Source organism: Phalacrocorax carbo, chromosome 2 (assembly GCF_963921805.1).
Source record: "Phalacrocorax carbo chromosome 2, bPhaCar2.1, whole genome shotgun sequence".
NCBI classification, from domain to species: Eukaryota; Metazoa; Chordata; class Aves; order Suliformes; family Phalacrocoracidae; genus Phalacrocorax; species Phalacrocorax carbo.
This window is the reverse complement of record NC_087514.1, coordinates 93,701,637-93,813,189: the sequence shown is the minus strand read 5'-3', so window position 1 is coordinate 93,813,189 and position 111,553 is coordinate 93,701,637. Positions and strand designations below refer to the sequence as shown.

Below are 111,553 nucleotides of genomic sequence, written 5' to 3'. Positions count from 1 at the left end.
GAGTGGATGACGGATTTGCCCTAGGAAAGTACTGCTATTGTTCTAGTGATTAATAGATTCCTTTATACAAGCTGCTTATCAAACCAATTTTAAAAATGGATAGTTTTAACACAAATGAAAAATCAGATTAGTTACAAAAAATACCTCATCAGTTCAGAGCAATGTATCCCTACTATCAAAGCATCTAGGTAGCAGGTATACTTCACCTTAACCTCATAAGATGCATATGATGTCGAGGCATTTCAATCCAATTCACACACATGTGGAAAAAGGTAGCATAGAGCGATTTGTTTTAATTGTTATTCAGCACAAAACTGATGTTACCACAGAACTATCTATTATAACTCTAACAATCTCTTACAACTCAAACTTTGACCCTGAGTAGAAATGAACACCTTAGCATCTCTATTCAAAATAACTATTTTCTTCCTCACATGTATATCATTAACATTTATCTGGACTGAATTAATCTGCCTTTTTATCATCCAGTCACTCAATATAATGATGTCCTTCTGCACGTCTTTGTCATTGGCATGCATCGTTCCTACTGTGAATAACTCCATCAAGAGTAATCAGGTCAGTGGATGAGTAGGGAGCAGTGCACGTTATTTATCTTGAATATAGTAAGGCTTTTGACACTGTCTCTTCTAGCATCCGCACACACAAACTGATAAAGTACAGACTATATAAGGGGACAGTGAAGTAGACTGAAAGCCACCTGAACTGCTGGGCTCAAACGCTGCATGTGACCAGCTGCATGAAGCCTAGCTGGAGGCTGGTCATCCCTAAGATTGATACCGAGACCCGTACTGTTCAATTCGGATGACATGACTGAGCACACCCTCAGCAAGTTTGCAGGTAATACAAAATGGTGAGGAACAGCTGATACACCAGAGGGTTGTGCTGTTAGTCAGAAGGACCTGGACAGGCTGGGGCAACAGGCAAACAGGAACCTTACAAAGTTCAACAAGGTTCTGCGCCTGGGACCACTCACCAAAACAGGCTGGAGGCTAAGTGGTTAGAAAGCAGCTTTGCAAAAACGACTTGGGGGGTCCTGGTGGACAACAATTGTCAGTGAGCCATGGATGTGCCCCTCTGGCAAAGGCAGCCCACAGCATCCTGGGCTACATTATAAAAAGTGTTTCCAGTAGGTTGAGGGAGAGGATTCTTCCCCTCTATTCAGCACAGACACATTTGGAGTTTTGTGCCCAATTCTGGACTCCCCAGTAGAAGAGAGACATGGACATGCTGGAGAGGGCCCACTGTCCAAGATGATTAAGGGATCAGGACATCAGATATACAAGGAGAGGCTGGGCAAATATGGAGAAGAGAAGCTTCAGGGGGATCTTATCAAGGTGTGTAAATACCTGATCAAGGATGCAAAGACAATGGAGCCAGACCTTTCTCAGTGCTGCCCAGTGGCAGGACAAGTGGCAATGGACACAAATCAAAATACAGGAAATTCCTTTTAAACATAAGAAAAAACTTTTTTACTGTGACAGTGATCAAACACTGGCAGAGGTCACCCAGGGAGGTTATGGAGCTGCCATCCTTGGAGATATTCAAAACCCAACTGGGCATGGTCCTGAGCAACCTACTCTAAATTTACCCTGCTTTGAGTAGGGCACTTGGACTAGATTATCTCCAGACGTCCCTTCCAAACTTAACAATTCTATGACTCTTTAGAAAAAAATGCCAAAATAATATCTCATATTTATCTATGCCCTTACAAATTCTATTCATTTTTATAATTTCTATCAATCTCACATGATTAAGAGGCCTTTTAAAAGATACTGACTACAAATCACACTTCAAAACTAAACTTGCCTTAAAGCAAAAAGGCAATGCAAAGAAGAATTACAAAGGAAATATGTTATGTATTAGGGTAGCTTCCAAGAACACCATCAACACCAAAAAAAATAATCACTAGCTCACATTTAAAGAGCCTGACCAGCCTCTGACTCCTGAACTTTACAAGCAGTTCAAGCACAGCTCTTGACACGGACCTACATCATACCCAAGTCAACAGGCTTGTGGTGGCCTGGAGTCTGCTAGGTCATCTGAGCCCTGGGCATCAGGAGGAAGTGAGTTAGCAGGAACTAGTCTCGAAATTACACTAGATTGTAGCCGCATGTCCTGTCCCACTTACCTCCAACCCCATTGTGATTACTGCCAAAATTCCTCCTTTCCCTAGCTTGCTGATATCTGTCTTCTAGCCCTTAGCTATATGAAGATTTTGATACATGCCTATAGTCATGGGAAGATCAGTTATCCCTACACTAGAAGTGATTCTTTTGGATAAAAACAGAGAAGATATTGGTATTAATATAAACAATAAGAATGAGAGAACATGATAGCAAAACAGCACTTAAATAAACCTATGCCAAGGCTGCTATGCAGTCAGCACACACGTATTTTATTTTGTTCAGCTGAACAGTCCCACTGAGACCAGCAAAAATAGAAAGCATGTTACAGTTCCATACTTTACAGCATAGATGACTTAGGAAAATTAATCAGATGGAAATTATGAGCTATACAGCAACATTTACTATCAAAAGGAGAGACTGGTGTCTTTCAATGAAAAAGGCTTAACCAAGATGTAGTGGCAATTTTGATTTTTTTAATGAATACAGAAATCCTTACCTGGAAGGAAAACAAATACCAATTACCTTCTCTTCAGTTTGCAACCCAGGCCAAATCTGAACCAGCTATTACTGCCTGACAACTTCTTGCCATGGCCTCCAGCCAGCCCAGCTGTGGCTAATTTAATTTGTCACAGGTGCAGCAGTAATCAGCCAGCAGGAGCCAGGGCAGTAGCCACAGGCATCCTGCAGAAACCAGCCACTCACTGCAGGCAGGGAGCTTGAGGAAGTCAAGGCTGAGAGGACAGCTCAAAACACATTTGCAGCTCCCTCAAGATACAAAGTTGCCTGCTTCTCTTCTATCATCTGCCTTATGCTAACTTTATTGCCATTAAAATCAATGTAAGAGGACAGCCTGTACATGACTTGAGTGCTGTGGAAACTGCAGAACACTAATAAAGCGCTACTTAAATAAATTTGAGGCTCTTCTGTAAGAGATAGAGGCTTGAACCTAAGCCTCTCAAGGCCTGGCTGGGTGCTTTCTTCTGTAGGTAATGTGTAAGAGATGGGCAAAGCCTACTTTTCCTGCCCCATCCCTTTCCCTGCCATTTCCTTCACTCCTATGTTAAAATAAGAACAATCACTTTAAAATTGTCTCAAGAAATGAAGATAGGTACATAACCTTGGGGGAATCCTATAGACACTGTTCCTCATTGGAGGGTCATCCTGTCTGCAACCCTGTGTCAGCTCTAGGGAGGAATGGGACTGGAAGCATTCCCCTAAACTTAGCAAATCGTGCCAGTGAGCTTCAGGCAGCTCCCTAAACAGCAGACACATTTTAACATCATCCTTCTGAAGTCTTTTTCTCTTGTACAAGTGCATGGGAAATTAGAAGTTGGGCAACAGTAGGCAGCATTTCAATCCTTTTGAGATATAGATCTCTTAAAATGAAAGCAAGTTATATGCCACTTTTGGATGCTGAACCTATCAGCAGGCACACAGACTGTAGGCCACTATGGCTGAGTTATAGGTCCTTTACCACGGAGAATGTTTTAGAAGACCAGGGCCTAGAATTTATTTTGTTGGGTTTTTTATTTTTCCATCTGGTTGAATATTTGTGACAGTTCAGGCATATCTACCACCACTTTCTCAGAGCCATTGTTTTACTAACCTTTCCTAGTATCACCACGAGTACGCCTCAGAATGGATCCAGTTCTTGATGTAAAATAAATAGAGGCTGCAAAAATTATAAAATGTAAGTATTTTAATACTCTGTTTTGTACCTGACAAATATGAAGTACCTGACATGCTGAGACCACTGCCTGCTCGTTTGACCAGTGTTCTCACTGCTATGTCTTGTCTCAGTCAGTCATATCTGTATGTTGTACCTTGATTTACAGTCTTACAAAACACTGTAAATCTTACTCCTTTTGATGTGGAAAGTCTTCTTGTTTTGTGTTTGTATAAAACCTATCACTATGGGGAGCAGGCCTACGACTCGTGCTACCACAAGACAAGTGTTAAACAACAAGGAAAGAAAACTTGGGCTTAACAACTCTCCAGAAGAGATGAATGCTCCACATAGTCCCCTTGAGAAATTCAGAGCTGTTCTGTGCTAAATGCAAACTAAACCATGCATATGTATTGACCATAAGGGATGGTTTAAGCATGCACCTGAATAAATCAAGGAGTAATTAAAAATCACCTAAATCCTAAGAAGTAAAAAAGTATGAGCACTGCCATCTGAAAATGCCAGCTGGAATGCCAGTCCTCATTTTAAAAAAAAAAATCTTGAACCAGAAATCCACTACCGTTCAAGACTATTGTTAAATAATAGATAGCAAATTGTCTGGATTCCAGTAAACTGCACTGTGGCAGATGAGCCCAAAACATTCTGACAAACATTCTTTCTGAAAAAAATCCAGAATAACTCACACTAATAATTATTATTTTTCACATACATTGTTTATGATTACTTTGGCTACGTAATTTAACCAAAAACATTTCTACAAGAAAGCAGGAGAGATGTTATCAAGGAACGTGAACATCCTGGTGACATCCTGATCTAGACAAAAGCAGAGAGAGATTAAGGATTGTGGAGGTGCAATGTAGATATCAAGGAATAGTCATCAGAGCACAGTATGAAACCTGTTTACTGAAGTGACATTATTTTATAGTTTATTCAAAACTTTTGTTTTTTTACTGTAGATTAACTGTCTGAATATATTATCCAAGCCTTCTGTCAGGAAAGATGAGAAACTGCAGGAAAACATTGTAAAAGATCTAGATGAGTAACTGCCCATCAGATCTGGGGGAAAAAAGGGGGCAGTGGCATACACTGGAAGTCAAAGAAACACAGATACATTTTGCTAGGCTGCAAAGTTACAGCTTGAAAGAATGCCAACAGTTAAACTTTGTTAGGAGAAAATGTGATTACCTATGACCTCCTAAAAGCTAATACAGAGAGATGGAAAGGAGCCTGCCCTCCCTCAAATGAGAAGGACATTACTACCTTAAAGAGATCCATGAGGGAAGTTTTGAGGAGAATTTCCCTAGATGAAGAAAAGCAGATCAGAAATGCTCCCTTACCAAAAGGATATATTAAGCACGTGCTGAAGTATTTTGGGAACATGCAGACAGAAAAAAACATGTTGAATTACTTAGCAGTCTAACTGAGACCATCCTGAAGAAAAATCTGCCCTTGACAAGTGAACCAGTCCTGCACAACAGGCAGCCGGCAAAGCAAGTTACGCACTGAGCAGCCAAAAGGCAGCACGTACATCCTGCAGTCTGGATGCTCACCGAGCCACTCTAGGATTGCTGAAGTGCTGGAGTTGTAGGAGGTGCAGTAGTAAACTCAAGCTTTAAATGGTTTAGCTACTCTGAGATTATGCTGCCCTGAATTCAGCAGCTTAGTAGGAGTCATTAGATAGTTGATACCTTTTTCATTAATGTTCCTGTTAATGAAGCCAGGCAGAGATCTACCCCAGTTAGGCTGTAGTCACCAGCTGGAAAGTGAGATATATTAACCTAGTGAAGGAACTAAGTCTTACTAGACATAGGGATGTAGTTTAAATATAAATGTTTCAGCAATCATGCCATCTTGAATAGTGACTATGCTCTGAGCTGTGTCAGCTCCACTGTTTTTGAAGAAGGTAAATCAAAATGGGAAACTGGTCCAGCTGATGGGTTTTCTTGAGTGGGTTATTTTTTAACTGGATTAGTTCTCTGATCTGGTTGACCGAATGCCCGCACAAATACCGTTGTCGGCACAGCACAACCAGCTATGCAAGGCTGAACACAAACAAGCAGAGGTAGAGATTGCTGCCACTTAGAATAACATCAAGTCCCAGATAATCCCACACATGAGAAAAATGTTTGCTACAACAATTGTTTGATAGCGGGTGAAGCTCGTGATGTGGTCTTTTGTTTACTGGGACCATTAATAGTTTTACTTTCCTCTGTCAGCCAAAAAAATGCATAGAGATTTAATATCTTCCCCTACTTCTCTGTCAGCTTTGGTTTTAACATGCTAATAGATGCACATTACTATTGCCTTATAACTCACTTCCTAGAGGAACAAGCTAACAGCCCCATTTATACCTACTTCTAAAGATACCTTCTGCGATATGAGAATAAAACATTTTAGCACTATAAACAGCCCAAGATGGAAAGCGTACCAAATCCCTCAGAGGCTATGACAGAAAGCAAAACAAATCCCTCAGAGGCAATGCATTAATGCTTTAATGTCATAAGCTAATGTAACAAAGCACTGCTGCTGAAAGAAGCAATCCTACTGCCTGTCAGGCTCCCTTACATCTCCCTCCTTGGCATCGACACGAGCGTGCATTCAGCTGTGTGATGAAAAGGATCAGGGGTTTGATCTGGGTCACAATTAACCTTTGTTCATTTACTTGGTTTTGCCTGGTTAATTGTAACTCAGATCAATTCCCTGAACCGGTTTAATGCTTGGCCATGAAAACAGCCGTGTCAGCAGAAAAGAAGGCATGGGAGCGAACCGGGAAGGACTGAGGAAAATAGAAAGACTGCTCCTTTCGGTAGCAGTGTTTGTTTATCCTGGCTTAAATTTTAAATTGTGAAATGATGGCCCAAAATACTTTCTTTTTTCAAAGTGAAAGTACAAAAAGTACTGGAGTGCCTGTTCCTTGGCAAAAAGGTCTGACGAGTCCGCAGCCAACATCTGCATCGTTTAATGGTTCAGAAAACTAAAAAGGACTCTAGCTCAGGAAGATTTCAATTCCTTTAATTAACAACAATTCTGTTGTTAGTTGATTCATATGTAAAATAAGACTCCTGTAACCACATATCCTGATGAAAGTCCTGCCAATGGTGTTTCTTTCCCAGGTGCTTTTAGTGTGAAAAACCAATTCAACCCAACACACTGCTTCAGACACATTCAAACAGTACTTTCTAATTTCCTGCATTTCACAGATCATTTTTAAGTGGACACCTTGCCAGTCCTGGCAAATAGGATATGATATGTAGCCTTTCACAAATAATTGTAGCAATTCAGAACAGCAGGATGAGAATGTACACATTCCATAGATTGTTAATAGGGGTTGCAAATCTACAACATATTTAAAAACACATAGGTCTTTCAAAAGCTTAGTATATAGATTTGCTGATTACCAGGTAAACATCTACAAAATCTCTTTGATGCTGTTTTGTACGTTATTTCCTAAAAAAAAAAAAAATATTATTTGTAAGTGCACTTTTGTTTCTATTCTGTTTAAATATCTTAAGAGTAATATTCTATTCCTCTGCAGTTTAAATGTTCAGTCAATACACTGAGCAACCTGCTGAGGGACGTGCAGCAGTTTCTGAACACCAACACACTAGTTATAGAGAGAAGTTACAGGCACCTCCTGTAGCTGGATTGTAAAGGGATCAGAAAGACTGTACAGTGAAATACTGAAAGAAAATATTAAGGGATGGTACAGCACACAGAGAGGAGGACTAAGCAATAAAAATACAATGTGGCAGCTAACTTTATGGCACACTTGAGGCAAGTCCTTCAATAGCGGCAAAGTGCCTAAATAATTACAGTACTTTCCAGACATAAGGCTCAGCCCTTCAGATACTAATTCGTGAAAATATTTCAGCGGGGTAGGCCTAAACTTGCAGTCCACATCATATGATCTCAATAAAAATGATATGTGTTGTACTACTTTACTGAATACTGAGAGTTTTGCGAAGATTCATAATTCAAGATAGAAGAGATTTTTTTTTTTTTTAAGATAAGGATAATCTGCAGCTAGATGGGCTAAATTAATTTGCATTTGTGGTAAAAGAACTGCAATGATTTGGAGTAGCAAGGATGTTTTTGGATGAAACGTTATTGCAGAATAGAGAAGACACAGACAGCTCAAGAAGTGCATCAGTTGGTCAGTGGACATGATTAATGAGAACTGTGGGCTGAGAACCTGGTATTTTAGACCCAGACTAAGCGCAACACTGTAAAAAGGCAATTCCTCCAGAATTACTGATTGCCTGAGAATGAACCAGCAATCCAGACAAGAAAAGTGGAATAGAGCACAGTATAATTAGTTAGCTGCTGATTAGAGTTCATGTTTATATTTCTCTGTTGATAAAAATCTCTGCTTAAGTAAAGGTGTCCAAGTCTAATTTCTTCTTGGGTGTCAGGAACTGAGTGTGTCTTTCGTGCTGAGGTAAGATGGTCCACACAACCAGGGGTTTCCAAAACCAGGCTTACAAAGACATCAGTGGTTAATGCCCTTTGCTAACATTATCGTTTCCTACACAGTTTCCTACACTGCAGCAAAACTATGAAAAACTCTCTCCCACTTGACTGAATGACTTGTCATCACCAATGCAAAAAACATGATAATATCACACAAGAAAGTCCTGCAGGATTTATTGGACTGATTTTCAAGAAGAAGGTGAGCAAATAATTATGAAAACTTTCTGTTAAATAAGTATTAAAGTTCCCTGTAGTGATAATGCAAAACCTTTTGCCATGGAAATCAAATTCTGAATAACAAAGTACCCAACACCTCTGATTCCTGGATAAACAATTTCTGTCAAAGAGAGAACAGCTGCCTTGTCATGGTAAAGGATGAAAAATATTCAACTCCTTAATACTGAGTCCAGTTCAGTGACATTACAGAAAGCATATTTCAGAAAATCTCTGGGAAAAACTGGCAAACACTCGACATAAAGACTGCAGAAATTATTGCAAAGATACAAGAATTATTTCAGCACAAAAAGATGATTGCTGGTCAGATTGCAGAATATTTTGCAATCCTGAAGAAACTGGAGGTGCAGATGATACAGTGATCACCTTGATGTATCGGAATCAGCTCCCATGATGTCAGCACCATTCCTCCTTTCCACCGTGAAGTTACACAAAACACTTTTTGTTCAGGCTGGTATCAGCATGTCAAAGAACCTGCAATTATGCTGAAACACATAGGACATAAATATAGATTACAAGAGCCAAACCACTCATTCTGCAACCAAAACATCAGGATTCAATTGTCTGAAAACTCACTGCTTGATTTTGTGTTTCGTAATGAGGGCACAATAGTTTCTCTAGCATACACATAACTAACAGTTATTATAACAGGAGGTATATGGTAAAATGCACTTATGCACGAATACAAAGGGCCAGAACAAAAGTGTGTAACATTAAGCCACATTTAAATCCCATCCTGTGAGGTATGTGACTTTGCTCCCCAAAGATCCCACTTCCATGAGTAAGAATACATTGCAAGAAGAAACAGTTAAAAGCACGCTAAGAAAAAAAGTACTATCACATATGTAAGAAAAAGGTAACACCACTAACAGAACAGAAAGATGTTTATGTACATGCTGTTCACAAAAGGCTGCTTAAATATTTTAGTTCACCTGAGCAGTCAGATGAGCGCTAAGTAGCTAAGCAGTTGGAAGGAAGACAAGAAAAAGAGAGAAGAAAAAACAAAGGAGGACATCTGGAGGTATAGGTTTCTAGAGGCAGACACATATAACAAATTATACTCTTGTAGACACAATACATGGATTGTGGTATGTATCTTAGAGAGGTCATGAGAAAAAGAAGTCACTGGGGTTACTATTTCTCTGTGCCCCTCTCTGGTGAGCACTGAATACTGCTGGTGTCTGTATTTAATTCCCATAGCATACAATCCAGATTTGACTGAACCCAGAGATGACTTTTGGCTGTCTCTAGGTAAAACTGGAAAATTCTTATTTCATTCTCAGAAGTTCCAGGGTGACTTTATTAAAAAGGCAGGCCTATTTAAACTGATACACATTAAATAGAAAGAAATTAAGAAAAATAAAATCTAAGATAATTAATCTCAGATATTTAACAGCAAAAGCTTTCTGCAAGTGGTATTGGGTGAGAAGGAATCTCCCAAATAAAGCACAGCTGCTGTGCTTTGCACTCACCTGCATCGAGGCAATAGAAAACATACTGCAAGAGACTATTTTGCCTTGGAATTGAAATGGGTGAGATGGGTCTAATGTGTCTCTTTCATTACTGCTAGTTATCTTCAACTAAGCAAATATGTAAAAGGCTCTTGTGTTTCTAAGAGGGTAATATTTTAAAGGCAAAGAGAGTTCAGAAGTGCACTTTTTTTTCCTCCTCATGCAGTCTCTAGACATTAGCACAAAATGTGAGGCTGTACTATTTTGAACTAAAGAAAAGAATGTGAGAATTTTACACAATGATAAAAATGCAGCCAGGAAAAACCCTTCATCTTACCATTAACAATAAAATGCTAGAGAGGGCATTGTTGTTAGGGACTTGTTTGTCAAACAATAAATCTGAAACAACTTACCAAATGAGTTCTCTAGGGAGACCTCTCTAGATTCATCACATTAGTGCTAACAATACCACTACAGTAAACTTTCAACTGATGTCCATTATATTACATTTCTGTAATGATTTTTCTGGCCTTTTCAAACTACAAGACTAAAACTGTTGTGTGCATAAGCTTTCAGTAAAAAAAAAGAATTGTTATTATTCAACAAAATAAATGCTAGCATTTCAGAGCCAAATTCTCCTCTTTCTTATTCACAGAAAGCCTTATTCCTGTATCTCAGAGCAAAACGTAGCCCATAATTTGGTTTTATGCATCCAAAATACTGTCTCTGTCTAATAAAGTATATACTTGAAAGCCATGGGTTTTGCTTGATTAGGGTTAAGTAAGGGTATAGATCAATACCAGAATTTACTATACCACTTTGGGAAGGTGCTTTCAGTGTCTTCTACAAACGTGAATTATTTTAATCTCACAACCCTGTGTAGCGAAGGGGGAAATTGCCACTGAGAGGCTAAAACGCAAATAAATACCTATTTTAAGTAAGTCAGCTAGAGGTGCAAACCAGTAAAGTTGTGTCTGAAACTGAAAATTTCTAGGCTTCTGGATCTGTAACCATTAGTCAAATTCAAGGTGTATCAAGTTCAAAGAAGAACACCTGTACCTGAAATCCAAGGCTATGTTAGAAAAAGTCAGCTACATGTGATTTGGCCAGGGTTACTCATGACAACCTTAGCAGTATGAGGGAAAAGAGTGTCATCCGAATTGCTAGTCTCTAACTTACAGAAAACTGTAATGAAACATCTAAGAAAGGAGAACCCCACTGTTCATTAACAGCTTTTAAAGGTTTGTCCTTGAGGAAGAACCCAAAGTCTTAAATGCATTTACTTCTGGGGAACGGGGGGGGGGGGGGGGGGGGAAGAAAGGGACTAAGAGGTGTTTTTATTGGATGTGTTTTGAAAGGAGACTGACAGAGCTGAGTATGCGAATCGTGAAGATCTTCCCAGCACCTGACTGAACACAGAAACATCCTTCACAGAGCAGGTAACGTCGGCAAGGAAAAAATTAAATATACCCTCAGGAGCTGAAGCTGAACGAGCAAAAGCTTAGCAATACATAGCAATGCCTTTTAAGTTAGACAGGGCAGATGCTAGTGTTTATTCCACCTTTGCGCGGCGCCAGCCTTTCTGAGGTAGGGGCGGGAGGCTGTTCAGCAGCCCGCCAGGTGATTCGTGTGGGAAAACCACGACGCAAACGTTTCTAAGAGCTACCCAGCATGCAAAAATAGCGAGATAATACAAGTAATGGCCCTGGTTAATAACGTGACGCGTGCTGCAAGGCACTTTTGGGGGGCTGAGCCGAGTCTGTGACTTCTGCCCGTGGAAGGGTTCGCTTCTGGTTTCGGGTCCATTCATTTTCCGTCGACCTCGGCTGCCCGTCATGGCCGCTCGTAGCGACGGGAGAGGGGACCCGCCGCCCGGGCTCTCCCACCGCCCCCACGGCCCCGCCACTACCCCTCGGCGGCTCCCGCCGCGGCCCGCCCTTCCCCGGGCGCCGAAGGCGGTGCCCTTCCCGGGGAGGGAGTGGGCGGCTGCCTCTCCTCAGCCGAGGGCGCGGCGGCGGGGAGGGGTTTGCTGTCTCCTCCTCCCGCCCTCAGTCCACCCCTATCATGGCGGCCCCGGCCCTGACCTTCCTCCGGAGGTTATGCTGGCGGCCGCTCGGCGACTTAAGGTGAGCCCCCATCGTCCGCGCACTGTCCTTGTGGCCGGGGGCTCTGGCACCGTCCCGTCCCGCGGAGGGACCGCTCCGCCGGTCGCTGTCTCCCTGCCGCGACGCTGGGGTGAGCGGCCGGCAGCGGGCCCTGGGCGGGCTTCCCCTTCCCGCCGCCTTGCTCCGGCGGGGACCCCTCACGGGGGCTGGGGGCAGGCGGCCCCGGGGCCGGGCGGGTAGTGTGGCGGTAGGGCCGGCCGTTGCCTCAGACCTGGGCAGCCCCGTCTCCCTCCTGCCGGGGCCCGGTGCGGAAACCGGGTGCCCTCCTGCCTGGGCCGCCTGGTGAAGCGGGTTCGTGTCCTCCCTACGTGGTTAATGCGCAGGACGAGGCGCTGCTGTCGTCCTAGGACGAGGGAGATCCTTCTCAGGAGAGGAGAGGGATCCCTCCAGCCATAGCGCCCGCCCTTTAAGTGATTAAGCACACCAGGGGAGCGGGAAACCTGCGTTTGGTGCCCTGGTCCTCAAACAGGGCCTGTCACCCTTATATTTCTGTTTCCTGAGGCAGGCAAATGTTCAAGCACCAAAGAAATTCTTGGTAAGGCAACCGAAACTACTGAAATACTGAGAAGAATGTGTGATTCTCTGTTTTCTTGGGGATCCCCCCGCATCAGTGCCATAAAAACAAGCTTAATTTTGTGTCTAACTAATTAAGGCTTCTTGCTAAGATTACTCTGGCTTTCCAAATACTGATGTAATATCTCCTGCAGTGTGTCTTTATTACGTATTGCTTTTAAGCTGTTTCCAAATAATGTGTCACATGCAGTAGTGCACGCTGTGGCAGCTGTGCGCCTTCAGCGTTAGTTGGGCTGGAGAAGCAGAAGGGACGGCTTGGCTTGCAAAAAGGCATAAAATTGCAGGATTGACTCTTTTTTTAAATTGAAAATGGTTAAATTGGAAATTCCACTGTAAAATTGCTTGTGTATGTATAAGAATCACAAAAGATGTCAATTTATAGAATTTCTTCTTCCTATCAAAAACAGCTTAACAAACACACAGTTAAAGTAGTGCACTTGGTTTGTTAAGTATACTCTGTAACAAGTTTCAAAGTAGAAAAGTGAAACAGGCATCATCATACCAATAGATACCTGTGATACTCTGATTAGCAACATGCAAATTCAGCTGTTACAATACACACTTTCATAAGTGAAATGCTTGTACTCAAGTATCTGTGTGTGCATCTTGACCAGGAAACTGTAGTCATTTATGCATTAAACTGTAATATTTTTCTCCTAAAGCTTTGTGAGAAATTATTTTAGGTACGTACACAAACATCTTAAGATACAGGGCAAAACAAAGAGAATGTGAATTGTGTGATCAGCTTGACTTCTGCCCTCATTTCAAAAAAAATAACTCTAGGCAAGCTTTCTACAGATAAATAATTTAGTATAGCTAAGATGTTACAGTGAGAGGGAGGGAAAGAAATTCTAAATTGGAAAAATGTATAAAAGACTGGCCTGCTGGACATCATTAAGCTAGTGGACTCACATGTATTTGAAACATTAAGATTCTGTATGTGAATAAGGTCATAAACCAATATTAATAATGGGTTAATGTTCTGAGAATATGATCAGATCTAATACAGGAAAATGATGCAGTTTTTGCAACAGTTGAACACCAGACAGGTGAGCTTAATTTTCTGTATGAGCAGTACGCTAGCAGAATTATATCAAACACACTGGCAGCCTTGCTGCGCCGATGAATTTAGGAAGCTTTTTTTGCAGTCTAAACTGAAAAAAAAAGAGGCAAATCCTTGGAGCACTGGGAGAGGAAGACCCATACAAATATAAGGACAAAATGCAACAATTTCTCTTTCATTGTTGTTTTGGTTTTGGGTTCTTTTTTCCCCTAAGCAGGAAATTCCTAATCCTTTCAGACATGAAGTTGTGACTTCCACAGGTTCTTCTCCCACATGCCCACCTCTTGTCCTGCCCTGTTGCAATATGTAGTTTTTCCAGGCTTGATTTTGCCTGAGGAGGGGGAATGCTGACATAGATGCACATTCAGAAGAGTCTTATTGGGGCTGTAGCCATTCGACAGTCTTTGCATTCACCTGTTTGAGACTGGAGGCCCCACAACTCCGCTGCTATGAGGCAGGCTGTATCTGCATTTACAGCAGATACACTGGGAGCAGGACATTTGCTGCTGGGAAACCTGCATCTACACTGTCCTTGTTTTGGGGCTTTTCTTCAGGCTGGTTGTAGTATGATCCCAGCACTGAATGCCTATCAGCAGCTAGAGAGCTAGAGGACATCCCCTGGTTTTGTAGTCTAGGAGGGATCTAACTCATATGAGCCAAAAGAGCTCTGCAGTGCAAAGCAGGGGAATGGAGTGCACATCAACTTGGAGACATGCTCCAAGAGCACTCTCCTGGCCCAAACTAAGACAGTGACAGTCCCACCCAAACTTCCTAGTTGGTACAGTTATCTCAGCGACTCTAAAGAAAGTCAGATCTTATCAAAGACTTATCATTCCGTGAGCTACTCTTATTTCTCAGCAGCTCTGACAAGTCTTTTTCAGAACAGTGCTATTAAATGCTGGTCTTTGAAGCGGATTGAAAAATGGTTAATTTTCTCTTAAGTCATTGGGTTGTCCTTGCTTATGTGGCCTTGTTGGTCTTTGCCTGTGCCTGGAATACTTACTGCTTACAGTAAATCTGTCTTTACTACAGTATCTGCTCTTCAGCTTGGGAGGCAGCAGTCCTAAGAGTTCAAGTTCACTTCCATCCTGGCTCTTGAGCAGTGCCTTCTTGCTTCCCTGCATCATCTCATGACAAGACATCTGCATGTTTACAGCCCACCCACGTGGCCGGAGCTCGGGTGCTATTAAGTCCCAGCACAATATGCAACAGTCCTTGCATAAGTCCCTGCAGCCCTTTTCTGTTTCTGTCTGGGAATTAACTGAACCTGCTCCCGGAATTGCTTATCCTTTACTTTGTAGTGCAGTTACATTCTTTAGTCATTAAATCAGGGGCCCTTTGATACATTTATGGCAAAGCACAACGTTATAAACCTTGCATCTCCTCCTTTTCCTGTCTCTGACTGCAGACCTTGTAGCTCTTTTCTGCCTTCCCTCCCACTAAGCCAGTCAGATGTAAGGTCCTGGGAAAAGGCCTTGGGGGGTTGTCTTTGCCCTGGAACGGTGCATGTTATGAGGAAACTCCTCTGTTGAGGGTGGAGGAAGAACTGATCTCTTGCAGCTGAGAGATTATTTCTGGCTTCATCAACTGACTGTGCTCTGGGGCCTTTCTCAGTGAGAAGAGGCTCAGTATTCTAGGTCATTCCCTGAAAATAACTTCTTTATTGCTGGTAATGGTCTATCAACTGCAGCATGGAGTTTTGTTTGCTTGTTTTTAGTATGTGAGGAATATGGAAGCAGAGTGTTCCACTGCTACAGATATGCAATGAAGTTTCCTGTATTTGGAGGTAATAGCAGATGTCAGCACACCCAGAGCGTATGTAAGCCTTGCCTCTTAGAGGCTACTATCATCCTGGAAATGACCAGTGAATTTGGTGGTATCCCTTCTTCTGTCCCATTTCTTTTTTCCAGGCTTGGCCACATGGAGCTAGTTGGCCTCTGAGGGAGTCTGCCTTGTATCCCTGTAGTGGGAAATGTCTAGTCCTTTCTGACAATCCTATTCAGATAGCTGCAGTTGGATACGGACATAAAAACTTTAATAGGTTGGTTCTGATAGTCTCATGCTGGCTGAGCAAAAAGGACACTGTTGCCTCTTCACTTCTCACCCCACTTTCCCTCTGTCAGACCATATTTCTGTATTGCAACAGCTGCTTTCCTTCTCTTTCCTACTATCCACTGTCACCCCCGATCCAATCCTTGTATACAAGTAGGAGGACTGGATTTTTGTGGTATTGTTCTCAAGTAATATATCAGGCTATATTCTTAAAAACCCTGTTTGCTAACACACTGGAGTCTTCTGTGGGTCTGTACCAAAACCTCTGGTGTTGGCAGTAGAAGTTGCTTTTATGCCTGAAACTTTTGTCCAAATGTTAGGTCTTGCCTGAGCTGGATACGGTTTCCCTCCTGACCTGAGTAGGTGTCCTGCAGCCTCCTGAATGTCTGCCCACTAGCTTCCCCACTTGCTAGCAGTTGCGTGGGAATGCATCCTGGCACACTGACATGGGAAGTCCATCCATGCACATGGTCGTGTTTTACCTGCAGCACAAACACATACCTTGATCCTACACCAGAGAGGCACAGCAGAGTATGCTTTTTAATCTCTGTTGCTGTCTTATATGGTCTCTTGTGTTTTGGTTTCTGAGTCTCTTAAGACGTGCCTCTCAGTGCTGTGTCTCAGGCTGTACTAGCTTGCCTTGCTCAGCTGTTCGCTGTTCTGCATCAGCCAGCCAATGCTTTTCTCCTGTGACAGATTTCTGTTCATCAGCTGTCCTTGGCTTACGCTGGATTCTGTAGGTCTCGAGTGCTCTGCTCTTCTCCTCCTACTTGAGATAACTGTGCCTATCTTTTTAAACTTCCTTTTTGTATGTCAGGCCTCTAGTTCTAGTTGATGCTTGTGAGTCAATTTGTCTTGCCCAACCTTTGACTGCAGACCATAGATCCTTGCCTGACACCAGAAAAACAAGCAAAGCACATAACTGCCTTGATATTAAACTTTTTTTTCTGTCCACAAACTTAGTCTTTTCTGTGTTGGTACAGGTCAATAAAAAGTTTACAGAGCTCATCATATTTCCCTTACCTTTTCAGTAGCAATAATTTTGCCTTTATCTACATTTTAAAAAAAATTTTTAAAACTCACCTTCTTTCCTTTCTTGAAGCCTTGCCTGATTTGAGTTTTGCAAAAACTTTTTGCAAAATACTGGTAAAATCAGCTTCCCGTAACGTTGTGACTGTAATATAACTTTCTAGTCTTTCAGAAAGGGTCATCATACCACTGATGACTGTTGAATTTCTCTTTTTCTTTAAGGGTTGGGATTCTGAAACATAGCCATTAGAGTAAACTCATCCACTGTCTTTTGAATACTGAGCCTGACTAGTCAATGGAAAATAAACAAATATCTTAATGGGAGGCTTTTTCTGCAAATACTAATGTTAATTGCATGAGTTACTACGTCTTGTTTGCACATGCTGATTTACCAATATGGTTTAGAAGACAAAAGGTAGTGGTGAAAAGTATCCAGAAAAGCATCTAAATAAGTTCACATCCTTATTTAAGCACCCTCTTAAACTGTTTTGAACAGAAATACATGCAGCAGTTAAAATCAACAAAATGAAATCCAGAGCAGCAAGCTCACTAACTGTATGTAATCCAGCCGGATTTGGCAGTTCACAGCTAATATCAAGCCAGGGTGTCTGGAAGTCTTGAAGATGGATTGGCTTGGAACACAGCTTTCTGTTGTAGTTAATTTGCTTTGAAGCAGCTGTTCATTGAAGTCAGCATGACCTTGTCAGCTTTGTCTGCTTAAGTCAGTGATGACTAGGTGGTTCTGTAGCAGCTTTTCTGCAAGTTCAAAAGAATCTGATAATGTGAATGCAAATAAGATAGTGGTTAACTACACTTTCTATTGTTGAATTTTGCTAGGTTTAAACAGCCATCCTCTCCAAAGTGAGCTCTCAAGTAGCTCCCACTTGGCATGAGGAACCACAGTTTCTTTTTGCCCTTGCTTTTTAATATTTCTCTCCCCATCAGAAGTTAGTTATGGGTTTCTTGAGAAGAGTGTAAATACATTTTCAAAGCTTGACATTTTTAAAAATGTAATATGGGGCTAGGAAGTGATTTTGAGCTTTTGCTAGGGTAGAAGATACTGTCTTTGAATAGTATTATTCTAAGAAGCTACTTATTTATCTTCCCTTGTACTTCTCCCCCTGTGCAAATTATGTTCTGTCTGCAATTGCAATCTAGTGAAGGGAGCAAGCCAGCTATACTTCATCCTTGCATAGCAGTCCTCATTAGGATGGAAATTGGTCTATTTATTTCTAGCAAAATTTTTGGAACGTTGCCCATATGAAGAAATGAAAATCACTTGAATGTCAGGAATTCAGAATTCATAGTGCAAAACATGACATCTACCTGGGCTTGGTATGCAGACTTAACTCACTGTAATGAACCTTGTTTACAAGTAACCTCCATTTATAGTAATGCCAAAGTAGACCCCAGAGGTTTTCCTCATAGTTATCTATCTTAGAGTGAGCACATACAGAAGATTGAACCAGTTATGTCAGGCTCTTCTCTTTTCCACTTATTGTTGTGTCTAGCTTAAGAATATTTGTGGGTTTTTTCCTATTTCCTGACTGTTCTGTTTTAAAAGAATAATTTAAATGTTGACCAATGTGAAATAATCTGCTTAAAACTATTATATATTATATATATTATATATATATAATATATATATAGGTGTTTGGTTCAGATGGTATCTTTCTTCATTATTCTGATGTAGTAAATGATTGAGCCTTTCTGTTGTGATGAGTCCGCTGATGACAGTGAACATTTTTCAGGTTCCCTTGAAGTTCATTGTGATAAAATTTAGACTGCAATCAGTAAACTCCAGCAAAAACTCTGAGCTAAGGTTTTAAAGGTCTTGTTAAACCGTCCTTTATTTCACAGAGAAATAGAAACCATTGCCAAGTCATTCAGTACTAGATGCTTCACTAGAAAAGAAGCAGCAAAAGCTCTCTTGGATTGGGTTCTGCTTAAGACTTTTTCTTCCATCAAAACTCAGGCTGTAAGTCAGTGAGTAAGTGGTGCTATTTGTTTGGCTTTGGAGAGGTCTGGCAGTGATTAACATGTAGCAACTTGATAATTTGCCAACATCCTGGTTTTTAAATTAACCTGGTGGTAGTCTTTTATCACTGAAAGCAATGATACTAAAGAAAATAAAAACTCTTACAGTTGCTAAAAGAGTATTTTATCAGCTTGTGCTTTTAATACAAGCAGTGCTATGTAATGCAGGCTAGCCAGCCGTGTAAAGGAGACCATAAGAATTTTTGGTGAGCTAATAGCTTCATTATTTTGTTCATAAGCTACTGAATTTCCACGTTGACCTAAATACCTACGGAAAGGATAACAGCACTAGATAGCAGTAAATTCAGTAGGTAGACAGATTTCATTTGTGCTGAAATCCAGAGAGAATTTGTGTAATGTTTTATTATGTTGTTGTTTTGCGATGTGTGCGAAAGCTACCTTTTTTCTGATAATGTGCAGTATTCCAGGTGGAAACTTCTGTGGTCCAGTCAGTGAATTAAGTCTATCTGGTTTAGAAACAAGTAAACACAACTTTGCCCTCAGTGCTATCTGACCACAGAGTTCATAGTAGCATTTTTGACCATGGTAGTGCAAAGCTGTGTTTAAAAACAACTTTAAAAACCCCACCTCAAAAGCAAAACCTTCCTCCTATCTGAATGTCGTAGAGTCCATTTACCCTGCTCATAAAAATGTCATCTTCTGTTGGCATTTGACTCCCCAGAGGGAAAGGTATTTTTCTCTCCTCTCTTCTTTCCCTTTTCTCCCCTCTATTTTTCATTTTATTTAATTTTTTTTTCCTTCCCTCCCAGTAATCTTATTGCTTTGCCAAAAAGAAGGTTCGGTTGGAGAAGGAAGCCACACAGGAGTTGTCCCTCGTAGGTCCTGATGTATTTCTTAGTATTTCACATATTTTGTCTGTAGCTAGGGTAGCTCGCAGGTGAACCTTTTTCCTTGGGGCAGAGAGCATGTGCACTCACTCTTCATCCCAGCCTGGTCTGTAATTGTCTGAGCAATGGAGGTGGGGGGTGGGGAACTTTGCTTTTAGCAAATGTTATGATTTCAAAGAGTTCATCATGTGCTTTGCTCTGTGAAAGACCTTCACTAATTTAAGCAGTCAGTAGTTTGGGGGATTTTTTTTCCTGTCATGATCCTGCAGATTGATCTTTGATTGGACTTCCCGGCTACAAAGACTGGATGTGTACAATCATCTCAGTACTGGTTTTGTCCTTGAATGTAGATTGACTTACAGAGGGAGGCTGCCAGATGAGAATTTCAACAGTCACAGCTCAATAGCAAATATAGTCTTCCTGTTTCCTTAGTGTCCTAGAAGAGTTCATTCCAATTCCTCCCCTGAAACAGACTCTGAAGGCTGTCACATGAAGGTAAGAAGAGCTATAGCTTCGAAGTCTAGTCTAGAGATGAATGGTTAAAGTTAGTGGGCCGATTGTGTAATGCTTCAATATAGCTAGCAAGTTAAATGTGTTTGTTTTTCACAGAATCACAGACTGGTTGAGGTCGAAGGGACCTCTGGAGATCATCTGGTCCAACCTACCTGCTCAAGCAGGGCCACCTAGAGCTGGTTGCCCAGGACCATGTCTGGACAGCTTTTTAATATCTCCAAGGATGGAGACTCTACCACCTCCCTGGGCAACCTGTGCTAGTGCTCGGTCACACTGACAGTAAGACAGTGTTTCCTTGTGTTCAGAGATAACCTCCTGTGCTTGAGTTTGTGCCCACTGCCTCTGGTCACGTCACTGGGCACCACTGAGAAGGGCCTGGCTCTGTCTTCTTTACACCCTCCTTTTGGATATTTGTGTACATTAATAAGATCCCCCTGAGCCTGTTCTTCTGTGGGCTGAACAGTCCCAGGTCTCTCAGCCTCTCTTCATATGTCAGATGCTCCAGTCCTTTAATCGTCTTCGTGGCCCTTTGCTGGACTCTTTCCAGTATGCCTGTACATACTGGGGAGCTCAGGACTGGACACAGTAATCCAGGTGTAGCCTCACCAGTCCTGATCAGAGGGGATTCCATTCTTAATTGGGAGTGAAATGATTTATTGAAGATTAGATTAATTGTGGTGTATGGATTCTTTGCTGCCGGTTTGACCCTCCAAAAAAAGTGGCCACTGTTTTTGTAGTACAGTCCTCTGATAATATTTATTCTGAAAATAGGGTATGAGAGGTATGTAACTTGTAGAATGCACAATAATTCTGAATAATTTGGTCCTTGGAATCCAACCATTAAGACAGAGTGACATTTTTATTTCAAATACGCAAGCATTTTATACCATGATAAACATGCTTGTAAAAAGATTACTGCTTCAAATACATCAGTATAGCAAGTCTGATCCTGAAACAAAAGTATCTTTCTGAGTGGTTTTGTGGTTTTTAACTGCCAGTAAGATGCCAGATGAAACACACTTTTATTCTGGGGAAGAACTTTTAAATTATTTGGGTTGTCAGCCACTTTCCCAGACCAATAGTTCATAATCTGTACAAGAACAGCAGAAGCCAAAATGACTCTCTATTTGTGGCATCCCCACTAATAGCTGCCATGATGCAATGTCAGCCTCTGTCTTGTGAGCTGCTGCTATAGGTGCAGCCTTCTAAATGCTATGATTTAAGCTTTTTACAGTGCTTTAGTAAGACATGACTTGAAGTCCCTTGGAACATGTATAATTTTCATTTCTAAAAGTAGCAAACATTCTCAGCTCTTTATTTTGTATGCAAGACTTCATAGTGTGTCATGTCTACAAGCTCAATCTTTCTCTGGTAAAACTAAGAGCAAGGTGTTTTATCACAGCATCATAGAATGTTTTGGATTGGAAAGGAGCTTTAGAAGCCATCTAGCCTAACCCCCCTGCAGTGAGCAGGGACATCTTCAACTAGATCAGGTTGCTCAGAGCCCCGTCCAATCTGACCTTGAATGTTTCCAGGGATGGGGCATCTTCCACCTCTCTGGGCAACCTGTGCCAGTGTTTCACCACCCTCGTAAAAAATTACAGTAAAAACTTACCCACTGTATTATTTTTTACAATGTAAATCTAAAGAGAAAGTAATCAGTTGGAAATTGATACAACTTTTCAATATTATTGTTATTCATAGAGCAGCTGCAAATTCTGCTGTGACAGAATTGTAAGTCTTGCATGTATGTGAGAACTTCAGCTCTAAGCCCAAGTCACCATCAGATTTTTGCTGAGTAAATTGGCCCAGGTCTTTACAGTACACCTGTAAGTTTGTCTGGTTGTGGGTTCTGGAAATAGTGCCAAAACCAAGAGCAGTGTGCTACTTAGTGTTTAGACCTCATTTGTTTAATTCTAAGTTACCTGAAAGAATTCTGGATTTGGACAGGATAAGCCATTGACAAATACTGCTTCATTAATGCCATATAGCTTGTTCAGTATTCTTTGTGTCCATCCCCATTGTATCTCGGTGTCGTGGATTCAGCAGAGAGAATAAGCTTCAGACAAATTGCTTGTCTCCATTCACTGGTTCAGCTGAACTAGCAGGAGTGTCAGCTGGTTTTCTAATGAGGATGGGGGCTCCAGCAGCTGGTTGTATCCTTGTCAGAAGCCTACCTACCTTGCCCAAATGCCATTAACATCAAAGTGTGCATTTTCTTGCTCTCCATAGAGTCAGCAGGCTTTGTCCCCAGAGCCAAACAAAAGGGGCTTTTTTCCATTCTCCATTAGCAGCAAAATTATTTTTGGTATTTGTTCATAACTGTTTTGTTAAAGTCACCTTGGATAAGGATGTATAAAAAAAACCTATGTGCGTTTGTTGCTCTCCAGATACTACAGTAATCTCTGAGTGATTCTCAGCAAATGTCACGTGTATGAGTATCACAGCTCTATATTTTTCTGCTAGCATTCATGTTTATAACTTTTGAGTGTGTTTCAGAGGATATCTGTCTGTAAATCTTCCTGCTTGCAGAGATGTTGTACAGGGACTGAGGACATACATGAAATTCTCTCATGCCATTTACCATGTCCAGTTAACTTAGGTCTGCTGGAAAGAGAGAGCTCTTGCAGAGAATTCAGGAGATGATCCCATTTTCCCTCCTAGCGGCTGTGATCAGAGCACATTAACTGTGCCTGTATAGAGCACTAAAGAGCAGCCCATTTCAGATCTCAGTGAATGGTGATCTAGATCTTTGATTCTTAGCTATTCTTTACTATTGAAAAAACCTGTCAAGCACAGCTGAGCCACTTACACTAAACAACAGTAGTGATTCAGCACTTCAATTTGCCAACAGACACATCATTATCTTCTAGTTTTTGTATGTCAAAATAGTGTAGGAGTGTAAAATAGTAAAAGCTGATGAGGATTTGTACACCAAACTTGTGTTTAGAACAACTATTGAAATGTTCTAATGTAAAGGAGGAAATAATTTGACTTTCATTTCTTTCTCTGTATTAAAGCAGCAGTAAGTGAACTGGTTTTAGAATATTTCCACTGATCTTTTCTGCTAGATAGATATATTGGATTCACCAGAACACTAGACGCATTCCTATTACCTGAGAGCAACACATTTTAGTTATTCTGTACTAGCTACAGTATAATGGGGTGCTGCCAAGGACTGTGCTGGTACAACAGGGAGGGATAGTTATCCTCTTACGTTTTTTAGGAAAACTAGAGTTCTGTCTACTGAGTCATCAACACCTCCATGTTATCACCATGATTAATAAAACTTTGTATTTCCCCCAGAGAATCAAAATGCACTGATTTCTAGAGAATACCTTTGGTGCTGATAAGACTTTCTTAGGCTACTGGTGTTTGGTCTAGGAGGTGATGTGCTTGTTACAATAGGTCTTTGCAGGACCCTGGTGAACAAGTAGCATTGCTTTACCAAACAGACCTATGCATCAGTTCTTGCTGCATGAAGAAATAGAACAACTCTGGCTGCTAAGCTGGTGTTAACCTATTGCTAACCTGCTGCGACCTACTTAACTTGGACTACTGCTTACCTGCTTACCTGCTGCCGTGGTGCATGTTAGCAGGTGATGGCAATGCAGGGTTCAACAGAGTGAGCCTCTGGGGAGGTGGGGAAAGTACAGACTGCTTTGCATGCAGTATCTACTGCGAGTTAGTTGACTTGTTGATTATAAGGTGTAAAAGTTGCTGTCATGAAAAGTGTGGATTTAACTCGAAGAAGCAACTCGGTTATTTGACTGTTTCCTTCTTTTGAAGTTGCTAGGTATTAGAAAATATACCCATTACTAAAATTTGAATAAATTGTTAGAGGCGGTCTCTGCTCCTCTGTCTTCTGAATGAAGGCTGAATTTCATCTGCCCATGTTTTGAATTATTTTAGTTTTAATTAATGGTGGAGAGTCTTGAAAGAGTTGCATACAAAAGAGGGGAAGTGGAAGTTTTCACATCGGATGGTTTTGGAAGCAGATGCAGGCTTTTTCAGGATGACAGAAGTTGCAAAGGAAGATGTTCATGTATCAAATACGGTTACTCCACGTTTCCCAGTATAAGAGAAGAAACTTGAAAGGACTTAACAGCTGAAGTAATTTGGCTTTATTAGTGTAAACACTGTCAAGCTGAGGTTTCTTTGGTGTGACACCACTGCCTACTACACCACTCCTATTTGTAAGTCTGTCTGTACAACTTACAGGGATACTGGTTTTCACCTAGAAGTCTGACAAGATGTAACAGACATCATATTCATTTGATAGACACTCATGAGAAACAAAATCATTCTATGGGGGGAGAAAAAAAAAGAAGAAACAACCTGAAAGGAGTATATGACAAGAGATAGTGTGTATAGTGAAATGATCTGAAGTTCTTTGGGAGAAGCCTGTAACAGGATGACATAAAGAAAGAGAGGGTTGCTTTGCTTGTATAGCCAGAACAACCTCCCCACAGAATTTCTTTATTAATTAACTGTCCAACCCCCTCATACCACTCCTTTTTTTTCCTCCAGCAATAAAGGAGGAATGATTGCTCTAAACATGCCATAGGCTGCTCAGTTTGCTTTAGGCCTGTCAGGTGCCTCTTCTTTTCCCAGCTCAGCTCTAGGTAGCTTGTATGGAGAGAATAACTGGAGGACTTGGAGGTACAGCAGAAATTTGACAGTAGCCCTGTCTACCTTCAGCTATACGGGGCAAGCTCTTATATTGCTGTGTAAGTGCTCTGGCTATCTGAAAATTTATGAATCCTTAATGTTGCATTATTATGTGGCTAAATATATGTTTGTGTTCAGTAGTATATAACCAGTGGCATCATGAATGGTGATTTGGGCAACCTGCAGGCTAAAATTTGTAACAATTTCTGTCTTGACAGCATAGACAATAGCTTCTTCTTGCACAGCAAAATAAAGTGAAGTACAACTTTAAATTTGTTGTATGCAGAAAATACTGCAAGTGACTATGGAAAACAGTAACATTGTTTTCCTAGTTACAGAGAGGGCTATGAAATACTGGCACTGCTAGTGCTTTGCTTGTTGTCATTATCTGGATATCAACCTTTCTTTTTCATTTTTTAAATCTTCTTTTTAGAGATTCTAATACAAAATCTTGGGAGGAAAAATAAGAGAAGTTGATGTCTTGGACTGAATATCTTTTTCCAGATGGTCCAGTTATTTTTCTCACAGTTACAGTTTAAATACTGGTTTCTATTCCCTTCGAATGCCTCGTTTCCTAACAGTTGCTGCAATTGCCGACGGTGGCAACCACTCCCACCAGCTCTGCTCCTACGTCCCTTGATGCAGCTGAACTAATCATCAAAGTTTGCTATTTGTTCTCCGGATACATTTCTTCTCCATGGAGAAAAATCAGGATAACTTTGAGGGAGGATCAAAATGGGAGAAGTGCTACTGGAAGAGGGGGATGAAGCCTGAGGCTGCTTGGAATGGAAATACTCCATGTCTGGGCACCAGCAGGGAAGGACTATCCCAGTTACCCTGCTGGGGAGGGCTTGTGGTTCCTCCTCTGTGGCTGTGTGTGTCCCAACAGCAGGAGGACAGGGAGCGAGAAGGTCTCTTTTGGTTGCTGTCCTGCTTGACTTCTCAGCAGCCTCTCAGAGCAGTGGTTGTTGGTGCTGAAGCAGAGCAGGTGAAGCGCTTGGGATGAGTTTCAGACTCCTGAATCTTGTGGAACAGTTAAGGCTCTGGCTGGCACCTCAGAAACAGTGGTGGGCTGGGCTGGGCAACATGAGCTGTCTCCTCTTTGCAGAGGCTCTGGAGAAGCATGTAACTGGAAGCTTGTTTTAGGTTATAACCAAACACTTGGCACCTTGAGGTTTGTGGGAATTGATTGCTTTGTATCTCAACTAAAAAAAAGAAAACAAACAAACCCATACAACTCTTTCTACAGTAGCAGCAGCACAACAGTACTTTGTTTCATTTTCTCTTAAGGTAGAAAGAATGTGGGCAGAAATATTACCACTTTATGATGCTGTAATACCAGGTCTGTGTGAAATGGCAAGGGGCAGTTACTGTTCTGCATGAAGACCGTGTGGAATGAGCTGTGCAAAAGATCACAGCACCCTGAGGTAGTGATCACGGCAAAGAAGAGATCTTGTATGCATTATCTGAAGTATTACACTTAACGTGCAAAAGATATCCACATCTTCTATCAAACATATGTTCCAGGATTCATCCGAGTGACACTTTAATGTACTGCTTGCTTCTGTCTGACAACTATTCCTGTTCTTTTTCTTCCTTGTCTCTCTAAAGCTAGTTACAATAATGTGAAATGAGCGTTTTCCAGTTCTGTCAGGAGTTTTAAACACACGTGCTTCTAGCACCACCCGCTGCTTGTAATCCTAATAGGATTTTTAACTGCTTTTTGTCTGTGCTTTATTTCCCCAGGATCTACTAACGTTTAAAGAAAACCTTTATTAAGTAAATGGAAGATGGAGTTCAGGTATATCCCTCCCTTTCTTTTGCTGGGCATGTCTGATGTTTCCTATGCAAAAAGATCTTTTGGCTTCTGTTTGGTCTTAACAATAAAACTGCTAAGTTGCTTTAAAAGTTAGAAAGTGAGCAGCCAGCATTTTACAAAAAGTTGGCATCTTTAACTCTATAAAAGTCCTTATGCAAGTGACAGAACTACCCTATAATGAGGGGGCCTTGTCTTTAACAGGCTTTGCGGTCTTTACTAAACAGTGAGAAGCTACTTTCAGTGTAACTGATTTTTAAGATCTTAAGAGCCTTATGTTTGAATGCTTATCAGAATAAGACACATTTACGTGAACAGGATAAATGATGGGCTTGCAAGATATCCAGAATGACTGAATGGGAACAAAGAGATGTCCAAGGCAAGGGAATAAATATGAAAAGATTGTCAGCCTGGATTTTTCAGGTTCAGGCAGTGATGCCCAGGGTTTATTTCTTTTTTCAGAGCATACAGCTTGCGAAGTACCAAGTGAATGATCTTGCAGGAGTGCCCAGGCATTTGTCGTGGACTTTGTTGCTGCTCTGCCAAGTTGTGACTTCTCTTGCTTCTCTCTCTCTGGTGGGAGCTGGTTTTTTTACCTAGCTGGGGGAGGTTGCCGGGCCCTCACTACTTTTCCATGGGTGCCAGTACAGCAAAGGTAGTTTGTAGCAGTGGGGCAGTGGCAGCTAATTGCCGGCAAGGTACAGGGCAATTGAGAGAGGAAGCTTTGCAAAGGAAATCATTTAGCTTTGTTGCAGTGAGTAGATGAGAAGGGGGAATACAGAGAGGGTTTTGATTGCCTTTCCTAGGCTTCTTTTTTTGCTTGGATTGAAACAAGTACAGGTTTGACACCAGTAGCTTTTAGGTCAGGCTCCAGGCTCTCTGCCTGCCTTGTGTGGTTTCAGCAAAATCTAGTATGGTTTCAGTGAGACTGCTAAAGTCAGTCATGGATTTGCTTAGTAAGGGAGTAAGAAGGATTCAGTGTCACTGCAAGGAAGCAGCAGCTGAAGGGGGTAAGTCATCCCCACAGTGGGCTACAGCAGCCTCTCCTGCTCCTGGCTTCTTTGGGATTGTGGCACAGTGTCACTGTGTGGTCCCAGAGTTGGTGGTGCTGTTGCGTGTGCTGGCAGGTGGCAAGTGATAGATATGATCTATTTGGGGTTAAGGAGCTCTGCTCCTGCTATTCGTGTATCTCTCTGAAGAATGAGGTCCTGAGCAAGATGAATAAATTATGAAATAACTTAATTTTTCCTTTGTGTTTTCAACGTTTGTTATTTTAATAGACAAATAGTAGCAGTCAGCCTTAGCATGTTGGGAACTGGTGATCATCACTAATGTAAGTAAATGTACTCTGAGATCAGAAGTCAGAGAGAAAGGAGTGAATTGTAGATATCCTGCAGAGAACTGAGCTAGCAGCAGCAAGGAAGAACTAAATAAAAGAGGCCTTTCCTTATAAAATTTAGACATCAATAAACAGCTAAGTTGCACAATCTCCTGTTACAAAACCGTAGGTAAGGAGGAAAAGAAGAATGAAAGATGGAGTATTTTAAGTGGATAGATAACATATTTTACCCACACGTTTTTGTAGCTAAGGAGTAAAACTGGATGTAACCAAACAGCAAAGGAAAGTAGCTCTGAGTCTGGACTTACTGAAAGATAATTCCACTTTTCCCCAGCCAGATTTTTTTAATAACCTAATTGTTTTCTCATCCTCTCCTAGCTTTTCCACTTTGCATCCTTAGTACGGAAGAGAACTTGTGACCTGCTAAATGCCAAAAGCCCTTAACCCTGAATATACACGTGCACATACCTTCAGACTGGCTGCTAAGCCGTTCCCCTCTCCCCAGCTGCCCATCCTCAGCTCTTGTTTAATTTTATGGTCACTATCAAACCATGTATAAAAGAGATTCTTAAAGCCTGTTTATAATATTGACCATACCCAAGCTGGAGTGAAATCCAGGTTGTCAAACGTGTTGTAAACCCAAATCTCCCTTTTTAAACATTGAATATATTTCAGTATAGTCACAGCCTAGACTTACAGGAAAAAAATTTATCAGATACATGGTTCATCTTGGGAACAGCAGCATTCAAGTAGTTCCAAAGATGGCTAGCAAAACTGGAGGAGAAAAAAATTAAAACCAAAAGAAGCCACTAGTCATCTTCCTGCACTCTCATTTTCTTCTTCCTGTATATGTGACCTTAAAGACATATTTGGGGGTAGGATCTGAAAGCAAGCATCTGTGGCTCCAGGACACAGTAATCAAAGAAACTTGGTATTAAAAAACTTGTATCTGTATCTGTTTAGGTACACTTTTTTTCCTGGCTTTTATTGATGCTGACATGGATTCCACAAGTTGGCTAAATAGACTCCCAGTTGGTTAAGGGATAAATTTGTAAAACACTGAGTCTTCCGAACACATCAGTTTGGATGTTAGTTAAACTGGCAGATGGTTAACCCATGTCTGTCTGGGTGCACTGCTGTGTTAATAAAGGCCTACAACTCATCAATTTAAGTGAGAATACTTTCTGTTCCTGCAGCCTTTTTTGATAGCCTATTCTATTTTGTGTTGTCCAGGTAGATTTCTTTTTACTAGCACAAGATTTGAAGCAGATTCAAGAATTCCTTTATATAACAGCAGATATTCTTTATGTTTCTATCATTCAAACTTGGTAGCCCCAAAATACCAGGAACTTAGATTTTGTTAATACAGAAGGGCTGTAATAGGGCATAAACCCAGTAGGTCTTACATTGTTACAAGACAACTAAAGACAACTAAAACCTATCTGCGTGAAATGAAAGAGTAATGAAATTAATTGGACACAGCTGGGATTCTTCATACTTCCTGCCTGCAACTTGTAGACTTGCAACAGAAATGTTAACAGACTAAATTAATGATTAAACATTCTATCAGTCTGCATTTGAGATAATCATTAATTTTTCAAATGTGACTGGTTATGAAATCTATCATATATGATGTTCTAACATGACAGCTGTGTCATGTCTGTAAGTTAGAATGGGAAAAGTGTGTGGGGGGGTTCTTTTCTTTTACTAAAATAGAGAAGGAACACTGATACATAAACTGCTAACATCTGAAAAACAGTAAAAATACTTAATGCATATTGCAATTTAACTGAAAAAGCTGAGACAACATGCTTTTGCCCTATTGAAACAAACCAAAATTATTAGACCTCTTGGCTTTTGATTCCAAACTCTGAAGTAAACCTGCTTCTACAAAGCATTACATGGTTGGGTTAGATTTGGTTCTTTGGAGTGGGGCTTGGTTTTGGGGGGTTTTCTTGTTTGTTTATTTTGGATTTGGTTTTTGGGGTTTTTTCTTTTTTTTTTTGATGGAATTACTTTTTTTTATTTTCTCATTGAGAGTTCTTCTCCCAGAATATTTTGACTACCTCTTTTTTCAAGTGTCTACAGGCTGATTTACAGCCAGTCCTTTTTGAAAGTACGTTTTGAAATTAGCCTTCCGTTACGCTGCCCTGATTGGAGAGGCTTTCAGACTGAAGTATTTCTAAATAGAAGCACAGAAACTTGAAAAGATTACAAAAACACACAGGCTGCATCCTTGTTTTAATTCATAGACAAATAAAGCTGTTAATGTTGTGTACAGAGATTTAAATCAGTAATAAAAATGTTCTGTGTTTCTTATTTGATTGTCATGGACAGAACCTGTAGGGCTCTGATTTATTCCAGAAACAGCTAAATGTTAGTTTACCACTGCTGCCTTTTAGTGGTCTATATAGGATCGTCTGGTATATTACTGCATAGTTTCTTTGTCATCAGGCATTTCACATACTAGAGAGAGATAATGTTATATTCTCCAAAGGTTAATTATGTCATAGCTAAAGCAAACTTGTAAAGCAATTTTCATGTAATGTTTAGTATCTTGGGTTTTGTTGTTGTGGTTTTAGTCAGTGTAGGTAGAAATATTTAATGTTTTATATTTCTTTTAAATGACTTTAGGAAGCAGCATATTTGTTTCTCCTCTAGTCTTACACAAAACCCAAGCGATGAGATTTTTTTTTCCCCATTTACTGACAGGCGAGCACAAGCTGTTTGCATTCCAGCAACTCACCTGCATCTCACTGCAGCCACAATGCAAGTCAGCCAGAAAGACTTTGAAAAGGCTCAAGAACAATTGAAGCTTTTGAAAAAGGATCCTGGGAATGAAACTAAGTTGAAGCTCTACGCTTTGTTTAAACAGGTAGGCTTGACTTATTTTGTTTTGTAAGGGGCATTTATAATCTGAGGGGATGGACCTGTAAAGTATTTACTTAAAGTAACGGTTGTTCAAAGGTACTATGTCTTAACAAGCTCTTCAAGTGGTCAAATTCTGTTCTTAAAATGCCAGCCCCTCAAACTCTCCCTGAATTCTGTGGGAAGCCAAACCTGTTTCATCTTATAAATCATGCTTTGAATAGAAACCTTTAGTCAAAGACGTAGAGCCAATTTACATCAATTGCGTGATGCCTTCCATATATTGATGCATCTCTGGAAAATGGCTTATGTCTAGGAAAAAAGAGTATGCCACATGCTTCCTCTTAAATTTGTTCTGCCTGCAGTCAGTCAGCTGGGCCTATAATATAATGGTGTTGATGTTTGAAGATTGATTTCTGGGTTTTTTTTTCTTTTTTTGTGTTTTGTGGGTGTGTGATCATTGTAGTCTGCTCTTTCTTTCTCTCCCCCTCCCCAAGGAACTGTTCCTCCACACTTCGAGTGAAGGTTATTCTTTACTACAGCGTGGAAGGACACCCTTGTAGAAATAGCAGGGTTTGTACTAGTATTTGGGGAGGTATTTGTGGATCAAAATTGACTGCAGGGTCAGTACAGGCTGTGGCTTGTTATACTGAAGGCAGTAATCAATCGCTCCTTTAAATAAAAACTTAGCTGACTGTTCCAGGTAGTTTTACTAATTAGTAATAAATAGCTCATAAATATATTCTTTCTTTCCTGCTACCCACTTGAAATACTTCCCTTGGGAAATGTACTTTTTTTCAGGAAAACTGATCATAGAATACTTCAGGATAGCTTGGACTCTTGTGGTTCAACTGGTCCAATGCCCTTGCTCATAGTAGGGCCGACTTTGAAGTAAGATCCAGCTTAATAGATCCTATGCAACAAATCCCTTGTTCACGCAGCTTACAAGTTTTTAACTTTCTTTTTAAGTACAAAACTTCCACAGTTTTTGAGATAGGAGAACTTAACATGTGTGGGCATTTTAGAAATTAATGTCTCATATTGGTTAGGTGCTTCTGAAAGCCCAGCACCAGGTATTAGGAAATAGCAGACACTGAAAACTTCATGGCGCGTGAACTGCCTGAATATTGCCCAACCACTAGGTATTCCTTTTGTTTCAGAGTTGAATTCTGTATCCTGAGCAGATAAATATTCCTAAGTTGTCATCTTTTCTACCAAGACATCTGAACTTTGATTAAAGGTTTAAGTAAGTTTTGTTTCACTCTCTTTTCAGGCTACTGAAGGTCCCTGCAATGCTCCCAAACCAGGTATGCTGGACTTTGTCAAGAAAGCCAAGTGGGATGCATGGAGTTCTCTTGGCAATTTGTCTCAGGTGACAATACCTATAATTACAATTAGATACTTTGTAGATTACTCTACCTTGAAATGCCTGGTCTGTAAGTGAATGGTTGATGTTTAGACATATTATAGGGTAGTTGAGCGACTCTGCTTCACACATCAAGGAAAGGAATCTGCTCTTGAAGTTAAAGTGGAGAGGGAAGAGACAATTTCATGTGCTACGGATTATGGATTATAGAATTGTTCAAAGTATTTTATCCTTTCAAGCAAATAGGTTGGAACAACCAAGAACTTAAAATTTATTTAAATCACTGCTTACTGTAGAAATAAGGAGGCAGGATTCTTTAGGCTTTTGCATGTCATGTTTGTGCTAAATGAAGACTAGTGTCTTCAAGCAGTTTTAAAATGCCATAGACCCATTTCAGCACTCTTATTTTCAGCAATGCATGTTCTAAAATAAAAACTTTTATTTTGTTGGAGAAATGTCCAACTGGAAAGCAGAAACGAAGGATCCGTAGAAATGTGTAAATGCAGGGAATGTGACAAAGGTGTCTCTGGTAATCTTAGGCATGGATGGGGGCACTTCTCCAACAAAATAAGTGCCATCATCCCACCATCTACGCACATTTATTTTGCCTATCCATTGCTTCTGCTTTCCAGATGACTTTAAGCATGATCTGCGGTGTTTAAATACAGCATGTTCCTTTTCTCATACTAATTAGAATGCCTTCAATTGGGGTTTTTTTTCTTTTGTCTTGAAGCACAGTCCCTTCCCCCACCCCACCCCACCAGGTACCCATTTTATAAATAGCATAACAAACTGATTCCCGTTTCAGCCTTTAATAATCTTGTGTGACTTATTTCCTTTTCTTTTCTTTTTTTTTTCTCCTTTTCTTTTCTTACAGGATAATGCCAGACAGAAATATGCTGAACTTGTCTCAAGTCTGGTCTCTGCAGAATCTGCTGGCCAGAAGAAAGATGCTTCTGCAGAAGAGAGCAGACATGGTGACTATGAAACAATACTAGTTACCACCAAGAACAATATCACAAAGATAATGTTTAACCGACCTGATAGGAAAAATGCCATCAATCATAAGGTAAAGAAATTAACGTGGTAGGTTTAATGATTTTTTTTCTTTCCTGGCTAAGTGACTTAAGTTTTTAAGGAGTCGTTACTAGAGGTTTAGCAGAACTGACTGAAGCATGGTGGTCTGAATTTTGAGGGCTTAGTATCCTCACTGCAGTGATAAGCTAATGAATAAATATCCAGTACAAAATGAAACCATTCAGCTAAAATGTTACAAATCAGCCTTTTCTATGTCTCTTGGTGCTTTTTCAAACTTATTATAGGATTATGGCCCGCTCTGAACTAAAGTGGCAACTGCAGGAAGGCTAGCCTGCTTTGTGGACACAAGATTTGACTGTAGCCTTATGTATAACAAAGCATGTGTGCAGCCTGCTTTGGCTTGGCACTGTTGCGTATATGTCTAGATAGTCTTCTGGTTCCCATAGCTATCTTCATGAGGAAGTCCATCCTGTTGGAAACATGATCATGCCGTTCCACAGCTGCAAAGATACCAGAACAGGGACTTCCCTCCACTGCTGCTAATTCTTTAATATATTATTTTGCCCATTGAAACTACCCAGGTTTTAAAACTAGCTGTTTCCAGTTAGTCTGTTTTCCGGAGGGCCTTATTTTCTCCTGCAGATTTGCATTAGGAATCTTGAGTATTGCAAGCATGTGTCTTTATGGTCAGAAATACCTCTGTGGGTGCAAATTTTTTTCATACCTAGAAAGACCATAGTTAATCTGTCTCTCGAGTTACTTGTTGTCAGTGTGATCTCCTTTTTATGATCTTTTTGTAGCATCACATTTGTACTTTGTTGATTTTCCTCTTATGCAGATGTACAGAGAAATTATCAGAGCGCTTGAAGAAGCTGGAAAAGATGATTCTACTATAGCAGTTATTACTGGTACCATACTTCATATGCCTCTCTTAGATTTGTTTTATATTATGTCAAAGTACAGTACTGACAGGAACTATCTACCTCTATTTAGCCTATGATAGAATTGTGTGAGGAAATTCTTTCCTCTAGTATAGACCAAAGATTTTTCCAAAGTGTTTTGGCAAAATTCTTTAAAGGTGGTATTTCAGATTCTTTAGCAAGCTTGCTGTTACGTCAAGATGTCTTCCTGAGGTGAGAAGATAGACATGGAATACTCCTAAGGGCTTTATTACTTTTGAGTAGCTGATATATCTGCTCCACAGCATCTTCACTGCTGCTTTTGAAGTTCATTGCTATGGGTTTAGTCAATTTTTCTGTACCTCTGTCATGCATTGGAGCATACTAAAAACAAGCCCCTCAAATCCTGCACTGGCATGGCCAGCAGGAAGTTTAAAATGCATATTTACCTATGATCATCTGAAAAAAAAATGATACTTTATGCTGATTTTTTTTTTTTGCTGTGGCTGCCGTGGGAAAGGATTGGCCAGTCAAGCTGCAGTCTGGCCCAGCTGTATACATCCTAGTTATCAGACGTGTGCAGCTGGATGACTGCAGCGACAACGCAAAAGGGCAGCCCAAACTCATGCGCCTTGTACAGTCTAGCTGCTCTGGGAACATGCCATTTGGATTCCCTAGAGGACCTGCCTCTGATGCTGACTGAATGACACAGTGGCTGGGGGCGGGCACTGCCTGTCTGGCCCATCCTTGTTGCAAATACGTGTGCATTTAGGAAACTAGCCAAAGCTTGAGCTTTGGCTGGCAGCTAAGTAGCATGGGCACAAGGTGAATTTGGGCTTAAGCTTGTTTACTCATTACTATTGCAGTAATTGCAGGTGTATTCTTCTCCACTGTCTTCTTTACCAACACCTTGTATTCCCAGGGTGCCGAATTTCCTTTCAGTAGCAATGACTTCGCACAACAACCTTACAGAAAGAGAAGGGTAGTTCACACATGTCTAACACATGTATTGCTAGGAGTAAGTTGCAAACACCCCTGCACAAACCTTTCTGTTCCATTTCACGCTATAAGAGCACTGCAGCCTAAAGTAATCGATGAACTAACCAGTGAAGGTCCCATCCTGTGAATGTCCTCATGGAACACAGGATGATTTACACAATTAAATCATGCAGTCTAGCTTTTGGATACTCTGCTTTTTTGATGGTGCCTCAAACTGACTTATACATTCACTAACAGGTTATCTGCTGCTTATTGAAGAATACAGTGGTTTCAGTGCAGTGCTGACAGTCTTATCCTTAAAATGCTATCCCTCTTCCTTAATTGGTCATTAAAAAATGTGAACCTTCTACCACATATGAAATAGGTTATTCTCTCTACTTTTCCTTTATCAGTTTGAAGGGGGGTGAAGGGAGGTGGATAAACTTACATTTCCGTTTTCCTGTTTTAAAAAAAATGTTTCTCCCATCTTACTGTGTGAATGATTGTGAATTGACAGAAAAAAAGAAACTGAGCAAATATGGAGGGAAATAATTTTTTTTTTTCCATCTGATACTGTTATGGAAAAAAGAGAGGTTTTTTCTTCCCCTCAAATCCTTCAAATTTAATACTTTTTGGCTTTTTACCCATTGTTTTTCAGTGAATTGTCAGTCAAAACTTACTTTTAAACTCCTTTAAAGGAGTGTGTATTCTTTAAGACAATTCATCTAATTACTTAATAATGTTAGACACTTAGAATTAAATGCTTTTGTAAATGTAATAAATGGAAGCTTCTCTTCTCTTACCTACTCAGAAAGCATTGGTGCATTTATTCGTATGTGTTCTCTGCAGGAAATGGAGACTACTATAGTAGTGGAAATGATCTGAATAATTTTACTAATATCCAGCCCAGTGAAATGGAGAAGATGGCAAGCGATGGAGCAGTATTACTCAAGTAGAACATCTTGGTTTCATATATGCATAAGTTACTGTAATGGGTAAATTATTATTTGCAGGCATTGTTAGAAAACACGACAGCAGGGACCCAGTTGTGCTACGATACATCCATTGAGATGATTGTGTCTAAGAGCTCACCGTGTGTGTAAACACAAAGATCATGTGGGAGAATTAGTATTAATTGTGTGAAATAAATGAGATGAATATTAGAAGTCGATGCTAAGATATAATTTTATTTTTTAGTCCCCAGAGTTCATGCAGATATAATGACAAAAATAGCATTTTGACTGCATAGTTTGTAAGCTGCAATGAAAAATTTGTGGTGGTTTTTTTTATATCCAGTACTGTCTACATGAGCAGGACATGCCAAAATACCTTCACTGTCAGACTTCTTTGGATTGAGACGAGGTGTAAAGAATGTGTTCAAAATTGCCTAGGAATTCTGAGATCTTGGTTCCATTTTTGAGTCTGAATCTGCCTGTTAAACCAATTTATTTTCTAAGGCCAAGGAGATCAGGGGCATCATCTGACACAGTGGCCGAAATGTTTTTTTTGGGGACAAACATGTTTGTTTCTTCCCTATTTAAGCAGATTTTGTCTTCTCTTTTATCTCTGTATGTGATGATTACATCTGAGAGATGCTTGCAAGTTGGATTCCTTCCTCAAGCACTTGCAATTGTTGGAAAATATAAAATACACAGAAAAGCAATCAATGTTTTATATTTATATTTTAAAGATGAGCTGCAAGTAAAGTGCTCAGTTTTGCAGCTTTTACTTAGGCAAGCTGTCTGTGAATCACAGTTGCCCCTACAAAGTGATAATCGTGCAGTCCGAATTTGTTACGTAGATGTTATTCAGTGATATCTGGCAAACATTCCAGCCTGCAATGTTTTGTAGGGCGTTCAACTCAAAGCATAGTCTCACACGTACTTCATGGTCTTTCATCTTGCCCTTCTGAGAAGACTGTGTTTGCTATGCTGTTACTATTACACAAGCACGGTGCTTCATTACAGCTGATGTACAGAGGTGCCAGAGAAGTGGATTTTTTTATAACACTGTTCACTTTTGAAAGATATTGTATTTTTGAGAAAGTACTTTGCAGTTCTTGGGTGGAGTAGTAGCTGTCAAACGAAACAAAACACTATTTCTCAAACCCAGGCAAAACAGCACTAGGGAATTCTCTGTTGTGGTGACATCGCAGTTTTGGTGCCTGCTGGGGCTTCAATGCAGAACAGAAACTGAGGGAATGGATATCCCATGGGTGGAGTTGGGATGGATATATAGGCAGTCAGATAGACGGGGCAGAAGACTGTTCTTGTTAGTGAGCTGCATTCAGTAACTGGAGCTGGGGAGGACAGCGCTTCCATAACTTGATTGCGGGAACTAGGAAAGCTGTGCTGTCATGTTCGTGTTCAATTCTTAGTTGGTAAGGAAATGCAAGTATTTCAAATAGTTCTTATTTTCTTTGTCAGAATTCATTTGGGAAGGGGCGAAAAACATATGCTACATAGAATCTGGCTCATGGGTTTGGTTTTGCAGTACCTAATCATGTATTTTGAAAGTTGTTTATATTTGATGAAAAAGACTAGGATGTGTCTCTTACATTCTGTTTTCCTTCTCTCCAGAGAGTTTGTGGGTCATTTTATTGATTTTCCTAAGCCACTGATCGCAGTGGTAAATGGCCCAGCTATTGGAATCTGTGTAACAGTCCTTGGATTGTGTGACATTGTCTATGCTTCTGACAGGGTAAGTACATTACATAGCTGATCCCAAGGCAATCTTTAAGCCTCTTTCTGTAGCAAATATTACTTGGTTTGGGGTAATCTGACAGAAAAGAACACACAAGTGTAAAGGCTTTATATATCATGTCAAGGAAAGTCTATATTAATTACCAGCATGGGGGTGCATCAGCCAGTGATTAACATGCATGGAATTTCCCTGCTCAAGTTACCGTTATCAAGTTACTGACTCTTTACTGTATCAGTGGGTAAAGTAAAGAGTAGCTGGTGCGAAATGATGGTTGTAAGGCCCCTTTCAGGCATGGGAGGGGGTGCAAAGGATTATTATGGAATAGAAGTGTAGTAACTGGCATTGTATCTAATCTGTGTGCAGAGGTAACTTTGGAAAAGCTTTGGTTTATTCAACTTAAGAATCCTTTTAAGGTAACTTGCCAAATACATAACCAAAAGCTATATTAAGGCATAGCACACAATTGCATTGTATGGCTTATTTTTTTTTTATGTTCTGGGCTGTTCATTTGTATAAGGTTATTAAAGAGATACAGAATGTAACCCAAGGTCTTAATTAATTTTAGGCAAGCTTTTGCTTGCAGAAGTGTCTGTGGTGGGTGATACTTTGACTCCCACTTCAGCACTGTGTCAGATTTTTCCTCAAAGTCCCTGCTGGATTGGGTTTGTCATTATGACACTTAGGAAAATTGAGCTGCAAGGGACCAACTCCTTCTGCTTGCCCCATAACAGGATCAGCTGGGTCCATGTCAATCCTGACATATGCTTGTATAATGTGCATGATTTATTCAGTCTATTCTGGTCCCTAGATCTCTTCTTTTACTAAAAAATTGTTGGGTTCTCAGTCTTCCTCCCATCTGATCTTTTTTTTTGGTATAGGGTGAATCTATTGTTTCTTGTTCCAGAATTTAAAGAACAGACTGTTTTCATCCTCCCTTACAATAGCCGTAAGTGTGCTTAGCCATCAGTGTACTTAGATATAGCTCAGGTTTACATCCACTCTCTGTCTTTTCTTTTTTTGAGCTAAACAGCTTCAATTCGTTCGTTGTTTCCTTATGTGCTTCCTTAGGCCTGCAGTCACATTCCTCTGAACTCCTTCCAGTTGTTCTGTGTCTCTTTAAGCGTAGCGGTACAAACTGGACACATCACTTCAGCTCATGTCTTACTGATGCGAAGTAGAGCAGAACTACTTCCCCACGTTCTGCAAACTGTACTTCTGTTTTGACATCCCACAATGTTACTTAATTTACATACTTGTGATCTGCTGTAGCACCTGGATCCCTTCCTATAGAGTTGCCAGTTAAACAGTTGTCCCTATTGTAGATTGTATACTGTATACCAAGTTATTTGTGCCAAACTTTAACTTGTCTATATTAAATAGCATCTTCTTACTCATACATCTGCACTTTATTAAGAGTATTTTGTATTCTAATCACGTCACCCTCGGCGTAGTATCTCCTACAGCCATAAGTTAATATAGGTTTAGTTGAAGTGTGAGCCAAATAAGCATTAAATGTTTTGTCCTGTTAACATCCTTCTTTCTTAAAGGATTCATACTTTAGACTTTGAGGTTCATACTTGAACTTCCTTTTACTACGTGTATACGTAATCATTGGTAAATGCATCTTATTTTTGCCTTGTATTTCTATTTTTTTAATCTCTGCATGCTTATATTCATTTCATACTTAGCTGTCTGACATAGTTTTCACTTTCTGTGTACTTGCATTTAAAGTCAGTGCCGAGCTCGTGATTTATGTGAGACAATCTGTTAGTACCTTCCTACCTGCCATGGGACAGCTTTTGCACCCTTGGTAACAGTTCTTTGAGGACTTCTGTAGGGTCTAGCTTAGCTTTTCACTTAGGTTAGTCTTCATGAAAACTTTTTTACTAACTTTGAGTTTATGGAAGCCTTCTCAAAGGTGATTGTTCTGTATTCTTCCCTTCCCAGAATTGTGAACTCCTGTGTAGTAAGGTCATTCTCATCCAAATTACTACTAAATTTCACATTCTCCAGTAGTTTGGGTGGAGAGCCTTAGGCATTGATTACCTACTCCAGAAGTGGCCAGCTTTGCTATGTCCAGGTTCTGGTTTTATTCTCAGCCAGGTGTTCCCAGAGCAGATCATTACCAACCACGTTTACAGGACACTGTGCAGCCCAGTCTGACAGCAGATCAGCATTTTGGGCAGTCAGTTAACATTGACTTCTGCACTGGATTTTGCTCCTGTTTTGGGGGGCACCAGTTTGTGCCCCCAGTATAGTTCATCTCCCCTTGCTAAAGCAGGACCGATCACAATACCCTGTATCTTGGCAGATGTTGTCTAATCTCTTCTTACAGTTATATGTCATTTTCTTCTGAGGAGGTCTATTGATCTTACTGTATGGCTGTCTGCAGTACAGTGAGAGATGACTACCTTCTATTACAGTGAAAGCTGCATTGGCAACTTGTGCGCTCTTTGTGTTTCAGTTCATGTTTTTAAATGAAAATAAAGGCAATCATTTTGTCTTCCTTGCTTAAAGTTGATTTAAGTAGTCAAAACATAAAATTCTGCAGTTCAGTTCTAACTTGCAATTAGGGTATTGTTTTGGATGATCCCATGGCGCATTTCTGCCACAGGTTCTTCTTAAATTTACATAAAATTTGAGGAAATAAGATACAATTACTTGAATTTTTCAGGAGTAGAATAAACTTAGTGTGCCTTCAGAATGCAGAATGCTCTTTACCTCTTAAGTTATTTGGGCTATGTATTTAATAACTTTTAGCGCAGAGTATATGAACATCTCTTCTGTAAAGATTTTGCACATGCAAATTAGTTTCTCTAAGCACTGCATTCAAATAAGGCAACTTCAATGGTGTTGCTATGATAAGGGAGCTGAATTACACAAAGTCAGCTCTTAGGTGCATTGAGAGGTATGGTATTTAAAGACTATTATGGTATCAGTACAAAAGTACTTCTGGTAAACTCTGTCAGAGTAGAACCTTTAAAACAAAAACTAAATCCTAGTATTTTAGTCCAGTGCTCTGCAGTGAGATTTAATTTTTTTCTTTCTTTCTTTCTTTCTTTCTTTCTTTCTTCCAGGCTACATTTCACAGCCCGTTTAGTCAACTTGGACAGAGCCCAGAAGGGTGTTCCTCTTACCTGTTTCCAAAAATCATGGGCTTAGCTAAGGTAAGAATGTTTGCACTGTCTGTGGGATCATCTGACCCTTGTGTGTTGGGATCCTCCAACTGTAAGAGCAAGTGGAGTCACAGCAAGAGTCCTCAAAGAAAGCTCCTGTTTGCATCTTTTGAAACAAAGATCAAGAAATGTAACGACCGTGTCAGCACAGGCACCACAACAGAGTAGTGACCATTTGTAAAGCCATACTGTGATACTGATAAAAGTTTTCTTTCCCATGGCTTCTTCCACCTTCTTGAGACAATTTCTATATGGCAAAAGTTTGTCTCTTTTTTCCAGCAATGGGAGGGAATGATGTAAAGAAGGATTAAAAAAATAAAATAAGAGCACTCTTAAGAAATATCTTAGCTGGCCGCCTTTATCAGGCAAGGGAGCAAGTGTTGCAGTAGTTTCTGCCAACCCTGTAGGAAACTTGTATTCAACCATTCCTCCAAATGTGAATGTGAAGCAATCCATTTATGTATTTACTTCCAGACCTTTTAAATTATCTATTTTGTTCTAATATATATTGGCCTTCTGTCCATACTCTTATTTTTGCTGTCTACTCTAGAAATAAGGAACCTAAATAATAGTAATTTAAAAAATATAAAAAGAAAAAAGGAGAGAGAGAATCTAATTTTTCTTTTCTTAGAACAGCATAACTCCCTTTCTCCTTTTGATATCCCACAGAAAAAAATCTGGATAGTTTGAAATACTTCTGCTGTTATTGCCTGCGTTAATGTGTTTCTGTTTAGCAGGGTTTAAATCTGTAAGGAATAGAGCAAGTGCTTCATGTCTATTGTCTATTGTTCTCTATGTCTAGAGCTATTGTTCTCTATTGTGCTTCATAAACATCCAAGTGTCAAGGGTAGCTTATTCAGTACCTACCAGTACATGTTCTAGAAATCTTGGAGTCACTGCAGGAAGTGAACGAATACATTTATGATGTGGTAATTTCAGGTGACAAGCGTGGAGCTCTGCTCAAAAAGACATGTAGACTCTTGGTGAGCAATAGGAGCTGGAGGCATCAATAGTGGTGTAGCCCAGGGATTGATACTGGGTCTAATACTTCTTTAACCTCTTCATTATGGCCCAGTTGATGGGACTGAGTACACCCTCAAGCAGATGATACAAAACTGAGAGGAATGGTTGATACACCAGATGTGTTGACATTCAAAGGGACCTGGACAGGTGGGAGAATTGGAGAATCTCATGGACTTCAGCAAAGGAAAAGGCAAAGTCCTGTACCTGGGAAGAAACAATCCCATGCACCAGTGCATGCTGGGGTCTTACTGGCTGGAAAGCAGCTTTGGGGACCTGTGTGTACTGGTGGACTACAAGTTCCCCATGGGCCAGCAACACGCCCTTGCAGCAAAGGCGGCCAACAGTATTCTGGGTTGCATTAGATGAAGCATTGCTAGCAGATTGAGGAAGGTGATTCTTCCCCTCTGCTCAACACTGGTGAGACCACAGCTGGAGTGCTGTGTTCAGGTCTGGGCTCCGGCTACAAGAGAAACATGGACATACTGGAGCACGCCCAACAAAGAGCTGCAAAGATGATTAAGGCACTGGAACATATTACATATGAGAAGAGGCTAAGAGAGCTGGGACAATGTTTCCTGGAGCAGAGAAGGCTTGGAGGAATCTTACCAATGTTTATAAATACCTGATGGGAGGGTGTAAAGAAGATGGAGACGGATTCTTGTCAGTGGTGCCCAGTGACAGGACAAGACGAAAGGGGTACAAATTGAAACACAGGAAGTTCCATCTGAATGTTAAAAAATAATTTTATAATGAGGGTGGTGAAACATGGGAATACGTTTTGCAGAGATGCTGTGAAGCCTTCATCCTTGGAGAAGTGTCTTCATCCTTGGAGAAGTGTCTTCATCCTTGGAGAAGTGTCTTCATCCTTGGAGAAGTGTCTTCATCCTTGGAGAAGTGTCTTCATCCTTGGAGAAGTGTCTTCATCCTTGGAGAAGTGTCTTCATCCTTGGAGAAGTGTCTTCATCCTTGGAGAAGTGTCTTCATCCTTGGAGAAGTGTCTTCATCCTTGGAGAAGTGTCTTCATCCTTGGAGAAGTGTCTTCATCCTTGGAGAAGTGTCTTCATCCTTGGAGAAGTGTCTTCATCCTTGGAGAAGTGTCTTCATCCTTGGAGATACTCGAAACCCAAGAGGGGACAGTCCTGGGCAGCCTGTTCCAGCTGACCCTGCTTGAGCAGGGGCTTTGAACTAGGCAGTATCTGGAGGTCATTTCCAACCTCATCTATTCTGTGATTCTGTGCTCTTGTCAGAGGGCAGACATTAACAAGTAAGAGAATAATATAAATGTGACTTGGATGCTTGTACCTTTCCTATCAGATTACTCCAGTCTTCTGTCTGGTTGAATCACACTTTCTACTTTTCTTTATATAGGCAAGTGAGATTTTGCTTTTCAATAAAAAGCTGACTGCAGCAGAAGCCTGTGCCCAGGGACTTGTGACTGAAGTCTTCCCCGACAGGACTTTTCAGAAGGAAGTTTGGGCAAGATTAGAAGCTTATGCAAGCCTCCCAAAAAATGTCAGTATTTTAAGTTTTTCTCCACCTTGTAAGCCTGTAGTGTTCCCAGTCCTCCTGCCAAACCTATCCTGTTACTTGGCTTCACTTCATCCTTAATTGAAATAACAAGCCTCAATATATTTTCCTTCAAGCACAGATCTGTCCTTGCCCTTTGCTGCTGTGAAACAGAGTACCTCTCTTCTACCCTGGCTGAATCTAAGACAGTGCACTGTACACAGAGATTCAATGGCTGAAAAGCCTTAAAATCTGATTAATCCTCTGGCAGTCTCTGTGTGCATGCTTTGGATGCCTTTTCTTAGATTTTTATTTTGGCAATAGCTTAGGTTTAAGAGCCTTATCGCTGATTCTGCAGTATTAATTGTACCGTGTGCACTGTGGGTGCTCAAGGTGATGCTGGGTGGCTTTACTTTTTGCTGAATTCAGACACCCTGTTCGCTAGTTCAGATTTTGCAAAACTACTTGAGTCACAATGGTGTTGTGTTACATTGGACAAGAGGAGACACTTGTGCCAACTGCCGATAATGTAGGTTGCATTTGGGACTGCAGACAGTTGCACAGATTTTCCTTTGTATGCCCATCTACTCTGATTATGAGCACTTAGCGGGCTGCTGTTTTGCTTCCCATGAACCTCCTCCACCTTATTAGCAGTCTTAATAATTAAATGCAATAATTATTTCCAGCAAAAAGGTTGACTAAAAGCTGAAAAGTGCAATGTTAATACAACTCTGAATTCCAAAGTGTTTATTGTGCTGTTTTGTGAAACATTAAATTCAGGAATAGAAAGCATAACTTCCTAACGTTCCTCTCTTTCTCCTCCAGTCCTTGGCAGTGTCAAAGCAACTGTTACGAAGTATGGAAAAGGAGAGGCTCCATGCAGTCAACAGTAGAGAGTGTGAAGTCCTGAAGGAGAGGTGGTTATCCGATGAATGTATGAATGCTATTGTCAGCTTCTTTCAGAAGAAATCAAAACTCTGATCTTCACCAGCAGAGTAATTCACCTTCTGGCAATAGCTTAACCTGCCCTTATCATTAATAAACTTTCTCTTCAAATAATAATTCTTACATCTTTTGATATGGTATATTTCTGTTCTGAGTACTGGCTTAAAACTCGTTCATAAAATTAATACTATGGTATGTGCCTTGGATCCGTTATGGATATTTAGGTTGGGGAGAAAAGGTTCGTTTTTCTGTCAGCAGCAGTGATGTTTCTGAATAATACTAAAGCATATTGTCTTTCAAAAGAAACAACAGATTCAATAGCACCATATTTTGATAGCTCAATAAATGTCTTATGAGTGATGCTTTATTCATCTGTGGGGAAGGAAATACTGTATTAACGAAAAATAAATACAAGTATTTAGTTACTGTTGCACTGATTCTTACTTCTTCTGTTAAACATATCCTCAGTGAGAGCAAAAGTAGTTCCAGGTGGTGTATTAATATAATAGTCTTACAAAAAGTAATCACTTGACTAACTTGAAGGTTCTCGAGGATGTTTCTTGTGAGCTTTATGGTTCTAATCTTAAATATGTTTTTCCATTAATTGCTTCATATTGCCCTTTTTCTGTGAAAAAATCCTATTATGATAGTATGACCTTTTACTGTAGCCATTTTGGAGTTAAAATAACAAAACAATTATTTTTGAACAGGAAAATTTCTCCACTTTTCATGGAAGTCTTTGGGTAGAGAGTGTACCAGGCACTGCACAGGACAGGGTCAGGCTGCTGGAAGTAGGTAGGCATTTAGCTCATGCCAGCAAAAGGAAATGGTGGAGAAGCCTCTTAATGACAAAGAGCTGATAGTTTAAAAAAAAAATATATATTTAATTTCAGTGCTCTAGACTCTGGTCTCAAGAGCACTGATGGTGAGAAGCCCAACAGGCGCCACTCTGGCCCTGGCCCTGCGTGTTTAGGCAGGTGTGTGCATAAAAGCAGGGGTGCAGCGGGTGCCTGTGGCAATGCGGAGGGAGGCTGGTGTAGGTGCAGCAGAGGTTGAGGTGGATGCCGGTTTCTCCTCTGGATGCAAATGCCAGAGCGCTGGGGCGCAGCACAGGGGTGGGAGCTGCTGGAGCAGAGCAGCGAGCTGTCAGAAATGGATGACTCTGTGTCACCAGGGTGGCTTGACCAAGGCTTGTGGTGCAGCTGTCAGACAGTTGCCTGTGTCCGGGCAGCATGGACATGCAGGATGGCTGCTCGCAGTGGCACTGCTGCTTCAAAGGGTAAGCAGGTCATAAAGTCCAGACTTTGCCTCCAACATGGTACCTGGCCCTTGGGATTTAACTACTGAGAAAGAAAAAGATAAATGGGATCAGAGAAAAAATGAGCAGCGTGGGTATGCATCGCTCAGCTAAGCTACAGCAGCTAAATTTGATGCTGAGAAGTATTAAATGTATTTAGGGTCCTCCTTAACCTTCTGTGAGGGTTGATGCTGCCACAGAGGATTTACCAAGAAAAACAAGTCTGCTGTCACACCAGGACCAGGATGGCAGAAGCAGGGCCAACAGAAACACAGGTAGAGTGAAGCGGTAGAGAGGTACAGGGGAGAAGGAGAGGGTAAATCTGCCAGGGAGTCCAGAGACCGGCCTTGGACCCAGGACAGGAAAGAGAGGGGAATGAAAATAATTTCCTGCTATCATGAAATAACATGGAAAGGACTGGGGAGGGCATTCTCCCAGCAGATGTGAAACAGCCAAAGGGCTTTTGCCTTCCCTCCCAGCGCCTGCAGAGGGGACGTGGCCCCAGGCCCCAAGGCATGATGGTGGAAGGAAGGCCATCTCTGTGGGGCGGCGTGCAGGGCCCGTGCTGTGGTGGGGTGGAGGGGTGGCCGAGGGCCAGGGCACAGTGGCAGGAGAGGCAATGAGAGAAGAAGCTCAGGTGGGAGGTGAGTGCTGCTGGCAGGCTAGGCAAGCTCAGGGCCACCACAGTGCCCCAGCCCCATGCGGCAACAAGACTCCACCATCCCACCCGGGTGCATGCACCTGCGGACGGGGCAACCGTAGGGCTGCTGGCAAAGAGCCCCACTGAAGCAGGGGGTTGCCCAGCGGGGCCACGCTGCCTCCAGGCAGGCGTTGCTGGGGCGTCCCAAGGTGTGAGGCTCGGTGCTGGCTACGAAATGGCGGCAGTTGTGTGGGGTGAGGAGGAGGCCGGGAGCTGTGGCCCTGGCCCGGGGCAGCCCCTGGGCTTGGGGCAGTGCAGGGGACGTGCCTTCGGGACCAGAGGGTGAAACATGGCTTTGTCTTGCCGAGGCTTTTGTGGCTCGTATGCTTTTTTTTAATTTTCCCCCACGCTGCTCACATGAGCCTAAAGGCTTTCTGTGGTGTTTTTATGGCATGGTGGTGGTGTAGGGGTGGCCACTGTTGGCATAGCTAGGGATAAACAGTTGTTCAGTCTTTCGAAAGCTCTTAATCAGTGATAAAGTTTAGTAGATTTAGTAGTGCGTTTTGTGTGTGTGATGTGTTTGCTTCCCTCAAGGGAAAATGCAGCCATTGATAGTCTTTTGATGGATGAAATAGCAGGAACTGGGTTTCCTTGATCAGCATACAACTTCCAACAATGGGAGATGAACAATTACTGGTTTTGTAATGAATTAGAACTGCTGAAGTATTTTTTCCTTTCTGACTCTCTATGAGTAATGAGAATAAATCAACATCGCTTCTAGGGAATAGAACTCCTGGTTGTTTGTAGTTAATTTTTTAAAAGTTAAATCATTGTCTCAGATCACTTACAAAGTTCACTTCATAACTTTCTTGTTCACAAAATATTTCTTTCTGATTAGCAGCATCTTTAGTAATTTTTACACATTTTTATAGGTGTCCAGTATTAAGAACAACAGAACAAGTCTGATGAATCTTTTCAAGCAATTTCTAATTACTCCATACAACTCAGCAAACCTAGACACTCTTTTCTGAAATAGTCACCTATTAATGATATTTATTATAATTGGACTGTGGGGATTACATCAAATGTTCTTGAATGATCTTTATGTTCCCTTCAAGGTACGACCATTGGGTGGTGTACATCTTGCTAATACGGGGGTGCAACGTACAATAAAATTCAGGTCGCACTTGGCACAATCATACACATGCTTAATAATCTGCCTCCATGTTTGTATAGAATCACAGGTAAATAATCAAATAGATCATACAGAAATACCAATGGCACGATCTGCACCTAGGTTCAGAAAATAAGGTGTTGTAAGCTTCACTGGATATTAGACCTGCAACATTCATTGATTGTATTCATTACAGTTACTGCTAATACAACACCCCTTTGACTAACAGCAGATTTGATACCAGCAATTAGAAATCCAAAGTCTGTCAAAACCACAAAGCTCTGCATGTAATAGCATTGTGAAACATTAGTGATATACTCTATATTTTTATCATAAATGATTCATTTATTTTAAGGTTGCATCATGATGCTGGCCTTTATGTTTCTGGCATTGCATTTACAGTTCATTTGTAAATATCCCATAACAACTCTACTGTGTTAAAGTGCCTCTCCCTTGTTCCAGCCGAACGTGAACATGTCCATAAGGACAATGTAGTAGATCTCATATCTAAACAAGGACTTTTAAGGTTTTCAAACAAGTTAGAATTTATGATAAAAAACCCTAAACCATGGCAATTCTTAAAAGGTTCCTCCATCTATAAACTTTCCTAGATACTTAGGGACAGACAACTATGCATGTTATATAATCTTCTTGTAGTACCTAACAAAATACTGTCATTCACAAAATTTTCTTGGAGGATCAGTTCTCTTCTTTGATTTGCAACTAAGCTAACTTTAAAACGCACTCTATTGCCTGTAACAAGTGAAATGCAATATCAATACATTTTAGCTTTAAGTAGGTGGAATAGGTCTAGAATGCAACATCTAAAACCTGGGGCAAAAAAACCCAAGCCAAATCCTGTTGTGACTTATTAACCACTTCTCCATCCAATATAGTCAGGATGTTTACAGTTGAAAGCAGTTTGTATAGAGTGTTTAACACAATATTGCTTTAATTAGTTGCAGTGGAACACACCTGTGATAGCAGTTCAGCAGCTTCTCACCGAGAAGGTTACACAGCCCAAGACGATGACTAACAAAACTGGCAGCAAAGCCTGCAGAGCTTTGCCAGGCAATCTGCTCAGGGTTTGCAGAGGGCTGGAGCAAAAAGGCTAAGATTGCTATTGTCATATTGACGAAACTTTGGGATTAAAATACAAATCTCTACAACTGAAAATGCAATAGTAGCTTGTCAGGCACCAGGTACTCCGGATCAAAGGGGTTTTTCCTCCTCTTCTGACACAAAACAGCCAGACTTTCTTCAGGCCTTCTCTGATCGGCACCCAAAGGTCAGGTTGAGAGCTGGTAGGATACTGATGAGGACCTCGTATCTATTAGTCTGCCACAAGTGGGTACAGGTGAGAAGTGTCCTTTGAAGGAGTGCCAAGCTGCATGCAGATGGTTGGTTGTAGCACTGCTGCAGAGGGGTTGTGGCGCAGTATTCACCCCTATGTGAATCCTCCTGCTGTCCAGGGCTCTGTCCCTGAGCTCTGCACTCCAGGCTGAGGTGTTCTGTTCTGGGACCTGCAAACCTCATGAACCAGTGCTTTTCATGAGTGCAAAGTTTACAGGCACCTGTATTATGTTAGAGACATACTGTGCTAAGAATATTTTGAAAAAATAAGATTTGTAGGAAGATATCCTTTGTTATGGTGTAGCGTAGTGTTAAAAGTTGGAGATTTTTCTAGCACATAGATCTTTCTTTACTTGTCTTCCAAAGCACGCCTTTTTTTCTCTGACTATGCTACTTAGTTTTATAGAAGTTATTTCTTCCCTACCTAAAATCCCAGTCTTGTTCAAATGCGGACACATCATTTGAGGCATGTTGTTAAAAGCCAAGTTCAGCTCACTGAAACTAACAGATACATGCTTGTAACAGGTTAAAACTTTCTAGTAAAAGATCAAAGAAAAAAAGTGATAATTTTGAAAAGTGTTTTCACATGCACTATATCTCAAATTGGTTTGTTCTTTTTGCAGGACTCTTGCAGACTTCCAGTGGACCTATTGCTAGATTTGAGGTCTTCTGAAAATAAGTGTAGCACAACACAGGTGGACTTTGTTCGCCAAATAAATTAGGTATCCTGTTCTATTTCTTATTCCTTGTGTTCATTCTGAAACATGTTTCTGATCTTTAAACAAAATTGTTTTCCTAACTTTAGCTAACTCAAAATATCAGTGAAGAAGGAATGTTTCATGCCTGGAAGAAGACACATAATGAGGGCAAAATTGCTGTGAGCAGGTAAAATAGTGTTTTAATGATTATATCAAATTAAACTGAGTAGTTAATGTCATAACCATCCAGGCAGGCTGAACAGGTGAAAGCAATGCGTGCAAAGACATGCTAGCACTCTGTGAAATTAAATATCAACAGGTAATTATCAGCTTATATATTTTTCTAATTGGAGCACTCAGAGGGCTTTTATTAATTGATGTAAATTTGCTTTCACTGAAGTTAAGGAAGGGCACTTGGGTGGTAATAAACAGTGTGTTCAAGTAAAAGCCTTTAGTCTCTTCTACAGCGTGTTATTTTGTACTGTAGTTAGACCCTGAGGTTGCTTGAGATATCTAAGTGTACAATTCATTAACTCCATTATTAGTGTAATTTCTTCAATAGATCCTCTGTACACTCTGCCTGATGCTGGCTCTCATTATTAAAGGAGTAGTGTACAGCAGAGAGGGAGATTTTTGTTTGGCTGTTTTTCTTTTATTGGTGCTGGGCTTTGTCTTCCAGTTTAGTTAACACCCTAGAACTGTAAGAGCCACATCAGTACTTTTGATTACAAACAACATTTCTTATTCACCACATATTCTAATGTGTAGGAAATATTTGCGTGGATTGAAAACTTAATCTGAAATTAGAATAATTCCCTTACCTGTTTTCCCTAAATGTATATGTAAATAAACTGATTGTATCTCCAGTTGGTATCCCTAATGATAGTATATGTTCACCTTAATTTACCTTTTAATGGGTAGGATTTCATATTTTTCAGCCAATAAAACACCTATTGCAAATGTATTTTTTACCTGGCATTTTAGATAGAAGTAGTATAACTAATCTTACAGATAGGAAATAAGGAATTCTTTACCTATTGATATGAGGGTTAATTTAAAAATCTAGAAAATATTTGCATAGATTAAAAAAAAATTTAGAAATTAGAGTACTTGCAGAAATTCCATGGAGTTTATAGAAATATTCCTAAAAGAAGATAACAAAACTATCAGTAAGTTGTTACAATTTGCATTGATTGAAGAGATATTTTGCTGTCTCACAGCACTGCTGAATAGTTCTATTTCTTTTTGTCATTTAAAGTTATTAGATTTGAGTAATGTTTTAAAACTTTTTTAAAAAGAGTATCTAATCAACGAAAAGGCAGAAGCTAACTTCTGATCATATTGTTCTGTCAGCCCTGATCTTCTAAGTATGTGTGACTTTACCTTTCTTTTGTGGGACAAGGACAGGATGCAAAGTTTTTTTATCAAGTCTACTATTTTACGAGGAGAAGCAGCCGAAGATACAATTAAGTACTTAAAGTTAGTGGAGGGAGTTTTCTGGAAATCTCCTCCCTGCTCTGCAGTAATAAAACAGAACAAAACAGTCTGTATTTGTCAAGGACAAACAATATCAAGCTGATTTAATTTCCTTCAGTAGTGTGACTAGCTTGGTGTACAGGTGAACAGCAGTGAATGTAATGTAAGGTTTAGAAAGGTTTTTGTGCTGTTCTGCTATGCAGCTGCCATAAACAATTCCAGGAAATGCTATCTAGATTAAATCAGAATTGTAGAGTTGTAGAACTGGCAGAAACACTCTATTAAGCAGTAGCCATCAGATTATCAAAGTGAGAGGGCAGACTGGGATCTGACAGGAGCTTATTCTGGTGTTGCTTTTGCTCAGTGTGTTCATGAATGAGTTGGATGTCAGGAGAAAGCAGCATATTATAAAACATGTGGCTAACACCAAATTTTAAGATCATCTTGGTGAGTTGTCTTGTTCCTAATCAACAGGACGAATTTCAATAGGGAAGCACCTCTCCACTCATTCTACTATTACTGAATTTTCTTTTGATGATTCTACTGATGCTGAAATTAGATACCCCAAGAACTGACATAATTGCTCTAAAATGGTTACCTCGGGACTGTTTCAATAGCGATTACCTTATTTTGGCAAAACCTGAAGTAGGTTTGTTTGAAGTTTAGTTCTCACTAATCTGCCCGTCAAGGGAGAACAAGTTCTGCCATATAGGTAAGAACCCAAAATACAAGCAAAAACATTTCTATTAAGCACTTTCCTTTCCCAACCCCTCCACTTCCTTCATAGTTCTTTATCTCTGAGAATGGGCTCTTCCTTTGTGCTTGTTGGAAAACATAGAGAAAGGTGAGACTAATGGGGTAGAGTGGGGGACTCCCAAGTTTCACTACTCTGTGCTGTAGCTAGGAGAGAGCACACTGGTTTTTGGAGGGTTTGTCGTATGCTTTTGCAAGCTTTTGGTAAACTGTATATTTCAAAAGATTTAGGAAGAATCTCACGAGACTGCGCTTCTCATTACAGGACGTTCTTGTAGCAGTTGTGCCATCTGCTTCTATAGGAAATCAGGAAAGCAATGAAAATCTGCTTGCTTGTCTCCACTGGGAGTCAGCTGGAAACTAGGAGAACCATGATGGTGGCTTTTGCCAATCTCTCCTTCCCTACTCCAGAAAACCTGGTGGAAGTCCAGTGGCTTAAGCAGTGCTCAGGAAAAACAGATGATATTTTACTTCTGTGATGGATGGTAAACCAAGAAACATCTTAAGCTTTTTTCAACTTTTTTCACTTGCATTTGGTGCAAAATCATCTTGAAACAGACCACAGTTTCCCTTGTGCATTTCAAGCTTCATTTCCTTTTACCATTCCTATCGCAGATAAACACCTTGATATCACTTTATTTTCTTCTTCTGGACATTATCTTAATACAAGTATTCAACACAGGGCACTAGGCTTCTCCTGATTATTGGAACAAAGGCTAGAACACCTTTGAAACCCAAATCAGACTGCTCTGGTTTTTGTGATTTTTGCCCAGTATCTAGCTGTGTTACGGCAGCTTGGATAGTTTTTAGTTCGTAACATTGCAACACAAACTCTGAACAAGACTCTGCTTTGCCACAGTAAAATTTCTTTCATGGAGGGTCAGCTGGAAAGGAGCCGAGCCAGGAAACCTAGAAGGTGGTACATTGGCAGTAGTTTGTTGTATTTGTTTTGATGCCTTGGTCTGTGCTAGTGTTTGCTTTGTTCTGTAACTGGTGTATTAGAAAAGCAAAAATATGTACTGTGTTTTGAATCCAGCAGGAACAGTACAGAAAAGGCCCTCTGCCTGCCCCTGGCCCTAGGAGCACAAGAAGCCAAACTGGGTGTGCTCATTCTTGTAGGAGTCCAGAAGAAACTTGGAAGTATGTTACACAGGATTGGTTTCAGCCTTTGGAGCTGAACATGGCTCATGTAAACTACAAGAATGAGTGGAAACACCCATTTTCCAGTAGGAGATAAAGAACACAGGATTCCATTTTTTAAAACAAAAGTCACATTACATTTTTTTGACAATAGAGTGGATGAGTTGCAGGTTGAATACGTAATACCCTGAAGAGAAAACCAGAAGATAGGTAATTCAGCATGACATTCGGCAATCTTGCATTTGTACTTGAGTGAGGAAAGTAGAGTTGGGTTTTAGTTGCTTGTAGGCGTTGAAAAACAGTTTGAGCAGTTAGTCCACGTTTATTGTATGCTTAAATCAAAGTAGCAACAAATTCCAAATAAATCTGGTGGAGTACTGCTTTCCTTCTTGTGGCATGGAATCTCAACAGCTGTACCCTTAGCATACAGAGTATAACAAAGGTCAAGAACTTTACTGGATTCAGCAGGGCCACTATTTCACTTCTAGTACATCAGCTTCCTCTAAATGGAATCCCCAGTTTATTTCTGTTTCTTTCCTCAGACACATCAGTAAGCCTCCAGTGGAAACTCAGCTCACATAATTCTTAAACGTCTTTGCTGCTAATCATGCAGTGGGAGGAAATGTGAATGACTCTTAAACAGCATCTTATACCAATCTTCAGCAGACACCAATAGTAATCTGCTGGGCAAAAGCAGATTGGGGTATTTTTTCAATACTGGAACTGAAGCCATTATTCCTAACTTCGAGCCTGCTACTGAATGTAGTACTGAAGGTACCCTCTCTGTTTCTGAATGTAGTTTTGGGTTACAAAATGGTAACACAGACAACAGGAAGAAAATAATGCACCGGAGAATGAAATGATAAATGGTGGTTTGCCTAAATATTTCAAAAGCATGGATTTGAAGTTAAAGCCATAAGCAATAGAAAACAACATGAAAACATAATACTCCTCTCTCCTCCTTCCCCCAGCATTCATTAGTCTTTACAAACAGTAGTCTTTTCAAAATAGGGTAACCACAAGTTAGGTTTCAAACTGTCCCCAGAAGGCTCTGATGTAAAACTGTTCTCTCGTCTACTGGAAATGGAAGGAACGCAGCATCTAACTACAGTCCAGGAGAAGATCAACACCTCACAACTGCTACCTGATGGTTGTCAGCAATCGACCTATTTCTAAAAGTCCACACATCAGTCAGCCAGGGCTACCTCATTCTCCCCATTCTCAGGCAGCTTTTTAATTAAGAAAAAATTCCAGCTGCTTTAGATGTGGGCAGAGCTGTTCAAACAGCTGTGTTTGCCAGTGCTGTGGGACAGGCAGGTGCATAGTGGAGCACCCACTGCTGGCAGTTCAGGCACGGGGGAAGTTAGAGCATCACGTGATGCTCCAGAGAGCTCCAAGACGCCTACAATCTTAAACTATATGCCCATGAGGAGATCTTCCTCTCGCTGTTGCTGAACCAAGCTCTCATTCAGCTCTTGTAGCAAGTTCAGAGTTATGGTCACCAAATGCAGCTGCCACCTACTCCTTCTACTCCATTGATATCAACAACATAGGACTCAAACCTCTTCAGAAAGAGCTCAGTAATGAATAAGCTTTGTTTTGTGTCCTGGTTTCAGCTGAGATGAGATGATAAAGGTAATTTTCCTCATAGTAGCTAGTATAATGCTGTGTTTTGGATTTAATATGAGAATAATGTTGATAATGCACTGACTTTTTCTTTGTTGCTAAGTAGTGCTTACACTAGTCTAGGACTTTTCAGCTTCCCACGCTCTGCCAGGTGCACAAGAAGGTGGGAGGGGGCACAGCCAGGACAGATGACCCAAACTGGCCAAAGGGGTATCCCGTACCATGCGATGTCATGCGCAGCATATAAGCTGAGGGCAGTTGGCTGGGGGGCGGCAATCGCTGTTCAGGGAAAGGCTGAGCATAGGTCAGCAGGTGGTGAGCAATTGTATCATGCATCACTTGCTTTGTGTATTATTATTATTATTATTACTACTACTACTACTATTTTACTTTATTTCCATTATTAAACTATTCTTCTCTCAACCCACGAGTTCTCTCACTTTCACTCTTCCAATTCTCTCCCCCATCCCACCGTGGGAAGAGTGAGTGAGCAGCTGCATGGTGCTTAGTTGCCAGCTGGGGTTAAACTTTAGACACTTGTCAAAAAGGTAGACTCTTTCTCTCTTGCCCTCGCAAAGCTGAAATACACTAATACTGAAAAATATTAATTTCTTGAATTCCTACATGTCGTGAGTGAGTCTCAGTCAGCATTGCTGGTTTAGTGTAGTTTATAAGTTAAGTCAGTAAGAGTTTTCTTACTGATTAGAAGTGATGGGTAGTAGTACCTCGTCAGAATTGAATACAACTGTTCTAAAAAAAAATAAATCAAATTCCATTCATTTTATGTGCCAAGATCTTGAGACATTTTGTAAGACCTTTTTATAGAACTAGCTGGCACCTAACTGTCTTCTAAAGGGCTTCTCCTTGCTACAATTACAGATTTTTCCAAATAATCATAGAACAGTCATAAAAGGGAGCACGCAGACTGCTTGTTAATTGCAGTTGTATTACTTAGCATAAATACATTGGAACAGTGTAAAAGTGGTGGTATGACTTAGATACAGCCTCTGGACCACATTCTGACTGCCTAAAACTGGTGTGGGCTGAAAGCTTTTCAGGCTCCAGTGGAATGACTCGTATTTACCTTGGGGTAAATAGAATAATCTGTAAAATAGCTTACTGGTAGCTAGACTGTTGCCTGAGACCGAATGATGGGTGGCTTTGTAAATCAAATACATACATGAGGTAAGGAAATACATTTACCCCTCTCTCAGAATGTGGGACCAGAACATGTTCCTGTGGACTCTTGGATTTTGGAGGATAGCTATTCCATGAAAACCTCCATAAACTTTTATGAGTGAATTACATCCTTGATTTGATCTTTTTGTCTATAAGGGCATTGTTTCCATTAAGTGTGTGTTTAGACTGCATTCATTTCTCTGTCTGTGTACGGGAGCTTCCCACACATGAATTTTGCTAGTTTTTGTCACTTTAAAATTCATCTGTGGTTTCAGGCATGCAGGTCTTCTGTGAGATGTCTTAAATTGCTCTTAATTGCATATAGGCGATTACTGCGTAATTAACCACATGGTAAGGGAATTTCTGGATTACTTTTAAAGAATAAAAACCTTTAAAAAAACCCTTATTGATCTAGGCATTATTTGGGATCCTCATCTAAACATAGCTGAATTTCTTACTAAGCCTTTCTGAACAGAAATACAGTAATTACTTGCAAATAGGAATGGACCTGGTATATTAGCTTTAATGAGCTAGCAGAGCAATTTGGGTCAGGTTGTGAAATCACCCATTTCCTATCCTGTCAGACGATAAACAAATTTGCTCTGCCAGATTTATTTAATTTAAGCCTCCTAGGGGGAGAAAATGGATAGGCGTTGAGCGTGTTTCAGATTTAACTTTAAAACTCCCAGAAAGAGTGACTAAACTGCCATCTTCCTGCGTGTAGGAGACCACTCAAAGGAAGAGTGATTGCAAGGAGTCCTCTTGCTCAGCCACGATGGGACGTCTTCATTCAAGAGCCTGAAGGGAATGGTGCCTTTACCGGACTCAGCCAGCTGGCTTAACCTGTCTGGATATTAAATCCAGACTAAATTTTGTAAAAACATGTATGGAATTCTGTGTTACCTGTCCAGATGCCCAGTAGATACACAAGTAGGCGCGGTCTGAAGGTCACCTTGGCTTTAGTTGAGCAGAACTTTGTTCTTTCCTACGGAAAGACTGGAGCCCAAATGAAGGGCTGCTCTATACCGCACGTCTCATCTGGATAATGTTTTTAGGATGAGCTGTTTTAACACAGGAGATGGATTTGTAGAATGTCCAATCTTTTGGTGTGTTTAGGTAAGGTAAAGCTCCTTCTATAAGCAGTATGTGAAGTTCAGCTTCCTCATTCGATGACAGGGTTTAGGAGCAGAAAGAATACAAAAAGATTCACAGATGGGCAAGTGTGACAGCTCGAAGCCACTGCCAAGGGGCTTTGCAGAACCTCCCATTTTTTGTCAGAAATAATGAATATTAGTTCTGCTGCACCTGCTTGTAACATGTTCAGTGCCATTCCTACAGGTCAGCTCAAATTCAATAAATTGCAGGAAAAATATTCTCCCATTTATTCTACATGAGGTTTTTATGCATTGGGCGAGAACTATGGTGACAGAGAGGGATAGGACTTACGAAAGGATACGCCTTAAACATTTGTTTTACTTTAGAACCAAAACTTCATTTATTGCAAAGAACTTAGCATAAAAATCAGTGCTGCTGGTAAACAAACCTTTACAAATAACAGAAAAAACCTCCTCCCAAATCACAGCAGTCCTCCCCAGGCTATGTTCTGTGGGTCATCTGGTCTTGCCCCCTGCTCAAAGCAGGGCCAGCTGCAGAGGCAAACTGGTTTGCTTGGCATTGCATCTTGTTCCGTTTCAATGGAAATTTCACAGCCTTTCTGAGTAACCTGTTCAATACGTACTGCTGGCCTCCCGTTCCGTCACCACAATTCCCAGCAGCCTACAAGAGATGCAACTTTCCTCTCAGACTATTTTCCTGCTGTAGTTACCTGCAGGAGAAGCTGCACAACTCCATTTTTAGATCCTTGCACTCCGTTCAGGATGCAAGGAATGAAGTGCTTGTATTTCCAGCTTGTGCCAGCTAAAAAACCCACATTGAGCCAGGAGGTTTTGCAAGTGGCAGAGTTAAGAGCAGCTATGGAACTGTTAGAAAAGTGGATATACAGAATGTCAAACCCAGACTACTACCATTTATTCTGCTTAGATGGCAGTGACTTAAGGTGGTTGCTGGTCTTTCCATCAATGCAGAAATTCACCTGCATTCTTCCTCTACGGAACTGTACTTCTGCTTGATAATGTATCAGATTTTGTGATAAATCTACCTATCCTGAGGGCTAGGGCTAGCGTAGCTGCAGGTCTGAATAGGATTTCAAAGACTTGTAGAGCACATCAAACAGATGGTTTAACCATCTATGAAAAGATCCATTTCATGTAACGTCACAGGATTAGGGGTTTTGACATGTTACTGGAAATCAGAGTGCTTTCTTCTCTGAAGAGGAGGATCGGTTTGCCCCTTGTGAACACAAAAAGGAGGCTTGGTCTGGGGGTACCGCAGGCTCCAGATGCTGGCCTTCTGTCCTTGCTCTTAATGGGAGCCCTTGGAGAAGAAGCCACCCCCCAGAAACACCGGGCACCTTGCACATGCAGCAGGTGGCAGGGCAGAAGAGTCACAAGCATTTTCTTCACTCTGGCATGACTGCAGCTGCCTTCATGTGCCCAGTAACCTCCTTCACCAACTCCATGCTTCGTTTTAAAGCCATACAGACTATTCCTGATAGCAGCTCTCACCCCCATTCTTTTAACAGGGTGTAGTGTAGCTGTCCTCCGTTATCCCCTCCCAGTTTCTTTTTACAAGAGCACAAAGCCACATCTGTTGCACTGAAAAAGTAACACTTTTGAGACTCAACCACAGTTACAGCCACCGTCTATATCAGTATCTACTTTCTGGGTTATGACCTTATTCCTACCTGCCCAAAAGTGGCTTTAAATTATGTCTCCGACTTCAACTCAACACTGAGTCTTTGTAAATATTCTTCACGTGTTTTCACTATTTTATGAATAATTAGCTCATACACACTTTATAGAAAGATCTGGACCACAATCATCAAAACCAGTGTTTGAGTAAATAACTGAGACAATGAAGCATTCAAAAGGTGTATCATGGAAAGAAGGGCCAAGTTTTTCATGTAGAGAAAGTAATTATTTGTTACAAGTTTAAATTAAGCTTTTGTTTGTCTAAATACTTAAATAACTAAACTAAGACGTGGAAGTATGGGAGACTTTTTTGTAGTTTCCCTTCTGTACCCACATAATGAGTGTAATGAATATACTTAACCATTTGATACGTAATTCACAAGTTAAGAAATGTAAATACACACTCCATCCCACTTCACCACACTGTCTCCCATTTGACTAGCCTCAATTTTTCCTTACGATCTATAAATGTATCTGGCTTCCCTTCACTGTAATACAATGTAATTCTTTCATCCCCTAACTCACACAGGCCAGTACCTCCCTATAAAAGATAACAAAAGGCATGGGGAGAATCAAAGTGAAACCCATATGGATTCTCTTGCGCTCACGGCACCCCCAAAACCAGGAGGCGTGCAACTTAACAAAAGACAACAGCTCTATTTTACACATATCCAGGAAGACTTTTTCACAGATTCCGTAATACACGATACGTAAGCAGACAACCCCAAAGAACTGTTCTTAGCGTATTCAAAAACCGTTCATCTATCTAGCAGCTTTGCAGTATGACATTTGTGAACACAACAGAAGACAGGATGCAAGCAAGTTTTAAGCGTACTTTATTGACTTCAAGCAATTGCCACTGTCCAACCCAACATCCTCCACCTGAGTTACAATTTTACACATACTGTAGAAGATCACTCTATCGCCAGCAGCGTCACAGACCAGTCTGCCTTCTGTGTACGGGTCAATATAGACATAAAGGTTCTTCAGAGGTTTAATGCCACTTACCCTATGTATGGAGATAAAGTGTTATTAAAAAGACTTTAAAGGAATCACTATATTCTATCAAATACTCTTAAACAGTTTTAAATTTTTACATTATAGTAGCATACACCAAGGTAATAAAAACACATTCTAACTGCATAGGGTGGGTATCTTGGTTTTTTCTGAACGCTTGGCAACTAAGTTTCTTAAATGTGAAGCCCCTTGTCACCGCTAAGGAGAAGGAAACAGAAATTAACATAGTAGGTTCAGCCCAACTTTCTATATGTAGGACCTCAGGTGAAGATACAAATTACATCTTCATGTACAGGAGGAAAAGATAAATTATCCTCCCTCTTAGCTCAGCCGAGAAACAGCTCAACACGAGAACTCTGATGCACAGCCCTTCCATTTGCACCACGCTGTAGCCACCGGAATCCAGCTGACTGCAGCAGCACTAGCAGCTGCACTGCTCTCCTCAGAGACCACAGGGTACTGGGACAGGTCTTGCCTACAACTGGAGAGGTTCCTTAACAGCATCAAAAAGTCCTCAGTTCCAAAGGCTTTTGAAGCCAGAACTAAAGATTTTCTATTGTTGCCAACAACAAGGATCAGCTGAAGCTGATACTGGATGGAGGCCTGAAATCCACTTCTCTTGAATAATCCCTGTCAGCTAGTCTCTGTATCAACAATAAAGTCTGACAGAATTAAAATAAATGATGAACCTGCTGAAGTTAAAGAAAAAAGGGGCATCATCTGCTTAACTATTTACTAGTTCAGACCGGTATTTTAACCAAATATAATGGCCAATTCTTTCCTCAATTTCATAGGTTTTATATCGATCATTCTACCATTTTAAGGAAACTGCATTTAAACAGTAATGCTTATTTACCTACATTTAATCACAATTAAAACAAAAAATTCTCTTCAACCAGAAACGAAACAAACACATCTATGTCACAAATGCTAATATACAGTAAGAATGTTTCAGGAATTATCAGTACTGCAGCAGTGTTAACCAATTCTAAATTGGAATGCTGGAAACCAAAAGATTAAGACAGAACTACATGAAGAGTAGTTTTCATATCTTTTATAGGACAGAAACCTTTGTTCATGTCTTCTGGTAGCCATCATCTTCTTTTGAGCTGCACCTACAACACAAAGAACAAGTAAACGAGCAACTTTATGCTTCTCCAGAATAGCTTAAAACAGTTCTGTAGGCATTAAGGGGCATCTTTTCTACTGCTTTGTTTCTGCATCACCAACTCATTTAATTGTTCTATATTCCTATTTTAAGAACAAAGTACAAAGCAACAGAAAGAATAAGCTATAACTACATCTGTGTAAAACTGCCCTCAAAAGTGCTCCCTACGTTGTAAAAGTGCAAGTTACTTTCTGTATTTAACTGGCAAGCAACTAGTATTTCATTAAACGTGAAAGCTATTTTTTTCATTTCCTGTATGAACAAGATACCTTAACATGTGGAAATAAGGAGAGATTATTTTTTATTAAGAATTTTACAATATAAATTGAGAAGAGACAGGTTGAAGGTTCCAAATAGGCATACAACACCACCCATCTCCTGCTTGCTTTCGTGGTTAGTTCATTACATCTCCTCGGTGGGGTATTCCCCACCAGCAGAATGACTGCTTTGCGTCATTTTTCCATTCTTGGGTGCACTAAGAGTGCATGATTGTTGCCATTATGTACCTAGACGGATACAAAAACCCTTCTTAATTCAAAGAAGTATCATAAAGTACGTGAAAGCCAGTGGGGTTTTCACAGCTTTTCAGAATATATTAATACAAGTGAAAAGATGAACTTCTTAATATTGTCAGAGAGAACATTAAAACAGCAGTATGGATCTGAAAAGTTCGATTCTGGTTTCCTGACGCTGTATAACCAACTCAAATGTTTCAAGCTGTTTTAACTTGTTGCTAAATGTTTATCTACACATGCTGTCAGAAATAACCTTGTTAGGAAGGTGAAGTTGGTGTCTCAGCAAATCAGACCCATGGAGTAGGCGTTGAGTGGCCTGTGACTCGCTTTCCTTTTTCTCTTTCAGCACCATCAAAAGGAAAAGTGAGAAAAACAGCACAAACATTAGTTAAAGCCTGAATTTAATCCCATGTCCTACAGGAATAATTTCATTACAATGAAAGCAGACAGACATTATCTGTAGGGCTTTTTGCTTTTTTGTTTAAGCAGTGATAATTACATATCTAATTAACATAGCCTATAGCTCTCCCAAAGATCGTAACATTTAATAATCCCTTCAATTAAATGATTAATAGGAAATGCAGGGGTGGTTCTTACAAATTACCTGATTTACCATCACTGAAGACAGATTCTTTTAAAAATGGCTACAAATGCCTTGTTCACAAAAGACTTTATTATCTAATGATGCATACTGAAAACATACAGAAATCTGCATGGTCCACTTTACATGCAGCAGAACAATCTTCACTTTACAATAAGTAAGTGTCAACTGTTTTATGCAAGAGACAACACTTTAAAGTCACATTTCTTAAAGAAAAGCTTCATTTACAAAAGAAATAAAAGGTAAAGAAGCAATTACCGCTTTTAAAAAGCAGCTGCTTTGTTCAAGAGTGGAAGGTTTATGCCTGTATTGAAAGACAACATGATCACAAATAATGAAAACAATGAACAAATGAAACACTTTTAGCATAAAGCAGTACACTTTCAAAATGACATACAAATAGTTAAAAATTTCATTATGTTGTCTGTCTATCCTTTAGATATAAGGTCTTTCGAATGAGATCCCAACATATGTAATTACTAAATGAAAACTCTTCTGTAAGTATTGGTTCTATGTCAGAGTGAACTGTATTTAACAAAATGTATACAAAGTCTATAGCAAGTTGATTAAAAAAATTAAAGTAATAAGAAACAGTACACTGAAGGCGCTCTATCCATCAAGTGCGCACTCTCAAAATTTTAAATGTGATGAACAGAACAGAAGCTGTAACTATGCCACGGTTGCAATGCCAGAAAATAAAACAAGATCATTTATCAAACATGCAGGGAATTCTGCCACAATGCTATTGTCTCTCATTTGTCAGTTGTTCCAGTAAAATAACAGCTTAAACACCGGTGATGTTGATGGGTTAGCTTACCTTCAGTGTACTGAAAGTTGTACACAACCTGCTTTAAAAGAGGAGACCATCCCTGCGGGCAGGCTCAAGAAGGAACAGACCCCCTTCGGCACTGACTACACCAAGGGCATGCTGCTGTGGCCTGCACACACACACCTAGGAAAATGTGAATATAAACAGCATTTATGCTGGCCATTTTTTAAAGACAAAAATGAAGCCAAGTCTGCTAAAAACAAATCAACCACCCAGTATTACTGCTCTTTTTCTTTCTTTTTTTTTTTTATAACAGATGCTTTTTCTTTTTATAATATATACGAACTGCAACCATATACATTAGCATTGTACTTCTGTGCAGTCTTGGCAATTAAAACAGTTCTACAGTGAAAATTTTCACATAAGACACAAAACAGAATTACTCTAACATTTCTAAAAGAAATATCAGCCTTGATGTTAATTCAAATGTATCATTTCTTCCTCAACTTTGCAGGGGAAATATTTATGTTTATATACATTAATAACTGCTGTGAAATTTCTTCAGTCTTTGTATCTTAATTACTCAAACCCTTTGAACTTCTTCATCTGGTTTAAATTTTTTCCTGGATGAAGGCGTGCTGCAGAGCCTGGTTGATGCTAATCCGTTTAGCTGGGTCTAACATTAGAATCTGGTCCAACAAGTCCTTTAGCTGGTGTACTTTTTTACGCTGGTCTTCAGGGAGTCGTTGGCACCCAATCAAGTCTGCTAACAGGTCCTTGGTTGGATTAATGGTGCTCATAACAGTAACTTTCTCCTACAAATACAAAAACGGCAACCTTGTAGAGAAGAAGTAACACACAAAACCTCTATCCCCTTTACACAACTTCAGCTGCAGCTTTTCTGCAGGGTTCTCTCATATCTGGTCAGCAACGCCCTTTGACATCAAACGGCCTCATCAATCCTCTTGCAGGCAAAGGAAGAGAGTGGAAGTAATGCTGTCAGGCAGGGGTAGGCCAAGCTGCACCTTTTGCCAACAGCGGGTGCATGCATGAGCCTTACATCCCAGTTAATGGAGAGTGTCAAAATTCCACGTGGAAAGTTGCCCCATCTGACCACTAATTCTGTGATTCTTGATAAATATACTGTGTTAAAATGATACCAAAAGTCACAGTGACCTCCCTACAATATCAGCACATCACACTGAAGTTGGACATCCTTCTCTAAAATGAAGGCAGAATTTCTTTTTATTAATTTATGGATTGATTATGTGGAGATACCCTAACAGGATTAAATTTACATTTCTCTTAAACACATTTCTAAATCACAGGAAAAAATCTCTGTTGTCAGTTTATAACTACATAACCTGTCCATAGTGCTGCAAAAGGACATTCTAATGGTTTACAAAATCTTATTTTTAATTAAGATGTCAGGATACGTTTGAAAGACCATAATAGCAAGAACGCTTGGAAAAAAAAATAGGTTAGTCAACACATGAAGGACTTACCCTTTCTGTCACTTTATCTACTTCTATATACATAAAGTTGAGATTTTGATCAAAGTGCTGATCTTTGAACACACCTTTTCGAATCATCTGGAAAATGAGGGAGAGGCAAGAGTTTCAGGCAAGTTCTCTCTGTCTTACAAATTCCACAATTAACCATCGATGCCTACTGACTTACTGCAACATGAATAATTTAATGCTAATGAAAAATATACCAAAAGGACAGTAAGAAATGTCTAAATTGATTAAAAAAAAAACAGTTCAAACCAGTTGAAAAAGGACACGGTATCTTCCATTGACTTACGTATTTTTTTTCAGGACAGTGCTTAGAAGGTTTCTGCTTTCACTTTATACTTAGTCTATGAAAAAGAAGCTGTATACTTTCACTTCATAAGACTTTAAATCAATATAAATTTTACAGTCAGAGCGATGTCTGATATTTACTTGCTGTTAAGAGAAGATGTAGATGATAAGAAACAGAATTCAAGGAGAAAAAAGAAAGTGTGTTCTACCGTTCATTACAGCAGTTTCAGGTATTAATTAAAAACCATATACTTATTTTTCTTACCTTGTTTGGCATCTTTCCTTTGAGATCCATGGCTAGTTTCAACATATGGTTATTGGTTTTGCCAGGAAAGAGTATTTTTCCTGTATAAAGTTCATATAATGTGCAGCCTACAGACCACATATCTATACCATAGTCATAGATTTTTCCTATAACTGAAACAGAGCAATTCCAGTTAATTCCAGAAAGGCAGCCATAAACGAGATATCACAAAACCAGACAGATGAAATAATTCTGATTTGTAAGCTGTATTGGTGCTCTTCCTAAGAACAACGACTCACCCTAAGAGAAGGATATAAGCCTTTTACCTTTTACAGTACCCCTGTTTTGGAAAGGGAGGCTATTACCTAACACCCAAACTAATCAGCATTAAGTTAGTAAAAAAGAAGTCAGAACAATACCTCTAAATTAAAACATAACTATAACCAATCAGAATGACTTCTCCCTGTCCTCACTGAGCTGACCACCAACACACATGAGGAGTCACACAAGCATGCTTTCACAGACTGAATTTTTGACTGCCTTCATCTTTCCAGAGTGATGTTTCGCTAAGACCAAACAGAGAGTAAATTCAAGTCAAATTCTCATTTGCTAGTACCAGTTTATCCTGCTACCGCTTAAGATACATGTAGTCAATCCAAATGTACTTACTGATTTCTGGAGCTCGGTAAAATCTACTAACTAGATATGGTGTGATGTCATTATCTGCAACATGCGAAGCTGATCCAAAATCACAAAGCTTTAATATTGTTTTAGACTCATTCACCTGGAAGTTAAACATAAATGTCCCTTAGCACTGTAGACAGAATTGCCAATAGCACTGTGAAAGTAACAATACATTTAAGTTGGAGATAAGCAAAACATTCAGCCTTTAAATTAGAAGTTCTTCCCATATTTCAATCCTTCCTCTCTGTATTCTAAGGAAATTGTAAAACCATCTTCAATTGAAATTGACAGTTAAGGTTTTCAAATCCTACAAAATATAAAAAAGGTCAGTTTCATGTACTTTTACCTTACCAAAATATCCTTGGTAGACCTGGCTTTCGTTCCAGATACTGAAATTGTATCAGTTTAGACTTCCAACTAGTATCCAGAGTACCACTCGTAAAACAGTATATTATTCACATATCTCATGCTTACATAGTAAATTTTACTGTTGTGATGGCAAGGAGAACATTTTAAATAAAATAAAAATCTGAGTTTGTCACAGGGATGACCACTAAGAAAACCAAAGGAAACATGCTTGATTCCTCTGATGTAGCTCTCACTCTCAGCTAAACAGAATGTTTAATGGAAATGGAAAAGAAAAAAAAAAGCATTAAAGACTTTTCCCTGTTATCTCATTCACAAAAACAAAATCCCCATCCAGATTCAAACAACCTACTTCCATTTTGCAGAACGCAAGAAAATCTTTCAACTACTGATGGACAAAGTCCGCAGATTTCTCCTAATACAGGATACTGTCCTACTTCAGAAGATATGCTTTCTAAAAAGGTACAAGTGGATGCAGAGTGTGATGCATTCTCAGAGAAAGAACATACTAAATCAAAGATTTTATTTAGATACCGCATTGTATTTCTTACTATTTATACCACAATAGCATTTGGTATGAAACATGAACCCTTAACATTTTCAGTTAAAGTAAATTTTGACTTCACCTAAATTAACAGAATGATATTCATTTCAAATACTTATTTTTACACTATAGACTATGCAAAATAAGTTTAAATTATTTATTACTTACCAGAATATTATCTGGTTTAATATCTGCATGTAGGATATTGCATCTTTTAAGAAGTTTTAAAGCCAGGAACAACTGCTGGCTGTAGGAACGCACAGCTTTAATATGAAGTCCAACATCTTTCCCATACTTTTTCAACACCTCTCGTAAATTCATACTATTAAAAGAAACAAACGAAGAGAAAGAGAATAGAAAAGAGCTTAACAAAGCAAAATATAGAGGCCTCCTAAACTGTAAAACAAACTTGAAGAAACCAGTTAGCTTTAAGACATTTTTGGAGAAAAGCAGCATACAACTTAACGTACCACTCTTAGCTACAGCAATGAAACAAAAATGCTGCTCAATCAGATCTATCCTATACTGTATAATTACTTACTAGATTGGACTGACTTAGTTCAGAACACATTTTTAATCACGATTAATTTGAGAGGATTTATCTGCACATGAACAGCCTTTTCTTATGAACTGTACTGCTTTTGTACTTATTTTCTAAAGAAATCCATAAAAAAGGAAGTATGCAAAAAATACAACCTGAGGAGGTGATTTTTTGATTACTTAAATAACAGATAAATATACCACAATTCCAGGACAAAAAACATCACTACATATAAATAAAGTACAAGTGTGTTATAAAGAGATACGTGCAGCACAAGAATTTAATTTGTTGTAGGGCTATTAATGAAAATATAATAGTAATGTAATAAAATTTCTATTGCTTCAGCATAAAACTTATCCACCTCAAACACGGCAAAAATTAAAATAGGACATCCAGAGAAAACTTTGGATACAAACAACTGATGTCTGTAAGCAGGAATGGGAACTAAGGCAGTTAATGTATCCAGATCTATCACACAACAGTGTCTACAATTAACCTGTCAAAAGAGCCTAACTGTCTAAAGAAAAAGTGAGCATGCAAAGAAAGCACTGTAGCAATTTTCTTCCTTAGACTGTTGTTACATATGTACTCTTCACAGAGCATACAGCGTTCGCTGAACCTCTCTGGGAACACATTCTTAATCCAAACCTTTAAAATAAAGAATTTTCAAACTAATAAGAATATTGTGACACACACAAAAAATCATTAACAGCAGCACTGGTGAGATGAACCACCTTTACTAATACATTATTTTGTTTCAAATATTATCAGGCATAAAGTTCATAACGATGCTTTAAGTAAATCAGAAATAGTTCAGCAGTCTGTGGATTTGTGCCTCCAGATAATTAAAAAAAAAAAAGTTCCTTGTATTCTTGACTCTTGGCTCTAGAACAAGGTATCAAAACAACAGCCAAAAGCAGAAAGGTAAAGACCACTCAATACACAGAACCCCCTAATATTTGCAATCTTACCTGAGCGGCTCAAATACCAGACAGAGATGTTGTTTGTGGTAGAAATGCCTGAACAACCGTAGACAATGAAACTTGTCATCAGGATCTGCATCATTGAGCTTCTTCAAAAATTCCAGTTCTTTTAGGCCAGTTTTTTGCCTGAAATCAAAGAAATATGATTATAAAACAATATCAGTGACATTCTACTACTTTTTTTTAAATCTAGACATTCACTTGTACGGTTATAATTATCAGGAAATGAGAAGTGTCTTGTCATTACTTAATATACCATGGCTTAAAAAAAAAATCACAGCAGTGGTTTGCTGTCAGTGTCTACACATTGAGTAAGTTTCTTTAATTCTTTGATCTTCACTGTACCTTTGTAACCTACTTATGCTTTCCTTCTCCCTCCCAGCTGCATGATAAGCTAAACTTAGATTTCTTCCTGTAATACAACACTTCAGTTTCAAACAACGCTCACTTGAGAAGTTTACATTTTTAAAAAAAAGTATATTATTCAAAAAAGTTTCAAGCTAAACTGACTGTAGAGTCGAGTAGCACCTAAACCGACTATCTATATGACATACCAAACAAATAGGTTACCACCCCCCAGCCCCCACCCTTTTTTTTTTTTAGCTTTTCTAGATACCTATTCATATAACTCAAAGTAACCCAGTTATATACACAGCAAGACAACTTTTACAACTTCCAAGGTAAAATGCACAGAAAAGGTTTTCACCTAAGTTGTCTTAATACATGACTATAGAAATGCTGCAGCAGATACTGAAAATGAATATTATAGACAAGTCCACACATACTGTAGTTTAATAGATCATACTTGTTAATGTTCACCCATTCTGAAGGACCTCACTTTTATTTCAACAGGGAGAGTCCCATCCCTTTTTATATATCTTATGTACATGCAAACAGAGAGAGACACAAAGATAATTAATATATGGAGGTCTTTTTGTAAATTGCAGGTGACCAATTAGGATCCAACCCACAGCCTCCCAAATCGATTTGGTCCATCAAAACAGAATTTTTACAGTCCACAACTCCCACCTCAAAAATTTTTAGGGCTGGGCAGGCCTCATTAACAACTGTAACCTTGTTTCTTGCTACCACTGTTCCCTGCAGTTTTGCAAATGAGAAAGTGCCTGATGAAAATGTAAGTACCCTTCTCCTGTGATAGCTGTAAAGAAGTGTGGATACATAGTCCTCAAGCGCTCCCCATTATCTGGCTCATATTAGCAGAAAAGGCAGGAATCACAGCTGTAATCTGCTACTTCACTTGAAACAAAGGGAGATTCAAATCACATCATGAAAAACTTCCAACCATTATGTATGCTTTTTTATTATTATTAAGCAAAAACATTACTTACATAAGTTCATTGTTCCTGATGATTTTAACCGCTACTTCTTGGTTTGCTCTTGCCATGTCCCTGGCTCGTACTACGTTACTGAAGACTCCCTGACCAGTGTAACCATAGACATTGTAACGTTTATCTAGAACTTCACCTATATTAACACCTGAAGGATAAAATCAAGCAATTTAGAGAGTTATGAGTAACATACATAATAAAGCTTCTCATAAAAAAAAAAAAACATTCTGTATAATTCAGAAAAAGAGGACAAGTGGCATAATCACTTAATTTCACAGTGTACAATGTTTTATACTACCTAGCTTTGAGGAAATTATGGGGAACAAACTGTGATTCACCAAGTCTGGAGTCTTTTCATAACTGAGGTCAAGACCTGCATGCTCATTTTATCCATTACAGTACACACTCAGTGAGGGCACTGTTCTACATTTATAAGAATAATGTTTCAGTACTTTTTATGTGAGGATCTTCTTCCGCTCAGCACCCTCATCCTAGCTGTCCTTGCAAAACGATAAATACAACTTACGGTAATAGCCTTCTGCATCCGTCCAGTTATCCCTGAGATTGGGGTTTTCTTTGAAGTCTTTTCCAAACCCAGCAGCCCTTAGACGAGCACTCTGAAATAAAAAGAAAAGTAACAGCTTTGCTTGTGTACTCTATGTTTTTCCTTGCCCCATCCTTCAAGTACTTATCTTTTTCCAGGTCAAAGGGGTTTTGATTTTTTACATTGTATGATTACTACCAGTGTTACTAGAGTGACACCAGGGCAGACTTCTGTCACCAATGCTTCTGTTGTAACTAATAGGTTGTCTGCCATAAACCAAAATTAACTAGAAAGCTTCTAAATTAAGAAAGTTGTTGCCTTGACTTATTTCTGTGTTGTGCATCAGCAACAATGAGGTAGATTTAGCAAGAACAGCAAGTCAAGTCTCAAAATCAGTCACTGGACTGCCAAGGTTTGCACGGCATTTCAGCACGTTTAAAGAAAGGCTGCTGGAAGAGTGCAAAAGTAAAAACAGGAAACGCACCTCTTCATCCAAAAAAACCACCCACCAAACAAACCACCACAGTACTCCAACACAGTATCATTAGCAAATTAAAATACCTTACACAGGCACTTTTTAATTAACCATATATGAACCTCTGAAAAAAGCACATATTTAGAACAGTGCAACGTAAACTGTAACTTACAATCTTTGTGCCATTATAGGCCCTATTCAAACAACAGGTGAATCCCCTAATTGCTTACTCTGGTAAAACTCCCACTATTTTCAGCAGGTGTTCTTTCACTGAAATATTAATTAAAGGCTACTTTGTCTGCCTTGGCAGATCAAAAGATTCAGAACATGCCATCTACTCAGTTACACATGCTTTTACAAATAAAAGTTCCCAGAAACCCCAAGTGACAGTAACTCTCTAACAAAAACAAAGCAAAAAATCATATATTTTATCTCCAAGAATTACCTACATCAAAGTATGCAGCGAACATATCATCTGATTCTGTGAACATATCAGGAGCTAGCAGTTTCTTCTGAGCTGAACCTTAAAATGAAATTTAGATTACTCAACATGAAAAAGACAACAAACCAATAACTGTTACCAGTATAATTTGTGACTTGGTATCTTTACAATATAATCTAAGATCAGTATGTTGACAAACAGATAGCTCTACTAATGTTTCTAGCAAACACCATTTTATATTCTAATACAGAACTCAGATTGTGTAAGTTCAAAGCACTCAAAAATTTACACCTCCTTGAAAAATTTAAGTATAATAGCTTTCAAATAATTCACACAGCAGAAAGCAAGAAGTACATACCTGATCCCTACAGATGACATTTCTTTATATATGTGTATAAAGAAATACAAATTGACAATGTATATATATATATAAAAAAATACAGACATGTTTTCAATATACAGGTTCAGGCTTTTCTGCTTATGACAAGTATTTTACCAAAAACCAAAGCTGTAAAGCCCAGAAGTTGTTGCTTTGAAAAATGTTTTCTTCAGCCCTGTCAAAAAGGACCTTGCGTGTAGCTTTTAGTCAAAGAAAACATTTACTATTATGCTTAAGAGAAACATTTTTAATGTGGGCAAGATTATCCCTTTCTCACCTTTTAATCATCTTTAAAGTCCCAAAGACATTTTACTTGATTGATAACAGCACAGTAAAAAAATATAAATTAAGTACATGTTAGTGAAAGCAAGTAAACTTCAAACTATTTCATAACACACATTACGGTAGCATCCCTTCATGACCACAGTAAATCACAAACGCTCTCTTTAGAATATTGAGCAATGGAGAAAAATAAATGGTTAACCTCAGATGCTTCAGGTCTAATGATGCATATAGCCAACTCCTTTTATACAAAGTAACTAGACTGAAGTCCTCTGACAGCATCAAGAACTCTCATCCATCATGCTGACACCACTGTTTTAAGGTATAGACCGGTCAGTTGACACTACGGGGAGACAGGTTACACCACTGTTTTAAGATATAGACCCTTCCAGCAACTTCCTCAAGTTTTCTTTTCAGTTCCAGTTACTCACGCTTGCACTGGGCTACAATGAGTTACTAACTAGTTCCATAGCAACTTACTATCCTGCCTCCATATGAAGTCAGGATATAAATAAAAAAATGGCTCTTAAAAAGAAAGATGATCCACTGCTTCCATCTGTTGTTACAGCCACCTCCAACCCAGGATCCTACCAATACATGAAAATTGCCATATCTAAGTGTCTTTAAAAATAACCCTTTTTCATATCTTAAAAATGTCTATGTCCTTAACAGTTATATTTTCATATACTTCAGCAGACAAAATTAGAAAGCAGTACATGCCTCTAACAAAAAAGGGAAAAGATATTGTCTGTTACACATAAGAAGACTAAGTCTAAGCTCGTGGTATGCAAATAAAGGAAAAGTGCATAAGATAGTTCTTGCCACCTACATTCCAGGAGAACAATCTGAAAATGTACTGCTCAAGGGAACACCAGGACAAACTACAGAGCAGTACACTAGTCCCAAAGAGGTGCAGCTTTATGACTTCAAAGAGAAGCACCCACTAGAACATAGCATATTTAGCCCCCAAGGATACCTCTGGCACATGACATGAAATGCGAGTTAACCGTCCAACCATTTCCTGAGGGGTTGGGCGGGTTTCACAGCCCATGTTAAACAGCGTGCTGTTGCAATTAAACCGTAAGAGAAACTGAAGTAGTTAGAACTAGCTGAAGTATGTCTACACAGCAACTAGTCACACCTTTTGACTACCTGGAAGATGTACAGTAATTCACCTTCAAATTAAAAACAAAAAAGAAAAAAGGAGGCAGATTTTCAATATCACAGGGTGCACTGGGAGACGCTCTGTTCCTTTTGCCGCAGCGGGCACAAGGCAGGTTTTCTATCAAGATGCATTTCACTTCAGTATTGTTGTACAACAGATTATGTGCAGGGAGGAAGAGGAGGAAAGAGCCATTTCTTCAGAAAGAAGTTATGCCACCAAAACAGACTTACTAGCAATGGCTCTCAAAAGCCTAAATTACTACAGACCCACCTATAGTCTTCTAGTACAGTGGCTTTGAGCAAAAAAAGGGACAAAAGGGGCCTGGTTTCCAACTCACCCCAAGATAGAGACTAGGACTATATCAAGCATATAAGAAAACAACATGCATAAGTGAAAAGAAAAATTTGGAACTTAAAAAGGGTGATTCTTAACTACAGACATCGTTACTTGCTCTTCCAAATTTAAGAATTTTTAGAAATATAGAGAGAGTGGTCGATTCGTATCATCCTCCTTAACAAGCAAGCTTTATTTTAACGTTAAATATTGCAATATTCATGGAAATGTTCTCAAATTCTGTCCAAAAAGTCAATCTACTTCCAAGTCTGGAAGTATATAAGGAAACTAAGCAAAATGTCTCCTTTGAAGTGCTCTGCTTAAGAGCAAAGCTTTCATAAATTGCACTATACGGTGAGATTTCAGCTACTTACCATTGTTCTGTTCAACTGTCATGAGGTTGTGCTTGGCTTTTACTGACGCCTCAAATGTGTCCACATTTTCCCGTTCATACTCCTTCACGTCAGCAGCAACTCTTTCTAGGATGTCGTCTGGCGAATTTGAGCGACTACGCGTGCTACTCTGAGGACTGCTTGGTTCGGATGGTACAGATATATTACTGTCTTCTGTCTGGCCTTTGTATTTCTAAAAAGAAATTTAATTATTAATCTCACCATCACAGCTTATCACCATTTAAACATTTTTATACTCGCTCTTTCATTGGTTTGTGGTAAACATTAATCTTTGCTTTCACAATCACCTACATCTCTGGTGGCAACAGATTATTTGCAGAATGGGATACAGCTTTTGAAAACTCATTTTGCTACAGTGCACCACAGCCCAGACTATAAAAGACGACTCAAAAATTCATGCGTGTCCTTTGTGCTTTTACATTTCTGGAAAAAGCGATTTTTATGGAAGATTAACTATTTTGTTGTGCATGACAAAATGTCAGTACCAATAGATTTAAACCATTCTGGCACACAAGTAGTGAAATAAAGTCTTTAAGGAAAAATTAATGGTCTTGTATCTTGCATCCTAGAACCTTTTCCATTTTTATTAGTGTTATGGAATAGAAAAGTAGTTTTTAGATTCTTGTTTTTAATTTGAATTGGAAATCCTGCTCATTCATTCACTGCTGTTGAAAAATTTCAGATGCATTAAAAAAAGTTCAAGACAATACCTTTACAAATTTCTTTTTTTAACTCAAGTAGTATGAAAGTATTCAAATGTCACTTCCTCTCCCAAAAGTTAAAAAAAAGTAGTCAAACTGAATAAATGCTGATACCACTCAGTTAAGGCCAAACTATTCAATAATATGAGCAGAGGTTTCCCATTTAGGGAATGAAGCTCTGGAATTTGCTTCCTGCGTGGAGCAACAGCAGGTGTAATCAGCCTTTAAAAATAATTTACTTCATATGGTTTTGCTCTCATAGTTCTGAACAATTTTACAATGGGCTTTCCATAAAAGTCAAACGATGAACAGTATTTTTAGTGCTGCTTAAAATAAGCAGTACATTATAACCACTCTTTTAGAACTAAATATTAAGTAAATACGCTACAACATTTTGCTTACTATGTCCTCACTGTGTGCGAAATCCCAGCTTTAGATGAAGACGCCTGACTTGTGCTGTTGAGTTACATCCCCTTTGGCCACAGCTCCCTTTCAGGGGTCTCAATCACACATTACCTGTCACTGCTGTTCCCTCCTTACCTACCAGCAAAAAGTTCATAGGAACTCACAGGTGTAACTGAATACACTACCTACTTTCATGAAGAGGGAACCCTTGTCAGTGGCTTTTTGGGGTTTTGGAAATGGAAGTTTTGGACAACTTCTACTTGAAACAAAACGACCAGTTAGGTTAACTGATACGTAACTTAATGCTATATTGACATTATGATATCAATGATACAGCTAAAGAAAACCTACAGACCAAGATAATGAAAGAACGTTTTTAACATGTCATAGGACTGTCAGAGAACATTTAACCATAGCACAAAACTGACTCACAGAAGAGTTGCTTCAGCCTTAAAAGCAATGCTGTTGCAATGGAAGTGTAAAGATTAACTGAGACTAACATTTACAATAAATTAATTGGAAAAAATACGGTAATAGTAATTACTATCGTAATGTAGTAATAGGCTAAGAACCTTCCTTTATCACAACATTTTACACAAAAAGCATAAAATTAGTTTCTGTAACCCAAATTATAATATAACCATGTACCTGAACAATTGCTTGCCGCTGTAATCTTCTTTGTCTTATCTCTGCTTCCTCATCCTCTTCTTCCAAATCAAAGTCTTCAAGACTATAAAAGCATAATTACTTTTTATGTAACATCATAAACAGAAGATTATCTACTGAATTTTTACTAAATGTGAACGGCATAGAAAGCACACAATATACTAAACAATAGCTGTTCAACTGACTCAGAATGCAAAGGTGTATTGAATCCCAGTGTGTATATTTACATCTCCTTACAGAGAAAATTTATCTTTTGGTATCGTATTGGGACTTCAAGCATTTAAGTTTTAACTGCAAACAATTAACAGTAACTGCTGTTAAAGAGAAAAACCAAGAAAAACCTTGTTCATTTTCATTCCAGCATCACTCTTCCTTGATAATTTGATTAAGAAAGCATACATACTCTTGTGCAATTGGATTAAGTAGATATTTAGCAAATATAAAACCAATTTGTAGATAGCAATTAATCCTTTCAGCTGTTACAGCTTTTCCTCAAGCTTATTGCTTGTGGAAACAGACCACATAGTTTCACAAGATACTGATCAAGTTGAATTTAGAAACCTAACACCAAATCACCCCCTCAGGCCTGCTCACTAGCCAACAGGTCTTGATATTTCCTGCATACTCTCAAGTTTTCCAGATTATCCCAACAGTAATTTTTCAAGATTGTAAGTACCAAAACATGATTATGGTTTTAGGTGACAACCCAAAAACTACACCATGAAGATAAATGCCAGTTCATTCTCCATATCAGTGGCTCTGGTTTTTTAAATAATCAGCGTGAGTTAGAAATTAATTCTTACTTTTCATCTGATGAAGACTCCTGTTCAGCTTTCATACCCTCAGAAAGACTACCTTTAAATTTGTCTTCTTTAACTTTGCTTCTGCTCCTACGTCTATGGCCACCACGTGACCTGGACCTCCTTCGAAGGCGAGATCTACTTCTTCGGCCTCTGTCCCTGGTAACAATAAGAGGGGTTTTGGTTTAGGTGGGGGTTTGGTTTGCTTTTTCGAAGCAAATATGTAAAACATAAAAGTACATAATGACTCCAAGTAATAAATTAATTCATGGAGGACAAAATTAATTCAACTATGCTAGCACTTATAAAAGTGGACAAAAAAGCATCTTTTTTTTTTTTACACATAAGATAGCAATCGTTATTCTTTTAGCAACATTTTACAAAATATATTTAAAAAATGCAGCGTGTCTTTACCTCCTCCGAGGAGACCTACTCCGCCTTCTTGGAGATCGGCTGCGTCGAAGGGGTGAACGAGACCTCCTTCTGATGGGGGACCGAGACCTTCTTCTGGATGGGGACCATCTACTGGGTGGGCTAACATCTTTTGATCTTTCACGTCTAGACAAAATATCATCTCTGGTCCGTGTTCTTAAAATAGAGGAAGGGAATGGTAGCAAAATCAGGAGCAAGCTGATAACAAAAATCACAATTCCCTCTATAAGCTCACTTTAAAACCTTACTGCAGCTGAGGGACCACCAGATGGGCTTCTGAGGGAGGGATGGGTAAGTACGCTGCAGAGCTGGCTGCCCTTCCCGTACGTGCTTCCCCACCCCAGGAAATATGTGCCTTTACACAGGTCTAGTTCAGGACAACTCTGGAAACAGATCTCGTTAATTACTACCACAAACCTAGGAGAGGTTTTAAAGCAAAGCTTGTGTTTGGGTCTTACATAAATAGTGGCCTGATTTCATGTTTATCAGAAACAATATTTAACCAATAAATAAAACCCAAAAACTAATTCTTGAGGATTTTCTCAGCAACTTTACAACACAGTATTGAAAATTCAGGACTATGCTACTCCACAGCAATGACTTTAACATCTATTTCAATTTGGGCACTGGAACTGGACAGTTTGACATTTCACACATTCTAATACAGCAGCTGCAAACTACAATTCTTAATTAACATGCAAACTAACCCATCTCAAATTGAAAAAGATAATTCAAGTTTGACACTATAGGCTATTCAAAATTTGTTCATACTTGTCTATACAGATCCACAATTATTCAAGAAGAAAAATCCTTGATGGGACAACTTAAAAGCTTAATTGTATTCCACAACAGCGACGCTTCAATAGAAAAATCGAAAAGGATAAAAGTTAAAAATATTTAACAACTATTCTAGTAAGACTGAAACAGAAATTCTTGGAAATATTTCCATACCATTGTTCAAAGAAAATGCTACTACTCTATTTCTTCCCTCCCTGCCCCCCCCCCCCCCCGTTTTTTCTTTTAATCAAATTAGGACAAGTTATTTCAGGTGTTCTCTCTCATCAATGAGCAAAATCTTCTGCAGCTGAAAGATTAATTCCACCCATTCTGGTTTTTTGTTTGTTTTGACACTGTTACATCAGCTTCAGTTACCTTAGCTACATATAATAACCAGGCATACAGAACTGATGCAAAATATTGAAGAATGGGACAGGAGGAAAAATTCTGCACAAGCAGAAGAACTGGCGGTTTCTACAAGAAATTACTGTAGACTCAAACACTGGAGCAGGCCAACCCCTTTAACCCATTTAATTTACATTATGTTCTTGTGAACAATATTACAAAAAAAGCCACAGGATGAACTGACAGTTCCAGGTTTCCTGGCTAACAAAGTGGTTGTACTGCCAGAACCCAATCAAAATATCTGTTAAAAAAATCAGTTCAGGGATCACAAGTATGAGATTAAAAAAAGTAGCTGATTAAAAATTCACAGTAACATCAAATAATGAGCATCTTCAGTCAAAGACCTGAGAAGTGTCTTACATGATTAGAACACTGGAAACAAACATGAAAAAATAAAATTATTCGGAATTTTTTGTTAAAACTGTTCATTAAAACTCCTGAAATTCTCTGGCGGCCTGAGTAATTGCAGGTAGTTAAAACTACAACATGGTTGGAGTTAGTTGAGGATGTCCCACAAAGATTATTCCTGCTGATTTGCAAACACTTTCAGCAGAAAGTGTTTCTTAGCAGTCCCCCGCTCACATGCTGCTCACCACAGTGTTACAGAAGTATGAATCTGATAGCAAAATTCTAGACACGTGCACCACTTGATATAGCGTCTAGACAGCCAATTCAAACTGGATGCAATACAAGCTGTCATAAGAAATGAAAACTGAAAGATGCAAAATTCTACAGAAGAGAAGTCGAATACTATGTCAAGGAAACTTAGTGGTTGTGCCGATATATTCCTGATTCACCAGAGAGCAGTCAGATAAGCTTGCTTAATCTGGTTAACACCGCTGGGGCCATCCTCCAAAGTACCTGCAGCATTGCTAAGCAGTAGCACAGACAAATAAGCTGATAATGCACCTGTACAGGATACCCCATACTTGAAACCAGAGTAACCTTCAGCGATGCAAGCAAAATGACTTTCACATTTATTAGACACTTATTTACTGAGCTAGATCTCTGTGGTTCCAATACACAGTTTTAAATTCATACTTCCTTGTTCTTAGTACTCAGAGTGGATGAAGCTAAACCCCATGATTAAAAGTTTTAAATTATTAATTACCCAAAAGTTATGCTGAACTCTTCTGCCTGTTGAACTTCTAACATTTAATGAATTAACTTGCAAAAATTTATATGCTTATATTATCCTCTGCTGGGGAACTTAGCATCCAGCCCTTATGAGCTTCAGAGAAGGAGATGATAGTAATTGTCTCGTGGTTTTTATTAAATTTCAAGGTAACTGCTTTCATAGGCTCAAGTGCCTTTTTAAAAAATGCTAAGACTAAAAATACATTAAAAAGATTTCAGTCTCTCTGCTTTAAGTGTATGCAAAAATATGGTAATGATACACAACCAATAACAAAGCAACACTACCATACCTCTAGCAAATGAAAAATAGAAAGTATTTTCAAGAAAATTACTGTGATAAGGACATCTTGATATAAAAGGCTTGCTTGCATTCACACATGCTGAGTCTATCATTAGGTGTTTTTTTTTGAGTGGGGGAAAGGGTTAATTACTCATTTTTAGCCAACACTGATATGTAAGAGTGGAGGGGACTCTCACTTCACTGATATTCCTGAAAGCACCAGAACTATTAACTAAGAAACAAAATAGAATCCAAATTCTGAATCCAGTTGAGTGATAAAAAGAAGAACCTGAGCTACAAAACCCAAAACCCCTTCCCACTAATGGTGCGAGCAGCAAGTAACTCAGCACTTCAACAACCAAAGCCAAATTTGCATGCCTGACAGATGGGGGGAGTGTTTTTTTAAAAACTTAATACATACAAAGCAAGCTCATAATACAATGCACAATCTGATTTCCTCTTTTAACAGCTATTTTCAGAAAGGAAAAAAAAAAAAAAAGAGATAAACCTCAAACTAGAAGATAAGTAATCCTGTAATGCATTTTTGTGATGGTTCATGACATTTTTACATTACCTGGGAGAAGACAGACGCCTCCTTTCTGATTCTCTTCGTTTCCGTTCTGCAGATCTACTCCTCACTCTTCTAATCGGAGACCGGGTTCGAGATGGGGATTTACTCTGTTTAGATCTACGATCATTAAAGAGAGGGGATCTGCTTCTTCTGGACTTTTCACGTTGTTTGGGAGACAAGCTTCTTCCTTTTGGGCTACGGCCAGGTCGTCTAGGGGACCTGTTTTCTTTCCCTGAAGAAGCATCTTTAGAAGGAGATTTAATTGGCTTTTTTTCTTTGTCAGTCTCTGATCTCCTAGGTTTTCTATCTTTGGACCGTGATCTTCTATCTTTGGATTTGCTTCTTAGTTCTGTTGGAGATTTAGATTTTCTGCCACGATCTCTGCTTTTGTTTTCATTCACAACTGGAGACTTTCTGCGATCTCTTGACTTACTTTTATCATCAGCCTTATTTCTATCCTCTGGGGGAGATTTAGACTTTCTGTTTTTCTCCTGAGATCGCCTTTTCAGCATTGGAGACCTAGATTTCCTTGTCTGATCTTGAGACTTACTTCTCTTATAAGGGCTTTTGGACTTCCTCCTCTCTTTTGACTTGCTTCTAGTTGTCTTCTCTTTGATTCCATCAACCCCTACCTTGCCTTTCTTTTTGTCAGATCTGTGCCTAGTCCTTTCCTTTGATTCACTCTTATTTCCTTTCTTGGAACTAGTTTTATTGTCCACGGGTTCTAACTTCCCCTTAGTGTTTGACTTAGCTGTAGGTCTCGTCCCATTTCGCACTTTTTCATTAATCTCCCCCTCTTCTTCAGATCCTGACTCATAACCTTGTAATATTAATCCCATCCCAGACTGGACTTTTCCTTCCATTAATTCATTTTCAAGTTCAGCTTTCAATAATGCTCTTTGTTTCTCCAAGTCTTCCAGAGGGGCTAAAAAATCAATTTTAGTTCTTTTAGCTGGTCCATCTTCTTTGTCAGAGGTATCGGCTACCTCTTTCCGTTTATGTTTCTTATGTTTGTGTCTGTGTTTATGTTTTTTGTCCTTATCTTCTTCTGAAGAATGTTTATGTTTCTTGTGTTTACTTCGGTGTTTGTGTTTCTTTTTTTTGTGTCGGCTGTGCTTGTTCTGAGGTTGGTCTGCCTCTGATACTTCCCCATTTTCTTCATTTACACTTCTCTCAGATGCGTCGGCATCCTCAACCCTGCAACAAATAAAAACCACCAATCAGTACTATCAACTCACTGAAGTCCTTAATCTTGCATTGACAGTCTTTTTTATGATAGAAGCTAACTGACATTTTTTTACCTACCTTTGGGAGAATTAAAAATGTACGGCTAATGTAACTAAGTTGTAACACTTCCTCATGAACAAACAGCAATGACCACAAAAGGAAACGCTACGGAACAGAAGACACAGCGAACGCACTAACAAAACAAGATGTGTGGGTGAAATCAATGCTTATGCTTTTAGGTTCAATACCAACAGTATCTATTAACAGTATACAACAGTACTGTGTATTTATGCATCCTGTCAGTCCAGCATCTAGCTTACTTGCTGCTCTACTCCGATGCCTAACCCAAGCTATGCCTTTCAAAAGTATTTTCAAATGGCAGAACACAACTGTGCTCCAAAGATCAAAATGTACTGCAAGGGATGACACTGACCACTTAATGAAACCATCTTACAAAATCTCACGCAGAATCAACTCATACTCTTAACTGGTATTTCCTTCTCTCAGGATACACACCCATTAGAAAATCAAGAACTGTTTAACCTAATTAACTCTATCCCAGCCAAAACCAGGATATTATGCATTTATATTACTTATGCAGTACAGGGAACACTATTGAGGAACGGGATAAATGAAGGAAGAATCATTTCAGAAAAGCTTTGTGATACTATACAGAGGTCTTCCAGCCTCCCAAGAAAAAAAAGCCGTAATCTCTAGACCCGTAAAATAGCATTGGCCAGAAAAGCAGAAAATAAGTCTACAGCGGGTAATTAAAATAATAATAATAATGTACAGTGTTTCTTCCTCTAAAAAATAATTTCAATTAGCTAGTCATAGCAACAAGCAATTTCAGTGGCGTATTTAACTTCAAAAGTTATAAAATTCAGTCCTGATGTTATGCATTCACTTGTGTTATCTTCCTCTGAAACTGAACCTGGCTTACCAATAGGTTTTTGACAGTGTTTAGCAAGTATCTCCTTATCTCCTTCAGAAAATCAAGTTACTATCTGTTGTAAGATGGGCATTGCTGTTTGAAATCTGTTGCCAAGAATTAGAGGTGCCAGATTTCATCTTTCTACAAACTCACCCCATCTAAACGGCATTTTCCGAATTTACTGGCTAACACTTTATTAACTTAAATATAGCTCTTTCTTTATTCCAAGCCTCATTCACTGAAGAGAAATTCCGTAAACACGATGGTCAGGAGTGATGCGGGAACGTACACAGAAATGTAGAGATATCCTCCAAACTCTACTAGTTTCACACAACAGCTGTTTCTGAAGAATATGATTGATGATCCAATAGAATAAATGTATCAGAGGTATTCTAAAGCCAGGCCTAAAGGATGGCACTTCACCATAAATTCAATTAGTGTCTTCCTAATCGAGGATAGAACCTTCAAACAGTGCACACTTACTGCTTCTCCTCTGCTTGTGTTAATGCAAATTCTAGTAGTAGTAAATAAATGGGACTTTTCTGCAGCATACACTAAAATTATTTGATAAAACCATTAACCTTTTAGTGCTCTGAAATGCAGAATTTCCTAAGGGAACAGATAGCTTGAGTCAAAAGTATGCAATATTCAGAGATTTCAGTCAGAATGCTGTCTGCTTTTTCTTCTACATCTTTCCCCACTACTTCTGCTTACTGAAAGCATATAGAAAGGGTGTTTTTCTCAGTTGCTTCCTCCTGACACTCCACACCATTATGACAACAGAACATGCGAAAGAGGACAAGCTGCCTTAAAATAAGTTTACTCTATGTTGCATTTGGCACAAAAGTCACGAAAAAGAAGGAAAAAGTATTAAATGTAAAACTTTTTCAACTTGGATTTGCAATCCAGAGCAAGTATGTCAGTGATGTAAGTTGGCTAGAGGGCAGAGAAATGTCACAAGGAGAATTGTGAGGGACCTATGCACCTTTCAAGATTTCTTTTAGTTGGATAGAGGACGCTGTGTAAGTCCCTGATTAACATATTAATGGTACTTCAATACATTATAAAAATATTACAGAACAAAAATCAGATCCCTTCAAGCTGCTCCATATAAGCCTTCCTTCTCTCAATAGCAGAAAGTGACATTGACATCTGGAAGGAAGTTATTTTGTTATTGTATATAATTTAGTGTTATGTAATAACCTCACGCTAGATTCCATAAAAGCAAGCTGGCAGCAGAGGCGCCAGACGAGATACAGCACCACGGCACTATCTCAGGCCACTACAGACTGCTAACAGGACTGCCAGCTTCCTTTCCATTTGTACCTCGACTATAAAATTACTATTAACTTCATTAATATGCATTAACCATTTCAGAGTTTCTTCATGTACAGGTATCTGTTTATTTCAGTTAAATCTATCAACACACAGAAGAATTTTTACTTCACCCAAATGCTTCCGATGACGTGGATAAGAAACCTTTTAAGAAGATTTCAGAAGGCGATGAGACAGATAGCTACCTGCACATTTAGGTTCTAGTGGCTTTAAATAGGGAGGTGTGACACAGTCTTTTCATAGCCCGACTTTTTCTTACTTTTGAATTCAGGGAGAAGAACGATAGGAAGTTCGTGAAAATTTGCAGAGATTTTTTACCTTACTACTCTCAGTTATGTTTCCCTATACAATACTAAACGCTCTTCTTCATGCACTTATGTGTTTTACGTGGCTCACATATACACCCACTGCTTTTCCTCACCTGTTTTCTACTCCCACGATTGACGACAAAAAGAAAAGCCTCAGATCGCTACTTTTTAAGGGAGAAAAAAATATTGGAAGCAGTTTATATGGCTAAGAGACATGTACAGCAAAGAGGAGCAATGAAGTAAGCGTTAGGCTGTCAACTCCGGGCAAAAGTTCCAAGCGAAGAAAGTGTTCATGAGCTCGTGAGCATCCACAAACCTAAACCCCACGAGGCCAACCGGGAAAACGCGCCCCCGGAGCCGCGGTCCGGCGGGGAGACGGCGGCGGCGGCGGCAGCTCCATCTTCGCTTCCCGGCGGGAGCCGGGAGTTGCCAGTCACTCCGAGGGCTGGAAGGAGGGGCTGCCGGCGACAAATCACTTTTTGCTTCCCCCAGCAGAAGCACTTTTTTTCTAACGCGAGAGCGCCGGGGCCAGGGTTGGGGGGTGGGTGGCCTCGCCGCGGGGCGGGCAGGGGCCGGGCGGCGGGGCAGCACCCGGGCATCCGCCGCAGCGGCTCCGCGCCCCACCCGAGGGGGCCCCGCCGGGACAGAGCGGCGAGGGGAGCCCGGGGGGCCCGGCCTGGCCTCCCCGCGGGGATGCCCGAGCTCTGCGCGCCGCCGGGCCCCCGCCCGGACCGGGAGGGCAACGGCCTCGCAGCCAGGCGGGGGAACGGGATCACCCCCTTGCCCGCCCTTCCCCCCCCTCAACCCGCGTCCTCGAGGAGAGGCAGGAGACGGCGGAGGGGGAAGGGCAGCGCCGGAGCCCCCCCCCCCCGCCACGACCCCGTGGCGGGAAGGCGCACGCGGAACTGAGGACACGCGCCCGCAGGTCCCGGCTCCGCTTCCCCTCCCCCCGCCTCGCGGCCTCCTGCGTCCCGCCCCGTCCCGTCCCTCCCCGTCTGTCCGTCCGTCTGCCCGTCCCCGCTCCCCAGCCGGAGGGAGGCGGCTCCCGCGCCCCGGCCCCGCTGAGCCGCCTCATGGCGGGGCGGCCGGCTCCTATAGCAACCCCTCTCCCCCGGAGCGGCTGCTTTCCCCCGCCTCCCTCCTCCTCCTCCCTCGCCATCTCCACCCGGGCCGCCCCTCATCGCCGTCCCCCTGCCCGCGCTTCCCCCCCCCCGCCTCCCCGAGGTGCCGCGGCGCGGAGCCTCCCGACCCGTCGCTTACTCGGGCGCTCGCAGCTCGGGCTCCGCCGCGGCGGCCATTTTGAACTTCCAAACTCCTTCGCTGCCGCTGGGGAGACGCGGGGCCGCGGCGCACGCGCGCGGCGGCGGCGGGAGCGGGTGGGGGGGGGGGAAGGCGGGGTGAGGCGGGGGCGGCCGGCCGCCGGAAGCGAACCCCGCGCCCTGGGCAGGGAGCGGGCCGGAAGCCCCGCCCCCTCCTCTCCCGGCGGCGGGCGGCCGCGGGGAGGCGGTGCCGTGTCGCCACCGTCGGCGCTGGGAGAGGCGGGGTGGAGGAGGCTCCGTGCTCGGCCGCGGTACCCGCGTTCGCAGTGGCACCGTCTCAGCCCTCCCCGGGGTGGTTGGGCCGCGGCTCCTCAGGGAAGGTCACCGGGGCGAGGGCACCGCTTCCAGCTACTGGAGCGCGGGAAGGGGCCCGGCGGCGGGGGAGGGGGCTGCTGCCCGGGACGGATGGAGGGAGGGGGCTGTCGGCGATTCGGTGCCGGCCCTCTGGAGGCAGCCGATGCGTCCTGTAAGGCGTTGCTGCTCTTGGTTTGCTTTTCCAGGTTTGCTTTTCCCTGTCCTGAGCCGCAGGGAGGGGGCAGATGGTCGCGGTCCCGAGGCCTGCGGGTATTGGCGGTGCCGTTTGCTGGTTAATCCTAAGGGATTAATACCGCCTGTTTCATAGCAGTTCCTGCTATGTATTTAACACGCACACACAAAACTGACAGAATAGTATTAACCTGTAGGTCATTTTTAGTTTCCACAAGAGGTTTGAGTAATCACTTATGGCATCATTTTTCTCCTGGCAAAACCCTTGCTCCTTTCAGATAACCTTAAGATCTACAGGCATCCCCACAACTGGAATTTGAGTCTAGATGTCATTGTGGCCAAGAGTTTTAATAAGAGATGTTTGCAATCATAAAATGGATTTTAACTGGTTTGTTAATTGTCTTTTGTAGGTTTACCTGCCAGCAACTATGGAAGCTGAATGAATTTAAGCACGAACACCAATGTCTTGCAACAGTCAACCTGCATCTCACCCAAGGAAATTGCAGTGTCCCAGTTGCATGCTGCTGTGCCTGAAGGTTTTGAAGCCAAGGTAGCAGGCCTGGTGGAGCTGTACAGGTGCAAGCTCTGCCCACTTACAAGTAGCATCAAAGGTGGGGTCAGCACACACCTGGCTCATATGCATGAAACAGATATGGTGTGTCAAATTTCAGGCTGTCCTAAAATGGACCAAGGTGAAAATGAGTTGTATAGCATGGGAGATGAAGTTAACCAAGAAAATAAAGAAAACGAAGAAAAGCTTGCAAAAAAAGTCTAATGACCCCTATGTCAGATGTTTCAATCTTTATGCCTCTCTCTCCTGTGAAGCAAACACCTTGTTTGGAGGAGCAGCAGCTCACTGGCAGCGTGTGTAGCACTGTTCTGCAGCGCTGAGTTGCTTTCATATCCCAAGGGCAAAGATGAGGAAGAAGCCCAGCCTCTGCATCTTGGCCTCTCTTGTGTTTCCAGTGTTAGAACTCGGACCTCAGCTGGGGAGGTAAAAACCCCTAAAGCTGAATCAAGGTGTAAAAGTTACAAAAAATCAGAAGAAAGCTGCATGTGACACTAAAGGGTTAGCTCATCCTGTGAAAGATGCTTGTGCCTTAAAGCTACAGTTCTGAGGGAACGCAGCATTTATGCAACATGTGCAACTTAGCACTGAGTTGAAAGATGCTCATTAAATCCATGAAAAGGGTCATGTTGTGGTTCGTGGCTTTACATGTGTTTATTGTTGCATGACTGAGTGGGACTTTATGGAGGATTGTTTAAAAACCATGCAAGCAGATAAAAGAAACCTACCAGTGCCTCACCTGTGAAAGTGTTTTTATGTCACAGAGTGCTTGGAAAGTGCACTGTTTCTACAGCCATCAGAGGAAACTTCATCTCTTTCAGTGCACAATGTATTCATCTCTTGAAACCAAGTGGATAAGAAATCTTTATGCAGCTTGCCATTATCAGGATATGTTTAAATGTCCACGCAGTAATTTTACCAGTAAGTCAAATTTTATTCTTTATTCTCATACAGTTGCTTCAGCTATAAACTGCTCTGTGCACGTCATTTTATTTGGTCAATACAAAATTTATGAGAGCATTTCAACACGAGCTGTAAGTGCAGTCATGAGTAAAACATCTTCATAATGGTTTAAGCAAAGAAAATATAAGAATTGCAAAAATTCTAAAAAGTTTTGTAAATGTTCAGTTTTTGATTGTGTTCCTTCACTCTGCAAAATCCTGTCCCACTATATATTATGGATTCTGAATATTTCTAGTAGTTGACGATCATATTCCAATAGCTTCAATATTATTAGTTTTTTAATGGCTCTGTAACATTACTGTAAAGGTGCTTCTTTCAATGTTGATGCTTTTTAACTCTTTAAGTTTTGTGACACTGCTAAGTATTCTCTCCTTTTATAAATGGAGGACCTTGTCAGAGTAACATAATCAGTGTCTCTTAAATCACAAAAGGATGTAACTCCAGTATTCAAGTGCTGTTCTTCTCTGCATTGACTACAAATGTTGCTATTGTACCAACTGTAGTTTATTTAAGCAAGGAGGGAAAAACGTAAAAATATTTCTGTTATTAATTGCAAGTGTTTTGCCCTCAATAAAGTCATGCATCTGGTGCTTACCTTCAAGGCTATAGGTAAAATCTTGAAAGGTTCTCGTACAAAGGTAGTCTGGGCATTTTTCTGTTTAACCATTCAGCGTTGTAGGTGATGGCAGAGATTTGTTGATTTTAGCAAGGTTTCTGTGGCTGCTGCTGATAATACAGACCAAATTCTTGCTGTCTGGGTTGAACTACTGATTTGGTTCTGGTTGCGCAGTAAAGGCAGTGCAAAACCAGGACACTTACATGAAATAAGATGATGGCTGACGGGAGTGCTCTGGAGTTTCTGGCAGCGGTCAGATAAGAAAAGATAAGGCAATGTCAGGAGCCTTGGGGAATGTGGAATAATAGGGCTTCATGTGATCTTAGCCAGGCCAGGCACTGAATCTGTGTGCGGTGTTGGTTTTGAATGGTTTAGATTAGGTTATGTGTTGTGCAGTCTAATTTTGAAGTCTTCTTTGTCTTAGGGGTAGGTGGGGTTGTTCTGAGTTTTTGAAAGGGCAGGAGATAGAATTTTCATAGAAGGTTATTGCAGAATTTCGGCAGGAAAAGTAACTAAAAAAAAAGGGTCGTTTTTAGAACTAAAAGCAAAATGAGTAACCTCGTTGCTTCACAACGACATACAGTGTCTCCACCTTAATTGTATGCAACTGTAAGCTGACAAAGGCTGCGTTCCAGTGTAACTTTTTCTGTAAGAGTTTGGGAAGGAGAGGACGTAGAAACTCAAATGAAATTCACGATATTTCAGGATAGGGATTACTGCAACAGTGAAAAGATTTGAGAGTGCTTATACGAACAATGTTTTCTGAAGTGAAAGGAGAACTGTTTTGTACGGACAAATTGTAAGTCGTTTCTTGAATGATTAATTACCTTCTGTTTATTTGGCGGGGTGGGCGGAATCAAAAATCTATCTCTCTTACAACTGTACTGGGAAAACAACGTGGGACTAGGTTTTCTGGAATACTTTTTGACAACTTCCATCACACCTGGCGGCAGTAAATTTTGAAGATTAGAACTTAGCATTAACTGTTATGTTAACATATCCAGAAAGCTTACTTAATTTTAGCTTCCTGTAGAAAAATCTAGTAGCTTAAATACTTAATAACTTTTAAGCTATTGGTAGAATAATTGAATTATAAATATTTTACATTTGCATTGAATATTGTTTGCATTTTTGTGATAAATGTGAGCAAAGGAAGCCTTTCTAAATATTTATTTAACACCATGCTAATTTCTGTAGATTTCTGAGGTGGAGAAGGAACATTGAAGAAATTGAGAGAAGTCTTCAGCCTGCTGGTATTTTTCAGAGGTTTCATTCCATTAAAGGGAGTTTTACTGTAACATTACAAACAACTGTTTTCTGCCAATTTATTATGCTAGTGAGCCTGATACAATGGGTATGTGAGCCTTCCTGCTTGCTCTAGGGTTAGTTTTTGAAATAAGTTTTAACAGTAGCTTCTTAGCACCAAGCTTGTATTTAAATTAATGTCAAGTTTTAGCTGTAATTGCTAACGTTATTTGCTACAGTATGCTTGTTATAACTTTTAACCTACATGAAAGCCTAACTAGTTAGTAGAAAAAATGTACAAACTGCAAAAATACTTAGGTGGAGTATACTGAAGTTTCTTCTTAATTTCTTATTTAAGATAAAGCTGTCAATTTGTCATGCTGAGAGATTCTTGTATGCGATTATGCGATGTTATTTGTTGTTTACTTATCTAGATTAAAACAGTTGTTGATATTTGTATAGGCTGCGTAGTGACAGTTTAGCATCTGCATCGGGCTAAAGAGGCAAAATACCTGAAAGACTCATCATACTGCCTGTTTCATTTTTGGTCTTTGAATCTTAAACCTGAAAAAAGAGTCCAGGAGTTGCTACAAAGTTGAGTGATTTTATATTAAAATCTTTACAGGAAAGGGTTAGAGGTCTTGATTGCATTTCCCATTAGTCTGAAATCCTCTATGCAAAACCTGCAACCAGTACTTTCTCCAGACCAAATTTAGACTCTCAGCGGATGTGCTGAGAAGAAAAGGGACGAGTAAAGTGCATTTCATCTCATCACTAAAAATAATCCTTTGGAGCTTGGGTATTTTGATGTTTCCTATGTATCTGTTCCATCAATATTCTTCATATGCTCTGTAATTCACATCAAAGTAACTCCACTGCAAGTATATATTTTGCTAACTCGTTTCAAATAGTGGTTTGAAATCTTTGAGAACTGCTTGTTATCCTGGGGTTCTTTGTTCTGTTTTGACATTGGGGAAGAGGAGTTCATTGACCATCCTGAGAGCTGAGCTAACCTTGCTTTTGCTGCCAGAGCCCACATGGTCAAGCTGTGTCTTCAAAATTAATAATTGCTCTTTCTTTTGAAATACTGTGCATCTCAGCCAAATTCAGCCTCATATTGCTTAAATAAGTTCAAAACACTTTGAAACTACGTAGGAGTTAAGTTTGAACTTTTATGTTAATAATTGTCTAACATGAAGAAATGTCTGTCTTCTATTTTAAATTAATGTATTTAATCCAATTTTAACCTATTATAACAAACTGTGGCTTTTAATACAGCTCAGGAATGGATCAAGGACTACAAACATCTGCGCAACCATAGTTACAGTTTCAAACTGTATCTGTGTACTGAATGTGAGAGATGAGACTTTTTTTTCAAATGTAGGTGGATTTTTTTTTTAATTCCCCCCCCCCCCCCCGGTCTCTTTCTTTTACTTTTTAAAAATGCTTAGTTTATAAAGTGCAACAAATACTTTGTAAACACTGTAAGCATGTACTGGATTTCTAATTGTATGTTTTACTTCTGTCTGCTTTTATAGAGTGGAGGTGAATTTTCCAGTACTAAATATTTGCTTAATGCAAGTGTGTGTACAAGTAAATTTGTTTTAATTGGTGGAAGAAGGCTTTACAATTCATTAAGTTAGATTGAAACCGTGGTTTGAGGGGAGGAAGAGGATTAGGGACTTCTTAGACTTTGCTTGAAGGCACCAAACCAGGATCCTAATCTTCAAAGGCTGTTGGTGGCGGTGGGATGTAGCAGCTGCATTGAGCTCCCAACTGAGCAGCTGTTGAGCAGATGGAAGAGAAAAGATGATGACAATGACACTCAGTACAGGGAGTCTGGATGCAGGATATAAGGAGATGCCTGTGTTTTGGATACATCTTATGTTGATTTGAGTTTCTGTTGGCCTTATTTTGGCAGTTGATAATTGCTTGTTTAGGTAACCAGTTGTCTGCTAGTTTAAAAGGAAATTCTTTGTTAAGTTTAGTGGCAGCAAGTTTATCTTCTTTCATCAGTCTTGCTCCATCTAACTCAGAGCTTTATTTCCATCTGCAATAGGTAGAGATGGTTGCCTCATACGAGGAAGACTCCGTATTACCTCACTGTTCTATTGTTTTTTGTTATCAAACTGGGTCCTTCACCTGGCGGGAAAGGCATACTGTACTGCTTAAAACAACAAAGATGAAGGATGCTTCAGATCTGATGCTTTTCTGACTTTAGCTTTGTGTCAATGTGATTGGAATAACACCAGAATTGTAATACTCTGAATGACAGCCAGCCAGGTTTGATATACAGTTTAGGTCTTTGTTGACCAAGAGTTTGGTCTTTTTCTGAATACTTTTTTGACATTTAATGATGTCAAAAGTGCATGCCGCAGTTTATACTGTTAGCAGTTCTAACTCCTCAGACCTTGACCTACAACATCCTAGACTTGTGGTTAGAACAGAGCTATGTGGAGAGAACTGTCCCTGCATCTCTGACTTCTGACTGCTGTCTTCGGTTAATCTTGTTAACTGAAGCAGGGTGAATCTGATGAGGAAATGTATAGCACCCTATCAATCAACCTATATTTACTTTAGTTCCATCATATGAGCAACACTTACGGCTAATTTCAGCACTTCTTAAATCCTAAAGCAACTTTCAAAGGATTCTATCCAGCTTTGTTTCTTGCAGGGTGACTGAAAGGGGGACGGGAGCTGTGCATACTTATACCATCAAATTTGATTTTGTAATCTATTTTTTAATCGAGGTAGAGGCTATACATCACTAGCAGCAGTTCCTCTTCATGCTGATACATATATTTTCCCCAAGATTATGTCAAAGAAGGCCCCTCTGAAAACAGAAATTAAATGAATTTATGGCACATGCCTGCAGATCTCACTACTTCTATATTTTAACTGCTTACTTCCTATTTAGTGTTATAAAACCGCACTGCATTGTTTTACTACTCTAGATGCTCTGCTTTGTTACCTATGTTGCTGTTTGTTTAAAAGAAACTGTTTTCACTTGCTCGGCTGTCTTTTTTTTTTTGTTTGTTTGTTTAAACTGTATTGGCTGAAATTTTTTATGTTGGTTCTTTGCCTTCAGCTGATACTTTTCCTTTAAAAACAGATTATCCAAAATAATTCAACCAATTTTCTAGAATACATATGTGGGGAAAATTTCTGTTCATAATGTTTTCAAGTGGAACCAGTAAGACTGTGGATACCTTTTGTTTAAAAAGCCCTAATATTCCAGGGCTTGCAGGAAAGATCTAAGCGTTTTTCGCATGATATCTTTTGTTAGGATAGATAAGAGGCACACTCCTGATGCAAAAGTCTTTTGAGATTTGGCCTCTACACAGCCTCTGAAAATATGCAATGAACAGTCAAGATACCTTACTATAGGAAGCTAATTGCAACAGGCTGTTTTAGGGAGGCAAGGACAAGAACTAAGAAAACATGTCAATTTGCTTTGGTACCTGGCTGCAAAGGTTTTTAATTCTTTCATAGGAAGCATATTAAAAAAGTGGGATACTAAAGACCAGTGGGGCTGGAAAACCTGTGAGAAGTTGCTGGAGAACATGAGGAGATGAACTCAAGCAGAATTTGGCATGTTAGGAAAACTGCTAGTGGGTCAGGGCATGGTGAGCAGAGAAAAAGATAAAGTGAGGAATCTGAGAGATTGAAAAGAATTTGGGCGACAGGGTGGCCTGAAGTGGACAGAAAGAATTTAGAGTCTCAGACACATGAACGAGCATTAATATAACATTTTTCTATTGCTGTCATTACTCAAATGGCAGTTAGTTTAAGCATCAGAGGTTTCTGGTGTATCTAAGGGTTTCAGCAACGCCAGACAGCCCAAATATAATCCCTGATTGTGAAGCCTGGAATTTATGTTTTAACTTCTTAGGTATTTTGTTTCAAAAAGATAAAGCCCAAAACATGTTAAATGTGTTTTTTTAAAAAAAAAAAAAAACCACAAAAAATTCAAGAGAACTCTCAATAAAGGTTGCAGAGTCAAACACTCATCATCTGTGTGGGTGGGTACACTTGCAAAATACTAATTTCCTGACTTGACTGTATAGAATTTTTTTCCCCCCCCCCATGATCCTTCCAAAATTCAGTGTATAGAATGGGTAGTGTTTCATTAGTCTTGTTTAGTGAGCATAGAGTATATACACAAAAAGCAATGAAATTAATTTTGTCAATTCCTAATTTTTATTTCTTGGCTTAGCAACCTTAATGAGCTGGGATTTTGTTTGGGTTTTAATATAGGATTTATTTTGTGTTGTGGGAAATATGTTGGGAATCTACCATAACATACTAAAATAAATTACCAAAATGCCGCCATCTTTAGCAGTATGTGCTGTATGCTCTTAGTTACTCAGCTGTGGACCATATAGTACACTGCTATATAAAAGTTCACCTATTTCTTCCTTAGGTCCTGTGATATCTAGACCTTTTAGGGTCACTGGCTTCAGCTCCATCATGATGTCTTAACATATACTGTGTTGGCGGTGACATATTGACCACCAAACCACGCTGAAGCATGGAGGTGGTGTACACTGAATGGAGGGTCAGGTAAGCGTCTGTTTATTCATAATACTGTCTTGAATATACCATCTCAAAAAAGCACAAGACATCTAATGTTTTTTTTAATCCATAAACGGTCATAAAATTGGCAATTTATCCTCCCTTCTGCCTCAGGAACTAGAGGCTCCATAATCCAGCAGGGTTTGCAATCTGACACTTGCTGTGCCATCACGTTAAAAGGAATTGGGAATTCATTAAACAAAGCTTGATGACACTGGGTGAGGAAAAATCTTTATTTTTTTCTTCCTGTAAGCAGCAGTGTACTGAAATGTCTTACACTACTAAGCCCTTGCAGGCAGCATTTGAAACTTACTGCTTAAGCTGATGGATTTTACAAGTGACCTTCAGAGTTGGTGCAACTGTTTTGAGATTAATTAATTTATATAACAGTTAACATCACCTTTTATATCTTGTTTGTAGGCTTCGGGGGTGGGGGGCAAAAAGAGGATTTTTGGCACTTCTGTTGTTGAAATAACTTGTACGAAAGCAATAATACACAAGCTATGTCGGGATCGAAAATGATTCTGTGTCAAATTATATTTTCTGTGGATGAAAGTATTCCCCTTGCTCTGCAGCAAATACTGGCTCTCTTCTCAATCATCTAATGGGCTTATTTAATTTTTTTCCTAGTCTTACAAAATATGCTGTTTATTTAAAAGTGTATGCAGCACTGTGTTTTTTAAGTTTATATTTCAGGTTGGAAATGGCTGTCATTTCACTGATCTTGATATTAGTCTTAGCATAAAATTCTAATTACATTATTTTAACAACAGTATAAGAAAGGAAACTTAGTATTTGGCTATTCCTACCATAAAAATAAGTTCTTTGCAATGTAATAGTTATATTATCAAATATGTTGCTTGTTCTTTATCTACATGTATAATGATCATTGGAAGTTTAGCTGAGGAAACTTAAAAAATATTACTATTTAAAATGTTCATTGTTAGATAAAGCTTTTGTATAATAAATACATTGTAGTCTGGTAGACCCAAAGGATTCAGGTCCAATGAGATACTTGAAAATCATGGTTCTCCTTTCTGCTTTGTCACTTTAAAAAAACAGGGATATTTATTGTGGTGGCAAGTGTGTCACACACAGTAGTGACTTTCCAAATACTATCATTTTTATCATTATAATTTGTGATTACTTCATTTTGTTTTTCTGCTGAGCAGCACTGTGGCATTTTTATCATGAAAGTGTGCATCCAAGAATGATAAGCTGTACTTCTAGGGTGTGTGTGAATGGCAGCTAAACGTTGCTGGAAGTCATCTGCCTATTCATTACATTTACAATATGTGCAGCAGTAAAATAGAACATGTCTTTCCTCCACATTACCTATATTTAACAACTTGGATCTAATTCTGCCCTACAGTTTAAACCCCCTGCCCACAAAACAAACAAACAAACAAAATTTAACATGCAAATGGCTTGTTTAGCTTTTTTTGGGAAGCCTTTTTTTCCCCCCTGTGTGTGTCTTTCACAAACATAACACAGAATGATCGACAAGGTTTTTCCTCTCTGTTAGTGGACTAAATTATGAGGGTTACACTATCTCAAAAGTCCCTCTACAACTTTGTCTTTCACCTGGAAGTATCTTATCTCGGATTCTTAAGTCTTTTCAGTCACTGATGGTAATGTAAAATATTGGTTGATACTGTATTTTGGGTTTAATTTTGAATTAGTTAACTTATTTCTTAATTGGCAATCTAGAGCAGAGTTGAAAGAGCATATGGAAAATGACAAAACTTTTACAGCCCTTCTGTCTTCATTTTGGGATCAGGTACTCAAAAACCAGACATCAGATGAATGGACATCACAAACCGATCCATCAGAAAAAAACCCAAATGGAAAATGAATGAAAGAGAAGAAAGAAGGCTGAAGATAATGCTGTGTGCTTCAACACAAAAGCAACTAGAAAGAAGGACTCAAGTTAATTTGCAGGTAGTACCTATGGTAGGTATGACCCACATTATAGCAAAACTTGCTTTTTGTTTGTTATCCTCTAAGTACTTCTGTAGATCTTTATTGCAGAACAATTGATAATGTGGCACATTTATTTACTTACTTTTTTATTTTTACAAGAATGTCGCCCACAGATAGCCTGAACAAAAATAAGGTACCCTGTTCAAAGAGCTGTCTTCTGCTTGGTTTGTGACAGTAGCAGTCTTTTGAATAAAGTAAGCAGGTGCTGATCAAAAGGTGTTTCTAAAGGTTTTCTCTTACATTTTGTTACAAGCAATAATAAAGGAGAGCCACTGAGACGCACTCTTTGAAGAGCCATGAGACGTGCTGTGAGACTTCTTGGAATTCTGTGTGTAAACTAGATGAAAAAACTGTGACAATGTACAGCTTCCTTTGCAGTCATGGCTGCATTTCTCAGAGGCATATTTATTGAAGCACCAATTTTATCAGTTAATGCAAAATATTCCACTTAATTGCAGTTCTAAGAGTTAACACTAAGACTTTGTCGGACCTCAAGTGCAAGCGCATCCTGTCTTCCAAAGGGAACTTGAGAAGGCATTTGATGCTTTCCTGTTATTCAGAAAAGAGATTGAAATTATATTTTTTTTTTTTTTTTTTTTTTAGAGAGAAGATAGTAATCTCTGGTAGCCACCTTCACAAGTTGACATCACACAATATTCTAATAGCTTGACTGGTATTTAGGTGGAGATGTTAATGTACATGCTGTTTCTCTAGGTTTCTTCTAAGTATGTGAGTTTGGTTTTGAGGATGTTCTTTTTTTTGTTGTTAGTGTTCATGGCTATACATGTCTCTTACATTATTAGAAAACATTTGCACAATAGACACCTTCAGTTTAACTAGATCAAATCACTTTCTGACTTTTAAAGTTGTGTATAATAATCTAATCAATTCAAATTGTCAAAGTTTTTTCCCCAGTTAGCTTCTTTTCCCCACTGTTTTCTAGGGCTGAAGTAAGTGTCTATATGGAATCTGGATTTCCTGATTAGAAGTTGTTATTGCTCACATTGAAAGAAAGAAATACATTTTTTAGTAGCTTGCTGAAATTGGTGTAATAAAAAGAAAGAAAAAAAGGAATTTGTGTTTGGATAGTCGAAGGCCTCATTCCTTGCAGTGAACTAGAAGCTCTGCTAACAGGTAGGGAGTAGACCAATGTGCTGATGATGTGAGTTTCACATAAGCATCTGGGGGTTTTGGGGTTAGTTTTTTTTTGTTGGTTATTTTTTAATTAAGTAGTGAGTTAACAAGCCTTGTCATAGTCAAAGCACAGTTCAGTCATTACAGATTCACTAAGCAGGTGGACAAATCGTTCCCATGTTCACAGTGCAGTATTTTGAAATAACTTGTCTCAGTTTTAAAGAAGTTGGAGAAGCATAAGGGTAAGCACTTCACATCATTACATCATTACAAGTTACTTTTGAACTAGCGGAGTATGGCAGTCCAAATTTGTCTGAGGTTACGTATGAAATGTGTCATTATCTGATGAGCGCATTACCTCTCTGTTTCGGAAGTGAAAAGTGCATTTACAGACTGGGTCTCTGGAGCTCACCCCGGAACGGTGCTTGTAATTATTGCAAAGATTAAGAACTTACTTGAACTTTTCATACCTGGTTCTGACCTGAGTTTTGCTGTGCTATCTCAAGAAGCAAATTTCATGTTAACACTGTTTCTTTCTTACAGCCTCTTTGAAGGGAAGACTAATGAAATGAGCAATTAGCCATACTACCAGCCTGGGCTGTCTCTTACCTTTTTCCACGAACGGCCCTGAACCCATGGCAGGACAGGACCTGTTGCAAATGGCAGCCAGTGCGGTGCTGTGTCCTGTCGCTGAGGGTGAAGAGCTGATGGCAGAATGGCATCAGGATAATGCTGCTGTGCTGACTGCAACTCTGAGTGCACAGTCTGTGCTGCCACGCAGGGCTCCAAAGCTCCAAGAGTGCTAAAGCAAGTAGCTATCATTTTATCTTCCCAGAATTGTCTCTCATTATACCTAGATAAACAGACTCATTTGGGAAATATATTTTAGAGTCTATCGATACTTTAAAATTAAAACTTAAAAAAAAAAAAAGCCTTTAAACTGAAAAAGATTTGCTGAACGAAGGCTGAGTAATCAGAGAAGTGTAGGTAACGGTACTCAGGGAATGGCTGTCTCGTAGTGCTTTTTTTGTTTTGGTTTTCCCCAGAAGAGGGCACCAAGTGAACGATATCAGACTGGCTTTTACTTTTCAAATGCTTTTTCAGTGTTCCTTTTTCCCAGTAAACCTGAGTGCAGACTGCGTATTGACGTTAGAGTTTAAAATGATGATTTCTGCCTAGTTTACTTGCTACAAGGATAGCTGAAATGTCTGAATTGGAAGTTTTCATTAGTTTCAGTATTAGGCTGTAGAATTTATTTAGTAAAATCTATTTCAAGTTTATAAAAAAGGCAGTTTTATATGAAAGTTGAAGATTTTTATGACTATGGCAAGAGGTGTGTGTATATTTTAGAGCATAAAATAGGCAAACAACTGAACCCCATGACATTATTAATGTTGCCTAAGTCTTGCTTACATCTTCCAAATATTTATTTTCTATATTTCAAGTTAAATTAATGTAATATTACAACTCAAAATAGTGTTCTCATGGCCATTTTTCTCCCATCAGGAAATAAAACAGAATACACAATATAGTGATGCTTTTATTTCACATGTTAATTAATGTATTCATTGGTGCAAGGATGGCTTGTGCATTCTGCTGACAGTGCATGCGAATTAAAGGCCTCAATTCACAGGGAATACTAGTGATACTAAAACAGTATAACCAAATTTTATTGTCTTACTACAAGTACAGTTTGATCATCTAAAACTTTATGAAGGTATACTATATTACTGATTTGGAGTATTGGGGGTTTTATGGCTGTATTGTAAAATGCTGATTAATACCTACCATTGTGAATTTCTTGAATGTGTATAGCCATAATATTATGCTTTAAGTTACAGATCATGTAGTTAGCAACAGAGAGAGGGCAGCCTAACCTTTTCAGTTGCTGAGTTTTATCCAATAGTTCATATAAAGAAGGGAAAATCATAGTGGCATCTGTAAGGATCAGATGTCTATAATCAGTGTTCAAAAGCTAACTGTGAAGAGTGAAACTGATTCCTAACACAACAGGTCTACTGATAGTCTTTCCTGACTGTTTCACTAAAATCCTAAGTGCTATAATACATGTGGGACCTTTATGGAGCCTAAAGCTTGATCAAGAGGACTCAAGACCCTTTGGTCTCAATGGGTTGGAATTTCCCAGTGTCTCAAACACACCTTATTCACATCCAAAAGATGAAAAGTTCAGTCATCCATATTACAATTCCAGGTTCCTTTGGACTTTCGCTCTTTAATCTTAGAAGTTTCAACCAACCCTCCTAGTAACAGTGTCATCTTTCTTTTCTCCTTAAAGAAAAAAGAACACATCAGTATTTGTGGGGAGTTTGCACCACAAGCGCTGCATAAGATAGGCACTGTCTGCAATATTATCAGAATTCTGGAATCTGCATTTAAAAATTATTACATGTGCTGGAAATAGGCAGCTATGCTTATACATTTTTTAAGGAGTACTTCAAATAGCTAGAAAACCCAAATAGCTCTACTTTTCTACAAAGCATTTAATCCCCTAACAAAGGAAGGTTGTTCTGTAATGTCATTGTGAAAGACATGTCCTTGAAATGTATAAAAAGTACAGTTTTAATTCTGATTACGGTGAGTAGAAATGGTAGCAAAGAACATTTTCCTAGTTTGTATATCAGCATGTTATACTTTTGAACTACTGTCCTTGTACTAAATTCACAAAGATATTACGGAAATTAGCCCCTGCATTTTCGGTCTCTCCTTCATAGCTTTAAAAAAGTTCTGTCTGTCCTGTAGGAGTTCAGAATCTAGATCTTTGACAGTTGGGTTTTTTTGTGTTGTTTTTTTCTTCTTGAAAGATCACAAATGTTTAGGGAAGTGGGGAAAAACTAATATGAAGAGTTATTCAGATTGGCACAGCTTGCCTTTCAGAGTCGGCTTTCATTTTGAAGCCTGCTCTTTAAATCGCAGATTTTTCCATATAGGCCCTTGGTTCTATTGAGATCATTGTTTTAGCTTTCACACCTTCTCTGCATCAAACACTTCAACAACTCCCCTGAGTACTTAAGTTCCTTAACTCGAGTTAAGGGCTTTTATTCTTTGTGTAGTGTAAGCTTTATTTCTCTGGTGCAAGAAAGTGTTAATACACAAATAATTGAGGGTTAAATCCCCTTTTGCATATTTCTTGTTTTGAAAACTTGCATAAAATAACAGCTGTATGGTTCATTCTTAGGTCAGAATTAGCAGGAATACTCTTACCAGTGGGTGTCTTGAGTATAATATAAACTAATTTTGTTGTTTTCTAAAATACTTTGTTTTCAAAATAGCAGAACTTTAATTACCTTCACAAATGTGTCATGAAAATAGCTATGTTTTCATTATAGAGTGTTTAAAGAATGAGTAATCCTGTTTATTACATCTAACGTGAATATAGTGTGTGTATTTGGAAATAGTATTGACTTAGTAACTAATTATTTGCAGGCATGATTCAAAAAGACATTGTTTCCTTTTGCTAAGTGCTGATCAATAATTCGGAATAGAGATGTAAGCACCTTTCAAACCTGCTATAGTTGACTTTCACAAGACAAGGTTTTTAAAGTTGTTCTTTGCTTTTATTTCTCCCTTTGAAATTATTCTGTGTTACAGATGTGACTTTAGACTTGTTTGTGAATTTGTAAACAGCCAGTGCTTCCTCTGTTGTTGCTGATTTTTGAAGAACCTTAAGTGCTTAAGACATAGAGTTAAATGTTCTGAGGTACTCTTTAAGTGTGGTGCAGGGAAATATCTGGAAAATCAAGGAATTTGGAACAGCAGATCTGTGGTCTGTGTAGGCCTTTTCAAATGTTTTACAGTTTTGTTCCCTAGGTATCCTCTCTTTGTACATAAATGCACATATAATTTTCATATGAATTATTTTCCCTTCTAAATAAATTCCACTTGCTGGCCGGAAAGAGTAGCACGTCGTGCAGTTGAGAAAGTAGAATCTGTCTTTTTCATCCAGAAAAAAAAATCTAGCAGGCTTCAGTTGACCATTCAAACATCAAAATACAACAGTCCAGTATAAACATGTTGCATTATGCAGTATTGGCTGCTAGTAAATTACTCAACACAGCAAAGTATGTCATTCTGGGACTATAAATAAATAGTTGAAAGGTGATAAAATAATAACTGAAGTACTTGATTGTAGACAGGTCTGATAGGAATCTGTGTTCTCATCCCTCCCATATCAATCTTTCCTAACTAATAGCTTTAAACACCCTTGATAAAAGGCATTAAAAGCCTAAATTAACACAGTAACTGAGAAATGTCATCCCTTCAGGCCACTTACACAGGAAGAATAGATGATGATTTTTCCAGCTGTGACAAGGTTCATTTCCTTTCTGACAGGATGCATTCTTATAGTTAGTTCTGCAGAAACACATGGGAACGCATGCTGGCATCAAAGCCTTTCACTGCCAGCGCTGTGAATACAAAACAAGGCTCAAGGCCTCTCTGATGCAGCTGATGTTAATGCATACAGGTGGATTACATGTGTGTTGTCTTTATGTTACCGCTTAGATAAACTGCTTAGGGAGGAAAAAGAAGTACTGTAGAGCTGAATGTTGAATGCTATGTAGGAGTGTGTCTTTTGTGCTGTGAAAAGGATTTCTAGAGAAAAGGGGTATTTTTTTTACTTATTGGTAGTTCTCCCTCTTGCACTGAATATGCAAAACCCAAACACTCTGATCCTGATTTAACAAAACAGGCAAATTTTTAGCTTAAATGGTTTTTTGTGGCATTGAGGGATATTGATCTTTAAGGATATGTTTGATTTGCCTGCCTGAATCTGGGTATATTTATGGAAATCCTGGTTTAGGATCTGTGTTCGGAAAGCACCTATATAAAGGCATATATACTGCAAAGACAAGGGCAGCTTATGACCCTGGCTCATTAACTGAGAAGGATGCCTTTGCTAGTTCAGATGGATGTGGACTTCAACCAGCTCATAATTTTTTGTTCTGTACTGGTACTCCATGGCCAGGAGAGAATGGGAATGTCTGCTCAAAACTTTCTAAATCAGCTTGCACATATTGGCATATTTCAAGGTTTTTAATATAATAGATTGTTGCTTGTCCACCTTGGCTACACTCCCCTTCATTTTCTGGAAAGCTTCCTGATTCAGTTTTCTGTTTTAAAGTTCAATGTTGAATCTCTATCAAAGGCCCAGCCACTCTGTGAGTGATGCTTTGGGGTTCCTTCTGTCTTGGTCGAGTGATTTGTTTACATAATATTACCATAGCAACGCAAAGTCTAAGTCCATCAGTCTGCCAAAAAGGCAGACTTGCATTAGAAATCCTGAATTTACATACTTTGTATCACTGCCTGCCTGGAACTGTTGGACCTGTTCCATCTTGTTGGTATTTAAAAAGTGAAGCCTTCTCCTTTCTTCTAACTGAGCATTTTACAGGGTTAGAAAATAAGTTTAACTGAATAAATAGGATGGGAATGTGCTATGTTGCATTAATGGCCTCTGAAACCTGCTACTTGATGTGTGCAGTGAGTGGGTGGACGGGACAGTGGGGAGCCAATTAGCTGCCTGTGATAATATTGAAATAAATCAGCTTGTGGAGAAGTTGTCCTGTTAGGACCTGGCAGCGTAGTGAATAGGGGATATCTGCTTTTGTCCACACTGGCAAAATTAACTTTTCAGCAAAAAGTAGAAATAATGAAATAGTCTTGCAGTGGTTTGGCAGGAGTGCAGCGCTCCGACCCTTGAGCGATGTGGGTGGTGCTTCATCCCGCAGTGCTGGAGCCATGGCATCACCCATGGTGGCAGAGGAGAGTAGGCAGATGTCTGGCAGGAAACATAGGTGTGAAGGCGGCTGATAGACGTCTCATGCTACTGGGACAGATGGCTCTCAATCTCTGTGGTAGCAAGTATGCCATGTCTTCAAAGGCAGGCGTTTGCTCTATTAAACATTCTTAGCTTATATAGCAGGCAACTGACAGGGCTTCAAAAGGTACAGGAAAGAGAGTGATACCCAAAGAAGAGAGAACTGACTTCTCCTAGGAGGCTGGCTAGGCAGTGTGGCTGGGCGCTGTTGATGATGTTCAGGTGCATAAGTAGACAAGTGACCAAAATCATGCAAAATTAATTAAACTTTTGCAAAAAATGAACAAAATAAGTCACCGTCTAGAAGAAGGATTGCAAATCCAGAGCTGTCTCCTATTCCTTGTTCTGCAGCTGACCTGCCATGTATCCTACAGCAAACATATTTAATAAGTTTTAGGAAGCTGCTTATTACCTATGAAAATGTAATCTATTATCTAGATATCAGGTGTTTGGAAACTACTCCTGAAAATGTTATCAGCCTCTTCCTGTTTGCTTCCCCATTGACAACTGAGGGTAAACATAAAAAAAAGTGCTTTGATTTCCACATCATGCTGACTATGCAGTGATCATGTGATGGGATATCTCCTGCATTAATTCTTAAAAGATGAGACTAATAAAACTGGAGCTGGAGAGTTACTTGTAATAATGTTGGCGTGAAATGCTGTCTTGAGGAGAATTTTTACTACATCAGGGTTGGTGTTAAGACTTAGATTCTTAAAATATGTTCACTTTTCATTATTTTTTAATTCAAATGTATTTATTTCTTTGGTTTGTGTTTTTGGTTTTGGCTGCAAAAATGAAAATAGATTTGCCTGTTTCAGGGTTGGACCAAATGACCTCCAGAGATTCCATTCAACCTCGACCATTCTGTGATCCTGTTTCATTTCTGGTTTTAGCCGGCCGTTTCTTTCTGGTTAGGTTTGGTTTGGGTTCTCTACTGTAAGGCTAATATTTCAGAATTTCAGTACATCAGAAAAATATGAAGATAAATATTGTAAATTAGAAATTGTCAGCGGGAATGTAGATGAAGGGGGAGGATAGTCCTTTAAGAATGTACCCCTCAATGTTTTTCTTATTGAAAGTCATTGTTTTCCGTTGTATTTGTGACCTAAATGTTGTCCTTGCTATCTTTACTGAAAATTGTGTGTTTTCTTCATTAAGTTAAAATTACTTTCCCTTAATGTCATTTCCTTTTGCTCCTTGAAAACTTCCTGTTCTGCTTTGTTTCCCCTTTCTGAGGGATTTTGTTTGTTTGTTTTTAGTTTGTGACATAGAGTATGCTGAGAGTTGGCACTCCGAACTTTGATTCAGGAAAAAAAATCAAAACTAAATTTGGAAATGGCTCTGGCCAGTTTTTCTTGATTAAACTTATGGTGGAAGCCAAATTTAGATGCAGTAGGTCGCCTGCTGGTAAAACAGATCATAACCTTTAACTGCCTAGACCATTATCTAAGATCATGCTTCATTAGGAACAAGATCATGTGAAAGATGAACTGTGGCTTTGAGGATGTGCTGTAAATGCTAATCCACTGACATTCTTTTGGATTTCCTACACACGCTTTGTGTTCCCGTAGAAGATGCTACATCCTTCATATTTGCTTTCCATTTCCTGGTGGGTGAGAAGCCTTTCAGATGTGAGATCTGCTCTTACGCCTTCATTGATGCAGACTCTCTGCAGCAGCACGTCCGAACATGTGCTAGTGAGAGGCCCTACAAATGTTGACTCTCTTCATATAGGTGGTAAGTGTAAATAATCCCTCCATTGCACAAATTCTGTAAATCTGTTGGCTTGCAACAAACAACAACAAAACTCCACACTTTAAGGTATATGCCCCTACCCATTAATAGAAGCCAAGTCAAGCATTTAAACATATTCGTGTTGGAATCTTGGCTCTAGGAAGGCTGTTTTGTTTAAAGGGATAGCTTTCCATCCCCTCTTTGCAGCTCTTTCTATATATAACTGCTGTGCAGACTGTGCTGGAAGATGTATGGAACACTAGTGTGATAAATACAAAAATATCCAGTAGAAGAAGGTGATAGTATTTGTGCCTGTGTGAGAAGGGATACTGGGGCAAATGGTAGAGACTTGTATAAAAACAAAAATACATTCATTCACTAACTCTATGTCTTAATTTACTGTATTAGGTGCACCACGCTGCTTTTTTCACACTGATTTTTGTCTGCAGCTTTGCTTGTGGTGTTTTCATTCTACCCTCCCGCCCCCGCCGATTGAGGAAATGATCACATTTCTGACAGTGCTAACACATTTCATTTTGCAGTGTTGGCAGAGTGTGTCATGTGATGAGTGGGAGAATTAGCTAGTTTTAGTAAAGCCGAAGTACATTTTGAAAGTATGTACTTAGCAGCCATAGAGGCTGTTTAGATGTTAAGTTCTTGTGTGTTTAAACTCTGTACACTAAATGATGTACTGTTTGATATTTTTTTTTAAACTCAAAAGATTTAAACTAAGATAGGCTAATGTCCACAAGTCACTGCGTACCTCAGGAAGTAGTTGGTGGAAGGAAGCTTGATTAGTTTTGGTTTGTTATTTATGTGGGGGAAAGCTTAATTTACTGTTTATCTGCCATAATAAAGGTAATTCTGATTACAAAACTAGTGCTACTTTTGGAGAGTCATCTGGTACTACAGTTAAAATCTGGAAATGCATCTATCAAAAGTGGTAAGATACCTTGAGCTTAAAGGAAGTTCATTCTTCACCAAGAGCTTTTCAGTATCTGGTAATGGAATGACAATGGAAAAGGCTTTTTCCTAATTTTTGTGGCAGCTCTGTAAAAATGCAGAATTGTAAACATTATCCAAATATTGTAACAAAAAAATGAAGGAAATTTGTATAATGGAATGGTCACTTACTGGCCTTGTTACAAAGACAGATATTTGTTTGTAGATATTTACCTTCTGGGAAGTATCATGTATGTCCTAATATATGAGCAGGAGAAAATAGTGGTTGGAAAATTTGAGGCAAACAGTAGTGGTGAACTCCAGACTAAAGAGTGGAACACTGGTAACTTCTTTATGCATTACTGTAGTAGGCACAAGAAATCCAGTTTCCTCTCGTATCAGATAAGCTTTAGTTATAGAATACAGTTAGGCATGATACGGGACTGTCATTAAGTCCTGTGTTACTAAAAATCTATTTTTTAAATAAACTCTTCCGTAGTAACTATCATAGTATTTTGTTTCTCTTTGCAGTATTACTTTATAAGCATATACTTTTTCATTTATTTATAAAAAGTCAGCCCTACTTACGTGGATCAAAGACACTTATTTGCAAATTAATCATGTGCCTCCTTCCACCAGCCTACTTCATCCTGTTAAATGCACATTAGCCATTATAACAGAAACACTTTTATGCTTTACTTTTGCTGTGGAACTAGTTCCAATTGAAGTTAACAGAATTGTTCTTTAATAAGTTATAGACTCTCATTATATAATAAGCTTTTAAGATGAGGAAGTGAATGTTTTAACCAGTGTCTGTGAGAGTAAATGGCAACACTGAAAGTACTCTTCTGCGTAAAATCTATACTGACAAAATATTTAGTTCCTGTCTGTATAGTGGTAACTGCAAATGACTGCATAGTGTTTGGGTGCCTGAAATTGCCACTTACGAAGCAGTTTGCCTGAATTGTGTGAGTACATTTAAGGTGTTGGGTTTTTTTCCCTTAAGTAATCTATTTCAGGTCTGTAATTAGTCTTAAGATTCTTAAGCAACTAGAATATAACAACCTCTATTTCTGAAAATGTATCAACAGTACAACAAAATGTAGGGATATAAAAGAAAAAAAGAAAGACAGAAAAAAACCCCAAGCAAACCCAACCCTTTTCCGGTCCCCAAGCATATACTTCACACCCACATAGAACCCATTGACTGATTCGGTGGGCTGTATTCAAAGGGGGTAAAAAATCACGCATGAGCAGACAGACCTGAGTGTAAGCAAGACTAAGGATGGCATAACTGCAGTGATGAAGTATACAGAAAAGTGTAATCTCTGAACTTTTCCAGTATTCTGATTTAGTTTGTGAATTAATATGTATTGTTACTGATATTCAATTAGAAGAGTTCAGTTATTCAGGTTCTCACCCATTAGGATTATTTGTGCTTTGAGTTTACCAGAGACATTGAATGAAAAACAAGATAGCGAAATCTACAGTAGCAACTCTTCATCAAAATTGAGGATTACAGTGAAATTTAATTTTAAAGTGCACCTCTGTGTATTGATATACATACACACAAAAAAATATATATACATAATGAACTCAAGACTTAAAATGTGTATGTAACTGGGCTGTTTACAACAGGAGCTCATAGCTATAGAGAGATGTAAATTTGCTTGAGATATCTGCCTTGCTTAGCAGCTGTGAAGAGTCAGATGGCTGCTTCTGATGGCACAGAATCTGATGGGTTCACATTTTTGGTAGTTTTGCTGTCAAAGACTGCAAGAGGATTTCCTGAAAGTTGTGTGTTGCTGGTGATGATACAGGTAGGGATTTAGAGTTCTGTGCTGCTTTAATAAGAATTTATGGGAAAATATTTCATCTTTTGTGTAAATCTTGGTTTGAAACCCCAAGTTTTTCTATGCCTGTATAGTAAAATATTTTCTCTCGCGCCAGGTCAAGTAATTACATTTTTTGCTAGTTGTGAGGGGAAGGGAGGGTTATGGTATGCTTGCCTCATTAAGAATCCTTTAAGGAAGTCCAGTGTTTCGCTGTTGCATTTGTATAAGTAACACCACCACCTAAGTACCCCAACCCTGAATATAGAAAACCTGTAAATATTTGCAGCACCAGCCAAGAGGTTTTTAAACTGGCATGGTGTATGCATTACTGAGCCTAAGAATTAATTTCAGCCAGCCTGGTTGCTTAGTCTGACCTCCCTGTGGATCCCCTTCTGTACTTGATGGAGAATGATGGGCATTCCCACAAGACATCTTAATTTCACATGAGACATTACTGAAATGTGTGGACTAATTTGCCCCTGTTAGGGTTACTTACTGCCTGCCTACAGTTAACTTTACAGAGGAAATCTAGAAGATAATATGCCTGTTGGCTAACATTATGTGGGATGAATCCTGTCGGTGATGGTTCTGATTTTCCTAGCTCAAAGGGCTGCAATAGTTGTTGCTAAAATAAACAGATCTTCCTTATCTGTTTAAGGGAAACCTTAAATTCAGAGAAGCGTACATTACAAATTGGTAAGTTTTGATTATTTGATATTAGGTAACAAGTGCTGAGACTAACCGACAAGTCTCAGTCTGGATTCTCTAAAAGCCTGTATACAGTTGTATTCTAGGCTGTTCAGGGGAAGTGCCAAAACCCAAACGTTTAGATCCTATATTTGGTGTTCCCTGAGTCTGAAAGAACTGAGGTTTTGATTAGGACCAGATGACAATTCCACTGTCTCAAGGCAGGATTTAGACCCATACTAAGTATGTAGCAGACCTCACATTTTGATATAAAATGAATTCTTGACAGTATTTGTGTTATGGTTAAGCTCTTTATTTTGAGGAATATCCCTTAGTCATAATGCAAAATAGGTAGAATGAAATGACAAATGCAAGGTCAAAAATTTTTTCATATATTCAGACTGGTTCGCAACTTTCACTACATCCAGCTGTAATTGCATGCAGCCTCACATGCACATGTGAATGTGCATGGCTGCATCCTAAGGATGTAAATGCATAGAAAGTAAACTGGGACACGTGCTTGTGAGAGTCTAGATTCTTAATGCCTGTACAGAGGTTTTATTTTCAAAGAACATACATACCCACAGGTGTGTAACTGACACTAAAACAGAAATATTGCTGATAGTGCAAAATCCACTAACCTGCTCCAGTGGTAGGAAAAAAAGTGTTCTGTGTTCTGGTCTAGCCCTGCCACTGGGCAGAGCCATGAGAACTTGCTAGGAATGACTTACTCCTGACCTACTGTTTGGCTGGTTTGGATATGTAAACACTCCAGCTAGAGACTGCCTGCCTGCCCGTGTTTGTGCAGTGCTCACTGCTACTGACAGTACTAATGACTGATACGTTTTAAATTTTTTTACAGCATTCAGAAGAAGAGCTTGGACCTTCACATACGCCGACATCACACTGGTGAGGCATTGGCTGTAGTTTTGCTGCTGTTCTTCCCCTGACAAACCACTTCTCTGAAAACACATTAAGAAACATCACCTGGGTTCAGGAACCTCATTAACCAGTTCCCAGCCCACCTTTACCCTGAAATCACTTCCTTTGGAACAGTAGGCTTTTCAGGCTTAAAGTTCCGCCAGAGCATCCTGGCAAATACAGAAGCTGTGGCATTGTCAGACTTTTGTACCGAAAGCCAGGGGTTGTCTGGAAGAAGAGAAGAAACAGTCCTTATGTGGCAATTAGAAGCACTTAGGATGGTCTTCCCCGAAAGCTTTGCATGCGTTATTGTACAGGTGGTAACGCCAGTGTGCTGAGAGGAGCGTGGAGATTGGTGTTGCACAAAGGGTGGGCATGTTTATTTTTGTTCTGATTACCTCTTGCTGATATATTCCACTTACAAATGAAAAGTTTGACATTTCAGGGCACAATCTGTTGAAATGTACCAAAGCTGCCAGTGAACCCCACAGGTGCTTTCTGTGATATATCTCCCATTTTTAACACAGGTCTCTATATAAAATGGTAAATGATTCAAGAAAATCTACTGATGGCATAGCACTCATAATATGGTAAAAAAAATTTCATTAAATTTCTTCATGGTTATTTTTATAACAGAATGTGTCTATTATCATAAACTAATCCAATGTTGAAGTAAAAATATAAACTATTGAAATATGACATCAAATAAACATGACTTGCAAATTCAGTGATTAAATACATCTGTACCTTATTTAGCCAAATATAAATTGCTCACTTCAAAAAAAGATTGAATTAGAAGAACGGAATACTTTCTAATTTTAGGCTGTTAAGAGTGCTGGTTTTACTCTAAGACTCCACATTTATTTTTGATTATGGTGATTTTGTGGAATCTGTTATTAGCTATGAAAGTTACTCAGGAAATGTAACTCTTGCTAAAAATAAAAAGCCTGACATCACAACTGCCTACCAGCAGACGTAAAAAGTGACGGAAGGGTGCCTACTCTTGAACGTAATTGTAAAGAACACACTACTTTAACAGGAAAAGTTTCCCTTCAGGTGAGTTTTAGACTTCTTGATTTACAGGAAAATGTTAGTAAAACAGTTGTGTGGAGAGCAGCTACTGGCAAACTGTAGGTAGAATCTTTATTAAAGGATTAAGGAGAAACTTTTTTCAGAGAAGAAAATGCTAATACGGTTAGAAACTGATGAGCATCACAGACCTCATCTTCCTGTTGTACAGTTGGGACAGAAAAGGTTGGAAATGCATACCAAACGCACTTGGTTCCTCTTCCTCTGGAAGTGTAACAGTTGGGCATTTGCAACTGAGCACATACATAATTACTAATGGGAAATATTTTCTTTCCTTAAAATGCTGCAGTGTAAATCGTATTAACTTGTTTATACAACAGTCTGATGCTTCTTTAACTTGAAATGGCTAGAATGGTAAGTACTCATTTACGACAACAGTGCTACTTTACTCTGAAGGATTCCAGCAGCTTTTCACTAACTTTGCCGTGGGGAAATATTTTGATCCTTGCCGGTGCTAGGCCCAGAGGACGTTGACTTAATATGTTGGTTGTTTAATAGCATTTAGCGGTAGCAAAAGATGTGAACTGCGGAGGGGATGTAGATATGTGGAATTTAATTAGCCGAACTGGAATTCAGCCAGAACTCAGATCAACAGTTCCAATCTTGCAAAAAGCACAAGGGGACTTCTAGTAGTTGGTAAGTGAACTGAGCTTTCATGTTGATGTCACCTTGACAATTGTGGTGTAAGCAATCTAGTACCTACTATTTTAGGGAATTTATTCACTAATGTTGTGAAAGATCGTCCATATCACTTACTAAATTACTAGTAATTACTAGAGATTACTGCTGGCAGCATTCTATCCTGTTTTCACGTCTTTCATATAAGCACCAAGCTCAACCTGAGCATCTGAGCAGAGTACAGCTTGGCGTAGCAGAGCTGCAGGCATGGCATGGTGCAGTTGCATGCCCACTAGAATTTTTAATGTGCTGTGGGGTTTTTTCCCTTTTTTTTTTTTTCCCCCCACTGCTGTTAGTGCAGGCTGTATAATAGGCTTGATAAGTTAATTAGGAATGGGATCTTGAATATAAAGTGCTTTATTTCTTTTTTATATGTTTATTAGCCTATTGTAAGTGGGCAGAAATTTTCAGCATTAGCTACTTTAATGAAAAGACTGACTACTGATAGTGGGTTTTGTGCGTATAAGGTATGATTTATAGAGCCAAATTATCTGTTCTTTATACTAGCCTCAGGCAGTAGTTACTCTGCAGTAAAGTGAAGGGGTTTGGTATGTCCTTGTAAGTGATCTTGCAGGACAAATATGACACAGTCTATCAGAAATACTTCCTTGCTCCCTAGAAAAAGATCAAAATTTAGGTACAGAAAGTAATCATCTTGACCTGTTTCTTGTTTGCTGAGTAAGACATCTTGTAATGCTAGTCCTTTACCAAAAGTCCACACACCCTGGTCGTTCAGGAGTAGCTACTCATGGAAGACTAAAGTGGCTGTCACTTAAAACTATCATTTATTAATATAAAATATTTTAAATACAGTTAGATCAGTAAAGATTAGTTTCTAGTTCAACTGTCATTTTTATTACAAGTCTTCAGAGTCTGCTTCTGGCTCCAAGCACAATTTTTCCAGGAGTATCTGTGTTGGTATGCTTCGTTTTCTTTCTGTGTAAACCAGTCAACATAAGTGATGTGCGTGTGGTTTTTTGCGTGTCAACTTAGGTGAGTCTGAGGGGAAATCGAGGTAAGTTTTCTGTGTGACTGTTATAAAGCCATTAAATGAACTGTGGTTTCTCTTGAACAGACTATCCCTTGCATTCCCTTTCCTCCTTTCTTCCATTTGCTGTCAGGAAAGATGTTTCATAGAGCGGTAGTTTCACAAAGTGCAGCCTCAGCATGGGTTAGGGGCTGTAACAGAGTTGACAAAGGACTCTGTTGTATTATATTCAGGCAAAGGTTCTACTGCTGTAAATAATGCATGTTTTAATTGGAAACTGCAAATGGAAATATCGGTCCCTACAGGCTTGTTGATTTCAGTGTAATCTGTTAGGGGCAGGTTCTGTTAACATGCTGAACGCACAAAGCATTCGCCAAATTTGTGGTTGGTTGTTTTTATTAGTGCTACTTGTGTTACCGAGTGCCATCCTATAAATTAAGACAAATGTCACATCTAGTCAATCTTCTGGGAATTTCCATCACCATATATTATGAAAGTTGTCTAAAGCACTATTAGGAGACTGGGTTCCCACTGATGTCAAGAGTTTCCGATTCCATTTCCCTTGGTTAGAATTAATAGGATTGTGCACTGTAGCTACTGAAAGTGAATTT

The 111,553-nt window shown here is 39.5% G+C and overlaps 2 protein-coding genes and 1 long non-coding RNA gene across 21 annotated transcripts; 2 read left to right on the top strand and 1 right to left on the bottom strand.

Moving 5' to 3' along the window:
* Positions 1–11,977: 11,977 nt before the first annotated feature.
* On the top strand, positions 11,978–45,018 carry ECI2 (enoyl-CoA delta isomerase 2). Of its 4 annotated transcripts, XM_064443528.1 has the most exons (12): positions 11,980–12,115; positions 26,687–26,741; positions 27,219–27,268; positions 30,808–30,970; positions 32,237–32,335; positions 33,207–33,398; positions 34,206–34,275; positions 36,094–36,196; positions 37,824–37,944; positions 41,025–41,114; positions 43,515–43,658; positions 44,478–45,018. In XM_064443528.1, exons 2-12 carry the CDS (start codon positions 26,724–26,726, stop codon positions 44,631–44,633), a joined length of 1,206 nt encoding a protein of 401 aa, XP_064299598.1. In that variant the 5' UTR covers positions 11,980–12,115; positions 26,687–26,723; the 3' UTR covers positions 44,634–45,018. The 4 variants fall into 4 exon arrangements, with proteins under 4 accessions (XP_064299599.1, XP_064299598.1, XP_064299600.1 ...); XM_064443530.1 differs by lacking the exon at positions 27,219–27,268 and having other exon boundaries at positions 12,030–12,115; XM_064443531.1 differs by lacking the exons at positions 11,980–12,115; positions 27,219–27,268 and adding an exon at positions 20,233–20,251.
* A 17,078-nt stretch (positions 45,019–62,096) lies between these two features.
* On the bottom strand, positions 62,097–84,721 carry PRP4K (pre-mRNA processing factor kinase PRP4K). 4 transcript variants are annotated; one of them, XR_010371585.1, is made up of 16 exons: positions 84,601–84,721; positions 79,540–80,733; positions 76,349–76,522; positions 75,938–76,093; positions 75,117–75,198; positions 73,324–73,534; positions 70,798–70,871; positions 69,856–69,946; positions 69,330–69,477; positions 67,969–68,106; positions 66,625–66,778; positions 65,532–65,646; positions 64,884–65,035; positions 64,319–64,405; positions 62,862–63,628; positions 62,097–62,348 (listed from the first exon to the last, which is right to left on the bottom strand). XR_010371585.1 is itself a non-coding variant. In XM_064443525.1 (15 exons), the coding sequence occupies exons 1-15, from the start codon at positions 84,636–84,638 to the stop codon at positions 63,425–63,427; spliced, it is 3,018 nt and encodes a 1,005-aa protein (XP_064299595.1). In that variant the 5' UTR covers positions 84,639–84,721; the 3' UTR covers positions 62,097–63,424. The 4 variants fall into 4 exon arrangements, 2 of the variants coding, with proteins under 2 accessions (XP_064299595.1, XP_064299596.1); XR_010371586.1 differs by having other exon boundaries at positions 62,303–62,996; positions 63,351–63,628; XM_064443525.1 differs by having other exon boundaries at positions 62,097–63,628.
* On the top strand, positions 83,870–108,914 carry LOC135311992 (uncharacterized). Of its 13 annotated transcripts, none has more exons than XR_010371588.1 (8): positions 85,023–86,634; positions 88,490–88,646; positions 89,816–89,917; positions 92,961–93,100; positions 94,823–95,065; positions 96,773–97,036; positions 103,640–103,805; positions 108,129–108,914. It is a non-coding gene; the product is annotated as an uncharacterized LOC135311992 (long non-coding RNA). The 13 variants fall into 13 exon arrangements; XR_010371594.1 differs by having other exon boundaries at positions 85,024–86,634; positions 88,490–88,545; XR_010371590.1 differs by lacking the exons at positions 88,490–88,646; positions 89,816–89,917 and adding an exon at positions 83,870–84,265 and having other exon boundaries at positions 85,556–86,634.
* The last annotated feature ends 2,639 nt before the right edge of the window (positions 108,915–111,553 follow it).

Excerpts from the sequence above, each read along its gene's own strand:
- ECI2 (XM_064443528.1), top strand. Across the intron at positions 33,399-34,205 it reads AAAATGCCATCAATCATAAG|ATGTACAGAGAAATTATCAG; the intron begins GTAAAGAAATTA and ends CCTCTTATGCAG. Across the intron at positions 36,197-37,823 it reads GATGGAGCAGTATTACTCAA|AGAGTTTGTGGGTCATTTTA; the intron begins GTAGAACATCTT and ends CCTTCTCTCCAG.
- PRP4K (XM_064443525.1), bottom strand. The coding sequence starts at position 84,638 with ATGGCCGCCGCGGCGGAGCCCGAGCTGCGAGCGCCCGA. Across the intron at positions 69,478-69,855 it reads GGATGCAGAAGGCTATTACC|GTGTTAATATAGGTGAAGTT; the intron begins GTAAGTTGTATT and ends TTTATCCTTCAG. Across the intron at positions 65,036-65,531 it reads TTACCGAGCTCCAGAAATCA|TTATAGGAAAAATCTATGAC; the intron begins GTAAGTACATTT and ends GCTCTGTTTCAG.